This window comes from Mauremys reevesii, linkage group 3 (assembly GCF_016161935.1).
Source record: "Mauremys reevesii isolate NIE-2019 linkage group 3, ASM1616193v1, whole genome shotgun sequence".
NCBI classification, from domain to species: Eukaryota; Metazoa; Chordata; order Testudines; family Geoemydidae; genus Mauremys; species Mauremys reevesii.
In genome coordinates, this window is record NC_052625.1 from 169618000 (window position 1) to 169741077 (window position 123078).

Consider the following 123078-nt stretch of genomic DNA (forward strand, 5'->3'; position numbering starts at 1 on the left):
AGGAAAGGGGGTGTAGGGGCTTGGGGGAATATTTTGGGGGAATAGGACTCCAAGTGGTACTTTCCCTGATTCTTTGTCTAAATCACTTGGTGGTGGCAGCATACTGTTCAAGGAGAAGGTGGAATTTGTGCCTTGGGAAAGTTTTTAAACTAAGCTGGTAAAAATAAGCTTAGGAGGTCTTTCATGCGGGTCCCCACATCTGTACCCCAGAGTTCAGAGTGGGGAAGGAACCCTGACAGATTTTTTTAAAAAAAAGGTTGGGATGGTTTCTCTTCTAAATATTGTACTGTAATTTTATTTCACTAGACCTCTTCCTCTTTGGTTAGGATAAACCTTAAATTACTCATGTACATGTGTAAAGTTATTCACAAGCATGTCCTTGGGATCAAGGCCTGACTCAGACACAGGCCACACAGCTGAGACACACAATACACAGACCGAAGGAATAAGCTCAAAGTGGTGCATTTTTAATCACTTGTACACAAGACAAACACTGTGAAGCTGCATTGACATTAAGAATCTGTAATACATTCAAAGTGTGCAGTTTTTTACCTGTTCCTTTAAAACAGGGTTAATATGAGAAATTTATATTGGGGTTATTCCCAGTTGCTGAACATGAATTTATATAATAAAACATTGTCACTACACAGAATGATACTTTAGTACATACATTGTAAAACTTATTTCATCACTGCAAGGCTACAATGGAAAAATGTTGAACAGCGAAGCAGCAGCCATTTCATCAGTAAAACAGAGATTGGAAGAGTCACACAAATTATAATTATTCAACAAAATACTGATTTATGCAAAAAGCCAAAGATGGCATATCATCCAAACATGCTTTGTTGTACAACGAACCCAACTATATTCAGTGTTTTCGGGGACAGTTTAAACTGACTTCTAAATCGATGTAAAGTGGGAGTCTCCCTGAGATCAATGCTAGAGCGTTCTAGAAAGAGAGGGCACAGTATATAAATCCTCAATTACTGTACAAGAATTAAAATGTACAGGACTTGGACACAGCTGGCAATCTGGAAGAGCTTGAGTTTGGGCTAGAATCTATAATACAAGGAATTCTGCATTGTTGTGCTAGATAATGGTAGGCTTTGTAAGTAAGAATAAAAATTGATTTAACAAACAAATCACGTCAATGTGAAGAATACAACACATGAAAGCTGCAGTCAGAACCCGATGGCAGCAAGATACTAAAGGGCCTGATCCAACTCGTGCTGAAGTCAATGGGAGCTTTTACATATGGGAGTGTGATAAAGCCCTGCTGAGGGAGTACGCCAATTTTACATTAGCAAAACCTAAAAATGCACTACACCTATTATTCTGTGGATTTTTACAAATCAACTTACACCTCCTTTACCTTTCTATCACTAACTTGCCAGTTCCCTCTAAATGAGATTTTATTACATTATGCTCCCAGACTGAAGTTACTGACATGAATCCTGAGTCAAAAATTTTGTGTGTCTATTTTAAATATAGACAACAACAATTTTAAAAAACACTTTTGATAAATGAGTACAGTACACGAATAGCAATCTACAAAGGGATCAATATATTCATAGACTTCTTGTAAGCAATTCTGTTTTCATAGACTCAGTAGTAAACCTGCACCATATTCTTCTGGACATACTTTACTATTATCCCAATAGCTGTTGCAACACTATATCCTCTTCTTTTGTAATGTTTCACTATTTAGTTTTCCAGAGGATCCAAAAACAGCAGTGAAAAATGAAAAATTCCAGTCAACTGGACCAAAGAGCCGCTGAGTCGATCTGTAAATCCAGTATGGATTAAGTATTAATGTAAGTGTACTTAACCCCATGAAAAAGACGATAAAATGTGGAAGTCCCAGATTTTCCACTACATCATTCCAATTGGAAATACACACCCACCACATGTGATAAATAAGGACCATGCGGCAGTGTTGCATATGGATCAGTACCCATTGGTTTGCCTTCCATAAAAGGGTGTTAGCATAGCCAGTCTGAAGAGAAAACAACAAAGAAAGAGAAATGAGATTGCACCTTTGAGATAAAGCAGTCAGCATTTTCTAGAAATAAGATATATATTATATAGAAATAAGATATATATTAACTTGTCTGTTGGGTAAACTGCCATACAAACATTCTTTCAATCATATTTCTCTTGAGTGCTAAGAGATTGCACATTTATATAGAACTTTCTGTCCAGCAGAATTCTAAACCACTTTGCAAACTATGTGCATACAGCTTAGATGCAGCCACCCGTTGGATGGAGGAAGACAATCAAAACAAAGCACATGTCACAAAAGTGGAGGGGGAGTAGCAAGATCTGGGATGTTTTGGTCACCACCACCCAGGCAAACCATGACTCTCTGACTGCTCTAGGATCTACAGCCAGGACCTCCATGTTTAAGGTCTCATTAAAACTACTGCAGAAGGGCTGAGGTGATCCTGCCAGGGCTTGTGGCTGTAATTCTAAAGAGTCCAGATATTTTATAATTTAAGCTTAAACTACTAAACTTATTGCTGGGAACTGATTGCAGTTTGGGAAGCAGGGCTGATTTCTTTTCTCTCCACAAGCATGGAAGATCTCTTTAAAGCTGTTCTCCCTCTCTACATCCATAGAATATACATACACACTCATATGTGAACACACATGCACAACCTTTAGTCTTCTGGAGAAATGTAATGGTCTGTATTAGGACTGGCTCATCAGCTCCAATATTCTCATGTTATTATTTTCACTCTTAAAAAAAATCTTTAAAAAATAGAGTTTAGTCACTTAACCTTTAGTCCTGTGCACTAGATCCCAACTAGTGAGTCTGTAAAGTAATTTTTAAAATCTTCCCTATTTGTTTCTTTGCCACAATATGAGCAAAAATATTTTTTTTTAAAATTGAACAAGTATTTTAGGGTGTTATAATTAAGGATTCCCAGGACTTCAAGTTTGGAAGAAAAATTCTTCTGTAACCCCAGAACTAATCTCCCAATTTGAAGGCCAATATTTCTTTGCAGATTTTTTTTTGAGGGTGAGGCAATGAGAGTTTTATAATGGAAACTTCTATCACCAAGAATTAATACAGCAAGTTCTTACCCTTAGAAGCAGCGAGTACATGCAGATTGAAGGAGTGCTCATCTCAAGTAGCAGTCCCATCAGGGGTAGATAGTGTCCAGACTTTATGTTAATTATCAGACCAAGAAGCCCACCAAAGGCAAATAAATGATGAACTACCAAGAATACATCACATGTCCTGAAAACAATATTAGACACATGGACAACTACATTTTCAAACAAGATGAAGCCAGAGGCTATTAAGCAATGAAACCAACTCCACTTTTGTTGTGAATACACTTTGTCAGCTTGGAAAACTGGATCTATGAGCATGGCCCACAACCCAGCTACACAACTCTGAATCCCAAGCAGGCCACGAGCGATAGCTATATTCGAGAAGACCTTCTGCTTTGCTGACAAAGTGCGATAACTGGCACTGATCCATGAGGCCAGCCAGTGAAGTAGAAGAAATACACCCAGGTAGATGAAAAATCCAGCTGCTACTAACTTCAAACGAACTTCCCACAGAACATAGTCCCAGTCAAATATGACACTCAAGTTTTCACCAGCATATGCACGATTCATTTCTTCTTCTATAATTCAAAATATTTGGAGAGAGTATGAAGCTTCTCACCCACACGTTGGTCTATATTGAGGTTACTGGGCCTTTGCTGTTACACAGAGCAGAAACCCACCTGCAATTAAAAAAAAAAGAAGAGACTTGTAGAGAATGGCTGTATGCATGTATTTTATATATTTATACACACACACACTTCCCATTTATGAAAGCTCACTAGTTTCACTACAGTTTAGAGTTTGTTTCTCTTTCCACTGATATTTCCAAACAATTTAGAACTGACATAAAAAACCTACTCAAGGCTGATAATTAGCCTTCAAGAACTCTACTGGGTATATAAAAGAGAAGATGACAGAGGGAAACTCCTTATTTCCTTGCTGGCATAACGATTAGTGTCAATGGATGTTACAGTCACAAAACCTTTACTTTTTGTTCCCAAGTTATATAAAAATATAATACTTTTTCCTGGTCTTTTTCCTTAGTTTTTTCTGTCCTTCCTGTTACTTCTACATAAGTAGAATACATGCTATTCTTTATCTTCAAGTCTTCCTTTGCCTTTACAAATCATTCCTCAAGAAGTCCATCTGACTGAAGTGTTTTGCTAATGCTACTGACAACACATATTTTAAACAATCTTTCATCAACTTATATGCTAATAGCATTCCCCCCACCATTTCTCACAGAATACTTGAAAATTGTTTTATGACCAATGATTTTTAATTCTAGCAAAGTTAACACTCTAGGTGTGAATAGAAACAACTCCTATGGACATAAACAAAGGCGGCCAGTGCTAAAGGGAGAAAAAAACACAACAACTGAGGCTTACAATTCTTTAGCAGCATGTTTAAGCATCACTGAACCTTCATTTTTCACCTGTACAGCCCTTTACACGGCGAGTCTTGAGCCCCGATCTACACAGTCGGGCTTGTGCCATGATGCTACAGACTCAGTCTCATGCTACAGCACTAAAAACAGCTGTGTAGATGTTCAGGCTGGAGCTTGTATTCTGAAATCCAGGGAGGAGGTGAGTTTGAGAGCCTGAGCCGCGACATTTACAGCGCTGTTTAGTACCATAGCGTGAGCCCGAGTCTGTAGACTTGGACTCCGAGACTCGCTGCCATTGGTTTTAAAACACAATAGACATACCCTAAGAATTTTTAGGAATCAAATGTGCACACCCGGTTTACAGGGTATAGATCAAAACTGCAACAAACCAGCCACTCTGATTCTCATTTACACTAGGGCCACTTTACACTGCCTGGAAGTATAAAGGATCCCTGAATTGTTGGAACAGAATAACGTGGCTGTGACATTCCTGATGTAAACTGTGACCGTATAGATCATTGTTGCAACCAGGGTCCTATGGTTGCACCAGGTCCTGTACAGAGGAGGCCAAATGGGGTGACTATGGGAAGGTTGTAGTTTGCTGGTTATGATTATGATCTCTGTATGTTTGTATCATTTTTGTATTTGAAGTTATGAATATTGGCTATGTACTTGTTTGATTCTAAGTAGCCTCAGTGAAGCATTTGGTCAACTTCTTGAGAAAGAACTATTCTCAGTAAGTGCCCAGTCAAGAAACACTTAACTGCAATGGACTTTGGGAGAGGCCAATCCACATCTGAGCTTTCCTGGGAACATTCAAACTAACATGTAAACAATGGTGTCATCCTGCAAAAAGCTGAATCATTCATAGACATGTGACTTGCCTAGGTGACTGCAAACTCCATCTTGTTGAGGGGATTTTACACAGGAGAACAAAGGGGTTTCCACCCACAAGAGAAAGAATATATAAGGCCCCTGGAAACCCCTCCATTTTGTCTTCAGCTGGCTCAAGAGATAGCCTCTCCATCCCAAGAGATGCCTGAAAGAAACTGGAACAAAGTAACTACGGGGATGTGAGTGATTGCTGGACACAGACGAGGAAGGAGTCTTGTCTGTGAAAGAAGCTTATTGGAATATCTCTGAGGGTGAGATTTACCTGCATTTAGTTTCCTACTGTATTAGGCTTAGCCTTGCGTGTTTTTGTTTTATTTTGCTTGGTAATTTAATCTGTTCTGTCTGTTTTTACTTGGAATTACTTAAATCCTACTTTTTATATTTAATAAAATCACTTTTTGCTTATTAATTAACCAAGAGCAAGTAATTAATTCCTGGGGGGGGGGGCAAACAGCTGTGCATATCTCTCTATCAGTGTTATAGAGGGTGAACAATTTAGGCGTTTACCCTGTATAAGCTTTATACAGAGTAAAACGGATTTATTTGGCGTTTGGATCCCATTGGGAACTGGGTATCTGGGTGCTAGAGACAGGAGCACTTCTTAAGCTGTTTTCAGTTAAGCTTGCAGCTTTTGGGGGACGTGATTCAGACCCGGGTCTGTGTTTTCAGCAGGCTAGCATGTCTGGCTCAACAAGACAGGGTACTGAAGTCCCAAACTGCCAGGGAAAAGGGGCTCAGAGGTAGTCCCAGCACATCAGGTCGCAGTCCCAACCCATCACAGTGGTCTCAATGCAAATTGCACCCTATATCTATAGTATGTATGTACACACACTTTATTATTTTGTCTAGGAAAAAAAGAAAATCAGTAATGTTACAAATATTCTTCTTTATTATATGTTTACATAAATGGACCTTTGATACACGCAAGCATGTACTATTGGCCTGTTATAATTAGAACTTTAAAATATTTTTCTATATTAAGTCATAGTATAAAGAATAAATAAACTTTTCAACATTTAAAAAAAAAGACATCCCTCCTTAGAGTTCTCTTCTGTGAGGTGTTTTAATTAAGCATACAGCATCACAGATGAAAAGAAAAACAGAAGTAGGGAAACAGGTTAACAATGGACAAAGCATGAATTCCCAAGGGGTCTTGTAAATAATATGTAGCTAGTATATAAAGAAATAGAAAAAGAGTAAAGTGTGATAGGCTTGCAGCTGCAGCTTTGCTTACTAGTAGTTTGTAGCACATGGATAGCTCATGATTCATACCGGGCCTGTTTCACAGAATTAGTAGTCAATCATAAAGCATGTGATACAATGTAGACTATAATGCAAGTGTTAGCCTGTTTTAGAATATGTATATAATCTGATTTATAATGATGTACTTGGGAGTTGTGATGCACCCTAACCTGCCCCACTACACCTGAGCCTGATCACCTCAGGTGCAGATTTCTGAAATGCCAATAGAGAAACCTTAGTGATGAGTCCTGATTTGGACTGAGTTTTTAGATTCCAGAGAACTGGATAAAAAAGTGTTCTTGCAAAACTGAAGTGTTCTGGATAAGTTGAGTGGAAAAGGTCTTGGAGGGAATCCCAACAATGTTGTTTTGCTTGCAATTTGGAATATCAGACACCAAAAAACAGAACATAATTCTACAAAATGGTAGTCTAGTTCTAGTAAATGCATGAGTAAGGGCTTGTAGGATCATCTTGTGAACAAAATTGCATGGTCAACTTCTGAACAGAATTAGACGACATTCTAAAAAGGTCTTTTATTCATGAAGCTAATTAAGGACATAGAGAAACAACCTTCTTATTGTTTACCCCAGCAACACAATTATTATTAATTGTATAGTCCCAAATTTTTAAGCTTGGGGGCATAAAGTTAATTAAAACTTCCTCCTCATGGTATGGTTTAAACATTTTCTTATGAGCATAGGTCCATTTTGCTGACGCATTGGACTAGATTGCCATGACCCCTGGACACAGAACATCCTGACAATGTGGCCGGGGAAGAACTGCCCAGACAGTATCTAATTTAACACAGTTTGGCAGCTCTGGTGGGAGGCAGAAGAGGAAGCCATATGGATTGTTAGCAGCATAAGTAAAAAGCTTACAAAAGAGATGCCTTCCTTTCCTGCTCCCCAATATAATAAATAACAGAAAAGGAGGGTGGCAGCCTTATAGCTAGAGAGCAAAGGAATATTGCTTATTTATATTCTCAGAGGGCCTGATTCTGCTCTCCTTTATACCAGAGCAACTCCACTGGCCCTTCCGTCCCATTGCCTTGCATCCTGAAACAGTGAGAGAGTTAAGAATTCTAATTTGGTCGCATTTTACACTCACTCTCCACAGCTATACTATAGAATGCCAGAATTACATTCAGAACTCTTAAATGTTCATAACTCTGAACAAAATGTTATGTTTTTTCTTTCAAAAGCTTACAACTGAACATTGACTTAATATAGCTTTGAAACTTTAGGATGCAGAAGAGAAATGCTGCTTTTAACCACCTTAATTTAAATGAAAGAAGCAAAGAAACAGTTTCCTTATCTTGTCAATTTTTTTTTAAAATCTCCCCCTTTTTTTCAGTAGTTCACATTTAACACAGTACTGTGCTGCTGCCGGATTGCCTACTTCCAGTTCCTTCCAAATGAGATGTGTGGTTGCAGGGTCTGTTCCTGACTCTGTTGACATTCTACTGTCTATAACTAGGCAACATACAAGGAAGTGAAGAATCAGGCCATTAACGTCAGCATAGTTGCAACGGTGTGAAGAGAAAGTCCCAGAAACTTGCCACTCTCAACTCCCCACAAAAAAAAGGCAAAGAAAAACACCTCCCCGCCACCACCAGCACAGTTACATACAGCCCTCTAAATACGGTGGTTCACAGGCTGCGTGAAATTCCCCTGACTTCATACAATAGCCTCTCCTGGAAGCAGAAGTAGGATGTTTTCTCAGCATTTAAAGAAAACCAGCGGTTACTAACGCTGTCTCATCCCCATTTCCTCCTCCTCACAAGAAGGACCAGTATGTTACTTACTGGCTGCTCTGCTTCAGTTACTCTGCAGTTTCTCCCCACAGCCTCTGCGCTTTCCTGTCTTGTGTTCAGCAGCTGCACTCAGCGGAGAAGTCTGGGCTGCTTCTTCCACCTTTGATGCAGAAGTAGCTGCCCCTGGAATGGAAATGCAACAGCTTGGAGCCCAAGCTCGGCACCGCAGCAAGGAGACACCTGCACACGCAATAATGTTACTTATCGCTTTTCCTGCCCCACCCTTTGTTTCCGCCTGACGTAAACCATCCCTCCCTCCCCGGAGGGCGCAGTGGAGCGCCCCAAATACCCCGCATTGGCAAGCCGGACTCTGGGGTTGTTCACATCTCTCCTTGGAGCTTAATTCTGCAGGGCAGGAGGGGGACAGGTCACACTCTGCCCTGGTGCTGCAGCCAAGTTTCGCGGTGCACTGATGAAAAGGGTGATCGCCCCCGTACAGAGCCCTGACAAAACACTGCACGGGGGAGTGTGTTGTCATTGGCAGCGCAGCTGTTAGGATGCAAAACGTCCCGTGCAAAGCCAGCCTGAGCCCAGCTAGAACCACTGAGCTGTGTAGAAACGTGGGACCTGGAGCCGAGAGACAGACCCCACCAAGAATACCCCGCTGTGGGCAGGACGTGTGTGTGTCCGGCACAGAAATAGTGTGTCACACGTGTGTGTTGTCTCTATCGTGCCTCGGGTGTGCTATATGAAGTGGCCCTGCGTCTTATTTCATCACAGCGGCTAGGTTTTGCGCAGCTTGGTGTGGGGCAGTTCTCCGTGGTCACAGTCACGGATTTCCATCTCCGGGTGCTCCCCCGCTGGGGTTGGGGTGCAGCAGGATGGGCCCTGCAAGAAGCAGGGCTGGGGAGGTGAGGCAGGGGTGGGTGGGGGTTGGCAGGGGGACTGGGGAAATCGGTGGGGATTTGGGTACTGGAGAGAGTCGGGGAGCACGTGGAGTAAGATTCCTGGGGGTTGTTTGGAGGGGGAGGGTGGAATAGAATAGGTTAACTGGGGCGGTCGGATGGGAGGGGAGAAGTGGGTGAAAGAGCCTGGACCAGCTAGGCAGGGGTGGGTGAGAACCTCGGCATTATTGGGGTGGGGGAGGAGAGTTTTACAGCAGCTTGCATCGCTTCCAGTTAGCTTCCCCCACTCTAGTTCTGTCCCCATTCTGCTCCTTTCCCTGCCTGCCCCTTCCGCCCAGCCCCCAGCTTTGCTGCTCACCGAGTCTCCTCTCGCTGTTGCCTGGCGCTGCTTTCTGCTGACACTGGCTGCGAACCAGCGTGGGGACCGGGGCAAACCCCGGTTAGGCTCGTTTCAGTTTCACTTTGGATTTCTCATGCCCTAGAAAAACATGGCCATGTCTGTGGGTTTTTTTTTAAATCTTAATGTTTCTTATAAACATTAGGTTTTATTTATTTCTACTAAGGGAACCTACATTTAAGGATTAAATTACCTGACATTGTCCCTTTAATTATTAGGAAATTAACTTTAGAAGCCAACATGTGTGACACTGAGATGGCCTGAATCAGCAGGTTTCAAGAGCACAGTTTCTGGGGACAGCTAGAGATTGAAATTCGCCTTGTGCAGGGTTCAAATAAGGCTCTAGCTACCAGTGATTAGTACTCAGGCTTTAAACAAGTAAAGTGAATTTCAGCCCTGCTGAACAAGCTTAAACCAGCTTTTATTTAGAATAAGGTCCGTCTATTAACCAGAGGGAATGTATTATTCTGTACATAAGCAGTTTTTATTTTACAAAAGATTGCTAGAGTTTTTAGCAGGTTGCTAAATTCTGCTGCCTGTATTTTTTATTACTAGTGTTGTATTAAAACGATATTCATATATTCGGGTTGAGAGTAGGCTCACCTTGGCCTTTGGGATTAAAATAGCATGAATAAAACCTTTTCCTTTTAGGTGTAAGGGGACTTCCTCCATGGTTCCCACCCGCAGGAGGCCTTGTATCTCCTGGGCAAGCAGATGCTCGTGAGAAGGGTCCCTAAAGAGGGACAGAGAGGGAGTTTGAGAGGGATAGAAATAAACTGGAGGGTATATCCCCCTGATACCATGCTGAGGACCCACTGGTCTGATATTATAGAGGCCCAGGCAGGGAGGAAGAGGAACAAATGGTTGGAAAATAACAGGAGTGCTGGATACAGGCTGGAAGGTTGCCCTTGGGTGCACTCCAGTAGTGTAGCTAGCAGGATGCAGGGGAAGCAGCCGCTTCCACTCAGCGCATTTTCAAAAAGCGGCGCCTGCTAGGCCGGCCTAGGCAGCAGCAGAGGAGCTGGGGGGGGCGGCAGGTGCAGCCAGAGGAGCGAGGGGGCCGGCTCCTCAGCCATTGCGCCCCACGCTCAGCGCAGCCCCAACATCGCCGCAGCCACCTCCTGCGGCGGCTCAGGGCTCGGTGGCCAAGCGCTCCCCGCCCCTTGCTAATGCGGCGGTGGGGGGGAGGCAAAAGGGCCCCTGTGCCTTTAAGGCCGCCTGGCTGGCGAGCCCTGCATGGAGCGCACCGAGCGCCGGGAGCAGGCCGGGGACAGGCGGCGGTGCAGGACGGAAAGTGAGCAGCAGGGGTCCGGTGCCTTGCACTGGGGGGGTCTGGGCGAGGGGCTCCCTGGGCCTGGGCCCGCAGGGCAGGGGCGCAGGCTGCGCTGTCTGGACGGGGGGGCCCTGGCACGGTGCAGGAGCCTGGAGCCCAGGGCGGGGGGGACGGGACCCTGTGGGTGGGGCCGGGCGGCGCAGCCCGGCAGGCGACACCTGCAGAGTGCGCTGGGCGGAGAGATTCTCCCAGGACCGCGGGGGGACGGAGGTATCCGCACCCCCGGGAAGCCCACAGGAGTCCTGAGCTGGGCCCTGCGGCTAATCTGGGGGGGGGGGAAACAGGAGGAGCTGGGGTGTGTGGCCAGGGGGGGGCACCTTTTTATGTTTGCTCCCCCTACACTTAGAACCTGGCTACGCCACTGCATAAAGATACTTGTAAACTGATATCTGTGATGAAAATTTTGGTACTAATGTTAAGTTTTAGGGATAAGAATTTTGACATGAATGTTAAACCTTATGATAATGCTACTTTTCAATTAATACCTGTAAACAAACTTAAAGTTTACCACAGTGGATAAACCATAACAAACCTGGTTTGCTGGGTGAGGGGAAAACTGAGGCATGCTGCCTAATGGCCTTAATGGCTGGATGCCAAGAGAACTATAACACAAACTTCCTTTGAGATAGTTTACTGCACGAACGTTAGTGACTGATTAAGGGGAGAGAGGACACTCTGTACCTCGGAGGTACACCATGCACCCCCATGTTCATCCTTATAATAGGACTGTGTGGTATCCAATGAAAAGTTTGTCATGCCAGGTATCTTCAGAAGGCTCATGATGCACTGAGCATTGTTGTTATAGTAATCAGGGGCGGCTCTAGCCATTTCGCCGCCCCAAGCACGGTGGCATGCCGCGGGGGGGCGCTCTGCCGGTTGCCGGTCCCGCGGCTCCGGTGGACCTTCCACAGGCGTGCCTGCGGATGCTCCACTGAAGCCATGGGACCAGCGGACCTTCCACAGGCATGCCTGTGGGAGGTCCACCGGAGCCACCTGCCGCCCTCCCGGTGACCAACAGAGTGCCCCCCGCGGCATGCCCCCCCAAGCACGCGCTTGGCGTATTGGGGCCTGGAGCCGCCCCGATAGTAATGTTATAGGTTGTAATTTAATGTAGACAATTATGAGGCTGAAAATGTGTCCTCATGGCTTAAAACAAGCCCAGCAAAACTCTCCAGAAGCAGAGGGGCAGTTCACACCTCATCAGAGCACATATGGGACAAACCCAGCCCAGCCTCAGAGGAACAAAGCACGGGCTTAGGCAGCAACAAAGGATCTGTTGGACTCTCGAGTGAGTCACCCTGCTTCCCTTGGTCAGTTTGGGACTACGATGAGGTAATGCTCACCTGACTCTGAAGGGGGGGGGGGCAAAGCCAAGAGAGAAGAAAGAACATGATAAAGGGAGAGACATTTGCCATGCTCTCTCTCTTCCACCTCCATCTACAGATACCACCACCAAGTGACTGAAGCGCTGATCAAAGGGGGAGAGGCTGGCTGAAGGGCAACCAGCCAACCTGCGGTGAGAAGCATCTTAAGTTTGTAAGGGCACTGAAAGTGTTAAGATCAGTTTACAATGTGTTTTGCTTTTATTTCATTTGACCAAATCTGACTTCTTGTGCTTTGACTTATAATCACTTAAAATCTATCTTTTGTAGTTAATAAATTTGTTTATTCTACCTGAAGCAGTGAATTTTGTTTGAAGCATGTCAGAGACTCCCCTTGGGATAACAAGCCTGGTACATATCAATTTATTTGTTAAATTGAAGAACTCATAAGCTTGCAGTGTCCAGCTGGCATAACTGGACACTGCAAAACAGAGGTTCCTAGAGGTGGATTATAAATTCTAATTCTATAGTATGTGACAATATATTCATGTAATGTTTAAGAAAAGTTTTATAAAGGAGTTCCAATAATTCACCAATTAGGGACCCAATCTTATGGGGTTCGACAGGCTTCTGTATAGATTATTTATGTTAATTTTTCTATCTACACAATGGGACTCAATGCTCAGTCTAGAAGATACCATCAGAGATGCTTAGTTTTGCAGTTCTCAGACTGTGGATTTGTGTCTCCAGAGGTAACATGCTTGTTAACAGCAAAAATATTTTTAAATAAATAATATATAGAGGTGAGAAATAAGAGACCTCAACCCTATTGTCCCTCTGCAAATTTGTGTACACATAGTTAATCTCTTACCTCTCTCTAAAAGTGCAAAGTTTCAAAAAATTCGATGAATAGAAGTTTTGGGGGGGCAGAATAGATCTGGACAAGGAGAAGTCTGGAGATAAATGTGAGAAGCGAGGGACATATGCTTGTTTTGTTAAAATATTATATGTTTGCTGCTGAAGAAAAAATCCAGAACACTTAACATTGCTGTTTTATTTAAATAAAACAATTTAAATATCTGTCTGGTGGTGTTCTCCTCCTAATACAGCATGGCAAGAAAATCCTCCAAATATTAATGATTAACCTGTTGAATTGGAGATAGTTCACTTCCCAATTTACCTTTGGTAAATGAAATAACCAAACAATCATTCATTTTCTGATATAGCAGTCAAACTAATCTGAAACGTTTTCAACATAAATCACCGTTTAAAAATGTATAGTGTGTACCTTCTAAAAATGAAACCTACATCTCTCTGACTTGGGAAGAATATGTATTAAGGTTATAACAACCAATAATAATGCACTTTTGGATAGAAAACCATGATTAAATCGAGTCTTCCTGACTAGTGATTTAAATCATGCTTTAAATCAACTTGACTTAAATCAATTTGATTTAAATCAAATCCATCCTGCACAGTAATTATCTGCAACACACAGCAGTTTATTGAGAAGGAATTACAGAAATGGCAAAGGGTTATATTAAGCACACAACTACTATGTGAGACATTAAGAGCTAGACAGTCCTGTTAACGAGTTTCTCTTTCACAAACATACACAAACTGGCCCTGCGCTAGCATCATGCTGTTCCTGATTGGCGAACAGAGAAAGTGGTTACCAATTTTATAGATGGCTTTTTCTCTCCTGGTCTGTTCTTCTCAGCCCTCTGGTCTGTCTCGGATTCCCTCAAGGCAAGACCTGGCTGCCTTGAGACTCCTCTCGTTCACAGTCCTACTCCAGCCCATGGTGCAGAGTTTTGGCTACTCTGTCTAGTAGCGTTGCTTCTTCAAGCATCAATTAAGGAATCCCAACCACAGTAATTTACTTTGCTTGATTCTTATACTCTCTTTCCTCAAAGGAGTTACATGTCTTAAAAGCATACCCAGTGGGGGTGTGGTTACTAATTTTTACCTAATTAGTGGTTTAGAATGGGCTGGGGGTTGGTTCCGAACGAAGATCACCCCACATTTACTCACTCATCAATCATTCACTCTGGCTCTCTGTGTGATGTCCTTGTTGTAAGGTCACTATAACCAGGTCGACCTGTGCTCCATGCTGGAACTTCACACATGTGATATTTACCTTTGCATGGGCCCATATTTGCCAACTAATAGGTTCAATATCGTACGCCAGTCTGGCATTACGCTCCCAGACTAAAATTACTGGCATCAATCCTGACTGAGTCAAAGAGTGTGTGTATATTTTAAAGATAGACTACAACAATTTTAAAACACTTTTGATAAATGAGTATAGTACACTGATAGCAAACGGCAAACAGATCAATATATTCATAGACTTCCTGTAAGCAATTCTATTTTCATGGACTTGCTAGTAAACCTGCACCATTTTCTCCTGGCCATATTTTACTGCAACCCTAATAGCTGTTGCAGAACTATATCCTCTTCTTTTGGAATGTTTCACTCTTTAAATTTTCACAGGATGCATTTTTCACTGCTGTATTTGGAAATTTCCTGTCAACTGGACCAAAGAGCCGCTGAGTCGTTTTGAATATCCAGTATGGATTAAGTATTAATGTAAGTGTACTTAACCCCATGAAAAAAACAATAAAATATGGAAGTCCCAGATTTTCCACCACGTCATTCCAATGGGAAATACACACCCACCACATGTGATAAATAAGAACCATGCGGCAGTGAAGCATATGAATATTTACCCATTGGTTTGCCTTCCAAAAAAGGGTATGAGCACAGCCAATCTGGAAGAGACAACAAAGAAAGAGAAATGAGATTGCAGCTTCAACATAAGGCAGTCAGTGTTTTCTAGAAATGAGACATATTTAGTTTTCCTGCTGTGTTTTGTGTAAACTGCCATACAAACATTCTCTCAATCATTTTTTCTCTAGAATGCTAAAAGATTGCACATTTCTATAGCAGAATTTGTATAGCATCACTCAGATGCAGCCAGTTGATGATGGATGAAAACAATCAAAATAAAGCATATGTCACAAAAATGTACAAGGGTTAACAGGATCTGGGAATTTTTGGCCAACACCACTCAGGTAGACCATGACTCTCAAACTGCTCTAGTAGCTACATGCGAAGGGCTGAGGTGATAGTGCCAGGACTTGTGGCTGTAGTTCTAAAGAGTCGGCATATTTTAGGATTTAAGTTTAAACCTCTAAGACATACTCCTTGGAACAGATTATGGTTTGGGAAGCAGGGCTGATTTCTTCTCTCCCTACAAGCCTGGCAGCTCTCTTCTAGGCTATTCTCTCTCCCGCTGCATCCATAGAATATACATAAACACTCATTTGTGTGTAAGCACACATAGACATATTTTTAATCTCCAGCAGATATGTAATGGTCTATATTAAGCTTGTTGGAGCTGATCAGCCATTCTCATGTTACTATTTTCAGTCTTTAATAAAAAATATTTTTAAAATAGATTTTAATCACCTAATCTTTGCTCCTGTGCACTAGATCCCAACTAGCGAGTCTGTAAACTAATTTCTTAACATTTCTTTCTTTTTGTTTCTTTGCTACAAAATGGGTAAAAAAAGTCAAAAGATTTTCTAGACAACAGTTAATTATTGTTAGGGTGTTATAATTAAGGATTCCAATGGCCACATCGCTTTAAGTTTGGAAGAAAAATGTATTTCCTGACCCCAGAACTAATCTGCCATTTTAGAGGCCAATATTTCTTTGTTTGCTGATTTGTTTTGAGGAGGAGGCAATATGAGGATTATGAGGGAAACTTCTTTCTCTCATAATTAATACAGAAGTTCTTACCCTTGCAAGAATAGAGGATATGCAGTATGAAGGATTGTTCATCTCAAGTAGCAGTCCCATCAGGGGTAGATAGTGTCCAGACTTTATGTTAATTATCAGACCAAGAAGCCCACCAAAGGCAAATAAATGATGAACTACATTGAACACATCAAATATCCTGAAAACAATGTTAGACACATGAAAAACTACATTTTCAAATAAGAAGTACCCAGCGGCTATTAAGCAATGAAACCAGCTCCACTTTTGCTGTGCATACACTTGGTCAGCTTGAAAAACTGGATCTATAAGCAAGGCCCACAACCCAGCTCCACAACTCTGAACTGCAAACAGGCCACGCGTGATATCCATATTCCAGAAGATCTTCTGCTTTGCTGACAAAGTGCGATAACTGGCACTGATCCATGAGGACAGCCAGTGAGTTAGAAGAAATACTCCCAGGTAGCTGAAAAAACCAGCTGCTAGTAACTTCAAACGAACTTCCCACAGAACATAGTCCCAGTCATAAATGGCACTGAACGTTGCACCATCATTTGCAAGATTCATTTCTTCTTCTATACTTCAAAATATCTGGAAGGAGTCTGAAGCTTCTTACTCACAGGTTGGTCTACTATAAGACTACTGAGCCTGGGCTGTTATACAGAGCAGAAATCCATCTGCAAATAAATAAAATAAATAAATAAATCCTTGCAGTCAATGGTTGTGTGTGTGTGTGTATGTGATCTCCCCATTTACCAAAGCTCGCTAGTTTCACTACAGTTTAGCATTTGTTACTGTTTCCACTAGTATTTCCCAACAGTTTAGAACTGACATAAAAAAACCTGGTCAAGGCTAATAATTAGGGTGACCAGATGTCATGATTTTATAGGGATAGTCCCGATTTTTGGGTCTTTTTCTTATATAGGCTCCTATTGCCCCCCACCCCCTGTCCCAATTTTTCACACTTGCTGTTTGGTCACCCTACTGATAATTGACCTTCAGGGTCTCCACCAGGTACATAAAAGAGAAGATGAGCTATAGAGAGAGACTCTCTGTTTCCTTACTTCCAGAACTATTAAAGGCAATGGATGTTACAGTCACAAAACATTCACCTTTTGTTCCCTAGTTATGTAAAAATATAATACCTTTTCCTTGTCATTTTCCTTACTGGTTTTTATGTAGACTATACACTATTCTTTATCTTTGTCAAGACTTCATTTGCCTTTATAAATCATTCCTCAAGAAGCCCGTCTGGCTGAAATATTTTGCTAACATTACTGACAACACATTTTTAAAACAATCCTTCACCATCTTATATGCCAAGATCATCCCCCCTCACACACCTTCCTCACAGAACACTTGAAATTTGTTTTATGACCAATGTTTTTTACTTATAACAAAGTTAACGTTTCAGGTGTGAACAAAAACAATTCCTATGGACATAAACGAAGGAGGCTAGTGTTAAAGGGAGAAAAACACAACCTCAACTGAGGCTTACAATTCTTTAACAGCATGTCTAAGCATCACTGAAGCTTCATTTTTCACCTGTAGAGCCCTCTGGATATGTCTACACAGTATTTTAAAACCCACAGCAGTGAGTTTCTGAGCCGTGATGTACAGACTCAGGTTTGCATTACTGTGCTACAGACTCAGGCTCCTGCTACAGCGCTAAAAACAGCTGTGTAGATGTTTGGGCTCCAGGTGGATCTTGGGTTCTGAAATCCACGGAAGGGGTGAGTTTGAGAGCTCCACGCACCAGCCATTGGCCGGGAATGGCGAACCGTGGTCAATGTAAATATTGTCTCATGGCCTGCCAGCGGATTACCCTGACGGGCCGCATGTGGCCCGTAGGCCACAGATTGCCCATCACTGGTTTAGTGCCATAGCATAAGCTTTGGGCTCTGAGTCTCTCTGCCACTAGTTTTAAAAGGCAACATAGACACGAGTTTTTAGGAATCTATGAGTCTTTAGGAAACAAATGTACACGCCCAGTTTAGACGGTACAGATTAAAGCTGCAACAAACCAGCCACTATGGGCCTCCTTCTCAATTACACTAAGGCCACTTTACACTGCCTGGAAGTATGAAAGAGCCTTGAACTGTTAGAGCAGAATAATGTGGGCTAAATGTAAATGAGAATTGAGCCCTATCTCTATAGTACATGTACACACACACTATTATTTTGTCCAATAAAAAGAAAATCAGTAATAGTGTAAACATTCTTCTTTGTTATATGTTTCTACTAACAGAACTTTCGCTACGTACAAGTGCATACTTTTTGTCTGTTATCATTAGAACTTTTTAATCTTTTTCTGTATTAAGTCATATTATGAAAACTTTTCAAAGTGTACAAAAAGAGAGCCCTGCTTCTTACAGTTCTCTCTTCTGTGAGGTGTTTTAACTATATATGCAGCATCATAGGTGAGCACATTTGTATGCCTTGCATGCACAAAGAAAAACAGAAATAAGGAAACAGGACAAATGGAAAATGGACAAAGCATGAATTCACAAGTGCCCTGTAAATAATAAATAGCAAGTAGATGAAGAAATAGTCAGAAAATGAGTGAAGTGTGATAAGCTTGCAGCTGCAGCTTTCCTTTCGAGCACTGTTTGTAGTGCATGGACAGCTCATGATGAAGGCTACAGTTTGGTCACGGATTCCATGATTTTAACAGATCTCTGTGACTTTGGCAGGGCTCTGTCTGTGCGTTCCCCTCCTCAATGTGGCGGGGTTCAGGCTCCAGCTCTCAGCCCTGTGTGGTATGGCTCAGGCTTCAGCCCCGCTGTGACCATAACCTGATTTTGTACATTTTTACCATGACTGTTCTGCGAATTTGGCTTAATTTTACCATGACAAAATCGTATCTATACTCATGATCTATACAGGGCCTGGTTCACACAATTAGCAAGCCAATCATAAAGCCTATGATACAGTGTAGAACAGATACAACTTAGATAATGTTTTCACCCCTCTAGCCATGTTAATCTCTTTTAGAACATGTATATAATCTGATTTATAACTACCGGTATGTACTTTGGAGTTGTGATGCTCCTAACCTACCCCACTACACCTGACCTGATCACCTCAGATACAGCTTTCTGAAATATCAGTAAAGAAACCTCAGTGACAAGCCTAGATTTGAACTGAGTTTTTGGATTCCAGAGAACTGGATAAAGTGTTTTCCCAGAACTGGACAAAGTGTTCTGGATAAGCCAAATGGAAAAGATTTCAGATGGAATCTCAACAATGTTGTTTTGCTAGCAAATTGGAATATCAGACACACAAAAAAAAATAGGGACTAATATTACAAAATCTTATCCTAGAAAATGGGACTACTTGCATGAGAAAGGGCTTAAAGGATCATCTTGTGAATAGAATTGCACAGTCAACTTCTGAACCTTTCTAAAAGGTTTATTATTCCTGAAGCTAACTAAGAGGGTAGAACATGCAGAAACAACTTCCCTATTGCCTCTTCAGCATCACAGCTATTATTAATTGTATAGCCTAGAATTTTCAAGCTTGGGGGCACAAGGTTAATTAAAACTTTTTCCACAAGAGGTAGTTTAAAGAAGATGAACGTTTTCTTTCTTTTTTGTTTTAAAACATCCATGTCACAGGTCCATTTTGCTGATGCATTAGACTAGATCGCCATGACTGCTGAACATAGCACATCCTGTCATTATGACCAGGGGAAGAACTAATTTAACACAGTCTGACTGGGAACTCTGTTAGGAGATAGAAGAGGAAGCCATTGTCACCAAAATAAGTAAAAATCTTCTACAGAGATGCCTGCCTTCCTTCCCTACTACTCAATAGGATAAAAAACAGAAAAAAAGGATGGCATCCTAATAGCTAGAGAGCAAAGGAATATTGCTTATTTATATTCCCAGAGGGCCTGATTGTGCTCTCCTTTACATCACAGTAATTCCACTGGCCCTTCCTTCCCACTGCCTTGCATCTTGGACCAGTGGGAGAGTTAAGAATTCTAATTTTGGTAGGATTTTACATTCACAGATCTATACAACTACACAATGTACAAGGAGGTGGGAATCAGGCCATTAACATCATCATAGTTTACAGTGATGTTAACAGAAAGTCCCAGAAACCTTCCTCTCTCAACTCCCCACAGAGAAAGACAGAGGAAGCAAAATACCCTCCAACCCAGCCCCTCCCCTCAGCACCAGCACAGTTACATCCATGCTGTGTGAAATTCCCCTGACTTCAAGAAATAGCCTCTCTCCTGGAAGCAGGGTTGCCAGGCGTCTGGTTTTCAACCAGAATGCCCGGTCGAAAAGGGAGCCTGGCACCTCCGGACTGCACAGCTGACCAAGCTGCTAAAATTCTGGTTGGCCACAGCTGGGCAGGCAGGCTCCATGCCTGGCTCTATGCAGCTCCCAGGAAGCAGTGGCATATCCCTCCGGCTCCTAGGTGGACGGGCAGCCAGGGGGGCCCTGTGCACTGCCCCTGCCCGCAAACACCACCCCAAGTGCCAGCTCTGCATCTCCTTCTGCATAGGAGCCGGAGGGACATGCCGTCCGCTTCCCCGGAGTCGCATGGACTTCCTCCGTCGCCGGGAATTGCCTGGGCCGCCTGAGGTCAGCACTGCCCAGACTCTGCACCCGCACCCCCTCCTGCACTCCATACTCCTTGGTTCCAGCCCCAGAGGCCCCTCCCGCACTCCTAACCCCTCATTCCCAGCCCCATCCCAAAGCCTGCACCCCCAGCCAGAGCCCTCACTCCCCTCCCAAACCCCTCAGCCCCACTCCCCAGCGCAGAGCCCCTTCCTGCAACCCAAACTCCTCACCTCCAGCTCCACCCCAGAGCCCACCCCCCAGCCGGAGCCCTCACCCTCTCCTGCACCCCAACCCGCTGCCCAGCCCTGAGTGCACAAGGGTGGGGGAGAGCCAGGGCTCAATGGAGGGAGGGGGGATGGAGGGAGTGGGGTCCGTCCGGGCCTTGGAGAAGGGGCAGGGCAGGGGTATTTGGTTTTCTGTTATTAGAAAGTTGGCAACCCTACCCTGGAAGTAGGATGTTTTCTCAGCATTGAACCAAAACCAGCACTCAGTTAACGCTGTCTAATCCCCACTTCCTCCTCCTCACAAGAAGGACCAGTACAACATACAGAAAATATTTGCAAAAGAATCAGTACAGGAGGGGAAACAACAACGAAATAACCATATGCAGGTTCTCCTACACCCACCCTGAACCCTGAAGTGGATGCTGTAGTTAATAAAGCCCTTCTCCACACAGCACCTTTTGCTTCCGACTTCTTACTGGCTGGGCAGCTTCAGTGGCTCTGCACTTTCTCCCCGCAGCCTCTGTGCTTTGCTCTGTGCTTCCAACCGCAGCGATCAGCAGACTGCGTTTAAAATAGTGAAGTCCTGGCTGCTGCTTCCTTCTTTGCAAAAGCAGCTGCAACAGCCTTGAGCCCCAGCTTCTCACCACAGCAAGAAGAGACACCCGCACACGGGAGAAGGGCAGCTACTAGGATGCAAAAAATGTAATGTGCAAAGCTAGAGCCACTGAGCTGTGTAGCAACGTGGGAGCTGGAACCGAGGGACAAACCCCTCCAACATCCTGCTATGCAGGACGTGTGTGTGTGTCCTATACAGAAATAGTGTTTGTGTGACACACGTGTGTTGGCTGTATCGTGCCTGGACTGTGGTATATGAAGGGCACCTCGTCTTGTTAATTTAATTCAGAGCTGCTGGGTTTGGCGCAGCTTGGTGTGGGACATTTCTCAGCGGTGACATTCACGGATTCCCCTCTCTGGGTGTTCCCCGGCTGGGGCAGGGTGGGGATGCGGCAGGCAGGGGCGGCTCCAGGCACCTGCTTGAGGGCGGCAGTCCGGCGGCGTGTCTGCGGGAGGTCCGCTGGTCCGCGGTTTCAGCGGCAATAGGGCAGCGGGTAGCCACAGGCCAGGGACCAGCCGGCCTCCCGCAGACACCCGCTGAAAGGCGCCTGACTGCCCTGCTTGGGCTGGCAAAATACATAGAGCCGCCCCAGGGGCAGGAGCCTATCCCGGGTGCCCTGCGAGAGGGGGAGGGCTTGCAGAAGGCAGGGTGAGTGGGGATCCGGGTTCTGCAGCGAGTCAGTGGGAAGGTGTTAGAAGGCAGAGGGCGGAAGTGCACAGGTTAACTCTGGGGTAGGGCAGGAGCGCCTGGGGAGGGATGGTTGTTGGGAAGCATTGGGAGCTCAAGCGTCATGGGGGGGAGGGGTCGGCTCCAGAGCAGCCTCCCCCAGTTTGCTTCGCTTCCAATTAGCTTCCCCCACTCTAGCTTTGTGCCCCATTATCCTGCTCCTTTCCCTGCCTGCCCCTTCCGCCCAGCCCCCAGCTTTGCTGCTCACCGAGTCTCCTCTCACTGTTGCCTGCGGCGCTGCCATCTGCTGCTTCCTGCTGACACTGGCTGCGAACCAGCGCGGGGAGCGGGGCGAGTCCCGGTTAGGCTCGTTTCAGTTTCACTTTGCGTAGCTTATGCCCTGACAAAATGGTGCCGTGTTCGGGTTCTTGCTTTTTTAAAAATTCTTAAGATTTCTATTCATATTAGATTGTCTTTATTTATTTCTACTAACGGACCCTAAATTTGGGGCTTAAACAACCTGAGATTGTCCCTTTAATGATTACAGAATTAATTTTAGATGCCAACAAGTGTGACACTGAGATGGCCCTGATCAGTAGTTCCCAAGAGCACACTTTCTGGGGACAGCTAGAGCGAAATTCACCTGGTGCAGGGCTTCAAAGAAAGCTCTCCATAGCTACCAGTGATTAGGACTCAAGCTCTAAGCAGGTAAAGTGAATTTCAGCCCCGTTGAACAAGTTTAAACTAGCTTTTATACATATCATTTAGCATGTGGTCCATCTATTAACCAGACAGCGTAAATGTAGCTTATTCTGTAATTTTTCAGCACATGAACAGTTTTTATTTTACAAAAGACTGCTAAGTTTTTAGTAGGTTGTTAAATTCTGCTGCATGTATTTTGTTATTCCTATTGTTGTATTGAAACAATATTCAGATTATTCTCTATATAAAATGATTGCAGATCTTATGATATACTTGCAAGGTCATCAAGTGTCATAGTAGCTGGAGGTTGCAAGAGATCTTGAATGGAACCCTATACTGATTTGTATGTTCCCCAGGAGATGTGTAATAGATTTGCAAACTACACATAGTAAGTAAACAAACATTCAGGAGTAGTGGGGCAGTCTAGAATCCTGCACATTTACTTACGACCAAACCAGACCTATGTCAATGCCCATGTGTCCATGTTACCACTTCCGGATGCAAATAGGACAGGGAGCATTTCTGGTCAGAGACTAGAAGTGTTATTATTTATGAAACCCTTCTTGGGTTCAATATCTAGGGGTTCTTTTTGACAATACAACACAGAGCTAGCTCGAGGCCCACGCAGTAAAGTGGGAAAATTATACACCACTCCTGGGCACTTCTAGGGGGCAATACTTCCCCTCTCACAAGCACTGAGTCTGTGTATAGAAAGGAAAACTTTTAATAAAAAGAGGAAAGAAACCTGGCATTAATTTGGGAAAACACCACAAGCATGATTCGAAAACACGACCATGAGAAAAACCACCCACCGCAGAATACATTGGGCAGCGACCTTTTCCTCAGCTTCTCACCTTGAAGTGTGAAAGTCTGAGAAACAAATGTTCCCTTAACACGCTGTGCCCCTCTCCCTGCAATCAGGGTGGCGAGTTGTATGGGCCCATGGTGCCCGGGCTCCAGCAATATTCAGGGCCCGGTGCCCCTGCTCCACCAAATCATGGGATCAGAAACCACATCCTGTAATCGCTGAACTCTTCTGACCCATAGTGTTCTGTGCAAAAGCCAAAAACAAGTTACTAACAGAAATAATCTCTGATCTTATCGCTAAAATTAGTTGATTGTAATTAATTGCTTTGTCTCAGTTTCATGTTTTGAGTGTTGACTCCTAATGAGCAGCAAGACTGAACAACCACTCCAGTTTTAATCATACAGTAGGGAAGGATGTCAGTGCAGAAGATGGTCTGAGGTTTGCAACATGGAGATCAAGGGCCTGATTCACCACTGCTATGCACCTGAGGTACTTATTTACCCTTCATTATTTATTATTATTTCTATTATGGTAGTGCCTAAGGACCAATGGAGAATAGTGCCCTAGAGCACTAGGTGCTGTACAAACAGAGTTACAGACAGTTCTTTGTAGGCCTAACTTTACATGAGTAAGTTGACATAAGTAAGACCTTATTTCTGAATGGGCCTGGAACGTGAACAGAAGACTGAGTAAATAAGGGCTTAACAAATATTTGGCTGGAGTCAGTCTAGCTAAGATAAGCAGAAACACTCTGGACAAAATGGACCGAATAAACTTGGAACATAGAGATCATACATGAATAGCACATGTACAGCACGCTCTGTCTAAGGATTAGTTCCTAAAAAGTAGCCAAACCAATCATGAAATGAGTAATGCAATGTATAGCCAGGGATGCTAGTGTCAGTAAAGATGTATATAAGGAAAACCTTTGCTGGGTAACTGTGGATTTGCAATAAACCCTGCATCCACCCCCTATGTTTAAGACTGGCTAGGGTGGGCATAGAGTTGCTATATGTACAATAAAGGTACCTGAGTCACAAATTCTGGACTCAAAAAGAGTTTTTGGGAACTGAATGAAAAAGGGTCTCAGGGGATCCCAACATCCTTGCCCCGAAGAACTTAGAATTTAAAAAGACAAAAGAGAGACAGAGGGTGGGATAACGAGATATAGGAACGTAACTCCCCTTTGCTTCCTGGGTTATTCGGGAGCAGGGACTACTCACATGTGATGTATGCCACAAAGCCTGTTGTCAACCATAAAGGAGATCCTGAGTATCCCAGTGGTACTGTTGCATAGATAGGAATCTCTATCCACCCCTCTGCAGAAGCCCTTCTATTTATAAGGAAATTAGTCTTGGTAGCATCTCCACACACACACATACTTTGGGAAACTCCAGCAATAGACCTGAGCTAATCTACAAAATGTATTTAGCCCAGATGTACCAGTTAGTAACACTACACAAGCCATATACTTTTACATTAGAGTTAACAAACCTTTACTTAACAATACTGAAAAACATCATTTAACAGGCTGAGATTAATTAACTATCACAACCCCTTTGAGTCAGTAGGCACACTGCACTATATCAATTAATAAATGCAGTTTACAGTAGTGAATAAACCTTCATGAACTTACATTTACACCGGCACCTGTTATCCCATCCCTTAGTGTGCACTCCTCTTACTCTCAGAGTTCTAGACGCTTGCGTGGATGCGCGTGAAGACCCTGAACCTGGAGACAGTGCTCTGTTGGTCAGGTAAAGTAGTCCAGACAAGTCAACAAGGAGCAGAGTGATTCTAACTTGGCATCAATCCAAGCTGCGTGACCCTGGTGGTGAGTTGTTATAACCAGGGGCCAATAACTCTGGATCCTGGTTAGCCAATAAGACCACTTCTCTCCTCAGACTCAGGGAAAGCACTTAAAGTCTCTTCACTATCCCCCTTCCCCTGAAAGCAGTCCTCCCCCCCACTCCAAAAGCCCAACGTTGTGGTTACTCACACAGCCTTCACTTCCTGCCAGCCTCTGTTAGTTCCGGTCACAGCAATGGGCTTTTTTCCTGGCTCCAGTGAAGGCCAGCAATAGCCTCCTTGGCTCCCCACTTGCCAAAGTCCCAGCAGTTCCTCAGCAGCAGCTGCTGGCTTCCTAGCAGCACCTTAACAGTAGCTCGTGGCTTGGACAGAGTTCCACAAAGCAATCTCAGTTTTATCCTATGACCAGGCCACTGGGACCACAGTCTCAGATCCCAAGTCAGAATAGGAGACTTCAGCAGTAGGCCGGTGTCCTGTTTAGCCAGAACTCAGACAACACTCTTTTTAAAAAGTCCCTACAAAATGGAGCCCACTGTATGCTGCCTTTGCCTCCAAAACAAGATTCCCCTTGCACCCGGGAGCAGAAGTCTCTCTTTCCCAAAGCATCGTAAGAGTTGCAATCTGCAAGGCTGGACTGCAGCACTCAGGATCTTCTTACATGGGGAGATCGGGGTGCTTGACTTTCCTATACTATCTCTTTGAGGGCAGGGAAAGCTGTGGGTTCCGCTTCCCTCATGGTCTGCGTCTGCTAGCCTTCGGAACAGCTCTGCAGTAGGCAGTCTATGAATCTAATTTTTATTCTCATGTTGTAATAGCAGATCCCGTTGCAAGCAAGCCATTTCCTGCCAGCAATGTGCATGGTCAGTCACAGTCTGCTGATTCTGTGAATCCATAATCGCAGCTACTACAGGAGGTGCCAGACTCCTTGTCAGAATTTGCTACTTACAATGTACTGAGAATGCTCACACAAACTGAATATGCTCAGTAACATCTGCTGAAGTCTCTGCCCTCACTTTGCCCTTACTTGGAATCAGATTCTGCTGCATGATCTTTCGAGGGATAAGAAGGGGGCAAATCGGAGTGTCGGGGGGGGCGGGGGAGGCAGGGTCTGAGCAGGGGGCAGAAATGTACTGGACTGTGGAGTCAAGCAGCTGGAGGCAGGGGCAGGAGAGGGGCTGAAGAGGAAAATCAGGGATGGGGGGCTAGGAGCCAGGGTTCAGCTCAGGGGGGAGGCGCTGCATGACCATGGCAGAGGGCAAAGCCCTAGCACAGGGAAGGGTAGAGGGGGGTAACAGTTACCCCAGTAGGATGAGCTACTTGCTGTGTTTGCAAAAATAAGGAGTGGGGGGGGCAAATGGGCTTTTTTATTTCCCTTCTCACAGGGCAGTATGCCTCAGCACGGGCTTCCCAAGGCTAAGTTCTTAAAGGCACAGTGTATCCCAATGCCGAGACACTACAGCTCCTCTCTATCTGATATAACGTGCCAAGGTGCTACAGGAGACTTGAATCAGTGAAATATTTTACATATAGCCCCTCAAAAACTGTGTCACACATTTTGAAAATAAAAAGAAACCATTATCAGTTTATGTCTACATGAAGTCTCATAACAGTTCAAAAATTTGTCTTTGCTGCTGTGATTCCCTGAATGGTGCTCCCTTCCTTGTCATCCATTTTGAATATAGCTTTGCTCCTTTTACAATGTTATTTTTATTACTCTTATTACTCTTACCACTTCATCATTTACCTTTTTTATCATTGTGCAGATGCATGTCATTGTGCTATTTAATTTTTATTTTAATAGCAAATAGTCATCAAAATATAAGTAAATAGTTGCTAGTAGTTTTAGCAATGACATCTGTATTTCTAGTATAGCACTAGCTATGTTTTTTCCTGTGATTTTTAATTTGGAATTTTTAATTCTAACTTTTTCTTCTTATTTTTATAGTACAAGTTTATTCTGTTGGATCATGTGACTTCCAGTCTGACTGATGTCCTGGCCTGTTGTCAAAACTTCATTTGCATTTGATCCACCAAAGGGCCTTTTGCAACTGTTATTTTGCCTCTCAATCCAGCCACTAGTGCTTTTTCATGTCATTGCTTCTGTGTAGAACTTGGTCTCAAATATTCAATAAGGGCAGTACACTATCTCATATTACATCCATCTCAAGGGCAAAAATCTGCTGTAATTTTTGCTGAACATAAGAATGGCCACAGAGGGTCAGACCAATGGTCCATCTAGCCCAGTATCCTGTCTTCCAACAATGGACAGTGCCAAAGCTTCAGAGGGAATGAACAGAACAGGCAGTCATTCAGTGATCCATCCCCTGAAGTCCATTCTCAGCATCTGGCAGTCAGAGGTTTAGGAACATCCAGCCTCAGAGCATGGGATTGCATCCCTCATCATCTTGGCTAATAGCCACTGATGGACCTATTGTGAGGAACTTCTCTAATTCTTTTCTGAGCCCCGTTAATAGTTTTGGCTTTCACAACACAATGAAAACACATCTACAACCCCAAGATAGCATTGTGACCACAAGAATTCCAAAATCATGAGTTTAATGTCCTTAAGTCAGGACATTAAAAAACAAGAAATTAATGATATTGGTTCTTTATATGTGCCTCTTTGTGCCCTCCTCACCATCTGCCATCTCTGACGCATGGAGCATGGAGCCTGCACGTGATACAGCAAACTGAGTGATACATAGCATAAGACCGATACACTAATATGAAACCAAGTGTATATATATGAGCACTAAGGTGTTGCAACCATTCATTAAATAGAGAAAGGATCATAAAACATGTACAGAAACTGTAAGAAAAAGCAAAACCCCCTTACACAGTCAGCAAGTGTAAAATTTCACATCCTTCATCTACCAAGTAACTGGAAATCCACAATTGGAACAAAAGAGACAAACTGATGGGCAGAACTGTGGACCACTCATGCTAAAGGTATTCGATACCAAATTTTCATTATTATTTGTTAATGATGTGTAATTATGATGTGTTTTCTAAATAGAAGTGTTATTACTCTGCAGAAACGTATTTACAGCATAAAGACATCAGTTCTGTAGAAACCACACAAGAGGCTCTGATTATGTTTAAAAGAAAAATATTAATTCTTTTATTGAAGGAGTCAGGTAACAACTTTGTTACATATACCTTTTGAGCCCATAGTATATCAGAAGATAACAGGAAGAGTGGAATTATGTCACATACAGGTTATCTTAACACACCTACAGTGGGGTATATGATAGGGTATGTCAGAGTCTAATAGTGACTCTGTATGAATAATTTCTTTAAATACTGAAAAATATGAAGCAGGTGAATGGTTGCCATTGATACAGCAGTGAAATGTAATTGGATTTCATTATATCCACCAGCGGTAAAGTAAAAATTTGAGAAACATAGACTGGTGTACCAACTAAAATTTAAAATATAACCCCCTGAAATACTTGCAAACCCAGTTAATTAATTGAAATAATTGGCATAAATGAATAAATCAAGATTTCTATTTAGAGTTTTGGTCACAACATAATCATCATTTGAGTATGGTACATTGTATTGATTTTTTAGAGTGCATAGAATACTGCATATAGTGCAACTTTGTCACTTGCAGAAAAGAAAATGAAGATTGCACAATGTTAAGAAACACAACACTGTATGAGAAACACATACTGTATGTTGGAACTGGTAAGTAAGCAGAATACGGTGGTTTGTAGTACAAGAACAAAAGCCATGGCCCAACATCTAGCCAACTGCATACAGACCTAATGTAATAACCAGCCTAGGATCAGGATTCTTGTAATAATTCCAGAAACAAACATTTTCACCACTGCTGATAGTCATATCTTGAGTAATGATTATATGTTGAAGGAATATCTTTTTATAATGTTATGAGTAAACAGAAATTATGTTTAGTATTATTAGTTCTGTAATTTCATTTTCTCATATAGTACTTACCAAAGGTCCAGTGTGACTCTTGTAAGAGGAGGGGACATATGCCTTGCCTTCCAGAGGCAGGGGCGGCTCTAGGAATTGTGCCGCCCCAAGCAGGGTGGCACGCCGCGGGGGGCGCACTGGCGGTCGCCGGTCCCGCGGCTCCGGTGGACCTCCCGCAGACGTGCCTGCGGAGGGTCCGCTGGTCCCGCGGCTCCGGTGGAGCATCCGCAGGCACGCCTGCAGGAGGTCCACCAGAACCGTGGGACCAGAGGACCCTCCGCAGGCACGTCTGCTGGAGGTCCACTGGAGCCGCGGGACCAGCGGACCCTCCGCAGGCATGCCTGCGGGAGGTCCACCGGAGCCACCTGCCGCCCTCCCGGCAAAATGCCGCCCCAAGCACGCGCTTGGCGCGCTGGAGTCTGGAGCCGGCCCTGTCCAGAGGGAACTAATAAAGAAAACCTAACTGATGAGAAGAAAAAGTACAGGTGCAACAAGTATGCATAATTCAGATGTTAACAAAACAATTATATAAAGAGAAATATTTTGGTGTTTGGAATAACACAGCTGGAATATAAACAAGTAATAGAGAAGTTTAATTTTACTGTTCATTTGAGTATAGAAAAAAGGTGTCAATAACTATCTATACATATATTTTGATGCTTGTTTTTGAAAAAAATTCGGAACTGAAAGTAAACAGTTCTTGTTTATATACCTGGTTACAATAATAACATTTTTAAATTTTGAAAAATACCTCTTTCCAATGGCAATTTCAAAATGGTAGCAAATTGTAACAGGACATCAAAACGCACCATGGCTTGCTACCTCTCGCCTTTGTCCAGGGGTAGCTAATTGTGATGGATGGTGATGCCCCTGTACAATTTGCTACCTACAAACCAGAGGATGTGAAAGGTACCCCAAATCAGATGATGTGAAAGGTGAGAGACAGCAAATTGTAACAAATGACCCCACCCCATCACAGTTAGCTACCCTGACCAGACATGAAAGATCAGAGGTAGCAAATTACGCCAAAGGGACCCCCCAATTCTTCATAATTCACTATCACTGGCCAAAATCGAGGGGTGAAGTAGCAGATTCTGATACAGTAGTATATGTGCCAGAAATTGATGTTGGTAGCGAAATGTGTCAGTAGCGGCTTTTGATGCGTCACTGGCCAGCCGTACATGCTAGACCCAGGGATTGCTCAATTCAGTTAACATTCCTTATGCAGCTGGAATACATCTACAGAACTGAATAAAAATAGCATGGATGTTTACAGGCCAGTTCAACAGCTTCACTGCCAGGTTGTCACACCTTTTCTGAATGTGACAGTACTGGAAGGATGGCTGGAAAGACCAAATTATCTTACAGGAAGACATTTCATTCAGCCTCCGGAGACTCTCTCGTTGCTCTCAAGGTGCTCAGAATGGCTGAGACAGTCACTGATGAGGTCATAAATGCACACCAAAGGCATTCATATGCCTAGTTTACCATTTGAAGACCAACATTATGACACTCGCAGAGCTATATTGGTGGATGTTTTCCAAGCAGCAGACAGAGAATAATTGTCATTGACAAGGGATGCATTTATATCTATTATCAAGAGGGCAAACTAGCAGGCAATAGAATGGCTCTGGAATGATTGACCACATTCAAAACTGTCTTCGCCTATCGGGCACTGATGGGTCTTGGAGGATGGAACGATCACACCAATTATGCATAAAATACCATGCACTCCTTCAGCTAATCAAAAGCTCATGTAAAGGCACCACTCTGCAAATGTCTGGCTAGCCATCTGCCTTAATAGAGATGTATGAGTGTGATGTGGATGATGATCAGTGTAGGAATGTTACACTTCTCAAGCACTAAGGGGGTTGGAAAACCGCCCCCAGATTTAGAGCGACTGAAGTGGTTCCCACCCCCCCACACTTCCGGTCAGGAGACACACAGATTAAGCGCTGACCAGGTGTTTACTACTGGAGTACACAGTGCATAAGGCACCAATCAGGGGAGGGGGCGAGAAGTTGGCTTGAGTTAGTACATGCGCATAATAGAATGATTTATGTAACCATTATAATAAAATGACGTGGAAAACCCCCGCTTGGGGCGCGCTCCACTGGAACAGACTGACAGACTTGGCTTTATTCATTGCAACATCTGGTGACCCTGACGTGTTTCCCCCTGCTCACCGGCTGGAATAGCCTTCGATGCATCAACCCTCGCTGAATAGCCCCGTTTCGTGAGTATGGGGGGGAAACTGTCAGCTCGGCAGAAAGTTCATGCGAAAGAGCTGCAGGTTATCATGCAACAGGCTGGCAGGCCAGCCTCCCTGGGTCAGTTAGAACAGCTAATCGCTGAAATCAATCGCCAATGTCCTTGGTACCCGGATCACGGGTCATTGTCGGTAGATGATTGGATAATGATAGGGGCGACACTGCATGCGGAGCCTAGAGCCGCGGTGCAGTGGCTCCTGCTTTGGCAGCGATGTAAGGAGGCTCTGGAGACAACCGGGATTGGAGCGTCTTCCAGGGCTATCCTTCTCGCCCCCGCGCCTTCGGCCCCCCCTCCTTACCCTCGGATCTTGCCCTCTAAGCCGCCTGAGGCGGTACCCGAATGCCATGATGCATGTCCGGGTACGGATGGCTCTTCACAGCTGAATTTTCGGCTGTCCCCTTTTCAGGCAATGTTACAGAGGGAAAACGTGGAGGGAGGACTGAGCTCTGAGGAGATAAGGGAGTTATTGGCTGCGTTCCCAGTGACACATCGCCCTGGCAACGCAGAGGGGGTGGCTGAAGTGGAGATCACAGCCCTCCCCTATCCCGTTCTCCGAGAGGCGAGACGAGCCGTTACTGAGTCTGGATTGAAATCCACCTTTACCCGAGGCATGTCAGAAGGGATTGCTAATGGGTATAGCATGCTCCCCCAAGATTGGAAGGATTGTTGTGAGATGCTTTTAAGCCCCGCGCAGTATGTTATTTGGGATAGTGAATTTCAACAGGAAGCATTACAACAGGGGCGGGCATCGGGGGGGGCCTATACTCCCGAGCAGCTGTATGAAGCGGGACAGTTTGCCAGCATACGGGAGCAGGCTGCGAATATCCCTCTCGCAACGCTTCAAGTTGTGGGGCGTTGTGTTTTAAGAGCCCTGTTTAAAGTACCGGTGACGGGGAAACCCTCCCGGTCCTTTACCGTCACCCGCCAGAGCCCTCAAGAGTCGTATGTGGAATTTATTAACAGAATATAGGAGGCTATCCAGAGGCAGGTAGATAATCCTGATGCCCAGTGGGAATTAATGAGGAAGCTCGCTTATCGGTATCCCCCTTGAGGGACTGGCAGATACTGGAGCTGACTTTACAGTCATCTCCGCTCGGCAGTAGCCATCCACCTGGGACAAATCCGAAGTGCCAGCCATTTGGGGAGTGGGCGGATTGCAGGCTGCTCAACAAAGCTCCCGATGGATTGCTATAACTCCGCGAGAAGAGGGAAAGGAGACTCTCCTTAAGCCCTATATTATGGATATTGCTGTATCCCTATGGGGAAGAGACTTGTTAAGCAAATTTGGATCACATCTTACCATTTATGACTGAGGCCAGTGCTGTTAGTGCCTGGCCAAGTTTTGCCGCTTTTGCTTGGGTGTAGTTAGGCCCCCCTTTCTCTTGGTTGTTCGCCAAGTTTTAGCAGCTAGTGGTGTTTTTGACTGAGGCCAGTGTTTTATTTTCAGCCTTTTTCAGTTAATTCATTTTGTTCACATTTTACCATTCATGACTGAGTTTACTGCCCTTCCCCTTGTATGGCTAACAAGTACCCCTGTGTGGGTGGAATAGTGGCCACTGCCCCAGGAGAAGCTTTTTGCATTGTGTCATTTATGTGAGGAACAATACCAGGCGGGCCATGTGGAAAAATCCACTAGCCCCTGGAATTCACCTGTTTTGGTTATCAAGTAAAAATCTGGTAAATGGCGAATGCTCCATGATTTTAGAGCGATTAACGCCTGTATTCAATCCATGGGACCCCTGCAGTGTGGAACCCCAAATCCCAGTTTTATCCCATATGATTATTAGCTTATGATAATAGGTTTTAAAGATTGTTTTTTTAATAATTTTTCCTTGTTTCAAAGATAGGGAGCTTATTTTCCCCGGGGAGGTGGTGGTGGTTTTTATCCAATTTTTTGGACCCCTGCCCCCGGGAACGATGGGGTTAATCCTCCCTTGTTTCCATGCCGGGAAATATGGCATTCAGATAGTCCCCGGGGTAATGGATAGTGATTATATGGGAAGCATTTATGTTTAAATCTGGGCTCATATGCCAAAACAGTTGCACCAAGGGGACTCCTGGGCCCAGATGGTGATCCTTCCCTTTTTGGCTAACACATTCCGTTAGTGCCTGGCCGAGTTTTGCAGCTTTCATAGCTTTTGGGCCCAGCCAAGACCCCCTTTCTCTTGGCTGTCCGCCAAGTTTCAGTTGCAAGCGGTGTCCTTGACTGGCCAGTGTTTTTTTTTTCTTTAATTTTTTCAGTTAACTCATTCTGTTCTTTTCAGATCCCATTGATAGTCATGCATTTTTTCATCAAAATGCTAAATTTTTAGTGAAGCATTTTATGATCCCCCTAATTCAAGCCCAACGTATTGTTTAAACCTGTAATCATTGTGCAAGTCTTCATCATTGCCCCGAATTGGGTGTTAATCCCCGCGGCCTCCAATCCAACCAAATTTGGCAAATGGATATCACGCTTTATCCCCCCCCTTTTTTTTTTCTCCTTGGAAATATTTACATGTTACCATTGATACCTACTCTCATTATATTTGGGCCACCCCCCAACGGGGCGAACAGGCCAAACATGTGATTAATCATGTTCTTGCTGTGGTGGCCATTATGGGCCGCCCCCGACAGATAAAAACCGATAACGGCCCCGCCTACATTTCTCACAGGTTTGCGGATTTTTGCACGCAGTGGCAAATTAACCACGACTTTGGTATTCCGTACAATTCCACCAGTCAAGCCATTGTGGAACAAACCAATCGTACACTTAAAGAGTACCTGGAAAAGCAAAACAAAACAGTGGGGGATGATGGGCCAACCATGGGAGCCAAGCAAAATCAATTAGCGATAGTATTGTTTACCCTAAATACTTTAAATGTCTTTCAGAATTTTACAGCCACTGAACGCCATTTTAAGACGGAAACCCCGCTTCCACGCCCATCTGTCAAATATAGGCAGAGCCCAGACCCTAATTGGTATGGCCCCGTTCCATTGATAACCTGGGGACGAGGGCATGCCGCTGTGCTTACTCCCACAGGTCCGTTGTGGGTCCCTGCCAAAAACGTGCGACCGTGGCACAATGACGTGGCATCAAAGCCTCGAGAACTCGATACCCAACTTCAATCTGAGCCTAATTGAGACCTTTCCAGCGTGCCGAGCCACAAAGACGGCACCAAAGGCTACCTGGGGGCAGGTGAAACGACTGGCGCAGCAGGCTCAGCAAACGCTGGAGAATAACAAGGCCTACCCCCGAGAATTTTACTGTTGCTATCTCTGCTTGTTTGATTGCTAATTTTTGTACCATATTGTTGTGTTGTTTTTGTGTGTTATCGGCTAGGGCCGAATTTGAATAGCATAGCCGCATGCGTTATAATATATGGGCTCGACTTGTGATCCTTGCCAATCAATCCTCCTTTTGTTTACAGCAGGCCCCTGAGATGCATGGCCTGTTGGGCACCTGCCTGGTCCCAGTATGTAAGGCGCCTGGCGATGCTGCAAATGCTATGGGGATGTCAAATTTTATAAATGCCACCGAGATCCAATATTCTTCTATGAGCCTATGGGGTCAGGCCACTTATGTGAAATCCGCGAGTCCCTTGTCCCTTTTTACCCCATGGGTAGCCAATCACGCCAATTTGACCTGTGTACGGATGGTTAATTGCACACGTCACAAGTCCCCAAAAGGATGTTTGCGGGTGGGTACCCCGGGATGGAATTGTACACGCTTTCAAAATGTGTCCAGCAATTACGGGCACATCATGTTACCAGAGGGTTGGTTTTTTACGTGTGGTCAGAGGACCTTTAATTATATTTTGGCCAATATTTTAGAAGCTCAATGTTGCCTAAGTAGGCTCACATTGATATTCCCCACGAGGTCAATGTTGACCGGCTCCCAAATTAATGAGACCCGCAGCCGATGCCGGCGAAACTTAATCCCCATGAGATCAGATTGTAATGCCAATGTCAGCCTTTTTAGTCGGGCTGAGTACATTTTTCTGGCTGCCATCCATGGGATGGGACCGAACTGTTTTGCAATATGCTTTGATTGTTATCGCCTGCTTGATTGGTTTTTTTTTTTTGCTTTGCTCAGTGTATTCCTAATATAATTAGGATGTGTTTTACACCCTGTCGGCGCAAACCCCTGCCTACATTCCAAGCCGTCATGTATGCACATAGAATCATGAAACATGCGGACCAGGCACGGGTCGACAAAACAGAAAAGGAGGGGATGTAGGAATGTTACACTTCTCAAGCACTAAGGGGGTTGGAAAACCGCCCCCGGATTTAGAGCGGCTGAAGTGGTTCCCACCCCCCCACACTTCCGGTCAGGAGACACACAGATTAAGCGCTGACCAGGTGTTTACTACTGGAGTACGCAGTGCATAAGGCACCAATCAGGGGAGGGGGCGAGAAGTTGGCTTGAGTTAGTACATGCGCATAATAGAATGATTTATGTAACCATTATAATAAAATGACGTGGAAAACCCCCGCTTGGGGCGTGCTCCACTGGAACAGACTGACGGACTTGGCTTTATTCATTGCAACAATCAGTATGACAACATGTCTAGCAGTGGCGCCCTAAACGGAGATCACACAGATAATGACTTTGATGAATAAATGTTTTCAGTCCTAAATGTCAAGGCTAAACTCCCTAGGATTGCCAAAGATCAATATAATTTTCAGCTAAGCAATGCATCCCTCTGTTAAAGTATAATTTTAAGAAGTTGATATTTCAATATTTTCTCAAATAGATATGTACATAATTGTTTTAGGTTTGTCACCAATATGTGCATGGGAGAAGGATATTATTCAAAAGCCCTAACTTGACCCATTTTTGACAAAGTTATATTATCAAAATTTCCACCAGCTGGAGGACTTGGAGATGGCAGCTGAAGGATGTGAGGGGGAGGGTAGGCAGTTAGTCCCTCTTGCCACTGAAATTATGATTCTGTAGATTTTACATACCTTGTGTTTCTATCACTAACTTGCCACTTCCCCCAGAATGAGATTTTACTATATTATGCTCAAACTAAATTAAACCTGCGCCACATTCTTCCAGACATATTTTCCAGTTACCCAACAGCTGTTGCAGCACTATATCATCATCATCTTCTGAAATGTTTCACTATTTAATTTACCAGAAGATTTATTTTCACTGCTGTATTTGAAGAGTTCCCATTGTCAAAGTTAGACTCAGGACTCAGTTTGTCAGACCACTCTGTTTTATTAGCACAGCGCTCTGCTAATAACACCCAGATAATGTGAGCACCATGCAAGACACAAAGTATCTTATTTATACAGATAAAAGGGCGAGCACTTAACAAGATAACAAAGGAAGCAGAATCTGATAAGTGTACCTGGGCTAGACATGCATATTTTATTTCCTTACTAACTATTACCGATCTTCTGTTAATATTTCGCCATTAGCACCCTTGTTTATGCCTAATGTTTCTTTTCCTGGCACCTGTATTTCAACATTTCTTATTTCTGCTTAAAGGTACATACAACATTTCTTTAATCCATGCTTATTTTTACAATATAATTCATTCTACTTTCACACCATCAACTGGACGGAAGAACTTCTCAGTTGTTTTGTATGTCCAGTATGGATTCATTATTAATGTAAGTATACTTAACCCCATGAAAAAGACAATAAAATATGGAAGTCCAATATTGTCTACCACATCATTCCAATTGGAAATACACACCCACAACATGTGATAAGAAAGGACCATGCGGCAGTGACACATGTGGATCAGTATCCATTGGTTTGCCTTCCACAAAAAGGTGTTAGCATAGCCAGTCTGGAAGAAACAACAACAAGGAAGAGACATGAGATTGTACTTCCAAGATAAGGCAGTCAGCGTTTTCTATAAATAAGAGACATATTTGGCTTTCCTGTAGTGTTTAGTGTAAACTGCCATACAAACATTAAATCTTTTTTCTCTTGAGTGCTAAAAGATTGCACATTTATAAAGCACCTTTTGTCCAGCAGAATTCTAAACCACTTCGCCACCTATGTGCATACAACATCACTTAGATGCAGCCATCTGTTGACGGGAGGAAGACAATCAAAACAAAGCACCTCTCACAAAAGTGCAGGGGGGCTAGCAGGGTCTGGAAAGTTATGGCAAACACCTCCCAAGCAAACCTTGACTCTAGCTGCTCTAGCATCTACATGCACAGACAGGCCCTGTTTAAGTTCTCATTAAAAGCATCACAAGAGGGCTGAGGTGAACCTGTCAGGGCTTGTGGCTATATAGTTTTAAAGAGTCCAGATATTTTAGAATTTATGCTTAAACCACTAAGACATACCGCTTGGAACAGATTGTGGTTTCAGAAGCAGGGCTGATTTCTTCTCTCCCTACAAGCATCGCAGATCTCTTCAAAGCTGTTCTCCCTCTTTAAATCCATAGAGTAGATACACTCACACACACACACACACACCTTTAGTCTCCAGCAGAAATTCAGTGGTCTGTATTAAGCTTGTTGGAGCTGATGAGTTATTTTTATGTTACTATTTTCAGTCAAACAAGTACTTTAAAAACAGAGTTTAGTCACCTAATCTTTAGTCTTGTGCACTAGATCCCAACTAGAGTCTGTAAAGTAATTTTTTTAAATCTTTCAATTTTCTTTCTTTGCTACAAAATGGGCAAAAATGTTTAATATCTAAGTATATAGCATGTTACAGTTAAGGATTCCCCTGGCCATTTCATTTCAAGTTTGGAAGGAAAAATTCTTCCTTGATCCCAGAACTAATCTCTTAATTTGGAGGCTAATATTTCTTTGCAGATATTTTTTGAGCAGGAGGCAATGTGAGCTTTATAATGGAAACTTCTATCACCAATAATAAATACATCAAGTTATTACCTTTAAAAGCACATGGGAGACGCAAGTTGAAGGAGAACTCATCTCAAGTAGCAGTCCCACCAGGATTAGATAGTGTCCAGACGTTATGTTTGTTATCACAACAAGAATCCCACCAAATGCAAATAAATGATGAAGCACTAAGAGCACATCAAAAATCCTGAAAACAATATAAGACACATGAAGAACTAAATTGTCAAGTAAAAAGTAGCCAGCGGCTATTAAGCAATGAAAATAGCTCCACTTTTGCTGTGAATACACTTGGTCAGCTTGAAAAACTGGATCTATGAGCAAGGCCCACAAGCCAGCTCCACAACTCTGAACTGCAAACAGGCTACGTGTCATATCCATATTCCAGAAGGCCTTCTCCATTCCTGACAAAGTGCGATAACTGGTACTGATCCATGATGACAACCAGTGAGCTAGAAGAAATACTCCCAGGTAGATAAAAAAACCAGCTGCTAGTAACTTCAAACGAACTTCCCACAGAACATAGTCCCAGTCATATATGTCTCTGGATGTTCCACTCTCCTTTGCAGGATTCATTTCTTCTTCTCTAATTCAAAATATTTGGAGGGAGTCTGAAAGTTCTCATCCACGTGTTGGTCTATGTTAAAACTACTGAGCCTGTGCTGTTACACGGAGCAGAAACCCATCTGCAATTAAAAAAAAAGAAGAGACATGTAGAGAGTGGCCCAGTGTATGTGACCCCTGCCAGAGGGTGAGGAAGGCCCGGGACAAGGGGAAAATGGCTGTAGGACCCTTGTCCATCATAGAGGAGCCTTTCCAGAGTGGGGCCCAGGTCAAAAGGGGGGCTCTGAATCAAGAGAGCCTGAATCACAGCCCCCCCAGACTGGAACACTGGGAGAAGACCCCAGCCGAGCTTGAACCCCCGGAGTATTTGGATGGGGAAAGGGCATGGGCTGCATAAGCCTTCCCACAGGCAAACTACGAGTGCCATCGAGCAACCTCGACCTAAAGGGGGGTAGGAAACTGGAAGGGCCTTGTGTAATTCTCACCAAGGAATGGGAGGGATGTTGGGGGCATCCCTGGGAACGTGGGTTGGTTCGAACTTCCCCAGGTCACTGGCTGAAGTGACCCTGCTCAGTTCGGTCTCAAAGGGGGAGAGATGTGATGAACTGGGACTGTTCTTACTGTGGTCTGTGAATGCTGAATGGGGGGTGTTTGCCTGGGAGGACAGTCTGCATTGGGGGATAGGAGACTGGATGGAGGGAGGATGCCTGAGCATGTAACATGAGAACCCAGGAAGAGGTTAGGGGCCAGGTGACACCTCTGCCCCGGAAGCTGAACAAAGGCTGGGGGGGAGGAGATGCAGGGGAGGGAGAGGAGTTGCAGGAGCTGGCTGGGGAATGGAGGGAAGCACAGACAGGGCTCTGACCCCCCAAGAGGGGTGTGGTGCTCCTGGGACCCCAAGATGGACAGCCTGTTGTCTGTGCCTGCAAAACCTGTTTTGGACTGTGTTCCTGTCATCTAAATAAACCTTCTGCTTTACTGGCTGGCTGAGAGTCATGGTGAATTGCAGGAAGCGAGGGGTTCAGGGCCCTGACTCCCCCACACTCTGTGACAATAACTGTGTACTTTGGAACTGTAATGCCCCACTACTCCTGACCTGATCACCTGAGATGCAGCTTTCTGAAATGTCAATGATGAAACCTCAGCGATGAGTCCAGATTTGAACTGACTGTGGATTCCAGAGAGTTGGATAAAGTGTTCTAGATAAGCCAAGTGGAAACGGTCTCAGACGGAATCTCAACAATGTTGCTTTGCTTGCAACATGGAATATCAGACACCAAAAAATAAGGCATAATTCTACAAAACCTTATTCTAGTAAATGGGACTACTTACACGAGAAAGGGCTTCCAGGATCAACGTGTGAACAGAATTGCACTGTCAACTGAACAGAATTAGACCAAAAGGTCTTTTATTCCTGAAGCTAACTAAGGGTCTGTCTACACTTATAGAGTTTTTGCGCTGTAGGTTTCACCGGTGATAGGGAACTAGTGAAAGTAAAGTATGGTCTGTGTACTCACTCAATTCCTCAGGTGTCAGAGAGTGTTTACACTACCAGCACTTCCATCGCCAATGAGAGCAGCGTTGTAGGGCAGTTATCCCACAGTGCAGCTCTCTCCATAGGTCTTGTGGGAAGGGGGGCGTGAGCGAAGGCATTCTGGGTCCCTGCTCAGTGCTGCCCTACTTCATGTCTCAGGAGCCCCTTTACTTCCTGGTTTCTTCCGTGGCATTCTTTTTAAAACCTCCTGCTGTCTGGCTGCTTTCCTGGCCACATCTACAAACAAAGAGAAAGGGAGCTTCAAACTTCCCAGGGCTTACAGGGGGAGGGGCGGACATCCATGCATCAGAGCAGATGCTGGCCAGAGTGGTCTTTTTTGGAACTGTGGCCAGGGCCGGCTTCAGAGTTTTTGCCACCCCAAGCAGCAAAAAAAAAAAAGTCACGATCAGCTCTACCGCCGCCGCTTCAGTCTTCAGCGGCAATTCGGCAGCTGGTCTTTCATTCTGAGAGGGACCGCGGGACCTGCTGCCGAATTGCCGCCAAGGAGTCGGACGTGCCGCCCCTCTCCATTGGCCACCCCAAGCACCTACTTGCTGAGCTGGTGCATGGAGCCAGCCCTGACTGTGGCATATCCTCTGGAGGCCAAAAGGTGTTTACACGGCTAGAACATGTCATCACTTTCACAGCAGTGCAAAAAGAACAGCGGTAACAGCTGTATGCCTCTTGCAAAGGTGGTTTTCTTTTTGAGGTGAAACTTCTGAGTTTCACCACAAAAAGTCATTAACAAGTGTAGAGGTTCCCGTGGTGTTAGCGCAAAAAAGGGACTTTTTGTGCTTTAAATGGTAAGTGTAGACATACCTAAGAGGGTAGTACATAGAGAAACAACCTCCTTATTGTCACCCCCAGCATCACAGTTATTACTAATTGTATATGCCAAAATTTTCGAGTTAATTAAAACTTCTCCCATATGATGTGGTTTAAGGAAGCTGAACATTTTCGTTTTTCTTTTAAAATATCAGTGAGCACAGGTCCATTTTGCTGATGCATTAGACTAGAGTGGCATGACCACTGGACACAGCACATCCTGTCAATATAGCTAGGGGAAGAACTGCCCAGAGAGTCTCTCATTTCACAGTTTAACTGGGAGAGCTGATGGGAGATAGAAGAGGAAGCCATATAGATCCTTAGTAACATAGGTGAAAAGCTTCTACAGCGATGCCTTCCTTTCCTGCTCCCCAATATAATAAACAACAGAAGCATCCTTATAGCTACAGAGCAATGGAATATTGTTTATATATATTCTCAGAGGGCCTGATTGTGCTCTCCTTTACACCAGAGCAACTCCACTGGCCTTTCCTTCCCACTGCCTTGCATCTTGGACCAGTGGGAGAGTTAAGAATTCCAATTTGGTAGCACTTTACACTCACCCTCTACACAACGTACAAGGAAGTGGGGAATCAGGCCATTAACCGTAAGCATAGTTTACAGTGGTGTGAAGAGAAAGTCCCAGAAACTTTCCTTTCTCAACTCCCCAAAGAGAAAGCAAAGCACCCTCCAACCTCTGCCTCCCCTCAGCACAAGCACAGTTACCTCCAGGCTGTGTGAAATTCCCCTGACTTCATGCACTAGCCTCTTTCCAGGAAATAGGAAGTTTTCTCAGCATTTAACCAAAAACAAGTTACTTAAAGCTGTCTAATCTCCACTCCCTGCTCCTCACATGAAGCAACAGTACTACACACCGAAAATATTTGCAAGGAGGGGAAACAACAACAACGAAATACCAATAGGCAGGTTCTGCTAGGCTCACCCTTTCCATTCAGTAAAATAAGGGCTGTAGTTAATAAAGCCCTTCTCCACCCAGCACCATTTGCTTGCTGCTTACCGGCTGCTCTGCCTCACTTGCTCTACCCTTTCTCCCCGCAGCCTCCGTGCTTTCCTGTGATGTGCTCAACAGCAGCGATCAGCCGACTGCAAAACAGAGAAGTCCGGGCTGCTTCTTCCAGCTTTGTAGAAGCAGAAGCAGTTGCAAGAGCCTTGAATCCCAGCTCCTCAGCACAGCCGGGACAGACGTCTGTACACACGGGATAACGTCGCTTCCTCCTGCGCCACCCTTTGTTTCCACCTGACATAAACCGTCCCGCCCTCCCCGGAGGGCGCAGTGGAGCGTCCCAAATACCCCGCACTGGCAAGCCGGACTCTGGGGTTGTTCACAGCTCTCCTTGGAGCTTAATTCTGCAGGGCAGGAGGGGGGCAGGTCACACTCTGCCCTGGTGCTGCAGCCAAGTTTTGCGTTGCACTGATGGAAAGGGCGATCGCCCCCCGTACAGAGTCCTGACAAAACACTGCACGGGGAGTGTGTTGTCATTGGCAGCGCAGCTGGTAGGATGCAAAACATGTCCCGTGCAAAGCCAGCCTGAGCCCAGCTAGAACCACTGAGCTGGGTAGAAACGTGGGAGCTGGAACCAACCCCTCCAATACCCCGCTGTGGGGCAGGATGTGTGTGTCCCCTGCGTAGAAATAGTGTGTCACACGCGTGTGTTGGCTGTATCGCGCCTCGAGTGTGGTATACGAAGGGACCCACGTCTTGGTTTTGCGCAGCTTGACGTGGGACATTTCTCACCGGCCGTAGTCACGGATTTCCCTCTCCGGGTGCTGCCCCGCTGGGGCAGGAGCCTCTCCAATGTGCCCTGTAGAAGCGGGACTGGGGCGAGGATGAGCGGGGTTGGCGAAGGCAGGGGACTGGGGAAATCGGTGGGGATTTAGGACACTGGAGAGTCAGGGGGAGCACCTGGAGTAAGATGCCTGGGGGTTGTTTGGAGGGGGATTGCTGAAGAGAACAGGTTAACTGGGGGGTGGGCGAGGACAGGCGGGTAATGGAGCCTGGCTGGACCAGATGGGGAAGGGTGATTAGAAGCATTTAAAGCCTCGAGCATGGGGAGGAGGGTTTGGAGCAGGCTCCCCCGCCTACATTACTTCTGATTAGCTTCCCCCACTCCAGCTTTGTGCTCCTTTCCCTGCCTGCCCCTTCCCCCAGCCCCCAGCTTTGCTACTCACCGAGTCTCCTCTCGCTGTTGCCTGGAGCTGCTTCCTGCTGACACTGGCTGCGAACCAGCGCGGGGAGCGGGGCGAGTCCCGGTTAGTCTCGTTTCAGTTTCACTTTGCTTATCTTACGCCCTAGCAAAATGCTTCCATGTTCGGATTCTTGCTTTAAAAAAAATCGTAATATTTATGCATTCATTTCCACCCGACGGAACCTAAATTTGGGGCTTAAACAACCTGACATTGTCCCTTTAATTATTAGGAAATTAACTTTAGAAACCAACGTGTGTGACACTGAGATGGCCCTAATCTATAGTTCCCAAGAGCACACTTTCTGGTGACAGCTAGAGAGTGAAATTCACCTTGTACAGGGGTTCAAATAAGGCTCTAGCTAGCAGTGATTAGTTCTTAGGCATTAATCAACCTTAAACCAGCTTTTATATCTAGCATTTAGAAAAGGGTCCATCTATTAACCAGAGTAAATGTAGATTATTCTGTAATTTTTCAGCATATGAACAGTTTTTATTTTACAAAACTGTTAGAGATTTTAGTAGATCGCTAAATTCTGCTGCATATTTTTTTTATTCCTAGTATTGTATTAAAGACAGTATTCAGATGATTTTGTTCACTATATAAAATGTTTGCAAGTCTTATGACATTCTTGCAAGGACATTCAGTGTCATAGTAGTTGGAGGTTGCAAGAGACCTTTAATGGAGTCCTATACTGATTTCATGTTCCACAGGAGATGTGTAATACATTTGCAATCTGCACATGGTAAGAAAGCCATTCAAGAGTAGTGGAGCAGTCTAGAATCTACACATTTTCTTATGCCCAAACGAGACCTATATTGATGCCCATGTGTCCACGTTGCCACTACCAGATGCAAATCTAGGACAGGGATCGTTTGTGGTCAGAGACTGGAAGTGTTGTTATTTATGAAACTCTTCTACCATGTGGTTCCAGGGTTTTTTTTTTGATACAACAACAAAGAAAATAGCTCGAGGCCCACCCAGTAAAGTGAGAAAATTACAGACCACTCCTAGGCATCTCTAAGAGACAATACTTCCCCTCTCACAAACACTGAGTCTGTGTATAGAAAAGAAAACTTTTTGTTAAAAGAGGAAAGGAACCCGACATTAATTTGTGAAAACACCACAGGCATGATTCAAAAACATATGACCACAATCAAAACACCCAACCTCAGGGTACGTTGGGCACCATCCTTATCCTCAGCTTCTCACCTTGCAGTGTGGAAATCTGAGAAACAAATGTTCTTTTAACACACCTCGCCCCTCTCTCTGCAATGAACCCCATTCACAATTGTCCTTGGTCGGCAAAAACCCAGAGTTTAGAGGTGCGTTCGCAAGAGTTCACCTCCCACCCTGGGGAGGGGTTGTGTGGAGACAAGGCATTGAGCAATGCTTCAGCTGCTGCTGCCATGCTGTTCGCTTCATGTCGCTTCCTGCTGCTCTGCCGTTGTTCACTCTGCCACTGCATCACTGTTCACTGTGTTGCTGCACTGTCAGCCAATCCATCGTCATTCACTCACCCCACCACTGTGCCATCAGCCGCTGTGTTGTCATTCACACTGCTGCTGTCCTCTCCACTGCAACCTCTGTGATGTCTTGAGGTCCCACCCACCACTAGAGCCCTGCGCGGATACAAACTTTGTACTCGCATCTGATCCGTGATGCGCAAAAATGGTCTGCATATATAAAGAGGATATCCGTGGATTTGCAGGGCTCTACCCACCACTTAACACAGCTCTCAGTGAGTTCAGCTTGTTAATGGGGGAGCCTCACTGCTAGTGCAGCTGGGCAGTGTCTTTCACTGGAGACAATGTCCCACATCAGGCCTAAAACAGCCCTGATTGTCAGTGATTTCAACTCTAATGATCCATAAGAAAATAAAAGACTCTCAGTTGAGTTTAATCAGCTCTGTCTTTAAATAATGGAGGCAGGGGGGATTGAAAGGTGTCTAAGACTCTTGGGCAGAGCCACACACACCCCATTCTCTCTCCCCTTTCACTGGGATTCGGCATCTCTTCCTCCTCCTTAATGAGTGCAGTTTAGTTGAGGATGACCCCCTCAACAAGGGCAGGCCAAGCACACATCTGCCACCACCCACTCACACAAGCACAACATTTTTTCATCACCCCTGCACCCAACATCAAAGTGGCTTGCAGTCCAGCACCAGTCAAAGGTGATCATTTGGGCAAAGCAGCTCCATCATGCTGTGCACATGAACAGAGTAGGCATGTCTATGCCAGCAGGTCTTAAACTGTGTCTAGAGACCCAAAAGTGGGTCATGGCCCCATTTTAATGGAGTTGCCAGGGCTGACTTAGACTTGCTGGGGCCCAGGGTCAAAGCTGAAGCCCGAGCCCCATTACTTGGGGCCAAACCAGAAACCCAAGTGCTTCAGCCCCTGGCTTCGGGGCTCAGGCTACAGGCCTCCTGCCTGGAGCTGAAGCCCTTGGGTTTTGGCTTTGACCCTTCCACCTCCCCCAACTCCTGCCACTACCCAGGGTGGTGGGGTTCAGGCTTTGCCCCCAGCCAGGTCAGCAGGGCTCAGTCGTCAGTCCCCCATTCTGGGGTTGTGTAGTCATTTTTGTTGTCAGAAGGGGGTCGCGCTGCAATGACGTTTAAGAATCCATGGTCTATGCAAACAAGGTCAGTTCCTGAAGTCTTTTCCCCTAGCTCATCACTAGATGTTAGGGGAGAGCTTATTCAGACCCTGCTCACCTCTAGACGGTGCCACAGGTGAACATAGTACCTTCTCAACAAATAACATGGTTATGTCTCTCCCTGAGAGAATATTACAGTCCAAATAAAACATAAGACATTGAGAGATAACAGTAAATAAAGGGTGAGGATATGTGACAGGGTTGACTGGCCCCACACTGGGGCTGAGCAGGGCTGCCCAGAGGATTTGGGAGCCTGGAGTCTTCAGCGGCAGGGAGCCCCCACCGCCGAATTACCGCCAAAGACCCAGCACTTCAGCAGCGGGTCCCGGGGTGGAAGGACCCCCCCATCACCAAATTGCCGCCAAAGACCCAGAGTGGAAGAAGCTCCAGGGGCCTGGGCCCCGCGAGAGTTTTCTGGGGCCCCTGGAGTGAGTGAAAGACCCCACTCCAGGGGCCCCAAAAACTCTCATGGGGGCCTGGGGCAAATTGCCCCACTTGCCCCCCCCCCGGGCGACCCTGGGACTGAGAGAGTTAACCCTTCCCTGCTGGCAGAGCAAGCCACCCTGCTGAGGCTCTGCTGGGCATGCTCCATCCGGGAGCCAAGCATAAAAGCCTGCAGAACTGCTCAGTCAGGACTAGAGGCTGGGGAAGGAGGACGCCCAGCGGAAGCTCCAGCCCAGGAGCAGTTGCGACCTTTACAGGGGGGAGCTGAGGAGCCAGGAAGCGGATTCAGAGACTGGCAGCTGTTGGAACCCCAGGGAGCGCTGGGTGCTGAGGAACCTAGAGACCCTGATGCCACAGGAACTGCTAAGTTTGGAGAACAGGTAGGAAATGAGCCAGAGAAGGGAAGGGAGTGGTATCTACCACCACTCTGAGAGCAGCATGTTGCGGTAGGATTCCCCGTAGCAGATCACGCAGTTACTGACAGGGCCCTGGGCTGGAGCCTGGTGAAGGTGGGTGGGCCCCGGGCTTCCCTAATGGGGGTCTCTAACCCCCCCCCTTTGTCACGACATAGTTCACTGACCCCCCTCTCGCCCCAAAGGAGACAGATGGACTCGGGCCATGCTATCCCCTGAGGGAAAAAGAATTTAGAGACACTCTGGCCATTAGGTCACACTGTTTTAGGAGCACACTATAGAGAGTCCAGCCGCTAGGCCACGCTACCCTGCCAGCAGAAGGAAGGGTAGCTGGTCCTTGGGCCCCATTGCTTTAGGAGTGCACTATATGGACTGAGGCTGCGGTATCCTACCAGGGGAAGCGGCAGCCCTGACTACCGAGGAGGTAGTAAAACCAACATAGATGCAGGGAGGTGGGATTAACCTCGCCCTGCCCCTTGAATCAAAGGGGTTGATGAGGTACAAAACCCACCACAGGATACAACAGCAAAAGAACAGGACATACTTATTGTTATGCACATCCAGATTGGGTTAATCCAATGCCTTGCAGAGCATCCCAGAAAAACAAATAAACAGCCCTTCTATTTATAAGAAATTAATTTTGGTGACATCTCTAACTGGCTGTGCTCTGTGTGTACACACACACACACACACGTTTACAGTAGTGAATTAAACTTAACGAACTTACATTTACACAGACGTGTTATCCAACCCTTAGTGTACATGTCTCTTAATTTCAGAGTTCTAGATGCTTGTGTGGGTGTGCTTAAAGATCCTGAACCTGGAGACAGCGCTCTGTTGGTCAAGCAAAGTAGTCCAGAGAGGTCAACAAAGTTCAGAGTGATTCTAACTTGGCACCAATCCAGGCTGCACAACCCCTGTGACGATGTGAGTTGTTATAACAGGGATCAATAACTCTGGATCCTGATTAGACAATAAGACCACTTCTTCTCTTCTCAGGCTCAGGGAAAGCACTTAAAGCCTCTTTACTACTCCCCTTGCCCTGAAAGCAGTTTCCCAAACAAAAAAACACATTGTGGATACTCACACCATCTTCACTGCATGCCAGGCTCTGTTAGTTCCGGTCACAGCAATAGCCTTTTGCCCTGGCTCCAATGAAGCCCAACAGTAGCCTCTTTGGCTCCATGGTGGTGATGGTAATATAGTATTTTATTTGCCTGAGATAGAATTTTGGGTTTTGTTCGCCCATTTGATTTGATATTCTTCTATCCTTATTAACATATGTGAACAAGAAACAAAGACACTGTGTGTTGCTTCTGCCTAGCAAGATGTGGTTTTTAGTACCATGCAAAAAGATAAGAAATAGGGCTGTCTATTCATCACAGTTAACTCATGCAATTAACTTAAAAAAAATCACGATTAATCGCAGTTTTAATCACTCTGTTAAACAATAATAGAATACCAACTGAAGTTTATTATTAATATTTTTGGATGTTTTTCTACATTTTCAAATATATTGATTTCATTTACAACACAGAATACAAAGTGTACAGTGACCACTGTATATTATTGGTTTTGAATACAAATATTTGCACTGTAAAAAAAGATAAAAGAAATAATATTTTTCAATTCACCTCATACAAGAACTGTAGTGCAATCTCTTTATTGTGAAAGGGCTAATTTACAGATTTAGATTTTTTTTTGTTACATAAATGCACTCAGAAACAAAACAATGTAAAACTTTTGAGCCTACAAGTCTACTTAGTCCTACTTCTCGTTCAACCTATCGCTAAGATAAACACGTTTGTTTACATATACGGTAAATAATGCTGCCAGCTTCTTAGGGTATGTCTACACTATGGGACTATTCCGAATTTGCATAAACCGGTTTTGTAAAACAGATTTTATAAAATCGAGTGCGCGCGGCCACACTAAGCACATTAATTCGGTGGTGTGCGTCCGCGGTCCGAGGCTAGCGTCGATTTCTGGAGCGTTGCACTGTGGGTAGCTATTCCCTAGCTATCCCACAGTTCCCGCAGCCTTATTTCCGGGTTGAGATCCCAGTGCCTGATGGGGCAAAAATCATTGTCGTGGGTGGTTCTGGGTAAATGTCGTCAGTCACTCCTTCCTCTGGGAAAGCAACGGCAGACAAGCATTTCGCGGCTTTTTTCCATGGATTGCCCTGGCAGATGCCATAGCATGGCAATCATGGAGCCTGTTTTGCCTTTTGTGACTGTCACCGTATGTGTGCTAGATGCCGCTCACAGAGGCGATTCAGCAGCGCTACACAGCAGCATGCTTTTGCTTTTGCATGACAGCAGAGATGGTTACCAACCATACTGTACCATCTACCAATCCATAAATTGGTAAAAAGATGATCATGGTTACCAGTCCTTTTGCACTGCGCCATCTGTTGCTGTCATAAGTGCCCCTGGCTGCTCTTAGCCAGGGGCTAGTTAAAATTGGGAATGACTCCCTGAGTCAATCCCTCCTTTATGGTATCAAAAAACAGAATCAGTCCTGCCTAGAATATGGGCAAGTGTACTAGAGAACCACTGTATCATAGAACCAGAGAGCACAGCTGCTCTGTGTCAGATCCTGCAGGAATGATGAGCTGTATGCTATTCACAGGGAGTGCTCCTGCAACAACCCCACCTGTTGATTCTGTTCTTCCCACAGCCTTCCTGGGCTACCATAGCAGTGTCCCCCCACTTGTGTGATGAAGTAATAAAGAATGCAGGAATAAGACACAGTGACTTGTTAGTGATAAATGAGTGGAAGGCAGCCTCCAGCTGCTATGATAGTCCAGACAGGACATTAAGGAGTGTGGAGGAGAGGAGCCCAGCATCCTGCTGCTAGTCCAGGGGCAACTGAATCTTTTCTTTACACATGAAGGGTGGGGGCTGATGAAGCTCAGCCCCCTGTTGCTATGATGAAGACGGTTATCAACCATACTGCACTATCTACTATGAAAAATTAGGTGCACATGACATTGGGGGACCTGACAGATGCTAGTCGGCATGGTTACCAGTCCTTTTGCACTGCACCATGTGCCAAAAAGCTCATGATGATGAGGACGGATACCAGTCATATTGCACCATCAGCCACCCATAGCGGGGGAGGTGGGAGCAAGGATGTTGGTGTTGACTGCTGCAGCATTGCGTCTATCTGCAGCATTCAGTAAAGATAGGGTGACATGTTAAATAGTCACGAGAGGATTTTTTCCCTTTTACTTCTGGGGTGGGTGGGGGGGTGTACATTGCCGAGCTATGCCCTGAACCACCATGGACACTGTTTGTTTGACCCTAGAGGCACTTGGAGCTCAGCCAAGAATGCAAATGCTTTTCGGAGACTGCAGGTACTGTAGGATAGCTTGAGTCCTCCAGTCCATGAGCGTCCATTTGATTCTTTGGCTTTCCGTTACGCTTGTCACGCTGCAGTGCGCTGAGTCCCTGCTATGGCATCTGTCTGGAGAATTTTTAAAAATGATTCTGAATTTCGTCTTCTATAACGGAGCGCTGATAGAACGGATTTGCCTGCCCTTACTGCGATCACATCCGCATGGTCCATGCTGGAGCTCTTTTTTTATTTTGATTTCGGACTGCATCGCCACCCGTGCTGATCGGAGCTCCACGCTGGGCAAACAGGAAATATTCAAAAGTTCGCGGGGCTTTTCCTGTCTACCTGACCACTGCATCCGAGTTCAGATTGCGGTCCAGAGCGGTCAGTGGTGCACTGTGGGATAGCTCCCGGAAGCCAATACCGTCGATTTGCGGCCACACTAACCCTAATCCGATATGGCAATTCCGATACTAGCGCTACTCCCCTCGTTAGGGAGGAGTACAGAAACCGGTTTAAAGAGCCCTTTATATCGATATAAAGGGCCTCTTGGTGTGGACGGGTGCAGCGTTAAATCGGTTTTATGCTCCTAAAACCGGTTTAAACGCGTAGTGTAGACCAGGCCTTATTTACAGCATCACCTGAAAGTGAGAACAAGCATTCACATGGCACTTTTTCAGCCAGTGTTGCAAGGTATTTACATGCCAGATGTGCTAAACATTTGTACGTCCCTTCATGCTTTGGCCATCATTCCACAGGACATGCTTCCATGCTGATGACGCTCATTAAAAAATAATGCAGTAATTATATTTGTGACTCAACTCCTTGGGGGAGGTTCTATAGATCTATAACTACTAGCAAATACTTATATACACACACACACACACCCCAAATGTTCTGCAGCTGCTGAATAGTTACCAGTCCTGATTGTAGCTTGAGTTCATGGCTTGAGTTCGCAGCTTGAGATCGTAACTCATGACAGCTAACTGGCCAGAAAAGCTGGGCACGAGGAGGAGCCGGGTCTCTGTTGGGCGTGCACTGATGCCCCTCGATGTTGATAGCAGAACGTTACTCAAAGTCTCTCATCTCACCCATCTTTTTTATAGGTTTTTAGTTTGGATTCAAGTCTATAGGTTTTGCTGTGTCATGCTGCCTCTGGGTTTGGTGATTGATCACCCGTCAATTGCTGGTGTGACTTTCAGCCTTGAACCTGGCTTTGATCTTCCTTCTGTTGTTCTTTTGTCCTTTTCTTTTTAGGGTGGATGTTTCTTACTCTGTTTAGGGCTGTTGTCTGCGTCTTCAGCCGTTGATATTTGAACTTTATCTCATCAGGACAGGCTGGCGCTGGAGGTTGATTCTATCACCCATACATACCTCATTCACACATCTAAACTAAACTAATAAAATTACAGCAGGGCTTGCAAAAATGAAGGCTGCAGCAACAAGCCTTCCACAAAATGGAGTAAGCATTTTAAAATGGGGTTTGAATTACAATAGTGCACAGAAGTTACAATGTAGGCAAAATGGCAAGTGTAATGAAATGGTGAACAGAAGTTACATTGTAGGCAAAACGGAGTAATGAAATGGTGAACAGGAGTTACAATGATACAGTGAATAACTAAAAACAATTTCATTCACATCAGTTCTACACCCCCCCACTCCCCTACAACTGACGGGAGGGACATAGGGGAATACTATAACCTAGGGGAGTCCCAGGAGGTGTCCCAGGGATGGATTAAGGGAAACAGGGGAGAAAGGAACTTGCTGAGGCAGGCTCGGAAGCTTTATGTAAGATGGGACTGTGTTACAGCTTTCCCCCTATTCCATTTTGTTTCTTACAGATGTCCCCCTACTCCATTTTGTTTTTGTTCTCCTCCTGTGGCTGCCCCTCCCTGGCTGTTAAGTTGTTTACCAGGGCCACTGCCCCTCTCAAAGAGAGGGCCCCTTAAGTCGTTTACCAAGAGCCATTGCCCTTCTCAAAGGGATGGCCACTTGTGCTGCGTGCTAAGTGGGACCACTGCCCTGTTCAAAGGGTTGGTCCTGTTATCACCTTGTTAAACCTGGGCTTGGTGTAAGGTAGGCAATGTCCAGAGCTGCAAGACCTAATGTGTTTTTTGAGATCCTTGGCATGAGTCATAGGCCTCATGTGCTTTTGAGTCCTGAGGTGTGAACTCACACCTATTGTCCAGGACTCTGCCCAGGCATGTCTCTGTGCTCACCTGCAGTTTTTCCCTGTGTCTCCTCCCCTGTGACAGAGGGAGCCTATCAGGATTACTGGCGGGAAAATGCCTGAGTTTGTCTTTAAAAAACAGGCATTTTGAAAAAAAATATCAGAACGTTTCCTGCATTGCTGCCTGGTCTGATCAGCCAGGGGTTCTGGGGAGTCCTTTCTCCCTCATTTTATTTTTGAGCGTACCCCCGTTTTTAAACCCCCCCCCACGAAGAATGAATTGCTGCCTGAGAGACCTCCTGATTATCGAGACCGTACCAAGCCCTCCTTGCTTCTTCTGATGTTGTTGCTGCTGCTTCTGCCTTTGCTGCTGCCTTGGGGACTGGTAAGAATCCCTCTGTGAAACTTTGTATACTTTTATTTTATTATTTTAGCTGCTGGCTCTGTTTCCCCAGAACACAGACTCAAACTAAACCTTGGTCTGTGTCTTAAAACCTCTCTTAAACTCCGCGGTGCTTTGCCGCTAAAAAATTAAGTTTGTGCCGCCGCTAAGCTCTGCTCCAGTGGGCTTTGCTTCAGGGCTCACTGTTTTCAGCCGTATCCACTGCTGCAGCCACCATCCCTTGGCTTCCTTGGGGGCTGCCTTGGGAGCTGTATCCTGGGCACATACCACTCTGCCCTCTGTAACTTCCCCATAGCATAAGGTGCACCATAGGTTTTGCTTTTTAGTCTAATAAGTCATAGTTTGCTAAGATTGTAATGCTTGTAAGTTTCACCTGCCTTGCTATAGTTTGCTGTTTTGTTGCTCCGTATAGTTGCTTGTTATAGTTTTGCTTAGAATTGTGATATTTGTTGTTTTGCCTAGTCGTTGGTTAAGATAGATTTAAAAAAGCCATTGCCTGGTTGTATTCTGTACCTGTTTTGTTACTTTGTATAAGCTGCTTGTCATTTTATATAAGTTTAATTAAGTTAGACGATAGATAAGGTTTTTTGCTGTTTGAATTCGTCTTCCCGCTGTCCCGATCTCTCCCTGAACTTTCCTGTGTCTGTTTTTCCCCCGCTCCAATCTTCCCCTCTGTGTACTTCTCCGTGTCTCCCTGTTGTAACCCTTTGCTGCTTTTCCCCCCGCGTCTGCATCACCCTCCGAACTTCCCAAACCCCTTGCTGCTTCTCCCCCTGTGTAACTTCCCAAACCCTTTGCTGCTTCTTTCCTTTTTTGGGGGGGGGTGTCCGCTTGTTGCTTAAACCTCCCTCTAGCCCTTCTTTACACTTCTCTGCTGCCTCTCCCTGTATCCCGTGTTCGTGCTCCCGCTTCTCCGCTGCCCCTCCCCTACCGAAGATCACCATCACACTGCTCCATTTGTCTTCACCCCGCTGCTCCGCAGCTTCCCTGAAGTGCTCTCCGCTGCTGCAACCTGTTTCTTCCCTCAGCCGTCTCCCCCATTCTCCACGTGCCTTCCCATCGCTTGCACGTTCAGCGCCCTCCCCTCTTGCTGCTCCCAGACTCCCCTTAAGTGCGCTCCAGCTGCTCTTGTCTCCCATACATCCAGCCCGCAGGCTCCTGAGGACTGCTCTGGGCTTCACCCCGCAGGGCTTCAGAGTCTCTCGCTGCTTGCAGCTGCACTCTCCTCTCATCAGTTACCACTGATCATTCACTCCCCTCCCCACTCCTGTTGCTCGACCCAGCCTTTAGGTACACTCTTGCAGATTATCTGCTATCACAGCCTCACAAATTAAGTCATTAATTTTCTTTTATACTGTTACACTGCATAATTTCACTTATCACCCATATTGTATCATTGCACTGTGAGTCACATTTTACTTGTGGTTATAACACCCCATTGGTTGCCTCCACTTTTCTAATATACTTTGTATTGCATTGAAGCTACCATTTTACTTTGCATTTCTTTTGGGTACATTTTGCATTCCACACTGTATCTAAAGTTGTTCCTATATAAAGTTGAGTTGCTTATTGACTGTACTGTATCCCATTGTGCTGAACCCCACTTACTGTACCCCGCTGTTAGAACTCCCTACACTGTTCAATAAGAACCCCCCCATCATTGTCTATTGTAAACACCCTATATACCCCATCCCATCGTATTTCATTGTTAAATTCCCACCACTTCCTTTTTCCTTTAATAAAGAAATTAATTGGCACCCCACCTATGTGGTAATTGCTCCCCAAGATCCCATATACCTGTGGGCAGGGACAGGGACTTGTACTGGACTCAGCCAACCGTGTCTGTGGGAACAGGCACAGGATGGACAGGGCTACACCATCCCTGAAGGTGCTCAGAATGGCTGACACACTCCCTGGGAAGTCATAAATGCACCAGAGCAGTGTTTCCCAAACTTGGGACGCCGCTTGTATAGGGAAAGCCGCTGGTGGGCCGGGTCAGTTTGTTTACCTGCCGCATCCTCAGGTCCGGCCGATCACAGCTCCCGCTGGCTGTAGTTTGCTGCTGCAGACCAATGGGGGCTGCTGGAAGCGGTGTGGGGTGAGTGATGTGCTGGCCGCTGCTTCCAGCAGCCCCCATTGGCCTGCAGCAGTGAACCGCAGCCAGTGGGAGCTGCGATCAGCCGGACCTGCGGACGCGGTAGGTAAAGAAACTGGCCCGGCCCACCAGGGGCTTTCCCTACATAAGTGGCGTCCCAAGTTTGGGAAACACTGCAGTAGAGGTGTTCATATGCCGAGTTTTACTTGTCAAGACCAACATTCTGACACTTGCAGAACTATGTTGGTAAATGTTTCATAAGCAGCAGACAAAAGGAGAAAAATTCCATTTGGAAGGGATGTATTTATATCTGCTCTCAAGAGGGCAAATGATCAAGCAATGGAATGGCTCTGTGATGATCAAGTGCATCCAAAACTACCTTCTCCTATCGGGCACAAATGGGTCTTGGAGGATGGACTGATCGCACCAATTATGCAGAAATCCTATAGCTAGAGGATTGATTTAGGATCGCAATCAAAAAATCATGTGCAAAGACTTGATGCTCACTACCCTGTAAATGTCTGGCCAGCTGTTTGCCTTATACAGAGATGTGTGAGTGGGACACCAATGTGCAACGTGTCTAGCAGTGGAGCCCTAGATGAAGATGACACTGATGATTACTTTGATGAATAAATGTTTTCAGTCCTACATGTCCAGGCTAAACTCTCTAGGACTACCAAAGGTCAATGTCATTGTCATGCAAGCAATACATTCATGTGTTAAAGTATCATTTTAAAAAGTTAACATTTAAATACATATATAGCTACATAATTGTTTTGAGTTTGTTGCCATTGTGTTCATGGAAGAGGGGTATTATTCAAAGCCCTAACTTGACCCATTTCTGAGGAAGCTGTATTATCAAAATTTCCACCAGCAGTAGGACCTGAGGGAGACAGAAGGGAGGGGAGGCAGTGAATCCCTCCTGCCATTTAAACTATGGTTCTGTAGCTTTTTATAAATCAAATGACACCTCCCTTACCTTTCTGTGCCTTACTTGCCACTTCCCCCAGAAAGAGATTTTACTACATTATGTTCTTAGACTAAAATTACTGGCATAAATCCTGACTCAAAGACTGTGTGTGTTTTAACTATAGAGGGAAACAATTTTAAAACACTTTTGATAAATGAGTATAGTACACTGATAGCAATCTGCAAAGAGACTGATATATTCATAGACTTCTTGTAAGCAATTCTATTTTCATGCACTCACTAATAAACCTGCACCATGTTCTTCAGGCCATGTTTTACTGTTATCCTCATAGCTGTTGCAGAATTATATCTTCTTCTTTTGGAATGTTTCACAATTTAATTTTTCAGAGGATCCATTTTTCACTGCTGTATTTGGAAATTTCCTGTCAACTGGACCAAAGAGATGCTGAGTCGTTCTGAATAACCAGTATGGATTAAGTATTAATGTAAGTGTACTTAACCCCATGAAAAAAACAATAAAATATGGAAGTCCCAGATTTTCCACCACGTCATTCCAATGGGAAATACACACCCACCACATGTGATAAAGAAAGACCATGCGGCAGTGAAGCATATGAATATTTACCCATTGGCTTGCCTTCCAAAAAAGGGTATTACCATAGCCAATCTGGAAGAGACAACAACAAAGAAAGAGAAATGAGATTGCAGCGTCAAGATAAGGCAGTCAGTGTTTTCTATAAATAAGATACATATTTAGCTTTCCTATTGTTTAGTGCAAAGTTCCATGCAAACATTCTCTCAATCATTTTTCTCTTGAGTGCTAAGAGATTGCACATTTATATAGCACAGTGGGTCTCAAACTTTTGTACTCATGACCCCTTTCACACAACGAACCTGAGTGTGACCCCTTTTATAAATTAAAAACACTTTTTTATATTTAACATTACAAATGCTGTAGGCCAAATAGGGTTTGGGGGTGGAGTCTGACAGCTCAGGACCCTCCACACAATAACCTTGTGACCCCCTTAGGGGTCACGACCAGGGCCGCCCAGAGGATTCCGGGGGCCCGGGGTCTTCGGCGGCGGGGGGCCCTTCCGTTCCGGGACCCGCCGCCGAAGTGCCCCAAAGACCCGCGGCGGGAATCCCCGCCGCCGAATTACCGCCGAAGCGGGACCCGCCGCCGAAGTGCAGCCCGGTCTTCAGCGGTAATTCGGCGGTAGGGGGCCCCGCCGCGGGTCTTCGGGGCACTTCGGCAGCGGGTCCCGGAAGGGAAGGGCCCCCCCGCCGCCGAATTACCGCCAAAGACCGAGCTGAACTTCGGCGGCGGGTCCCGCTCCGTCTTCGGCGGTAATTCGCCAGCAGGGTGTCCTTCCGCCACGGAGCGGAAGGACCCCCCCGCCGGCGAAGACCAGGAGTGGCAGAAGCTCCTACGCCCGGCCCCGCAAGAGTTTTCTGGGGCCCCCGGAGGGAGTGAAGGACCCCGCTTCAGGGGCCCCGAAAAACTCTCGTGGGGGCCCCTGTGGGGCTCGAGGCCTGGGGCAAATTGCCCCTCTTGACCCCCCCGGGCGGCCCTGGTCACGACCCCCAGTTTGAGAACCCCTGATACAGCACCTTTTCTCCAGCAGAATTCTAAACCACTATGCCACCTATGTGCATACAGCTTTACTTACATGCAGCCACCTGTTGGATGGAGGAAGACAATCATAACAAGTTACAAAAGTGCAGTGGAGCTAGCAGGGGCTAGGAAGTTTTGGGAAGTTTCTCTCTGACTGCTCTAGCATCTACATGCACAGACAGGACCTCCCTGTTTAAGTTCTCATTAAAAACACCGCAGAAGGGCTAAGGTGATCCCGTACTGGCTTGTCAGTGTAGTTCTAAAAAGAGTCCAGATATTTTAGAATTTAAGCTTAATCTACTAAAACACACCACTAGGAACTGATTACCATTTGGGAAGCAGGACTGGTTTTTTTCTCTCGCTACAAGCATGGTAGATCTCTTCAAAGCTGTTCTCCCTGTCACCATCCACAGAATATACATAAACATTCATATGAGGGAGCACACATGCACATGCCTTTAGTCTACAGCAGAAATTGAATAGTCTATATTAAGTTTGTTGGAGCTGAAAAGGTATTCCCATAATTCTATTTTCAGTCTTTAAAAAAATCTTTTAAAAATAGAGTTTACTAACCTAATCTTTAGTCCTGTGCACTAGATCCCAACTAGTGAGTCTGTAAAGTAATTTTTAAAAATCTTTCCATTTTGTTTCTTTTCTACAAAATGGGTAAAAAAAAAAATTGTGGACAGTATTTAAGTATTTTTAGGATGTTATAATTAAGGATTCCATGGCCACTTCACTTCAAGTTTGGAAGGAAAAACTCTTCCTTGATCCCAAAATTAATCTCCCAATTTGAAGGCCAATATTTCTTTGCAGAATTTTTTTTGAGGTGGAGGCAACGTGAGGTTTATAATGGAAACTTCTATCACCAATAATTAATACAGCAAGTTCTTACCTTTGAAAGCACATAGGAGAGGCAGCCAAAAGGAGTGCACATCTCAAGTAGCAGTCCCATCAGGGGGAGATAGTGCCCAGATTTTATGTTAATTATCATACCAAGAAGCCCAACAAAGGCAAATAAATGATGAACTACCACGAGCACATCAAATGTTCTGAAAACAATATTAGACACATGAATAACTACACTGTCATACAAGAAGAAGCCAGAGGCTAATAAGCAGTGAAACCAGCTCCACTTTTGCTGTGAATATACTTTGTCAGCTTGAAAAACTGGATCAATGAGCAAGGCCCACAACCCAGCTATACAACTCTGAATTCCAAACAGGCCAGATGTGATAGACGTGTTCCATGAGACCTTCTGTTTTCCTGACAAGGTGCGATAACTCGCACTGATGCATGAGGACAGCCAGTGAGCTAGAAGAAATACTCCCACGTAGATAAAAAAACCAGCTGCTAGTAGCTTCAAACGAACTTCCCACAGAACATAGTCCCAGTCAAATATGTCTCCGGATGTTGCGCCATGATTTGCAAGATTCATTTCTTCTTCTCTACTTCAAAATATTTGGAGGGATTCTGAAGCTTCTCACCCCCACAATGGTCTCTTATAAAGCTACAGAGCCTCGGCTGTTACACAGAGCAGAAACCCATCTGCAATAAAAAAGACAGAAGAGACTTGTATCGAATGGCTGTGTTTGTGTGTATATATGGTCTCCCCATTCATGAAAGCTCTCTAGTTTCACGACTGTTTAGAGTTTATTACTGTTTCTACTGATATTTCCCAACAGTTCACAACTGACATAAAAAAACCTGTTCAAGGCTGATGATTAGCCTTCAAGGTCACAAACAGGTATATAAAAAAGAAGATGAGACATAGGCAGAGAGAGAGAGACTCCCTGTTTCCTTGCTTGCAGAACTATTAATGCCAATGGATGTTACAGTCACAAAAAAACATTCCCCTTTTGTTCCCTAGTTATATAAAAATACAATACATTTTCTTGGTCATTTTCTTTATTGTTTTTTCCTCCCTTTAATTGAATTGTCTAGTTAGAATTGGTAAGGCAACCCCCATCTTTTCATGGACTATGTCTATATATCTTCCTACTGTATTTTCCACTCCATGCATCTGGTGAAGTGGGTTTTAGCCCACGAAAGCTTATGCCCAAATACATTTGTTAGTCTCTAAGGTGCCACAAGGACTCCGTTGTTTTTGCTGATACAGACTAACACAGCTACCACTCTGAAACCTCCCTTTCTGTTACTTGTACATCAATTCTTTTTTTATCTTCGTCTTCCCTTCCCTTTATAAATCATTCCTCAAGAAGTTCTTCCAGCTATTGTCAACACATTTTAAAAATAATCCTTCACCAACTTATACTGTCAGTTCCATTTCCCCCCACAACACCTTCCTCACAAAACACTTAACATTGTTTTATGACCACTGCTTTTTTACTTCTAACAAAGTTAATATTCCAGGTGTGAACAGAAACAACTACTATGACATAAATGAAGGGCCACTGCTAAAAAGAGAAAAAAAAATTGAGGCTTACATTAGGATTACCATAATTCAGGTTCCCAAAAAGAGGACACTGTGGGGGTGAGGGACAGGGAGGGAAGCTGGGGGATGTAGGGAGAGCTGGGGCAGTGCAGTGTCACTCCCTTTCACGGTGCAGTGTCACTCCCTTTCACGGTGACACAGCAACTGGCACAAACCCAGGACGCAGCAACAACCATCAATCAGCGCCTCCCTGTGGGACCCTCTCCCCATGGGCTAAGAGCTGGAGCATGGATGGATGGGATCCAGCTGCTATGGCTTTCAGGGGAATGGACCAATCAGTTACAGATGTAGGGGAGTGGACCAATCGGGAAGCAGACCATCAGGGCTCTTTGCTGTTATTTGTAAACCCTGTTGGGACAGAGAAAATATACTCTGTCAGGGGGAAACCCAGACATATGGTAACCCTAGCTTATGCTTCTTTAGCAGCATTTTTAAAGCATCACTGAACCTTCATTTTTTCCATCTGTAAGCCCTCTCGATACGTCTACACTATATTTTAAAACCCACAGCAGCGAGTCTCTGAGCCCTGTTCTATAGACTCAGGATTGTGTAATGGTGCTTCAGGCTCATACTACGGCACTAAAATCAGCTGTGCAGATGTTTGGGCTTGAGCTGGAGCTTGGGTTCCGAAATCCAGGTAGGTGGTGATTTTGGGAGCCTGAGACACAATGTCTACAGCGCTTTTTAGCACCATAGCATGAGCTTTGGGTTCTCAGACTCACTGGCACTAGTTTTAAAATGCAGCATAATCATACCCTAAGAGTCTTTAGGAGTCAAACATACACACCCAGTTTACAGGGTACAGATTAAAGCTGCAACAAACCAGCCACTATGGGCCTCCTTCTCAGTTACACTAAGGCCATTTTACACTGCCTGGAAGTATGAAAGAGCCTTGAACGGTTAGAGCAGAATAATGTGGTCTAAACATAAATGAAAATTGAGCCCTATCTCTAAGGTTCATGTGTACACACACTTAATTTTGTCTAGAAAAAAAGAAAATCAGTAAACATTATTCTCTATATGTTTACATTAACAGACCTTTGATACACACAAATATGTACTTTGTTATAATCAGAACTTTTTTAAATCTTTTTCTGTATTAAGTCATATTATGAAAAAATAAATACAACTTTTCAAAGCTTAAAGAAAAGACAGCCCTGCTTCTTACAATTCTCTGTTCTGTGAGGTGTTTTAATTACATATGCAGCATCACAGGTGTGCGTGTTTGCAAGCCTTGTAGGACAATGAAAATTAGAAGTGAGAACACAGGACAAATGGACAAAGCATAAATTCACAAGGGGCCTTGTAAATAATATGTAGCTAGTAGATAAAGAAATGGAAGATGTGTGATAAGATTTTCTGCAGCTTTTCTTACTAGCACAATTCGTAACACATGGATAGCTCATGATGATCTATACAGGGCCTGGTTCACCAAATTAGCAAGCCAATCATAATGCCTGTGATATGTAGAATGTAATGTGTATGTGTTAGTCTCTTTTAGAATTTGTGTATAATCTCATTTAAAACTATGTACTTTGGAGTTGTGCACTCTAATCTACTCCATGGCACCTGACCTGATCACCTCAGGTGCAGCTTTCTGAAATGCCAATAAAGAAACCTCAGTGACAAGCCTGGATTTGAACTGAGTTTTTGGATTCCAGAGAACAGAATAAAAGTGTTCTCGCAGAACTGAAGTGTTCTGGATAAGTCAAGTGGAAAAGGTCTTGGAGGGAATTCCAACAATGTTGTTTTGCTTGCAGTTTGGAATATCAGACACCAAAGGGCATAATTCTACAAAACCTTATTCTAGTAAACGGGACTACTTGCATGAGAAAGAGCTTGCAGGATCATCTTTTGAATAGAATTGCACGGTCAACTTATGAACAGAACTGCACCACACTCTAAAAGGGCTTTGATTCCTGAAGCTAACTAAGCAGATAGGACACAGAGAAACAACCTCCATATTTTTCACCCACATAACAGTTAATATTATTAACTATACAGTCCAGAATTTCCAAGCTTGGGGGCATAAAGTTAATTAAAACTTCCTTCACATGAGGTGGTTAAAAGCAGCTGAATGTTTTCTTTCATTTTTGTTTGAAAATATCCATGAGACCAGATTGCTGAGATTGCTGGACACAGCACATCCTGTCAATATGGGCAGGGGAAGAACTGCCCAGAGAGTATCTCATTTCACACAGTTTGACTGGGAGCCAGGGCTGGTGCAACCACTAGCCAGTCGCCTAGGGCGCCAAGTGGTTGGAGAGCCAGTTGCATGTGGTCGGCAGCCCCTGTGCGACCCCGGCTCCCTGCCGTGCTCAGGCTCTGTGGCTCCCGGGCATGTGAGCTACCGGAGCGCAGGGCCCTGAGCCTACTCTGGGAGGGCAGTGGCAGTGGCAGCTCATACTCCTGGGAGCCGCAGAGCCTGAGCGTGGCAGGGGGGAGCCGGGCGGCACACGGGGGCTGCCACCCACATCCATCCACTGCAGGAGCCCCCAGGGGGGCACCAGGTGGGCTGCAGCCTGGGCAGGCGCACCCCCCGGCTTACCCCTCACCGCGCTCGGGTTCTGCGGCTCCCGGGCGTCTGAGCCGCACTGCGCCTCCTGGAGAAGGCTCAGGGCCCTGCACCTTGGTGGCAGCTCACATGCCTGGAAGCCGCAGAGCCCAAGCACAGCAAGGGGGCAGCCAGGGGATGCATGGGGGCCGGTGCCTGCATGCATCCGTGGCAGCCTGTAGGAGTCCCCGGGGGGTAGGGGGGTGCCTGGCCATAGCCTGGCCAGGAGGGGCGGGGGGTGCAGCTGCTCCCCGCTAGCCGCGCCACCACTTTTGCAGGGCTGCTGCCCCCCTGCACTGCGCTGGCTCCTCCATGGCTGGGGCTCACCGCCCCCGCAAACCAATGCTCTGGCTCTCCGGTGCCTCCAGAAGGCGGCTTCTCCCTGCCAAACTGGTGCAGCAGCCCAAGCCCAGCAAAGTCAGTGAGTGGACTCGGAGCAGGGACCGCCGGGGTGGGGTGGAGAGGGGAGGGGAGGCTGTGCACCCTTCAGGGGAGTTCAGGGGGGGGGGAGGGGGGAATCTGGTCTGGGGAGCAGCCCCTGGGTACGGCTGGCCCCTGGGGTCTATAGAGGCTCGTTGGGATTTGCCCCTCAATGAACTGATGTGCCAGGGGGGCGGGGGAGGGTTTGTGGAAGTTTCGCCTAGGGTGCAAAATATCCTTGCACTGGCCCTGCTGGGAGCTCTGGTGGGAGGCAGAAGAGGAAGCCATATACACTGTTAGCAGCATAAGTAAAAAGATTCTACACAGATGTTTTGCCTCCCCGCTCCTTACAGGTACACAGCAAAGGAGTATTGCTTATTTATATTCTGAGAGGGCCTAATTCTGCTCTCCTTTACACCAGAACAACGCCACTGGCCTTTCCTTACCTCTGCCCTGCATGCTGAATCAGTGGGAGATTATAATTTGGTAGCATTTCACACTCACTGTGCACAGATGTATACAACGATACAACGTACAAGAAAGTGGAGAATCGGACGATTAATGTCAGCAGAGTTACACTGGTGTGACCAGAAATCTTCCTCTCTCAACTCCCCTAAAAAAATGAGAACGAAAGCAAAACACACTCCTCCGCAGCACCACCAGTTACATACAGCCTTCTAAATACAATAGTTAACGGGCTGCATGAAATTCCCTTCTTCCTTCTCTCCCCGTCTGGCGTACCTGAAGGAAGCACCCCAGGAGAACCAGTCAGTTGTCTGGTGGAGAGTGAACCTGAAACCAGGTCAGCGTGTTGTGGGCGGATCCCCACTCGCCCAGTGGTTGACTTCTCTGCCTCTGATAGGGTCCTGGGTTGGGATGTGGTGGAGTTGGATGGGCCTGTGTCTCCCCCACCACCCACCCCTGAGGTGGCAGTACTTCCCCCCCTCAGTAGGCCAGGAGCCTGGGATCCTCAGTGTGCCCCAAACCTGAGCCCCATAGACTGTGTGTGTGTGTGTGTGTGTGGCGCTTGCCCCAAACCCGAGCCCCATAGACTGGACTGGGGCTACAGCTCAGCCTGATTGCAGGCCAGAGCCCTAACTGTTGGCTGACCCGCCCTGCTTAGAGGCCGGGGAGATTGACTACCGCAGCTTGTCCAGATTGTAGGCCCAAGATTTATCTAGCAGCTGCCCCGCTCTGATTTAGGACTAGGTGAAGAGACAACTGTAGCTCCCCCTGGCCACCAGACAGAGCCCAGAATGTGTACGGCCCACCCCACTTGAAGGACGGGCCCTGTTGTGAATTGCTAATTCTCCCCCACCCACCCACACTCTTCTTCTGATTAGAGAAGCCCCTGCAGTCCCAACTTGCAAGGCGGCATGGCCCCCTGCAGATGCGGAGGGACGGCTCCACCAGCATATGGACACAGTATTCCCTCAGTGGTCACACCAGTGCCAAACACAGAGGTAAAATAACCTCCTTTCTCCTAGTGAAGATTCACCCTGTTCATACATCCAAGGGTCACATTAGCCACAGCATCACACTGGGGGCTCATGTTCAGCTGATTACCCACCAGGAGCCCAAATTCTTTTTCAGGATCTTTGCTTTCCAGGATAAACTCTCTCATGTGTATGTCTACACTACAGCAGCACAGCTATGGTGCTGTAAATACTTCCTACACTGACAGAGGGGGGTTTTCTGTCAATGGAGTTAATCCACCTCTGTGAGAGGTGGTAACTAGGTCAAAGGAAGAATTTGATATTTTAGGTATATATCAGGCCCAGATATGGCCTATATTCTTTGTTCTATGGATGACCTTACATTTGACCATACTGAAATGTACATTGATTCTCATCATATCAAATCTGGTATGTGTTTATTTTTATGCCAGCTCAGAACATCTTCATCCCATCTCCACTCACTTGCTCCAGTGTTGGAGGTTCCCTGTAACAGATACTTACTGCAATATTATGCAAATGCTTCTGTATGCATCTTGTTCAGTACAGGGCCGGCTCTAGACCCCAGCGCGGCGCACGCAGGGCGGAATTTTGCCGGCAGGGCGGCAGGCGGCTCCGGCGGACCTTCCACAGTCATGCCTGCGGGAGGTCCACCAGAGCCGCGGGACCAGCGGACCCTCTGCAGGCACGTCTGCAGGAGGTCCCCCGGAGCTGCGGGACCAGCGACCGCCAGAGCGCGCCCCGCGGCGCGCCGCCCTGCTTGGGGCAGCAGTATTCCTAGAGCCGCCCCTGGTTCAGTATCACACACCCATTCCAGACACACTGTGACAGTGAGACGGTTCAGTTTGCTTTCCCTCCAATCTTGGGTTCATTCTGGGTTCATAGAAGAGGAAGCCATATAGATCCTTAGTAGCATAAGTAAAAAGCTTCTACAGCGATGCCTTCCTATCCTGCTCCCCAATATAATAAATAACAGAAGCATCCTAATAGCTACAGAGCAATGGAATATTGTTTATTTATGTTCTCAGAGGGCCTGATTCTGCTCTCCTTTACACCAGAGCAACTCCACTGGCCTTTCCTTCCCACTGCCGTGCATCTTGGACCAGTGGGAGAGTTAAGTATTCTAATTTGGTAGCATTTTACACTCACCCTACACAACGTACAAAGAAGTGGGGAATTAGGCCATTAACCGTAAGCATAGTTTACAGTGCTGTGAAGGGAAAGTCCCAGAAACTTTCCTTTCTCAACTCCCCAAAGAGAAAGCAAAACACCCTCCAACCTCTGCCTCCCCTCAGCACAAGCACAGTTACCTCCAGGCTGTGTGAAATTCCCCTGACTTCATGCACTAGCCTCTTTCCAGAAAATAGGATGTTTTCTCAGCATTTAACCAAAAACAAGTTACTTAAAGCTCTCTAATCTCCACTCCCTCCTCCTCACATGAAGCAACAGTACAACACACCGAAAATATTTGCAAGGAGGGGAAACAACAACAACGAAATACCAATAGGCAGGTTCTCCTAGGCTCACCCTTTCCATTCAGTAAAATATGGGCTGTAGTTAATAAAGCCCTTCTCCACCCCGTACAGAGTCCTGACAAAACACTGCACGGGGGAGTGTGTTGTCATTGGCAGCGCAGCTGGTAGGATGCAAAACATGTCCCGTGCAAAGCCAGCCTGAGCCCAGCTAGAACCACTGAGCTGGGTAGAAACGTGGGAGCTGGAACCAACCCCTCCAATACCCCGCTGTGGGGCAGGATGTGTGTGTCCCCGGCGTAGAAATAGTGTGTCACACGCGTGTGTTGGCTGTATCGCGCCTCGAGTGTGGTATACGAAGGGACCCACGTCTTGGTTTTGCGCAGCTTGACGTGGGACATTTCTCACCGGCCGTAGTCACGGATTTCCCTCTCCGGGTGCTGCCCCGCTGGGGCAGGAGCCTCTCCAATGTGCCCTGTAGAAGCGGGACTGGGGCGAGGATGAGCGGGGTTGGCGAAGGCAGGGGACTGGGGAAATCGGTGGGGATTTAGGACTCTGGAGAGTCAGGGGGAGCACCTGGAGTAAGATGCCTGGGGGTTGTTTGGAGGGGGATTGCTGAAGAGAACAGGTTAACTGGGGGGTGGGCGAGGACAGGCGGGTAATGGAGCCTGGCTGGACCAGATGGGGAAGGGTGATTAGAAGCATTTAAAGCCTCGAGCATGGGGAGGAGGGTTTGGAGCAGGCTCCCCCGCCTACATTACTTCTGATTAGCTTTCCCCACTCCAGCTTTGTGCCCCATTATCCTGCTCCTTTCCCTGCCTGCCCCTTCCCCCAGCCCCCCAGCTTTGCTACTCACCGAGTCTCCTCTCGCTGTTGCCTGCAGCTGCTGCCTGCTGACACTGGCTGCGAACCTGCGCGGGGACCGGGGCAAACCCCGGTTAGTCTCGTTTCAGTTTCACTTTCCTTATCTTACGCCCTAGCAAAATGCTTCCATGTTCGGATTCTTGCTTTAAAAAAAATCGTAATATTTATGCATTCATTTCTACCCGACTGAACCTAAATTTGGGGCCTAAACAACCTGACATTGTCCCTTTAATTATTAGGAAATTAACTTTAGAAAGCAACGTGTGTGACACCGAGATGGCCCTAATCTATAGTTCCCAAGAGCACACTTTCTGGTGACAGCTAGAGAGTGAAATTCATCTTGTACAGGGGTTCAAATAAGGCTCTAGATACCAGTGATTAGTTCTTAGGCGTTAGTCAGGTAAAGTGAATTACACACACACACACACACACACACACACACACACACACACACACACACACACACACACACACACACACACACACACACCCCTTTGCCCCATTGAATAACCTTAAGCCAGCGTTTATATCTAGCATTTAGAATAGAGTCCATCTATTCACCAGACAGAGTAAATGTAGATTATTCTGTAATTTTTCATCATATGAACAGTTTTTATTTTACAAAACTGTTAGAGATTTTAGTAGGTCGCTAAATTCTGCTGCATTTTTTTTATTCCTAGTGTTGTATTAAAAACCGTATTCAGATGATTTTGTTCACTATATAAAATGTTTGCAAGTTTTATGACATTCTTGGGAGCCTGGAGTCTTCGGTGGCGGGGAGCCCCCACTGCCGAATTGCTGCCAAAGACCCAGCACTTCAGCAGCGGGTCCCGGGGCGGAAGGACCCCCGTCACCAAATTGCCACCAAAGACCCAGAGCGGAACAAGCTCCAGGGGCCCCGGGCCCCACAAGAGTTTTCCGGGGCCCCCGGAGCGAGTGAAAGACCCCATTCCAGGGGCCCCAAAAAACTCTCGTGGGGGTCTGGGGCAAATTGCCCCACTTGACCCCCCCTCTGGGTGGCCCTGGGCCTGAGAGAGTTAACCCTTCCCTGCTGGCAGAGCAAGCCACCCCGCTGAGGCTCTGCTGGGCATGCTCCAACCGAGAGCCAAGCATAAAAGCCTGCAGAACTGCTCAGTCAGGACTAGCGGCTGGGGAAGGAGGACGCCCAGCGGAAGCTCCAGTCCAGGAGCAGTTGCGACCTTTACGGGGGGAGCTGAGGAGCCAGGAAGCGGACTCAGAGACTGGCAGCTGTTGGAACCCCAGGGAGCGCTGGGTGCTGAGGAACCTAGAGATCCTGATGCCACAGGAACTGCTAAGTTTGGAGAACAGGTAGGAAATGAGCCAGAGAAGGGAAGGGAGTGGTATCTACCACCACTCTGAGAGCAGCATGTTGCGGTAGGATTCCCTGTAGCGGATCACGCAGTCACTGACAGGGCCCTGGGCTGGAGCCTGGTGAAGGTGGGTGGGCCCCGGGCTTCCCTACCGGGGGGTCTCTAAACCCCCCCTTTGTCACGACATAGTTCACTGACCCCCCTCTCGCCCCAAAGGAGACAGATTGCCTCGGGCCATGCTATCCCCTGAGGGGAAAAGAATTTAGAGACACTCAGGCCATTAGGCCACACTGTTTTAGGAGCACACTATGGAGACTCCAGCCGCTAGCCCGCGCTACCCTGCCAGCAGAAGGAAGGGTAGCTGGTCCTTGGGCCCCATTGCTTTAGGAGTGCACTATATGGACTGAGGCTGCGGTATCCTACCAGGGGAAGCGGCAGCCCTGACTACCGGGGAGGTAGTAAAACCAACATAGATGCAGGGAGGTGGGATTAACCTCGCCCTGCCCCTTGAATCAAAGGGGTTGATGAGGTACAAAACTCACCACAGGATACAACAGCAAAAGAACAGGACGTATTTATTGTTATGCACATCCAGATTGGGTTAATCCAATGCCTTGCAGAGCATCCCAGAAAAACAAACAAACAGCCCTTCTATTTATAAGAAATTAATTTTGGTGACATCTCTACCTGGCTGTGCTCTGTGTGTACACACACACACACGTTTACAGTAGTGAATTAAACTTTACGAACTTACATTTACACAGACGTGTTATCCAACCCTTAGTGTACATGTCTCTTAATTTCAGAGTTCTAGATGCTTGTGTGGGTGTGCTTAAAGATCCTGAACCTGGAGACAGCGCTCTGTTGGTCAAGCAAAGTAGTCCAGAGAGGTCAACAAAGATCAGAGTGATTCTAACTTGGCACCAATCCAGGCTGCACAACCCCTGTGAAGATGTGAGTTGTTATAACAGGGATCAACAACTCTGGATCCTGATTAGACAATAAGACCACTTCTTCTCTTCTCAGACTCAGGGAAAGCACTTAAAGCCTCTTTACTACTCCCCTTGCCCTGAAAGCAGTTCTCACCCCCCCCCCAAAAAAACCATTGTGGTTACTCACACCATCTTCACTGCATGCCAGGCTCTGTTAGTTCCGGTCACAGCAATAGCCTTTTGCCCTGGCTCCAATGAAGCCCCACAGTAGCCTCTTTGGCTCCATGGTGGTGATGGTAATATAGTATTTTATTTGCCTGAGATAGAATTTTGGGTTTTGTTCGCCCATTTGATTTGATATTCTTGTATCCTTATTAACATATGTGAACAAGAAACAAAGACACTGTGTGTTGCTTCTGCCTAGCAAGATGTGGTTTTTAGTACCATGCAAAAAGATAAGAAATAGGGCTGTCTATTCATCACAGTTAACTCATGCGATTAACTAAAAAAAAAATCACGATTAATCGCAGTTTTAATCACACTGTTAAACGATAATAGAATACCAACTGAAATTTATTGTTAATATTTTTGGATGTTTTTCTACATTTTCAAATATATTGATTTCATTTACAACACAGAATACAAAGTGTACAGTGACCACTGTATATTATTGTTTTTGAATACAAATATCTGCACTGTAAAAAAAGATAAAAGAAATAATATTTTTCAATTCACCTCATACAAGAACTGTAGTGCAATCTCTTTATTGTGAAAGGGCTAATTTACAGATTTAGATTTTTTTTGTTACATAAATGCACTCAGAAACAAAACAATGTAAAACTTTTGCGCCTACAAGTCTACTCAGTCCTACTTCTCGTTCAACCTATCACTAAGATAAACACGTTTGTTTACATATATGGTAAATAATGCTGCCAGCTTCTTATTTACAGCATCACCTGAAAAAGTGAGAACAAGCATTCACATGGCACTTTTTCAGCCAGTGTTGCAAGGTATTTACATGCCAGATGTGCAACATTTGTATGCCCCTTCATGCTTTGGCCATCATTCCACAGGACATGCTTCCATGCTGATGACGCTCGTTAAAAAATAATGCAGTAATTATATTTGTGACTCAACTCCTTGGGGGAGAATTGTATGTCTCTTGCTCTGTGTTTTTCCCACTTCTTGCCACGTATTTCATGTTATAGCAGTCTCGGATGATGACCTAGTACATGTTCATTTTAAGAACACTTTCACTACAGATTTGACAAAATGCAAAGAAGGTAGCAACGTGAGATTTCTAAAGATTTAAGAATCTAGTGCCGTCCAATATCTGCGTGGGATCAGATGTGGAACATTCTGTCAGAAATATTAAAAGAGCAACACTTCGATGTAGAAACTACAGAACCCGAACCACCAAAAAAGAAAATCAACCTTCTGCTGGTGGCATCAGACTCAGATGATGAAAATGAACGTGTGTCAGTCTGCACTGCTTTGGATCCTTATCGAGCAGAATCCGTCATCAGCATGGAAGCATGTCCTCTGGAATCAGGGCCCATACCAGGTTCAGAGACTAATCTGGGATGAGATTGAAAAGGATATGAGGGAGGTACTAGGGGACGTCAAGGGAAAGGAATATCGGAAAAAAGGAATGGTATTACAAAGGATGTGCCCTGGGATGGCATACTGGGAAAATAATCTCCTCCAACATATTAAGGCTTTGGAGGGGATAGTGGCCCAACAAAGGATTTTAACAGAGAAATCCATATTAGCAGTAGAGATAGCAGATCTAAAGACATGGGATGCTGCATGGAGAATCCTGTGAAGCAATTTGATGGGAGAGGGATGAACTGGTGGGAAGGATGGCAGACTTAGAGGACAAGTTGTATCAATGTAAGCGTGGTATTAATAGACCGGGGGGTCCTGAACCGTCTGCCCATTGATGGCAGTAAAGGAGGTACTCCCTCCCCGCTACCCTGAGAATACACTGTACCCACAACTGAGAGTGGACATTTGTGACAGAGGAACGGGGGCGGGGGGAGGGTAGGGCACATTGAGGTTACTCAATTAGGGCAAACTGCAAAGAATAGGGCAGACAATCCTCAAAGCTGGTGGTTATTTCAATACTTATATTCACCCAGCTAGCCACAAAATAAATACCTTACTGGTTGTACAGAAGCCAAAACACCGTTCCCTTATAGCAACACGGTCTTGGGCTTCTGCACAGATACACAAGTCAAATATGATGAGGATTACTGAAAATCTTATTCATCATATATGAAAGTTCTACCAATCCCAAAGGATCAGACATATTACCTCCCAAGTTAACAAATATTTTATATCTTACCCTGTCAAGGCTGAATCCCAACTGTCACTCTGAGTGCAGAAGTGGGGCCTGCAAGGATTTTAAAAATTAATACTTGCCATTTCAGGCTTGTATTAAACTCTCAAGGTTACAGCTTCTCTCTGACCTTGGCTTGGTAAACGCTGCCACCACTCAAATGAGAAGGGGAAAAAAACACCCTTTGAACCCAGAAAGGAGCACTTGGGAATTCCTCCCTGTGGGTACCTTCAACAAGCCCTTTCACGTCTTCCCCCCGCCCCCCTCCCCACGCCGGGAAGAGCTGAGAAAGAAAACAAAGGCAATTAGCTGTGGCTACCAGCTAATCAAACAACATACACAAACCACTTAGGATACCAACAATCCAATCTTGTTCTTAAAAAAAGTAAATTTTATTAAAAACAAAAAGAAAGAAAATACATCCGGAACTTAGACTTTTGCTAGATTTTAAAAGAGCAATTCCAAAAAATCAAGCACCCAAAATAGCTTTCTTGGGGGTTCAGCTTAAAGGTGACAAGCAAACAAAAGCATCTGGGGTTAGCACAGAGGAGTCCACAAGCCAATAGGGGGAAAAAAAAGAAATAACCCTAATCGTGTCTTTTTAGACATTCCCTAATTTTACTTACATATCTGAGGCTCCAGATAAGTAGGTTCAAGGTATGAACTGATAATCTATAATCATACCTGGCTTAAAGCTGGTTTCAGCATTACTGCCTATATCTCTGCAGCCCAGAGAACATCAGACAAAGGGAAAGTTTCTTTCCCAATTTTAAAAAGTTCTACCTTCCCATTGGTTCTTTTGGTCAGGTACTCACTTTTGTTCTTTACCTGGAAGACTTTTTAACCCTTTACAGGTAAAACAAGTAAAGAACAGCTACCAAGAGGGATTTTATAGCTAAGTGGCTGGCTGGGTGTCCATCAAAGGGAGCTATCCCCCCTTTTATTTATACCCAAATACATGCTTACAGCCAATCCTTATTAACTAAACTAAAATTTATTTAAAAAGACAAGAGAGAGAGTATTGATTAAAAGATCAGTATACATCCAGACATGAGTACAATTCTGAGATTAGTTTCATGCTAGAGATGGTGTGCTTTGTAGTTGCAAAGAGCTCTTTCAGAATTATAGTCCAATGTTCATATCCCCAGTGATCCAGATGGGTCTGGAGATCTCAGTCTTACAACTCAAGCTTCCCCTGCATAAAGCATCAAGCAGATCTGAGATAAAAAGGATCAGGACCCAAAGGTTTTTTATTCAGTTCCAGGCCTTCTCTTGACAGTTCCGAATCCTTAGGTGAACAGTAGGCAATCTTCAAGACTTTGAAGTAGGTGGGTGGCCCTTCATTCTCTTGTGTGCAGCTGCTCAGGTGCACACCTTAGAGGGAACAATCCATGGACCACCTGAACAGAGCTCAGGGATCACTGATGGTCTGCAGACCACAGTTCAAGAACCTCTGGAATAGCAGATACAGAGACTTCAAGCTAAACTGGCTACCCAGGATGTCACCAGATCAGAAGAGGCGTTAGCCCGGAGGCCAGGGTATTGGGATTGCCTACAGTGCCAGGCACACAATTTTGCTAGGAGGCAGTAGTGTTATTGATGTCAGGACCCCTACCCACCCCTGTTGTATAGACAAAACTATACAGGATCATTTTGGGGGTCAAGACAAAGATGCCACATTTATTATGATCTATAACTACTAGCAAATACTTATATACACACTCACACACACCCCAAATGTTCTGCAGCTGCTGAATAGTTACCAGTCCTGATTGTAGCTTGAGTTCATGGCTTGAGTTCGCAGCTTGAGATCGTAACTCGTGACAGCTAACTGGCCAGGAAAGCTGGGCACGAGGAGGAGCCGGGTCTCTGTTGGGCGCGCACTGATGCCCCTCGATGTTGATAGCAGAACGTTACTCAAAGTCTCTCATCTCACCCATCTTTTTAATAGGTTTTTAGTTTGGATTCAAAGTCTATAGGTTTTGCTGTGTCACGCTGCCTCTGGGTTTGGTGATTGATCACCCGTCAATTGCTGGCGTGACTTTCAGCCTTGAACCTGGCTTTGATCTTCCTTCTGTTGTTCTTTTGTCCTTTTCTTTTTAGGGTGGATGTTTCTTACTCTGTTTAGGGCTGTTGTCTGCGTCTTCAGCCGTTGATATTTGAACTTTATCTCATCAGGACAGGCTGGCGCTGGAGGTTGATTCTATCACCCATACATACCTCATTCACACATCTAAACTAAACTAATAAAATTACAGCAGGGCTTGCAAAAATGAAGGCTGCAGCAACAAGCCTTCCACAAAATGGAATAAGCATTTTAAAATGGGGTTTGAATTACAATAGTGCACAGAAGTTACAATGTAGGCAAAATGGCAAGTGTAATGAAATGGTGAACAGAAGTTACATTGTAGGCAAAACGGAGTAATGAAATGGTGAACAGGAGTTACAATGATACAGTGAATAACTAAAAACAATTTCATTCACATCAGTTCTACACCCCCCCCACTCCTCCACAACTGACGGGAGGGACTTAGGGGAATACTATAACCTAGGGGAGTCCCAGGAGGTGTCCCAGGGATGGATTAAGGGAAACAGGGGAGAAAGGAACTTGCTGAGGCAGGCTCGGAAGCTTTACGTAAGATGGGACTGTGTTACAGCTTTCCCCCTATTCCATTTTGTTTCTTACAGCTGTCCCCCTACTCCATTTTGGTTTTGTTCTCCTCCTGTGGCCGCCCCTCCCTGGCTGTTAAGTTGTTTACCAGGGCCACTGCCCCTCTCAAAGAGAGGGCCCCTTAAGTCGTTTACCAAGAGCCATTGCCCTTCTCAAAGGGATGGCCACTTGTGCTGCGAGCTAAGTGGGACCACTGCCCTGTTCAAAGGGTTGGTCCTGTTATCACCTTGTTAAACCTGGGCTTGGTGTAGGGTAGGCAATGTCCAGAGCTGCAAGACCTAATGTGTTTTTTGAGATCCTTGGCATGAGTCATAGGCCTCATGTGCTTTTGAGTCCTGATGTGTGAACTCACACCTATTGTCCAGGACTCTGCCCAGGCACGTCTCTGTGCTCACCTGCAGTTTTTCCCTGTGTCTCCTCCCCTGTGACAGAGGGAGCCTATCAGGATTACTGGCGGGAAAATGCCTGAGTTTGTCTTTAAAAAACAGGCATGTTGAAAAAAATATCAGAAAGTTTCCTGCATTGCTGCCTGGTCTGATCAGCCAAGGGTTCTGGGGGGTCCTTTCTCCACTCATTTTATTTTTGAGCGTACCCCCATTTTTAACCCCCCCATGAAGAATGAATTGCTGCCTGAGAGACCTCCTGATTATCGAGACCGTACCGAGCCCTCCTTGCTTCCTCTGATGTTGTTGCTGCTTCTGCCTTTGCTGCTGCCTTGGGGACTGGTAAGAATCCCTCTGTGAAACTTTCTATACTTTTATTTTATTATTTTAGCTGCTGGCTCTGTTTCCCCAGCACACAGACTCAAGCTAAACCTTGGTCTGGGTCTTAAAACCTCTCTTAAACTTCGCGGCGCTTTGCCGCTAAAAAATTAAGTTTGTGCCGCCGCTAAGCTCTGCTCCAGTGGGCTTTGCTTCAGGGCTCACTATTTTCAGCCGTATCCACTGCTGCAGCCACCATCCCTTGGCTTCCTTGGGGGCTGCCTTGGGAGCTGTATTCTGGGCACATACCACTCTGCCCTCTGTAACTTCCCCATAGCATAAGGTGCACCATAGGTTTTGCTTTTTAGTTTAATAAGTCATAGTTTGCTAAGATTGTAATGCTTGTAAGTTTCACCTGCCTTGCTATAGTTTGCTGTTTTGTTGCTCCGTATAGTTGCTTGTTATAGTTTTGCTTAGAATTGTGATATTTGTTGTTTTGCCTAGTTGTTGGTTAAGATAGATTTTAAAAAGCCATTGCCTGGTTGTATTCTGTACCTGTTTTGTACAAGTGGCGTCCCAAGTTTGGGAAACACTGCAGTAGAGGTGTTCATATGCCGAGTTTTTGTTGCTTCTCCCCCTGTGTAACTTCCCAAACCCTTTGCTGCTTTCCTTTTTTGGGGGGAGTGTCCGCTTGTTGCTTAAACCTCCCTCTAGCCCTTCTTTACACTTCTCTGCTGCCTCTCCCTGTATCCCCTGTGTTCGTGCTCCCGCTTCTCCGCTGCCCCTCCCCTACCGAAGATCACCATCACACTGCTCCGTTTGTCTTCACCCCGCTGCTCCGCAGCTTCCCTGAAGTGCTCTCCGCTGCTGCAACCTGTTTCTTCCCTCAGCCGTCTCCCCCATTCTCCATGTGCCTTCCCATCGCTTGCACGTTCAGCGCCCTCCCCTCTTGCTGCTCCCAGACTCCCCTTAAGTGCGCTCCAGCTGCTCTTGTCTCCCATACATCCAGCCCACAGGCTCCTGAGGACTGCTCTGGGCTTCACCCCGCAGGGCTTCAGAGTCTCTCGCTGCTTCCAGCTGCACTCTCCTCTCATCAGTTGCCATTGATCATTCACTCCCCTCCCCACTCCTGTTTCTCGACCCAGCCTTTAGGTACACTCTTGCAGATTATCTGCTATCACAGCCTCACAAATTAACTCATTAATTTTCTTTTATACTGTTACAATATGGGTGATAAGTGAAATTATGCAATGTATCATTGCACTGTGATTCACATTTTACTTGTGGTTATAACACCCCATTGGTTGCCTCCACTTTTCTAATATACTTTGTATTGCATTGAAGCTACCATTTTACTTTGCATTTCTTTTGGGTACATTTTGCATTCCACACTGTATCTAAAGTTGTTCCTATATAAAGTTGAGTTGCTTATTGACTGTACTGTATCCCATTGTGCTGAACCCCACTTACTGTACCCCGCTGTTAGAACTCCCTACACTGTTCAATAAGAACCCCCCTATCATTGTCTATTGTAAACACCCTATACACCCCATCCCATCGTATTTCATTGTTAAATTCCCACTTCCTTTTTCCTTTAATAAAGAAATTAATTGGCACCCCACCTGTGTGGTAATTGCTCCCCAAGATCCCATATACCTGCGGGCAGGGACAGGGACTTGTACTGGACTCAGCCAACCGTGTCTGTGGGAACAGGCACAGGATGGACAGGGCTACACCATCCCTGAAGGTGCTCAGAATGGCTGACACACTCCCTGGGAAGTCATAAATGCACCAGAGCAGTGTTTCCCAAACTTGGGACGCCGCTTGTTTAGGGAAAGCCGCTGGTGGGCCGGGTCAGTTTGTTTACCTGCCGCATCCTCAGGTCCGGCCGATCATGGCTCCCGCTGGCTGTGGTTTGCTGCTGCAGACCAATGGGGGCTGCTGGAAGCGGTGTGGGGTGAGTGATGTGCTGGCCGCCGCTTCCAGCAACCCCCATTGGCCTGCAGCAGTGAACTGCGGTCAGTGGGAGCCGCGATCAGCCGGACCTGCGGACGTGGTAGGTAAAGAAACGGGCCCGGCCCACCAGGGGCTTTCCCTACACAAGTGGCATCTCAAGTTTGGGAAACACTGCAGTAGAGGTGTTCATATGCCGAGTTTTACTTGTCAAGACCAACATTCTGACACTTGCAGAACTATGTTGGTAGATGTTTCATAAGCAGCAGACAAAAGGAGAAAAATTCCATTTGGAAGGGATGCATTTATATCTGCTCTCAAGAGGGCAAATGATCAAGCAATGGAATGGCTCTGTGATGATCAAGTGCATCCAAAACTACCTTCTCCTATCGGGCACAAATGGGTCTTGGAGGATGGACTGATCGCACCAATTATGCATGAAATCCTATAGCTAGAGGATTGATTTAGGATCGCAATCAAAAAATCATGTGCAAAGACTTGATGCTCACTACCCTGTAAATGTCTGGCCAGCTGTTTGCCTTATACAGAGATGTGTGAGTGGGACACCAATGTGCAACGTGTCTAGCAGTGGAGCCCTAGATGAAGATGACACTGATGATTACTTTGATGAATAAATGTTTTCAGTCCTACATGTCCAGGCTAAACTCTCTAGGACTACCAAAGGTCAATGTCATTGTCATGCAAGCAATACATTCATGTGTTAAAGTATCATTTTAAAAAGTTAACATTTAAATACATATATATCTACATAATTGTTTTGAGTTTGTTGCCATTGTGTTCATGGAAGAGGGGTATTATTCAAAGCCCTAACTTGACCCATTTCTGAGGAAGCTGTATTATCAACATTTCCACCAGCAGTAGGACCTGAGAGAGACAGAAGGGAGGGGAGGCAGTGAATCCCTCCTGCCATTTAAACTATGGTTCTGTAGCTTTTTATAAATCAAATGACACCTCCCTTACCTTTCTGTGCCTTACTTGCCACTTCCCCCAGAAAGAGATTTTACTACACTATGTTCTTAGACTAAAATTACTGGCATAAATCCTGACTCAAAGACTGTGTGTGTTTTAACTATAAAGGGAAACAATTTTAAAACACTTTTGATAAATGAGTATAGTACACTGATAGCAATCTGCAAAGAGACTGATATATTCATAGACTTCTTGTAAGCAATTCTATTTTCATGCACTCAGTAATAAACCTGCACCATGTTCTTCAGGCCATGTTTTACTGTTACCCTCATAGCTGTTGCAGAATTATATCTTCTTCTTTTGGAATGTTTCACAATTTAATTTTTCAGAGGATCCATTTTTCACTGCTGTATTTGGAGAATTCCAATCAATTGGACTGAAGAGCACCCGAGTTGATGTGTATGTCCAGTATGGATTAATTATTAATGTAAATGTACTTAACCCCAAGAACAAGAAAACAGAATATGGAAGTCCCATATTTTTCACCACATCATTCCAATTAGAAATACACACCCACCACATGTGATAAAGAAGGACCATGCGGCAGTGAAGCATATGGATATGTACCATTCGGTTTGCCTTCCAAAAAAGGGTATTACCATAGCCAGTCTGGAAGAGACAACAACAAAGAAAGAGAAATGAGATTGCAGCTTCAAGATAAGGCAGTCATTGTTTTCTATAAATAAGATACATATTTAGCTTTCCTATTGTTTAGTGCAAAGTTCCATGCAAACATTCTCTCAATCATTTTTCTCTTGAGTGCTAAGAGATTGCACATTTATATAGCACAGTGGGTCTCAAACTTTTGTACTCATGACCCCTTTCACACAGCGAACCTGAGTGCGACCCCTTTTATAAATTAAAAACACTTTTTTATATTTAACATTATAAATGCTGTAGGAGAAGTGGGGTTTGGGGGTGGAGTCTGACAGCTCAGGACCCTCCACAGAATAACCTTGTGACCCCCTTAGTGGTCACGACCCCCAGTTTGAGAACCCCTGATACAGCACCTTTTCTTCAGCAGAATTCTAAACCACTATGCCATCTATGTGCATACAGCTTTACTTTACATGCAGCCACCTGTTGGAAGGAGGAAGACAATCAAAACAAGTTACAAAAGTGCAGTAGAGCTAGCAGGGGCTGGGAAGTTTTGGGAAGTTACTCTCTGACTGCTCTAGCATCTACATGCACAGACAGGACCTCCCTGTTTAAGTTCTCATTAAAAACACCACAGAAGGGCTAAGGTGATCCCGTACTGGCTTGTCAGTGTAGTTCTAAAAAGAGTCCAGATATTTTAGAATTTAAGCTTAATCTACTAAAACACACCACTAGGAACTGATTATCATTTGGGAAGCAGGACTGGTTTTTTCCTCTCGCTACAAGCATGGCAGATCTCTTCAAAGCTGTTCTCCAAGTCACCATCCACAGAATATACATAAACATTCATATGAGGGAGCACACATGCACATGCCTTTAGTCTACAGCAGAAATTGAATAGTCTATATTAAGTTTGTTGGAGCGGATAAGGTATTCCCATACTTCTATTTTCAGTCTTTAAAAAAATCTTTTAAAAATAGAGTTTACTAACCTAATCTTTAGTCCTGTGCACTAGATCCCAACTAGTGAGTCTGTAAAGTAATTTTTAAAAATCTTTCCATTTTGTTTCTTTTCTACAAAATGGGTAAAAAAAATAATAAAAATTGTGGACAGTATTTAAGTATTCTTAGGATGTTATAATTAAGGATTCCATGGCCATTTCACTTCAAGTTTGGAAGGAAAAATTCTTCCTTGATCCCAAAATTAATCTCCCAATTTGAAGGCCAATATTTCTTTGCAGAATTTTTTTTTGCGGGGGAGGCAATGTGAGGTTTATAATGGAAACTTCTATCACTAATAATTAATACAGCAAGTTCTTACCTTTGAAAGCACATGGGAGAGGCAGCCTGAAGGAGTGCTCATCTCAAGTAGCAGTCCCATCAGGGGGAGATAGTGCCCAGATTTTATGTTAATTACCAGACCAAGAAGCCCAACAAAGGCAAATAAATGATGAACTACCACGAGCACATCAAATGTTCTGAAAACAATATTAGACACAAGAATAACTACACTGTCATACAAGAAGAAGCCAGAGGCTAATAAGCAGTGAAACCAGCTCCACTTTTGCTGTGAATATACTTTGTCAGCTTGAAAAACTGGATCAATGAACAAGGCCCACAACCCAGCTATACAACTCTGAATTCCAAACAGGCCAGATGTGATAGACGTGTTCCACGAGACCTTCTGTTTTCCTGACAAGGAGCGATAACTAGCACTGATGCATGAGGACAGCCAGTGAGCTAGAAGAAATACTCCCACGTAGATAAAAAAACCAGCTGCTAGTAGCTTCAAACGAACTTCCCACAGAACATAGTCCCAGTCAAATATGTCTCCGGATGTTGCGCCATGATTTGCAAGATTCATTTCTTCTTCTCTACTTCAAAATATTTGGAGGGATTCTGAAGCTTCTCACCCCCACAATGGTCTCTTATAAAGCTACAGAGCCTCGGCTGTTACACAGAGCAGAAACCCATCTGCAATAAAAAAGACAGAAGAGACTTGTATCGAATGGCTGTGTTTGTGTGTATATATGGTCTCCCCATTCATGAAAGCTCTCTAGTTTCACGACTGTTTAGAGTTTATTACTGTTTCTACTGATATTTCCCAACAGTTCACAACTGACATAAAAAAACCTGTTCAAGGCTGATGATTAGCCTTCAAGGTCACAAACAGGTATATAAAAAAAGATGAGACATAGGCAGAGAGAGAGACTCCCTGTTTCCTTGCTTGCAGAACTATTAATGCCAATGGATGTTACAGTCACAAAAAACCATTCCCCTTTTGTTCCCTAGTTATATAAAAATACAATACATTTTCTTGGTCATTTTCTTTATTGTTTTTTTCCTCCCTTTAATTGAATTGTCTAGTTAGAATTGGTAAGGCAACCCCCATCTTTTCATGCACTATGTCTATATATCTTCCTACTGTATTTTCCACTCCATGCATCTGGTGAAGTGGGTTTTAGCCCACGAAAGCTTATGCCCAAATACATTTGTTAGTCTCTAAGGTACCACAAGGACTCCTCGTTGTTTTTGCTGATACAGACTAACACAGCTACCACTCTGAAACCTCCCTTTCTGTTACTTGTACATCAATTCTTTTTTTATCTTCGTCTTCCCTTCCCTTTATAAATCATTCCTCAAGACGTTCTTCCAGCTATTGTCAGTACATTTTAAAAATAATCCTTCACCAACTTATACTGTCAGTTCCATTTCCCCCCACAACACCTTCCTCACAAAACACTTAACATTGTTTTATGACCACTGCTTTTTTACTTCTAACAAAGTTAATATTCCAGGTGTGAACAGAAACAACTACTATGACATAAATGAAGGGCCACTGCTAAAAAGATTTAAAAAAATTGAGGCTTACAATAGGATTACCATAATTCAGGTTCCCAAAAAGAGGACACTGTGGGGGTGAGGGACAGGGAGGGAAGCTGGGGGATGTAGGGAGAGCTGGGGCAGTGCAGTGTCACTCCCTTTCACGGTGCAGTGTCACTCCCTTTCACGGTGATACAGCAACTGGCACAAACCCGGGACGCAGCAACAACCATCAATCAGCGCCTCCCTGTGGGACCCTCTCCCCATGGACTAAGAGCTGGAGCATGGATGGATGGGATCCAGCTTCTATGGCTTTCAGGGGAATGGACCAATCAGTTACAGATGCAGGGGAGTGGACCAATCGGGAAGCAGACCATCGGGGCTCTTTCTGAGCTACATCTTGTCTGCTCTGCAAAAACCAGGACATTTGCTGTTATTTGTAAACCCTGTTGGGACAGAGAAAATATACTCTGTCAGGGGGAAACCCAGACATATGGTAACCCTAGCTTATGCTTCTTTAGCAGCATTTTTAAAGCATCATTGAACCTTCATTTTTTCCATCTGTAAGCCCTCTCGATACGTCTACACTATATTTTAAAACCCACAGCAGCGAGTCTCTGAGCCCTGTTCTATAGACTCAGGATTGTGTAATGGTGCTTCAGGCTCATACTACGGCACTAAAATCAGCTGTGCAGATGTTTGGGCTTGAGCTGGAGCTTGGGTTCTGAAATCCAGGTAGGTGGTGATTTTGGGAGCCCGAGACACAATGTCTACAGCGCTTTTTAGCACCGTAGCATGAGCTTTGGGTTCTCAGACTCACTGGCACTAGTTTTAAAATGCAGCATAATCATACCCTAAGAGTCTTTAGGAGTCAAACATACACACCCAGTTTACAGGGTACAGATTAAAGCTGCAACAAAGCAGCCACTATGGGCCTCCTTCTCAGTTACACTAAGGCCACTTTACACTGCCTGGAAGTATGAAAGAGCCTTGAACGGTTAGAGCAGAATAATGTGGTCTAAACGTAAATGAAAATTGAGACCTATCTCTAAGGTTCATGTGTACACACACTTAATTTTGTCTAGAAAAAAAAGAAAATCAGTAAACATTATTCTCTATTATATGTTTACATTAACAGACCTTTGATACACACAAATATGTACTTTGTTATAATCAGAACTTTTTAAAATCTTTTTCTGTATTAAGTCATATTATGAAAAAATAAATACAACTTTTCAAAGCTTAAAGAAAAGACAGCCCTGCTTCTTACAATTCTCTGTTCTGTGAGGTGTTTTAATTACGTATGCAGCATCACAGGTGTGCGTGTTTGCAAGCCTTGTAGGACAATGAAAATTAGAAGTGAGAACACAGGACAAATGGACAAAGCATAAATTCACAAGGGGCCTTGTAAATAATATGTAGCTAGTAGATAAAGAAATGGAAGATGTGTGATAAGATTTTCTGCAGCTTTTCTTACTTTAGCACAATTCGTAACACATGGATAGCTCATACAGTGCCTGGTTCACCAAATTAGCAAGCCAATCATAATGCCTGTGATATGTAGAATGTAATGTGTATGTGTTAGTCTCTTTTAGAATTTGTGTATAATCTCATTTAAAACTATGTACTTTGGCGTTGTGCACCCTAATCTACTCCACTGCACCTGACCTGATCACCTCAGGTGCAGCTTTCTGAAATGCCAATAAAGAAACCTCAGTGACAAGCCTGGATTTGAACTGAGTTTTTGGATTCCAGAGAACAGAATAAAAGTGTTCTGGCAGAACTGAAGTGTTCTGGATAAGTGAAGTGGAAAAGGTCTTGGAGGGAATCCGAACAATGTTGTTTTGCTTGCAGTTTGGAATATCAGACACCAAAGGGCATAATTCTACAAAACCTTATTCTAGTAAACGGGACTACTTGCATGAGAAAGAGCTTGCAGGATCATCTTTTGAATAGAATTGCACGGTCAACTTATGAACAGAACTGCACCACACTCTAAAAGGGCTTTTATTCCTGAAGCTAACTAAGCAGATAAGACACAGAGAAACAACCTCCATATTTTTCACCCACATGACAGTTAATATTATTAACTATACAGTCCAGAATTTCCAAGCTTGGGGACATAAAGTTAATTAAAACTTCCTTCACATGAGGTGGTTAAAAACAGCTGAATGTTTTCTTTCATTTTTGTTTGAAAATATCCATGAGACCAGATTGCTGAGACTGCTGGACACAGCACATCCTGTCAATATGGGCAGGGGAAGAACTGCCCAGAGAGTATCTCATTTCACACAGTTTGACTGGGAGCCAGGGCTGGTGCAACCACTAGCCAGTCGCCTAGGGCGCCAAGTGGTTGGGGGCGTCCAAGATTTTTCCTCCCTCCCTTCCCTTCCCCTCACACAGAGTGTGGCGTGGCTGATTGGGCACCTGGCCTGATTTAGCCACTCCCATTGGCCTCCAGCAGGCAGAGTCCCACCCCCCCTCCCCTTGCCTCAGCGTTGTGTCGCCAGCACTCTGCGGGGGTGGGGCTGTGCGCTCCGCAACCTGTTTGTTTTGGCTCCACGTGGAGCCAGTGGCTGGAGCGGCATGGTGGTAAGGGGAGTCCCGGGGGGCAGTCAGGAGGCGGGGGCAGGGTTGGGAGTTCTGGAAGGGGTCTATCAGGGGGCGGGGAGTGGTTGGATGGGGTGTGGGAGTCCCAGGGGTATGTCTGGGGATGGGGGTGTGGATAAGGGTTGGGGCAGTCAGGGGACAGGTAGGGTCGGGTCCTAGGGTGGCAGTTAGGGTGGGGGGGTCTCAGGAGGGGGCAGTCAGGGGACAAGGAGCAGGGGGGGGCTTGGGGATTCTGAGGGGGGTGGGAAGTGGGAGGGAGTGGCAGGGCCGCCCAGAGGATTCCGGGGGCCCGGGGTCTTCGGCTGCGGGGGGCCCTTCCATTCGGGACCCGCCGCCGAAGTGCCCCAAAGACCCGCGGCGGGCCCCACCGCCGAATTACCGCCGGCGGGACCCGCGCGAAGCACAGCCCGGTCTTCGGCGGTAATTCAGCGGAGGGGTGCCCCGCCGCGGGTCTTTGGGGCACTTCGGGGGCGGGTCCCGGAACGGAAGGGCCCCCCGCCGCCGAATTACCACCAAAGACCGAGCTGAACTTCGGCGGCGGGTCCCGCTCCGTCTTCGGTGGTAATTCGCCAGCGGGGGGTCGTTCCGCCCCGGAGCGGAAGGACCCCCCGCCGGCGAAGACCGGGAGCGGCAGAAGCTCCTGCGCCCGGCCCCGCAAGAGTTTGCCGGCCCCCCCGGAGGGAGTGAAGGACCCCGCTCCGGGGGCCCCGAAAAACTCTGGTGGGGGCCCCTGTGGGGCTCGGGGCCTGGGGCAAATTGCCCCTCTTGCCCCCCCTCTGGGCGGCCCTGGGGAGTGGATGGGGTGGGGCTCAGGTGGGGCTCTCCCCCATCCTCTTTTTTGATTGTTGAAATATGGTAACCCTAAAAAAGCAGTGCCCTGGCACGGCAGGGAGGAGACACCTTACAGAGGCACCAGAGAGCCAGTGCGTCGGCTTGCAGGGGTGGCGAGCCCCAGCCATGAAGGAGCTGGCACGGCACAGGGGGGCAGCAGCCCTGCAAAGGCAGCGGCACCGCTAGTGGGGAGCAGCCGCGCTCCCTGCCCCTCCTACCCAGGCTGTGCCCTGGCGCCCCCCCCCCCCGGGGGCTCCTGCAGGCTGCAGCAGTTGCATGTGGTCGGCAGCCCCTGTGCGACCCCGGCTCCGCGCCGTGCTCAGGCTCTGTGGCTCCCGGGCATGTGAGCTACCGGAGCGCAGGGCCCTGAGCCTACTCTGGGAGGGCAGTGGCAGTGGCGGCTCATACTCCTGGGAGCCGCAGAGCCTGAGCGTGGCAGGGGGGAGCCGGGAGGCACACGGGGGCTGCCACCCACATCCATCCACTGCAGGAGCCCCCAGGGGGGCACCAGGTGGGCTGCAGCCTGGGCAGGCACACCCCCCGGCTTACCCCTCACCGCGCTCTGGTTCTGCGGCTCCCGGGCATCTGAGCCGCACTGCCCCTCCTGGAGAAGGCTCAGGGCCCTGCACCGTGGTGGCAGCTCACATGACTGGAAGCCGCAGAGCCCAACACAGCGAGGGGGCAGCCAGAAGACGCATGGGGGCCGGTGCCCGCATGCATCCGTGGCAGCCTGTAAGAGTCCCCGGGGAGTAGGGGGGGTGCCTGGCCATAGCCTGGCCAGGAGGGGCGGGGGGTGCAGCTGCTCCCCGCTAGCCGCGCCACCACTTTTGCAGGGCTGCTGCCCCCCTGCACTGCGCTGGCTCCTCCATGGCTGGGGCTCACCGCCCCCGCAAACCAATGCTCTGGCTCTCCGGTGCCTCCAGAAGGCGGCTTCTCCCTGCCAAACTGCTGCAGCAGCCCAAGCCCAGCAACGTCAGTGAGTGGACTCGGAGCAGGGACCGCCGGGGTGGGGTGGAGAGGGGAGGGGAGGCTGTGCACCCTTCAGGGGAGTTCAGGGGTGGGGAGGGGGGAATCTGGTCTGGGGAGCAGCCCCTGGGTACGGCTGGCCCCTGGGGTCTATAGAGGCTCGTTGGGATTTGCCCCTCAATGAACTGATGTGCCAGGGGGGCGGGGGAGGGTTTGTGGAAGTTTCGCCTAGGGTGCAAAATATCCTTGCACTGGCCTGCTGGGAGCTCTGGTGGGAGGCAGAAGAGGAAGCCATATACACTGTTAGCAGCATAAGTAAAAGATTCTACACAGATGTTTTGCCTCCCGCTCCTTACAGGTACACAGCAAAGGAGTATTGCTTATTTATATTCTGAGAGGGCCTAATTCTGCTCTCCTTTACACCAGAACAACGCCACTGGCCTTTCCTTACCTCTGCCTTGCATGCTGAATCAGTGGGAGATTATAATTTGGTAGCATTTCACACTCACTGTGCACAGATGTATACAACGATACAACGTACAAGAAAGTGGAGAATCAGACGATTAATGTCAGCAGAGTTACACTGGTGTGACCAGAAATCTTCCTCTCTCAACTCCCCTAAAAAAATGAGAACGAAAGCAAAACACACTCCTCCGCAGCACCACCAGTTACATACAGCCTTCTAAATACAATAGTTAACGGGCTGCATGAAATTCCCTTCTTCCTTCTCTCCCCGTCTGGCGTACCTGAAGGAAGCACCCCAGGAGAACCAGTCAGTTGTCTGGTGGAGAGTGAACCTGAAACCAGGTCAGCGTGTTGTGGGCGGATCCCCACTCGCCCAGTGGTTGACTTCTCTGCTTCTGATAGGGTCCTGGGTTGGGATGTGGTGGAGTTGGATGGGCCTGCGGCTCCCCCACCACCCACCCCTGAGGTGGCAGTACTTCCCCCCCTCAGTAGGCCAGGAGCCTGGGATCCTCAGTGTGCCCCAAACCTGAGCCCCATAGACTGTGTGTGTGTGTGTGTGTGGCGCTTGCCCCAAACCCGAGCCCCATAGACTGGACTGGGGCTACAGCTCAGCCTGATTGCAGGCCAGAGCCCTAACTGTTGGCTGACCCGCCCTGCTTAGAGGCCGGGGAGATTGACTACCGCAGCTTGTCCAGATTGCAGGCCCAAGATTTATCTAGTAGCTGCCCCGCTCTGATTTAGGACTAGGTGAAGAGACAACTGTAGCTCCCCCTGGCCACCAGACAGAGCCCAGAATGTGTACGGCCCACCCCACTTGAAGGACGGGCCCTGTTGTGAATTGCTAATTCTCCCCCACCCACCCACACTCTTCTTCTGATTAGAGAAGCCCCTGCAGTCCCAACTTGCAAGGCGGCATGGCCCCCTGCAGATGCGGAGGGACGGCTCCACCAGCATATGGACACAGTATTCCATCAGTGGTCACACCAGTGCCAAACACAGAGGTAAAATAACCTCCTTTCTCCTAGTGAAGATTCACCCTGTTCATACATCCAAGGGTCACATTAGCCACAGCATCACACTGGGGGCTCATGTTCAGCTGATTACCCACCATGAGCCAAAATTCTTTTTCAGGATCTTTGCTTTCCAGGATAAACTCTCTCATGTGTATGTCTACACTACAGCAGCACAGCTATGGTGCTGTAAATACTTCCTACACTGACAGAGGGGGGTTTTCTGTCAATGGAGTTAATCCACCTCTGTGAGAGGTGGTAACTAGGTCAAAGGAAGAATTTGATATTTTAGGTATATATCAGGCCCAGATATGGCCTATATTCTTTGTTCTATGGATGACCTTACATTTGACCATACTGAAATGTACATTGATTCTCATCATATCAAATCTGGTATGTGTTTATTTTTATGCCAGCTCAGAACATCTTCATCCCATCTCCACTCACTTGCTCCAGTGTTGGAGGTTCCCTGTAACAGATACTTACTGCAATATTATGCAAATGCTTCTGTATGCATCTTGTTCAGTACAGGGCCGGCTCTAGACCCCAGCGCGCGAAGCGCACGCTTGGGGCGGAATTTTGCCGGCAGGGCGGCAGGCGGCTCCGGCGGACCTTCCACAGTCATGCCTGCGGGAGGTCCACCAGAGCCGCGGGACCAGCGGACCCTCTGCAGGCACGTCTGCAGGAGGTCCCCCGGAGCTGCGGGACCAGCGACCACCAGAGCGCGCCCCGCGGCGCGCCGCCCTGCTTGGGGCAGCAGTATTCCTAGAGCCGCCCCTGGTTCAGTATCACACACCCATTCCAGACACACTGTGACAGTGAGACGGTTCAGTTTGCTTTCCCTCCAATCTGGGGTTCATTCTGGGTTCATAGAAGAGGAAGCCATATAGATCCTTAGTAGCATAAGTAAAAAGCTTCTACAGCGATGCCTTCCTATCCTGCTCCCCAATATAATAAATAACAGAAGCATCCTAATAGCTACAGAGCAATGGAATATTGTTTATTTATATTCTCAGAGGGCCTGATTCTGCTCTCCTTTACACCAGAGCAACTCCATTAGCCCTTCCTTCCCACTGCCTTGCATCTTGGACCAGTGGGAGAGTTAAGTATTCTAATTTGGTAGCATTTTACACTCACTCTACACAACGTACAAAGAAGTGGGGAATTAGGCCATTAACCATAAGCATAGTTTACAGTGGTGTGAAGAGAAAGTCCCAGAAACTTTCCTTTCTCAACTCCCCAAAGAGAAAGCAAAACACCCTCCAACCTCTGCCTCCCCTCAGCACAAGCACAGTTACCTCCAGGCTGTGTGAAATTCCCCTGACTTCATGCACTAGCCTCTTTCCAGAAAATAGGATGTTTTCTCAGCATTTAACCAAAAACAAGTTACTTAAAGCTCTCTAATCTCCACTCCCTCCTCCTCACATGAAGGAACAGTACAACACACCGAAAATATTTGCAAGGAGGGGAAACAACAACAACGAAATACCAATAGGCAGGTTCTCCTAGGCTCACCCTTTCCATTCAGTAAAATAGGGCTGTAGTTAATAAAGCCCTTCTCCACCCAGCACCATTTGCTTGCTGCTTACCGGCTGCTCTGCTTCACTTGCTCTACCCTTTCTCCCCGCAGCCTCCGTGCTTTCCTGTGATGTGCTCAACAGCAGCGATCAGCCGAGTGCAAAACAGAGAAGTCCGGGCTGCTTCTTCCACCCTTGTAGAAGCAGAAGCAGCTGCAAGAGCCTTGAATCCCAGCTCCTCAGCATAGCCGGGACAGACGCCTGTACACACGGGATAATGTCGCTTCCTCCTGCCCCACCCTTTGTTTCCGCCTGACATAAACCGTCCCGCCCTCCCCGGAGGGCGCAGTGGAGCGTCCCAAATACCCCGCACTGGTAAGCCGGACTCTGGGGTTGTTCACAGCTCTCCTTGGAGCTTAATTCTGCAGGGCAGGAGGGGGGCAGGTCACACTCTGCCCTGGTGCTGCAGCCAAGTTTCGCGTTGCACTGATGGAAAGGGCGATTGCCCCCCGTACAGAGTCCTGACAAAACACTGCACGGGGAGTGTGTTGTCATTGGCAGCGCAGCTGGTAGGATGCAAAACATGTCCCGTGCAAAGCCAGCCTGAGCCCAGCTAGAACCACTGAGCTGGGTAGAAACGTGGGAGCTGGAACCAACCCCTCCAATACCCCGCTGTGGGGCAGAATGTGTGTGTCCCCTGCGTAGAAATAGTGTGTCACACGCGTGTGTTGGCTGTATCGCGCCTCGAGTGTGGTATATACGAAGGGACCCACGTCTTGGTTTTGCGCAGCTTGACGTGGGACATTTCTCACCGGCCGTAGTCACGGATTTCCCTCTCTGGGCGCTCCCCCGCTGGGGCAGGAGCCTCTCCAATGTGCCCTGTAGAAGCGGGACTGGGGCGAGGATGAGCGGGGTTGGCGAAGGCAGGGGACTGGGGAAATCGGTGGGGATTTAGGACACTGGAGAGTCAGGGGGAGCACCTGGAGTAAGATGCCTGGGGGTTGTTTGGAGGGGGATTGCTGAAGAGAACAGGTTAACTGGGGGGTGGGCGAGGACAGGCGGGTAATGGAGCCTGGCTGGACCAGATGGGGAAGGGTGATTAGAAGCATTTAAAGCCTCGAGCATGGGGAGGAGGGTTTGGAGCAGGCTCCCCCGCCTACATTACTTCTGATTAGCTTCCCCCACTCTAGCTTTGTGCCCCATGATCCTGCTCCTTTCCCTGCCTGCCCCTTCCCCAGGGGCGGCTCTAGAAATTAGGCTGCCCCAGGCAGCGCGGTGTGCTGGGCCGCCCTTCCTCGGTCCCCTCTTCCCGCATGACTGCGGGAGCTCCACCGGAGCCGCGGGAACAGCGGACCTCCCGCGGGCACGGCTGGACGGTTCGCGGGTCCGGCGGCTCCGCTTGAGCTGCCGCAGTCATGCCTGCGGGATGTCCAACCGAGCCGCGGGACGAGCGCCCCCTCCGCAGTCATGCCTGCCGCGGGTCCGGTCGTCCGCCCCCTAGATTTGGCCGCCCTAGGCACCAGCTTGGTTTGCTGGTGCCTAGAGCCGCTCCTGCCCTTCCCCCAGCCCGCCAGCTTTGCTGCTCACCGAGTCTCCTCTCGCTGTTCCCTGCAGCTGCTTCCTGCTGACACTGGCTGCGAACCTGCGCGGGGACCGGGGCAAACCCCGGTTAGTCTCGTTTCAGTTTCACTTTCCTTATCTTACGCCCTAGCAAAATGCTTCCGTGTTCGGATTCTTGCTTTAAAAAAAATCGTAATATTTATGCATTCATTTCTACCCGGCGGAACCTAAATTTGGGGCCTAAACAACCTGACATTGTCCCTTTAATTATTAGGAAATTAACTTTAGAAAGCAACGTGTGTGACACCGAGATGGCCCTAATCTATAGTTCCCAAGAGCACACTTTCTGGTGACAGCTAGAGAGTGAAATTCACCTTGTACAGGGGTTCAAATAAGGCTCTAGCTAGCAGTGATTAGTTCTTAGGCGTTAGTCAGGTAAAGTGAATTTCACACACACATCTTTGTCCCATTGAACAACCTTAAACCAGCGTTTATATCTAGCATTTAGAATAGAGTCCATCTATTCACCAGACAGAGGAAATGTAGATTATTCTGTAATTTTTCAGCATATGAACAGTTTTTATTTTACAAAACTGTTAGAGATTTTAGTAGGTCGCTAAATTCTGCTGCATTTTTTTTATTCCTAGTGTTGTATTAAAAACAGTATTCAGATGATTTTGTTCACTATATAAAATGTTTGCAAGTTTTATGACATTCTTGCAAAGACATCCAGTGTCATAGTAGTTGGAGGTTGCAAGAGACCTTTAATGGAGTCCTATACTGATTTCATGTTCCACAGGAGATGTGTAATACATTTGTAATCTGCACATGGTAAGAAAAACATTCAGGAGTAGTGGGACAGTCTAGAATCTACACATTTTCTTATGCCCAAACCAGACCTAGATCGATGCCCATGTGTCCACGTTGCCACTACCAGATGCAAATCTAGGACAGGGATCGTTTGTGGTCACAGACTGGAAGTGTTATTATTTATGAAACTCATCTACCATGTGGTTCTAGGGGGTTCTTTTGATAAAACAACAAAGAAAATAGCTCGAGGCCCACCCAGTAAAGTGAGAAAATTACAGACCACTCCTAGGCATCTCTAAGAGACAATACTTCCCCTCTCACAAACACTGAGTCTGTGTATAGAAAAGAAAACTTTTAACAAAAAGAGGAAAGGAACCCGACATTAATTTGTGAAAACACCACAGGCATGATTCAAAAACATATGACCACGATCGAAACACCCAACCTCAGGGTACATTGGGCACCATCCTTATCCTCAGCTTCTCACCTTGCAGTGTGAAAGTCTGAGAAACAAATGTTCTTTTAACACACCTCACCCCTCTCTCTGCAATGAACCCTATTCACAATTGTCCTTGGTCGGCAAAAACCCAGAGTTTAGAGGTGCATTCGCAAGAGTTCACCTCCCACCCTGGGGAGGGGTTGTGTGGAGACAAGGCATTGAGCAATGCTTCAGCTGCTGCTGCCATGCTGTTCGCTTCATGTCGCTTCCTGCTGCTCTGCCGTTGTTCACTCTGCCACTGGGCGCTGTGCCATCGTCCACTCTGCCACTGCATCACTGTTCACTGTGTTGCTGCACTGTCAGCCAATCCATCGTCACTCACTCACCCCACCACTGTGCCATCAGCCGCTGTGTTGTCATTCACACTGCTGCTGTCCTCTCCACTGCAACCTCTGTGATGTCTTGAGGTCCCACCCACCACTAGAGCCCTGCGCAGATACAAACTTTGTACTGGCATCTGATCCGTGATGCGCAAAAATGGTCTGCATATATAAAGAGGATATCCGTGGATTTGCAGGGCTCTACCCACCACTTAACACAGCTCTCAGTGAGTTCAGCTTGTTAATGGGGGAGCCTCACTGCTAGTGCAGCTGGGCAGTGTCTTTCACTGGAGACAATGTCCCACATCAGGCCTAAAACAGCCCTGATTGTCAGTGATTTCAACTCTAGTGATCCATAAGAAAATAAAAGACTCTCAGTTGAGTTTAATCAGCTCTGTCTTTAAATAATGGAGGGAGGGGGGATTGAAAGGTGTCTAAGACTCTTGGGCAGAGCCACACACACCCCACTCTCTCTCCCCTTTCACTGGGATTCGGCATCTCTTCCTCCTCCTTAATGAGTGCAGTTTAGTTGAGGATGATCCCCTCAACAAGGGGAGGCCAAGCACACCTCTGCCACCACCCACTCACACAAGCACAACATTTTTTCAATCACCCCTGCACCCAACATCAAAGTGGCTTGCAGTCCAGCACCAGTCAAAGGTGATCATTTGGGCAAAGCAGCTCCATCATGCTGTGCACATGAACAGAGTAGGCATGTCTATGCCAGCAGGTCTTAAACTGTGTCTAGGGACCCAAAAGTGGGTCATGGCCCCATTTTAATGGAGTTGCCAGGGCTGACTTAGACTTGCTGGGGCCCAGGGTCAAAGCTGAAGCCCGAGCCCCATTACTCGGGGCCAAACCTGAAGCCCAAGTGCTTCAGCCCCTGGCTTCGGGGCTCAGGCTACAGGCCTCCTGCCTGGAGCTGAAGCCCTTGGGTTTTGGCTTTGACCCTTCCACCTCCTCCCACCCCTGCCGCCACCCAGGGTGGTGGGGTTCAGGCTTTGCCCCCAGCCAGGTCAGCAGGGCTCAGTCGTCAGTCCCCCATTCTGGGGTTGTGTAGTCATTTTTGTTGTCAGAAGGGGGTCGCGCTGCAATGACGTTTAAGAATCCATGGTCTATGCAAACAAGGTCAGTTCCTGAAGTCTTTTCCCCTAGCTCATCACTAGATGTCAGGGGAGAGCTTATTCAGACCCTGCTCACCTCTAGACGGTGCCACAGGTGAACATAGTACCTTCTCAACAAATAACATGGTTATGTCTCTCCCTGAGAGAATATTACAGTCCAAATAAAACATAAGACATTGAGAGATAACAGTAAATAAAGGGTGAGGATATGTGACAGGGTTGACTGGCCCCACACTGGGGCTGAGCAGGGCTGCCCAGAGGATTTGGGGGCCTGGAGTCTTCAGCGGCAGGGAGCCCCCACCGCCAAATTACCGCCAAAGACCCAGCACTTCAGCAGCGGGTCCCGGGGAGGAAGGACCCCCCCCGTCACCAAATTGCCGCCAAAGACCCAGAGTGGAAGAAGCTCCAGGGGTCTGGGCCCCACGAGAGTTTTCTGGAGCCCCTGGAGTGAGTGAAAGACCCCACTCCAGGGGCCCCAAAAAACTCTCATGGGGGCCTGGGGCAAATTGCCCCACTTGTCCCCCCCCAGGCGACCCTGGGACTGAGAGAGTTAACCCTTCCCTGCTGGCAGAGCAAGCCACCCTGCTGAGGCTCTGCTGGGCATGCTCCATCCGGGAGCCAAGCATAAAAGCCTGCAGAACTGCTCAGTCAGGACTAGAGGCTGGGGAAGGAGGACGCCCAGCGGAAGCTCCAGCCCAGGAGCAGTTGCGACCTTTACAGGGGGGAGCTGAGGAGCCAGGAAGCGGATTCAGAGACTGGCAGCTGTTGGAACCCCAGGGAGCGCTGGGTGCTGAGGAACCTAGAGATCCTGATGCCACAGGAACTGCTAAGTTTGGAGAACAGGTAGGAAATGACCCAGAGAAGGGAAGGGAGTGGTATCTACCACCACTCTGAGGGCAGCACATTGCGGTAGGATTCCCTGTAGCGGATCACGCAGTCACTGACAGGGCCCTGGGCTGGAGCCTGGTGAAGGTGGGTGGGCCCCAGGCTTCCCTACCGGGGGGGTCTCTAACCCCTCCCCCCCCTTTGTCACGACATAGTTCACTGACCCCCCTTCTCACCTCAAAGGAGACAGATGGACTCGGGCCATGAGGGGAAAAGAATTTAGAGACACTCTGGCCATTAGGTCACACTGTTTTAGGAGCACACTATAGAGAGTCCAGCCGCTAGGCCGCGCTACCCTGCCAGCAGAAGGAAGGGTAGCTGGTCCTTGGGCCCCATTGCTTTAGGAGTGCACGATATGGACTGAGGCTGCGGTATCCTACCAGGGGAAGCAGCAGCCCTGACTACCGGGGAGGTAGTAAAACCAACGTAGATGCAGAGAGGTGGGGTTAACCTCGCCCCGCCCCTTGAATCAAAGGGGTTGATGAGGTACAAAACCCACCACAGGATACAACAGCAAAAGAACAGGACGTACTTATTGTTATGCACATCCATTGGGTTAATCCAATGCCTTGCAGAGCATCCCAGAAAAACAAATAAACAGCCCTTCTATTTATAAGAAATTAATTTTGGTGACATCTCTACCTGGCTGTGCTCTGTGTGTACACACACACACGTTTACAGTAGTGAATTAAACTTTACGAACTTACATTTACACAGACGTGTTATCCAACCCTTAGTGTACATGTCTCTTAATTTCAGAGTTCTAGATGCTTGTGTGGGTGTGCTTAAAGATCCTGAACCTGGAGACAGCGCTCTGTTGGTCAAGCAAAGTAGTCCAGAGAGGTCAACAAAGATCAGAGTGATTCTAACTTGGCACCAATCCAGGCTGCACAACCCCTGTGAAGATGTGAGTTGTTATAACAGGGATCAACAACTCTGGATCCTGATTAGACAATAAGATCACTTCTTCTCTTCTCAGACTCAGGGAAAGCACTTAAAGCCTCTTTACTACTCCCCTTGCCCTGAAAGCAGTTTCCCAAACAAAACAAAACCATTGTGGTTACTCACACCGTCTTCACTGCATGCCAGGCTCTGTTAGTTCCGGTCACAGCAATAACCTTTTGCCCTGGCTCCAATGAAGCCCAACAGTAGCCTCTTTGGCTCCATGGTGGTGATGGTAATATAGTATTTTATTTGCCTGAGATAGAATTTTGGGTTTTGTTCGCCCATTTGATTTGATATTCTTGTATCCTTATTAACATATGTGAACAAGAAACAAAAGACACTGTATGTTGCTTCTGCCTAGCAAGATGTGGTTTTTAGTACCATGCAAAAAGATAAGAAATAGGGCTGTCTATTCATCACAGTTAACTCATGCGATTAACTAAAAAAAATAATAATCACGATTAATCGCAGTTTTAATCACACTGTTAAACGATAATAGAATACCAACTGAAATTTATTGTTAATATTTTCTACATTTTCAAATATATTGATTTCATTTACAACACAGAATACAAAGTGTACAGTGACCACTGTATATTATTGTTTTTGAATACAAATATTTGCACTGTAAAAAAGATAAAAAATAATATTTTTCAATTCACCTCATACAAGTACGGTAGTGCAATCTCTTTATTGTGAAAGGGCTAATTTACAGATTTAGATTTTTTTTTGTTACATAAATGCACTCAGAAACAAAACAATATAAAACTTTTGAGCCTACAAGTCTACTCAGTCCTACTTCTCGTTCAACCTATCGCTAAGATAAACACGTTTGTTTACATATACGGTAGACAATGCTGCCAGCTTCTTATTTACAGCATCACCTGAAAGTGAGAACAAGCATTCACATGGCACTTTTTCAGCCAGTGTTGCAAGGTATTTACATGCCAGATGTGCTAAACATTTGTACGCCCCTTCATGCTTCGGCCATCATTCCATAGGACATGCTTCCATGCTGATGACGCTCGTTGAAAAATAATGCAGTAATTAAATTTGTGACAACTTCTCGGGGGAGAATTGTATGTCGCTTGCTCTGTGTTTTACCCACATCTTGCCACATATTTCATGTTATAGCAGTCTCGGATGATGACCTAGTACATGTTCGTTTTAAGAACACTTTCATTGCAGATTTGACAAAATGCAAAGAAGGTAGCAACGTGAGATTTCTAAAGATAGCTACAGCCAGGGGCGGCTCTAGGAATCCCGCCGCCCCAAGCAGGGGGCATGCCGCGGGGCGCGATCTGGCGGTCACCGGTCCCGCGGCTCCGGGGGACCTCTTGCAGACGTGCCTGGGGAGGTTCCGCTGGTCCCGCGGCTCCGGTGGAGCATCCGCTGGCATGACTGCGGAAGGTCCGCCGGACCCGCCTGCCGCCCTGCCGGCAAAATGCCGCCCCAAGCGCGCGCTTGGCGCGCTGGGGTCTGGAGCCGGCCCTGGCTACAGCACTTGACCCAAGGTTTAAGAATCTAGTGCCGTCCAATATCTGAGTGGGATCAGATATGGAACATTCTGTCAGAAATATTAAAAGAGCAACACTTCGATGTAGAAACTACAGAACCCGAACCACCAAAAAAGAAAATCAACCTTCTGCTGGTGGCATCAGACTCAGATGATGAAAATGAACGTGTGTCAGTCTCCACTGCTTTGGATCGTTATCGAGCAGAATCCGTCATCAGCATGGAAGCATGTCCTCTGGAATCAGGGCCCATACCAGATACAGAGACTAATCTGGGATGAGACTGAAAAGGAGATGGGGGAGGTACTAGGGGACGTCAAGGGAAAGGAATATCGGAAAAAAGGAATGGTATTACAAAGGATGTGCCCTGGGATGGCATACTGGGAAAATGATCTCCTCCAACATATTCAGGCTTTGGAGGGGATAGTGGACCAACAAAGGATTTTAACAGAGAAATCCATATTAGCAGTAGAGATAGCGGATCTAAAGACATGGGATGCTGCATGGAGAATCCTGTGAAGCAATTTGATGGGAGAGGGATGAACTGGTGGGAAGGATGGCAGACTTAGAGGACAAGTTGTATCAATGTAAGTGTGGTATTAATAGGTTCAGGGGTCCTGAACCGTCTGCCCATTGATGGCAGTAAAGGAGGTACTCCCTCCCCGCTACCCTGAGAATACACTGTACCCACAGCTGAGAGTGGACATTTGTGACAGGGGAACGGATGGGGGGGGGTAGGGCACATTGAGGTTACTCAATTAGGGCAAACTGCAAAGAATAGGGCAGACAATGCTCAAAGCTGGTGGTTATTTCAATACTTATATTCACCCAGCTAGCCACAAAATAGCTTCTACAATACCTTACTGGTTGTACAGTAGCCAAAACACCGTTCCCTTATAGCAACACGGTCTTGGGCTTCCGCACAGATACACAAGTCAAATATGATGAGGATTACTGAAAATCCTATTAAATCATATATGAAAGTTCTACCAATCCCAAAGGATCGGACACATTACCTCCCAAGTTAACAAATATTTTAGATCTTACCCTGTCAAGGCTGAATCCCAACTGTCACTCTGAGTGCAGAGGTGGGGCCCGCAAGGATTTTAAAATTCAATACTTGCCATTTCAGGCTTGTATTAAACTCTTAAGGTTACAGCTTTTCTCTGACCTTGGCTTGGTAAACGCTGCCACCACCCAAATGGGAAGGAGAAAAAAAAACCCTTTGAACCCAGAAAGGAGCACTTGGGAATTCCTCCCTGTGGGGTACCTTCAACAAGCCCTTTCACGCCCTCCCGTCCCTCCCCCGCGGGAAGAGCTGAGAAAAAAAAGCAAAGGAAATTAGCTGTGGCAACCAGCTAATCAAACAACATGCATAAACCTCTTAGGACACCAACAATCCAATCCTGTTCTTAAAAAAAAAGGTAAATTTTATTAAAAACAAAAAGAAAGAAAATACATCTGGAACTTAGACTTTTGCTAGATTTTAAAAGAGCAACTCCAAAAAATCAAGCACCCAAAATAGCTTTCTTGGGGGTTCAGCTTAAAGGTGACAAGCAAACAAAAGCATCTGGGGTTAGCATAGAGGAGTCCACAAGCCAATAGGAAAAAAAAAAGAAATAACCCTAATCGTGTTTTTTTAGACATTCCCTAATTTTACTTACATATCTGAGGCTCCAGATAAGTAGGTTCAAGGTATGAATGATAATCTATAATCATACCTGGCTTAAAGCTGGTTACAGCATTACTGCCTATGTCCCTGCAGCCCAGAGAACATCAGACAAAGGGAAAGTTTCTTTCCCAATTTTAAAAAGTTCTACCTTCCCATTGGCTCTTTTGGTCAGGTGCTCACTTTTTTCCCTTTACCTGGAGGACTTTTTAACCCTTTACAGGTAAAGCAAATAAAGAACAGCTACCAAGAGGGATTTTACAGCTAAGTGGCTGGCTGAGCTATCCCCCCTTTTATTTATCACATACCCAAATACATGCTTACAGCCAATCCTTATTAACTAAACTAAAATTTATTTAAAAAGACAAGAGAGAGAGTATTGATTATCAGTATACATCCAGACATGAGTACAATTCTGAGATTAGTTTCATACTAGAGATGGTGTGCTTTGTAGTTGCAAAGAGCTCTTTCAGAATTAGTCCATAAGTTATAGTCCAATGTTCATATCCCCGGTGATCCAGATGGGTCTGGAGATCTCAGTCTTACAACTCAAGCTTCCCCTGCATAAAGCATCAAGCAGATCTGAGATAAAAAGGATCAGGACCCAAAGGTTTTTTATTCAGTTCCAGGCCTTCTCTTGACAGTTCAGAATCCTTAGGTGAACAGTAGGCAATCTTCAAGACTTTGAAGTAGGTGGGTGGCCCTTCATTCTCTTGTGTGCAGCTGCCCAGGCACACACCTTAGAGGGAACAATTCATGGACCACCTGAACAGAGCTCAGGGATCACTGATGGTCTGCAGACCACAGTTCAAGAACCTCTGGAATAGCAGATACAGAGACTTCAAGCTAAACTGGCTACCCAGGATATCACCAGATCAGAAGAGGCATTAGCCCAGAGGCCAGGGTATTGGGATTGCCTGCAGTGCCAGGCACACAATTTTGCTAGGAGACAGTAGTGTTATCGATGTCAGGACCCCTCCCCCGCTCCCCCCAACTGACAGGAGGGACATAGGGGAATACTATAACCTAGGGGAGTCCCAGGAGGTGTCCCAGGGACGGATTAAAGGAAACAGGGGAGAAAGGAACTTGCTGAGGCAGGGTCGGAAGCTTTGCGTAAGATGGGACTTGTACTGGACTCAGCCAACTGTGTCTGTGGGAACAGGCACAGGATGGAAAAGGCTACACCATCCCTGAAGGTGCTCAGAATGGCTGAGACACTCACTGGGAAGTCATAAATGCACCAGAGCAGTGTTTCCCAAACTTGGGACGCCGCTTGTGTAGGGAAAGCCGCTGGTGGGCCGGGTCAGTTTGTTTACCTGCCGCATCCTCAGGTCCGGCCGATCATGGCTCCCGCTGGCTGTGGTTTGCTGCTCCAGGCCAATAGGGGCTGCCGGAAGTGGTGCGGGGTGAGTGATGTGCTGGCCGCCACTTCCAGCAGCCCCCATTGGCCTGGAGCAGCGAACCGCGGCCAGTGGGAGCCGCGATCAGCCGGACCTGCAGACGCGGTAGGTAAAGAAACTGGCCCGGCCCACCAGCGGCTTTCCCTACACAAGTGGCATCTCAAGTTTGGGAAACACTGCAGTAGAGGTGTTCATATGCCGAGTTTTACTTTTCAAGACCAACATTCTGACACTTGCAGAACTATGTTGGTAGATGTTTCATAAGCAGCAGACAAAAGGAGAAAAATTCCATTTGGAAGGGATGCATTTATATCTGCTCTCAAGAGGGCAAATTATCAAGCAATGGAATGGCTCTGTGATGATCAAGTGCATCCAAAACTACCTTCCTATCGGGCACAAATGGGTTTTGGAGGATGGACTGATCGCACCAATTATGCATGAAATCCTATAGCTAGAGGATTGATTTAGGATCGCAATCAAAAAATCATGTGCAAAGACTTCTTGATGCTCACTACCCTGTAAATGTCTGCCCAGCTGTTTGCCTTATACAGAGATGTGTGAGTGGGACACCAATGTGCAATGTGTCTAGCAGTGGAGCCCTAGATGAAGATGACAGTGATGATTACTTTGATGAATAAATGTTTTCAGTCCTACATGTCCAGGCTAAACTCTCTAGGACTACCAAAGGTCAATGTCATTGTCATGCAAGCAATACATTCATGTGTTAAAGTATCATTTTAAAAAGTTAACATTTAAATACATATATAGCTACATAATTGTTTTGAGTTTGTTGCCATTGTGTTCATGGAAGAGGGGTATTATTCAAAGCCCTAACTTGACCCATTTCTGAGGAAGCTGTATTATCAAACTTTCCACCAGCAGTAGGACCTGAGGGAGACAGAAGGGAGGGGAGGCAGTGAATCCCTCCTGCCATTTAAACTATGGTTCTGTAGATTTTTATAAATCAAATGACACCTCCCTTACCTTTCTGTGCCTTACTTGCCACTTCCCCCGGAAAGAGATTTTACTACATTATGTTCTTAGACTAAAATTACTGGCATAAATCCTGACTCAAAGACTGTGTGTGTTTTAACTATAGAGGGAAACAATTTTAAAACACTTTTGATAAATGAGTATAGTACACTGATAGCAATCTGCAAAGAGACTGATATATTCATAGACTTCTTCTAAGCAATTCTATTTTCATGCACTCAGTAATAAACCTGCACCATGTTCTTCAAGCCATGTTTTACTGGTGGGAGACAGAAGAGGAAGCCATATACATTGTTAGCAGCATAAGTGAAAAGATTCTACAGAGATGTTTTGACTCCCCCGCTCCTTACAGGTACACAGCAAAGGAGTATTGCTTATTTATACTCTGAGAGGGCCTAATTCTGCTCTCCTTTACACCAGAACAACGCCACTGGCCTTTCCTTACCATTGCCTTGCATGCTGAATCAGTGGGAGATTATAATTTGGAAGCATTTCACACTGACTTTGCACAGATGTATACAACTACACAACGTACAAGAAAGTGGAGAATCAGGCCATTAATGTCAGCAGAGTTACACTGGTGTGACCAGAAATCTTCCTCTCTCAACTCCCCTCAAAAAATGAGAACGAAAGCAACACACACTCCTCCGCAGCACCACCAGTTACATACAGCCCTCTAAATATAGCGGTTAATGGGCTGCATGAAATTCCCTGCTACCTTCTCTCCCCGTCTGGCATACCTGAAGGAAGCACCCCAGGAGAACCAGTCAGTTGTCTGGTGGAGAGTGAGCCCGAAACCAGGTCAGCGTGTTGTGGGCGGATCCCCACTCGCCCAGTGGTTGACTGCCCTGCCTCTGATAGGGCCCTGGGTTGGGATGTGGTGGAGTTGGATGGGCCTGCGTCTCCCCCACCACCCGACCCCTGAGGTGGCAGTACTTCCCCCCCTCAGTAGGCCAGGAGGCCTGTGCTCCTCAGTGTGCCCCAAACCTGAGCCCCATAGACTGGACTGGGGCTACAGCTCGGCCTGATTGCAGGCCAGAGCCCTAACTGTTGGCTGACCCGCCCTGCTTAGAGGCCGGGGAGATTGACTACTGCAGCTTGTCCGGATTGCAGGCCCAAGCTTTATCTAGCAGCTGCCACACCTTGCTTTAGGACTAGGTGAAGAGACAACTGTAGCTCCCTTTGGCCACCAGACAGAGCCCAGGTTGTGTACGGCCCGGCTAGGGTGCCCAGATCACCCAGGTCAAATATCGGGACGCGGGGGGGCGGGGCGGGGGCAGAGGGGGAAAAAATGGCGGCAGAGCAAAAAAAAAAAAAATCCCCCACCCCCGATTCCTCCTCTCTCCGCAAGCGCTGGAGGGAGGCCCGGGAGACTCAGGGGAGCACGGGGCCGGGGTGAGTGTGAGTCCAGCCTGGCCCCGAGCAGGCAGGACTCAGGCGCGGTACCTGGAGGGAGAGTAAGGGGTGGCCTGCGGGGCCAGGCAGCGGCTGTTCTCCCCACCTGGGCAGCAGGACTCGGGAGCAGCCGCTGCTGCAGCTCCCACTGCCGCGAGGAGAGCGGCCGCTGGCCAAGCTCGGCAGCTGCGGCTCTGGTGCCCACGAACCCCCCGAGCCCGGGCCTGCTGCGGGGACCCAGCGCGCACGCTGCGCATACCCAGCCCCTGGCCACTTGCGTCTGGGCTGGCTGCCCAGCTGGTGCAATCCTGCGGGCGGCCTCGGAGTGGGGGCAGCAGGCCCCAGCCCCCCGCATCCCGCTCGGGTCCTGCAGGGGAAAGAACGGGACTGGGCTGCCGATGCCTCCGCCACGGGATTGCACCAGCTGGGCAGCCAGCCCAGACGCGACTGGCCAGGGGCTGAGCGCAGTGTGCGCGCTGCCCCACAGCAGGCCCGGGCTCGGGGGGTTCGGGCCCGGGCACCAAAGCCACAGCCGCCGAGCGCCATGTGCTTGGCCACTTCCTCCCCCCGCAGCAGTGGGAGCTGCAGCAGCGGCTGCTCCCGAGTCCCCTGCCCAGGTGGGGAGAACAGCCGCCCCCTAGCCCCACGGGCCGCCCCCCTACTCTCCCTCCAAGTACCGCGCCCGAGTCCCGCCTGTTTGGGGCCAGGCCAGACTCACACTCACCCCGGCCCTGCACTCCCCTGAGTCTCCTGGGCATGGCATGCTTGGAAAGAGGCGGGGATTTGGGGAGGGAGACAATGGGGCAGTGAGGGGGCGGGGATGGGGGAGAGGATTTGGGGAAGGATCCAATGGGGGAAGGAGGGGGCGGAGTCGGGGCAGGGGAGGGCGCGAGCCCTTTGGGCTCCGGAGCCTTTGCTTGTTTGTCCAGTGTCCTGACCTAACATTGGTCGGCAGGGCCGCCCAGAGGGGGGGGCAAAGGGGGCAATTTGCCCCGGGCCCCGGGCTCCGCAGGGGCCCCCAAGAGAACAGCGGGGGCTCCCGCCTCCGCCCCTCTCCTGGAGCCTTAGCACATCAAGCGCTGTCCTCAGACAGCGCCGCAGCGTGTCTCCGCCAGGGCCCCTGAGCCCCGCACCGCTCAGAGCCGCATCGTCCGGGGGCGGGGCTGGGAGCTCTGGGCTGAGCTCGGCTCCCTCCGCTCGGCGTGGAGCTCCCAGCCCCGCCCCCTCCCCACGCGGCTCTGAGCGGGACGGAGCTCAGGCCCCGCCGGCCACACGCTGCGGCTGTTCCGGCGAGGCGCTGAGGCTCCGGGTGAGGAGGGAGCCGGGGGTAAGAGGTTGGGGGCGGGGCGGAAGCGGGACCCGCCGCCGAAGCGCAGCCCGGTCTTCGGCGGCAATTCGGCGGCGGGGGGCCCCTTCCGTTCCGGGACCCGCCGCCGAAGTGCCCCGAAGACCCGCGGTGGGGGCCCCCTGCCGCCGAAGACCCGGGGCCCCCGGAATCCTCTGGGCGGCCCTGTTGGTCAGGACGCGGGACAAACAAGCAAATATCGGGACAGTCCCGATAAAATCGGGACGTCTGGTCACCCTAGGCCCGGCCCACTTGAAGGACGGGCCCTGTTGTGAATTGCTAATTCTCCCCCACCCACACACTCTTCTTCTGATTAGAGAAGCCCCTGCAGTCCCAACTTGCAAGGCGGCATGGCCCCCTGCAGATGCGGAGGGATGGCCCCACCAGCCTACAGACACAGTATTCCTTCAGTGGTCACACCAGTGCCAAACACAGAGGTAAAATAACCTCCTTTCTCCTAGTGAAGATTCACCCTGTTCATACATCCAAGGGTCACACTAGCCACAGCATCGCACTGGAGGCTCATGTTCAGCTGATTACCCACCATGAGCCCAAATTCTTTTTCAGGATCTTTGCTTTCTAGGATAGACTCTCTCATTCAGTAAGTGTATGTCTACACTACAGCAGCACAGCTATGGTGCTGTAAATACTTCCTACACTGACAGAGGGGGGTTTTCTGTCAATGGAGTTAATCCACCTCTGTGAGAGGTGGTAACTAGGTCAAAGGAAGAATTTGATATTTTAGGTATACATCAGGCCCAGATATGGCCTATATTCTTTGTTCTATGGATGACCTTACATTTGACCATACTGAATTGTACAGTGATTCTCATCATATCAAATCAGGTATGTGTTTATTTTTATGCCAGCTCAGAACATCTGCATCCCATCTCCACTCACTTGTTCCAGTGTTGGAGGTTCCCTGTAACAGATACTTACAGAAGCATTTGCATAATATTGCAGAATGTATCTTGTTCAGTATCACACACCCATTCCAGACACACTGTGATAGTGAGACGGTTCAGTTTGCTTTCCCTCCAATCTTGGGTTCATTCTGGGTTCATAGAAGAGGAAGCCATATAGATCCTTAGTAGTATAAGTAAAAAGCTTCTACAGCGATGCCTTCCTATCCTGCTCCCCAATATAATAAATAACAGAAGCATCCTAATAGCTACAGAGCAATGGAATATTGTTTATTTATATTCTCAGAGGGCCTGATTCTGCTCTCCTTTACACCAGAGCAACTCCACTGGCCCTTATTTCCCACTGCCTTGCATCTTGGACCAGTGGGAGAGTTAAGAATTCTAATTTGGTAGCATTTCACACTCACCCTACACGAATCAGGCCATTAACAGTAAGCATAGTTTACAGTGGTGTGAAGAGAAAGTCCCAGAAACTTTCCTTTCTCAACTCCCCAAAGAGAAAGCAAAACACCCTCCAACCTCTGCCTCCCCTCAGCACAAGCACAGTTACCTCCAGGCTGTGTGAAATTCCCCTGACTTCATGCACTAGCCTCTTTCCAGGAAATAGGATGTTTTCTCAGCATTTAACCAAAAACAAGTTACTTAAAGCTCTCTAATCTCCACTCCCTCCTCCTCACATGAAGGAACAGTACAACACACCGAAAATATTTGCAAGGAGGGGAAACAACAACAACGAAATACCAATAGGCAGGTTCTGCTAGGCTCACCCTTTCCATTCAGTAAAATAAGGGCTGTAGTTAATAAAGCCCTTCTCCACCCAGCACCATTTGCTTGCTGTTTACCGGCTGCTCTGCTTCACTTGCTCTACCCTTTCTCCCCGCAGCCTCCGCGCTTTCCTGTGATGTGCTCAATAGCAGCGATCAGCCGACTGCAAAACAGAGAAGTCCGGGCTGCTTCTTCCACCTTTGCAGAAGCAGCTGCAAGAGCCTTGAATCCCAGCTCCTCAGCACAGCCGGGACAGACGCCTGTACACACGGGATAATGTCGCTTCCTCCTGCCCCTACCCTTTGTTTCCGCCTGACATAAACCGTCCCGCCCTCCCCGGAGGGCGCAGTGGAGCGTCCCAAATACCCCGCACTGGCAAGCCGGACTCTGGGGTTGTTCACAGCTCTCCTTGGAGCTTAATTCTGGGGTGCAGGTCACACTCTGCCCTGGTGCTGCAGCCAAGTTTCGCGTTGCACTGATGGAAAGTGCGATCGTCCCCCGTACAGAGTCCTGACAAAACACTGGGGGGGGGGGGGGGGAAAGAGCGTGTTGTCATTGGCAGCTGCAGCTGGTAGGTGCAAAGCCAGCCTGAGCCCAGCTAGCAGGCCAGCTTTAGGCACCAGCGCTCCAAGCATGTGCTTGGGCAGCCCTTTCCAAGGGGCAGCACTCCTGACCCCCCTCCTTTTTTTTCCTTGGGGGGGGCAAAAAACTGGGTCACACCCTCCCTGTCAGCTGAGGGTTTCAGGCTGAGCTGGAACTGACTCTGCAGTTCTGGTTTCAGTCACTACTGTTAGTCTAAGGTGCCACACAGGATTCTTTTTTTTTTTTAGATCAGACTAACACGGCTACTCCTCTGATACTTCAGTCACTAGATGGCGCTCACAGCAGCCTGAGTTGCACAGGCAGGACTGCAGTTCGGGCTGCCCTGCCCCTGGGGAGCCAGAGCATCATCCCTGGAGCTGAGCCCAGGCTGCCGCGGCGGCAAAAGGGGCTCACCTCCGGGGGATGATGCTCTGGCTCTGTGATAGCAGGGCAGCCTAAGCTGCAGTCCAGCCCGTGTGTGAGGAGCTGGGGAAGGAGGGAAGTGGGGCCTGGGATGGGGGGGGGTCCTGTTGCTGCTGCTGCAAGTCTCCCCAGGGCGGAGCGGCGTTTCCACGCCCGAGTGGGGTGTGCAGGGCACCACCGGGCTGGGCAGGGGGCACGGATCCCGGCTCGTGCGCTGATGGGGCAAGTGGCTGGGCAGACAGAGCTGCCAGGGAACTTCAGCCGCCTGCCCCTGGACCCAGCCCGCTGCGCACCTCCCCCACCTCAGCCCCACGCTGGGTGGGGAGAGGCAGAGCCCAGCTCCAAGTGGGGGATACTGACCAGCCGGGGGCCCCCTGTGGCTTAGGCACCTGGGGGGTCATGTGTCTGTGTCATAGGTTTATTCCCCACTTTGAACTTTAGCGTCCACAAGATGGGGACCTGCATGGACTCCTCTAAACTTAAATCCTAGTTTAGAGCTGGTAAAGCTGCCACCAGCCAGGTTTTAGTGTCTGGCACACTCTCTGTTCCCCCAAAACTTTCCCTGGGAACACAGATCCAAACTCCTTGAATCTTAACACAAAGGGAAATAAACCATTCCCCCACCTTCTTCCCCCTCCCCTAGTCGTTGGGAGAGATTACCTTGATTTAAACTCCTTGAATCAAACAAAGACGGATTCTTTTTCCCCCCTCCCTTCCCCTGAGATTCCAAACAAGGGAAGAAATCAATCAGGTTCTAAAAAGAAAAGGATTTTATTAAAAGAAAGAAAGAAAGTACACTGTCTCTGTAACACCAGGATGGAAAAAATTACAGGGTCTAACTTATAAAAACTGGAGAGTCCTTGTGGCAGCTTATAACCAGATAAATTTGTTAGTCTCTAAGGTGCCACAAGGAAGCCCCCCCCCTTTCTCAGAATAATCAAAGTAACAGCAAACAGACAATTGCAAATGTAGAAATTAATTATAAGACTAATCCGCCTTTCTAATACTCACTATACTGAATAGAAGAAAATACTTCAGGGAACTTGGAGAGCCTGAAATTATGTCTGGCCCCTCTTAGATCCAAAGAGAGAACACCCCCCCCCCCCAAACAAAGAACACAGACAAAGACTTCTCTTCACAGAGATTTGAAATTATCTTGTCCCTTGATTGGTCCTCTGGCAGTGATGAGCTGCCAAAATATTAACAACCGGGTCCCTCCTCCCCCCCCCGGGGGGTCGTGCCCGCCCCTCCCGGGCGGGTCGTGCCCCATCCAACCCCTCATGTTCCTTGACACACACCCCCGGGGACCCCTGACCCATCCCCCCCTTCTCTGCCCCCTGACTGCCCCTTGCCACCCCACCCAACCCCTCCTCTCATTCTCGATGGCCCCCCAGGACCCCTACCCCATCCAACCACCCATTCTCTCTGTCCCTGAGTGCCCCCACCACCTCATCCAAACCTGCTCTTTCCTGACTGCTCCCCGGGACCCTTGCCCCCATTCATTCACCCTGTTCCCAGCCCTCTGACCGCCCTGACCCCTATCCAACTCCCCAGAACCCACCCCCTCCCTGCCCCCTTACCACACTGCCTGGGGCCGGGACCGGGTCCACTCCGCCAGGACCACAACCGGCGCTGTGGGGCCCAACTCCCCGAGCCTGGCCAGACCAGAGCAGGCACCGCTCGGCCGGAACCGCGGGGCCCGACTCCCCGGGCCGGCACCGGGGCCGAGCCACTTGGCCAGCACCGGGGCCCGACTCCCCGGGCCGGGCCGGGCTGGGCCGGGCTGGAGCCGGAGCCGCTCGGCCAGCACCGGGGCCCGACTCCCCGGGCCGGGCCGGGCTGCGGCGCTGGAGCCACTCGGCCGGCACCAGGGCCCGACTCCCCGGGCTGGGCCGGGCCGGGCCGGGCCGGGCCGGGCCGAGCCGAGCCGGGCTACGCTGGAGCCGCTCGGCCGGCACCGGGGCCTGACTCCCCAGGCCGGGCCGGGCCAGGCCGGGCCGGAGCCGCTTGGCCACCACCGGGACTGGAACCACGGGGCCCGACTCCCCAGGCCAGGCCGGGCTGGAGCCGTGGGGCCCGACTCCCCGAGCTGGGCCGGAGCTGCAACCACGGGGGCTGGGACCAGCACCGGCTCCGCGGGGGCCGGGCTGGAGCTCTGGAGCCGAAGCTGGGGGCGCTCGGCAGGGGCTGGGACCAGGCTGGAGGGAGCCGCGCTCTGGGACCGGGAGCTGCTGAGCCAGCCGCACCTCCCGTCCCCCCCAGCCCCCAGCTTACCTGCCTGCCTGCCTGCTGCTTGTTCAGGCTTCCCGCGAACATCTGATTCGCGGGAAGCAGGGGAGGGGGAGGAGAAGGGGGCGGAGCAGGAGAGGAGGGGGAAGTGAGCTTGGGCCGGAGCTTTTGTTAAATAAAGCCCTAATAGAACTGGTTGTCCTGGAACAACCGGTTCTAAAAGGGGCTGCTAAATTTAACAACCGGATCGTGCGAACCAGTGTGAACCGGCTCAAGCTCACCACTGTCCTCTGGTCAGGTGTTCATCAGGTTACTGAGCTTGTTAACCCTTTACAGGTAACTTAACTATCTGTTTATGACAGTCCGTCCTCTCGGCTCTGCCTGCACAGGGCTGGGAAAGCAGCTGTCAGTGCCTGCCCCTCTCAGCCCTTGCACTCCCCATCCTGCTCGCAGCCCCTCCACTTGTACCTCCCCCATCTCTCCTTCGTCGCACCTCTTCCCCTTGTACTCTCCCTTCACCCGCACCTCTCCCCTTGAACCCTCCCCCAGCGTTCTCCTCCTGCACCTCCCCTTCTCCTGCACCTCTTCTCCCGCAACCCTCCTGATACCCCCTCTTCTCCTCCACCCTCCTCCGCGAGTACATCACACCCCACTTTTCTGCCAGTGTAGAGCCCCCAAGCACTCTCAAACCCACTCCGCTGCCTGAACCCTCTTTACTAGATCCCCATCCCTTTCCGGGTACAAGGTTTGAGGGTTAGTCCCTATGCCTTCCATGTGCATTTGGAGCACTAAAGATGGGGTTGCGGGGGATGGAGGGTGAAATTTATACTAAAGTGAAATAAAAATAGGAGAAACAGTTTGATCCCCACTGCAAGTGTAAACGGCGATTGCTGTGGTGAATGAGGAGGTCACGTGGGGGGAACCCAGGGCTGGGGTGGCAGGGGGTGCTGGGGAGGAGGGAAGAGAGAGCCCAGGGCTGGAGTGGCAGGGGTTGCAGGGGGGGGGAAGAGAGAACCCAGGGCTGGGGCGGCAGGGGGTGCAGGGGAGGAGGGCACTTGTGCAGGGGAGGAGGAAAGCCCAGGGCTGGGGTGGGGGACAGCCGAAAGTTTTTTTGCTTGGGGCGGCAAAAAACATAGAGCCGCCCCTGCAGAGGGTCATTGCCGGCACATGATGTCATATCACGTTGGTAGATGTACACTTTTAAAAGTGGCAATTCTTCAACAAGAAAACTTCAAAAACAGACTCGAACAAGAAACTGCAGAACTGGAATTAATTTGCAAACTGGACACCATCAAATTAGGCCTCAGTAAAGACTGGGAGTGGATGGGTCACTACAAAAAGTAATTTTCCTTCTGCTGATACTCACGTCTTCTTGTCAACTGTTGGAAATGGGCCACCTTGATTGCATTGGCCTCATTAGCACTACAAAAGTAATTTCCCCTTCCTGACCAACCTGAAGCAAATACTCACTAGCAACTACACACAACACCACAGAAACACTAACCAAGGAGCCAATCATTGTAGCAAACCTCGTTACCTACTCTGTCCCCATATCTACTCTAGTGACACCATCAGAGGACCCAACCACATAAGCCACACCATCAGGGACTCATTCACCTGCACATCTACTAATGTGATGCCACCATGTGCCAGCAATGCCCCTTTGCCATGTACATTGGCCAAACTGGACAGTCTCTATGTAAAAGAATAAATGGACACAAATTGGACATCAGGAATGGTAACATACAAACGCCAGTAGGAGAACACTTCAACCATCCTGGACATTCTGTAACAGATTTAAAAGTAGCCATACTTGAACCAAAAAACCCTTCAGAAACAAACTTTAAAGAGAAACTGCAGAACTAAAATTCATTTTCAAATTTAACACCATTAATTTGGGCTTGAATAGGGACTGGGCGTGGCTGCCTTACTACAAAAGCAGCTTTGCCTCTCCTGGAATTGACACTCCTCATCAATTATTGGGAGTGGACTACATTGACCCTTATCGAATTGGTCCTGTCAACACTGGTTCTCCACTTGTGAGGTAACCCCCTTCTCTTCATGTGTCAGTATAATAATGCCTGCATCTGTAATTTTCACTCCATGCATCTGAAGAAGTGTTTTTTTTTTTTACTCACGAAAGCTTATGCTCAAATAAATCTGTTAGTCTTTAAGATGCCACCGGACTCCTTGTTGTTTCCCTCCCTTGGTATTCACCCCTTCTTCTCAACTGTTGAGAATAGGCCACTTCCACCTTAACTGAATTGGCTCATTAGCACTGACCCCCCACTTGATAAGGCAACACCTATCTTTTCATGTGCTAGAATATATAGTCGGATTACTGTATTTTTCACTCCATGCATGTGATGAAGTGGTTTTTAGCCCATGAAAGCTTATGCCCAAATAAATGTGTTAGTCTCTAAGGTGCCGCAAGGACTCCTCGTTGTTTTTGTATCCTGTGTTATAATTGGAACCAATGTATTTGAAAATGTAGAAAAAACATCCAAAATATTTAATCAATGTCAATAGGTATTCTACTGTTTAATAGTGCCATGAATCACAGTTAATTTTTTAATCGAGATTAATTTTTTGAGTTAATCTCATGAGTTAACTGCGATTAATCAACTGCCCTAAAAACAACAAAAAAGAGGGGAAAACACCTTATACCAGGCCTGCACAACATATGGCCCTCACTGTGCGGCCCGCCGGGGGGATTCTAAATCCCCCGCACACGGCGCTCTGTGGGCAGCCCAGAGCCCTTTGAATCCCGGCCGCGGCAAGGAATCAAAGGGCTCCAGGCTGCCTGCAGGGGCAGGGAGCCCAGAGCCCTTTAAATCTCAGCCGCAGCTGGGAATCAGAGGGCTCTGGGCTGCCTGCAGCCGCGTGGAGCCCTGAGCCCTTTGAATCTCAGCTGGGGCCGGAATTCAAAGGGCTCTGCGCTGCCCGTAGGGGCAGGGAGCCCAGACCCCTTTAAATCTCAGCCGCGACCGGGAATCAGAGGGCTCTGGGCTGCCTGAAGCCACTGGGAGCCCAGAGCCCTTTAAATCCCAGCCGCGGCCGGGAATCAGAGGGCTCTGGGCTGCCCGCAGGAGCAGGGAGCCCAGAGCCCTTTAAATCCCAGCCGCGGCCGGGAGTCAGAGAGCTCTGGGCTACCGGCAGCCGCGGGGAGTCCAGAGCACTTTAAATCCCAGCCGCGGCCGGGAGTCAGAGAGCTCTGGGCTACCGGCAGCCGCGGGGAGTCCAGAGCACTTTAAATCCCAGCCGCGGCCGGGAATCAGCGGGCTCTGGGCTGCCCGCAGGGATTCCTAGCCACGGTTGGGATTTAAAGGGATCAGGGCTCCCCACAACTGCCGGCAACCCAGAGCCCTTTGAATCCCAGCCCGCGGCCGCTGATTGCCCCCTCCCCGGACCCCTGCCACAACTGTACCCCAGGATCCCCATCCCCTATCTAAGCACCGCTGGTCCTTGTCCCCTGATACCCCTCTCCCAGGACTCCTGCCCCTAACTGCCCCCCAGGACCCCACCCCCATCTAAATGCTGCTACTCCTTGTCCCCCGATTGCCCCCTCCCGAGACCCCTGCCCCTAACTGCCCCTCGGGACCCCAGCCCCTATCTAAGCCTCCCTTCTCCTTGTCCCCAACTGCCCCCTCCTGAGACCCTCCCAACTTCCCCCCAGGACCCCACCCCTACCTGTCCCCTGATAAACCTCTGGGACTCCCATGCCTATCCAATTGCTGCCTGTCCCCTGACTGCCCCTCTGAACCTCTGCCCCATCCAAACCCCGCTCCCTGTCCCTTGACTGCCCCCGGAACCCCTACCCCTTCTCCAACCCCCAGCCCCCTTACTGTGCCACTCAGACCAGTGTGTCTGGCTCCGTGCAGCTCCAGACAGTTGCTGCCATGCTCCCCTGTGGAGCCCACAGCCCCCTCCCCCCCTCACCAGCACCTGCCTTCCAGATTTGAACACCTCAAAATTCAGGAGTGCTCAAGCTCGGTTTGGGCAGCTGTTACTTCATTTCTCCCAAATCAAATATACTGATCCACTGTAACTTGCTGTAGAAAAAGTAGGATAAAATTGAGCAAGAAATGCTTATTAGGACTGGAATTGCTATTTTCAACAGCCATCGCCTTTTTCTTTGTTTGAAAGGAAGACAGTGATATTGCACTGGCAAATTCCCCATAGAAAGAAAGAGTGGAACAAAAGAATAATGAAGGCACCTCAACTTTTCCTCATTTATGGAGGACAGTCTTATAATATGCATCCAGATATCCTCCAATCACACAAGCTGGAAATTGTTCCACTTTACTGCAGCTCTGTAACCATATGGGAACCAATCCTGTCTGTGTTTTGTGCACATCCAAAATTCCTGCTGAATGACCCGCCCTGGGAGCGAGTTACCAGTGACCCAGGTCTGGGGCGGCAGGAGGTTGGGGGGGGCAGGGCTGGGGCAGCAGCAGGGTGGAGGGAGAGCACTGGTGGGGAGGAAAGAGGGAAGCCCAGCGCTGGGGCGGCAGGGGGTGTGGGTGGGTGGGGGGAGAGCCCAGGACTGGGGCAGCAGGAGGGTACAGGGGGGGTCCAGGGCTGGGAAGGGGGGCAGCCAAATTTTTTTTGCTTGGGGCAGCAAAAAACCTAGAGCCGGCTCTGCCGGGTTCCCCTAGCCGCCGGAGCCCCGGGCCCTTTAATTTGACCCTGAGGGCTCCCAGCCACCTCTTTAGCTGGGAGCCCCTGGTTGATTTAAAATAAAGTATCACCTCCCCACTCCCAACCTTCCTTTTTGGCCCACAGCTGTTTTGGTGGGACAGCACTGGGGAAGGAGGCTTTGTATCTGCAAGGCTGGGCGGCTCTGGGGCAGGGTGTTTCCGTAGGGCCAGGAGTTTCGGCCCTCAGCTGTTTTCTTTGGAGGAATGTGGCCCTCTCCGCTTTACGAGTTGTGCAGGCCTGCCTTATACTTACAAGTCTAGAGAAATGCTGCTTCACCATGTCACTTTACTGCCATCTTGTGTGAAAGCAGAAACACTACAGTAATTTCTTTTCTATGTATCACTAAGAAAAGGTACTCTTAAAATATACGAACAAGAGTCAGAAGCAAAAATGGAGTGGGGGGTTATAATAAAATCTGAAATGTAAATATTTGGCCATATTTACTAGGTCTCAGAGAGGAGCAGGAAAAGGGATTCATTCATCCTCAGCAGGCACCCCCATTTTCTTTGTGCTAAGATGGCTGGCTTCCTGTGCCCATCTGTGGACTATCAGGCTCTGAACAAGGTTACTATTCTGAACTGATGCCTTTGGCCACTCATAAATGTACTTCTTGAGAGACTTCATTCCACAAACATTTTCACCAAATTGGACCTCCACAGGGTTTACAACCTGGTCTGTATCCAGGCAGGGAATGAATGGAAGATGATGTTCTGCACCCACTACAGGATCTTCAAATACTTAGCCATTCTATTCCAGCTATGCAGTGCTCCCACAACGTTTCAGCACTTTATCAACAACATATGTAAGGATAGGTTGGACCAGTTTGTAGTTATTTATATTGATGACATTCTTATCTTTTTTTGAGAATCAGACCCTTCCTGACCAATATGTACGCCATGTTCTGGAAAGGCTCCACCAAAACTACCTCTGTTGTAAATTAGAGAAATGCTATTTTGATTGTAGCACAATGAAGTTCCTTGGATATGTAGTGTCCTCAGAGAGGTTAACTGTGGATCAATGCAAAGTGTCTGGCATCTCCATGTGGGCTGCTCCCATCAACATATGTGGGGTATAATGGTTCCTCGGCTTTAACAATTTCTATCGGCATTTCATCAAAGTGTTTTCCCACCTGGTCATTCTAATTACAGCACTCCTTCAGAAGAGAAACCTATTCATCTGGTCCCCTGAGGTCCAGTCCACCTTTGACCAGCTGAGGAAGGCTTTTACTATTTCTCCCACCCATGTCCATCCTGACCCACCCAAAGTTTTCATAGTAGAGGCTGATGCATCAAACTTCGCTATAGGAACTGTGTTATTGGAATAAGCAGGGCTGTTGACTGGTTTTAATCAGCTGGGGACCAGTCCTAGAGATTTGTCTCACTTATCCTCCATCTATGAATGGGGTTTATATGCCCCAACATAAAACTAACAAAATATGTGGGTGTAAAACATGAGGTATGTTTGTTAACCAAAGCAACAGTTAATCAAGTAAGGCTAAACAGGTGTAAACTATAAGGACTTCCAACACAGATAACAAGGAAAACAGGTAAGGATGACACTGATATACTAGCTGTGAACAAAAAGGGTTTACTCCCTCCCCAGAACATGTCCCAGGCAGGGGTATGGAGGACTAAAAGGTCTCTACCATCTTCTTGCAGCTTTATCTGAGAACCTCACGATGGGGACCATCTCCAGATTCCATTTAGGTGGATCAGCAGGTGAAGAGTGGACCTCAGGATATAGGCAGACATTGGCTCTGTTCAACGTTGATGCCTCTTCTGTTCTTCCCCTGTGTTGTCGTGGGTGTAAGTAAGAGCCTGAACTAGGATGGCAGTTGGCAGTTCACCCTCGCGTGCAAGTATGATAAATCCTCCCACAACTCTAAAGCTCAATGCTCAGGTCTACACACCTGCTGTAAACACAGCACCATGATACTCCACCCGAGGTAAGTAGCAGCACCATCAGCACTCTGGCACTCAGATGGGCAGCCCTGTCTCACTGATCTGCTAGCCCCTATATATCCTGCTGTTGCTGGGCAGACTTTGGGTCAGGTGACTACCCTGTTTTCTCACCTTACAGTGAAAAGGGCTCCAAAGTGTACCTGGGGATGGGGAAGAAAGGCAACCAAGATGGATTCCTACTTGTTACCTGGAATCCAATATGACGCATAGGTGTTAACATAAAACAAAAAGGTTTTCCCTTTACAGGGCCTTGTAACCAACTCCACCCTTGTGCTTTGTACTGCAGAAAACTAAACCAAGATGAGTGGAGCTATGATATTTGGGACAAGGAGTTGTTTGCAATTAAGGTGGAATCTCCTTGAAGATTCCAGTTCAGTTCCAAATTCCAGTTCAGGTCCTTATGGATCACAGAAAATCTGGAGTATCTTCATAGGGCCCAAAACCTAAACAAGTACCATATCCATTGTCCCCTCTTCTTCACCTGATTTCATTTAGTTGTGACATACCATACATGTGCAAGAAACAGAAACACAGATGCTCTGTCCCACAAAGATGAACTTGCTGAATTATGCATGACAGTATGTTCCACCATCATCAAGCAGAGTGCCCAAGGGTCAGTCCTGAGGCCAGTTTTGTTCAATATCTTCATTAATGATCTGGAGGATGGCGGGGACTGCACTCTCAGCAAGTTTGCAGATGACGCTAAACTGGGAGGAGTGGTAGATACACTGGAGGGTAGGGATAGGATACAGAGGGACCTAGACAAATTAGAGGCTTGGGCCAAAAGAAACCTGATGAGGTTCAACAAGGACAAGTGCAGAGTCCTGCACTTAGGATGGAATAATTCCATTCACTGTTACAGACTAGGGACCAAATGGCTAGGAAGCAGTTCTGCAGAAAAGGACCTAGGGGTTACAGTGGATGAGAAGCTGCATATGAGTTAATAGTGTGCCCTTGTTGCCAAGAAGGCTAATGGCATTTTGGGCTGTATAAGTAGGGGCATTGCCAGCAGATCGAGGGACGTGATCATTCCTCTCTATTCGACATTGGTGAGGCCTCATCTGGAATACTGTGTCCAGTTTTGGGCCCCACACTACAAGAAGGATGTGGAAAAATTGGAAAGAGTCCAGCGGAGGGCAACAAAAATGATTAGGGGGCTGGAGCACATGACTTATGAGAAGAGGCTGAGGGAACTGGGATTGTTTAGTCTGCAGAAGAGAAGAATGAGGGGGAATTTGATAGCTGCTTTCAACTACCTGAAAGGGAGTTCCAAAGAGGATGGATCTAGACTGTTCTCAGTGACAGAACAAGGAGTAATGGTCTCAAGTTGCAGTGGGGGAGGTTTAGGTTGGATATTAGGAAAAACTTTTTCACTAGGAGGGTGGTGAAGCACTGGAATGGGTTACCTAGGGAGGTGGTGGAATCTCTTTCCTTAGAGGTTTTTAAGGTCAGGCTTGACAAAGCCTGGCTGGGATGATTTAGTTGGGAATTGGTCCTGCTTTGAGCATGGGGTTGGGCTAGATGACCTCCTGAGTTCCCTTCCAACCCTGATATTCTATGTTTAAGCCATCTATCTTTGCCTTTGGAACAGTGGACAAGGCCTTAATGTAACTCATTCAATCTTTGCCGCTTCATGACTATTTCACAACCTAGAACTTGTGTGTTGTGGACCCACATCATGATTCAGTATTTCAGTTACAGGATGGAATTCTCTATCATAGAGACCACATTTATGTTCCAGGTGGCTAGCCTAGAGTCAAGGTTCTTGAATTATGTCATGAGTCACGGGTCTCCAGTCATTTCTGGTCAAACTAAAGTCAGGAACTTAGCATTTCAAAAATTTTGGAGATTAGGTATACACTTGTATGACAGAAAATACATTGACTCCTGTGACCTGTGTTCCTGAACCAAAAACCCTCACAGAAGGGCATTCAGTCTCTTTGAACCCTAACCCTCCCTGTCATAGCCCTGATTAACTGTGTCCCTGGATTTCACAGTAGAACTATTCTGCTCCCATGGATATATAGTTGTGTTGGACTCCCGACCAAGATGGCATGCTTTTGCATGGGTCCTACTGCCCTGGGAACTGCCAACCTTTCTTGAATATGTCTTCCATCTTGGTGGATACTGACTGTCATTTTATTGGTTCAAAGCCCACAGTTTGTCTACTGTTTCTGGCAAGAGCTCTTCAAACTCTGGGTTATAGAACGCCTCACCTTGTCTGCATATCATCCACCGCTCAACTGCCAGATGGAGCAGGTAAAATGGACTGTCTAGAAGCTGCTTTAAAGCTCTATAAGCAGTATAAAGATGAGAGCTGTCAAACCACACATAACATAGCTACAAGACCAGCTCTAGGCACCAGCAAACCAAGCACGTGCTTGGGGCGGAACATTTTCAGGGGTGGCATTCCAACCAGCTTTTTCTTTTTTTTTTTGCTTCGGGCAGCAATAGCCTAGAGCCGGCCCTGGCAGCAACAACATGTCGCGCGCAGGGGGTGCAGAGGCCACCCCGCAGGGTACACGGAGCTGCCTGCAGGGGCTGCAGGGTGGCTGCCCCCCAGCGCCACAGCCGGGGCTGAGTGAAGTGGCCCGAGCCGCCCAGGGACTGAGGCAGGGCGGCCAGAAGCAACAGCAGCAGCGGGGCCATAGAGGGCAGGGTGCTGTCGGGTGGGGCCTGCATCCCGCTCTCCGGTGCTCCGCTCCCTCTGGGGCTAACCCTGCCCCAGCTCCTCAGCCCCCTTCTGGAGTGGTCTCCCAGCTCTGCCCTCCCGGGTGCCAGCCAGTCCTGGAGGTGGGAACCCTACCTGGAGGGACCCTGGGCAGAGGCGCAACCCGGGAGCCCTGCTGCTTACTCTGACTCTGCTAGCGCTAGACCTGGAGGTGAGGGGGGAGCAGGTGGAGTCAGCACTGGCAGGAGGGAGCCCAGGGCTGGGACGGCAGGGGGTATGGGTGGGGTGGGGTGGAGAGCCCAGTGCTGAGGAGGCAGGGGATGGGGGTGGCGAGGTGGGGAGAGAGAGCCCAAGGCAGGGGGGTGCGTTTGGGTTGTAGTGTGGGGGTGAGCCCAGCGCTGGGGCGGCAGGGGGTGCGGGTGGAGGAGGGCACTGGTTGGGGGGGTGAGAGCCCAGGGCTGGGGTTGGGGACAACCAAAATATTTTTGCTTGGGCAGACAAAAAAACCTAGAGCTGGCCCTGCATAGCTATCAGGGACAAGGTCTGGGTGACAACTCAACACATCTGTTCTCCCCAATCTGTGGCAAAGTTAGATCACCAGTATGTGGGGTTGTTCAAGATCATCGCACAGGTCATTCCTGTAACAGTCAGGCTTTGTCTGTCAGAGTCAATAAAAATCCACCCAATCCAATCCAATATGAGCCAACAATGTGATGCATTTTCAAAAAAGGATAACATCATTCTGGGGCGTATTAACAGGAACATCATATATAAGACCTGGGAGGTAACTTTCCTGCTCTGCTTGGCACTGGTGAGGCCTCAGCTGGAATACTGCATCTAATTCTGGGTGCCTCATTTTAAAAAAGATGTGGCCAAACTGGAGCGAGTACAAAGGAAAGCAACAACATTGATAAAAGGTTTAGAAATACTGGTATGTTTAGCGTTGAGAAAACGAGATGGAGGGAGGACTTGATAACAGTCTTCAAATATGTTAACGGCTGTTATAAAGAGGATGGTAATCAATTGTTCATGTCCACTGAAGAGAAGAGAAGAAGTAATGTGCTTAGCCTGCAGTGAGCGAGATTTAGGTTACATATTAGGGAAAATGTTCTAACTATAAGGATAGGTAAGTTCTGGAATGGGCTTCCAAGGGAAATTGTGGAATCCTTGTCATTGGAGGTGTGAAAGAACAGGTTGGACAAACACATCAGGGATGGTGTAAGGTTAAGGGTCCTGCCTCATCACAGGGGGCTGGACTAGGTAACCGCAAGGTCCCTTCTAGCCCTATATTTCTATGATTCTCTATGAATTTCCAACATACATGTGTATTCCTATGGCTAGAACCTATGACAGAGGCCAGGTCTCCACTAAAAAGTTATGTCAACCCAGCTACATCCTTCAGGGTGTGAAAAAAATCCATATTCTTGAGCAATGTAGTTAAACCGTAGTGAAAACAGTGCTAGTGCAGCTGCTACTGCCTCTCTGGGAGGTGGCTTAACCACAGCGACAGGGAGAACCCCTCCCATTGCTGTAGTGAGTGTCTACACTGAACTGCTATTGTAGCGTAGCTACAGCTGTGCTGCTGCACATTTCTAATGAAGTAGACTTAGTTCGCTTTCATAGGCACTGCCAATGAATTTTATTTTATTTTTAGTATGTGGCACTAAATCCATACTGTGAACTTCAACTGTTGTTCCTCTTTACTTATCTCTATAGCATTACTCAGCACAGAGATTACTAAGTCAAAGTAAGAAAGAGATGGACATCACAGGAATGATATTGATACAGCCTAGTGGGTGGAGTGTCTATTTCTAACAGAAAACTGATATCAAAAACTTGAGACAGAAGGTACAGATGACAGGGATCAGCCACTGTGCTCCGTACTGTGCTGGAATTCCAGCTAGAAACTCTAACTGTTCCTTCTGCTTCTCTATCTTGATTCTGCCCTGAAGCAGTGACAATTAGTAGCATCTGGGAAGTGATCCCTTACTGGTGCTTTGAAAGTCCACAAAAGTAAGCCCTGACTCATCCCTGAGCTCTTTGTTCTAGAGAGGTAAATAGAACACATATTTAATCTTCAGAGGATGAGAACTGAGATACCTGCAAGGTCTTTTCCACATCTTACCTGGAAGATACCAAGTTATGTTACAATCCTCATCAGAGAAGGGTTACTGGGCATGGCACAATGCCACCTGGAAGTTAGATTTCCTCTACTGACTCTTCTCCTCAGCCACAGCAGATGTAAGACTGGTACATTCCTCAGGGAATTTTGCACCACTGCACATGTGCAGAATTCATGTCCCCTGCAGATTTCTTTGCTTCCCTGCAGAAAAACAACTTTCTGACAGGGAAGCAGTAAGAGCAGTCACGCACCACTTCCTATCTGTGCGGGTACATTGTTTCAGGCACCTGGAGCATCCAGCAGAGAGGTAAATCACTGCAGGGCTGGGGATACTCCAGCCAGTGGCTCCTACCCTGAGCTGGGATCAGCTGCTAGTCCCCAGCTGGGTTGGAGGCAGGAGATGATGGGACTTCCTCTTCCCCTGCAAGGAGTGTCTGGGGCTGTGTCAGACCCACTCCCAGAAACCTTCCCCACCTGCAGGAAACTCAGCATCTTCCCCTACTTCCTGACCCCATTGCTCCTCAGTTGTGGGGGGATGGGTCACTGTATGGGAAGTTGCTCCCCCATCCACCCAAACCCCATGCATCCGGACCTCCCATATCCAGATACCCCCACCAAGCCTCATCCAGTACACCCAGAACTCCCCTATCCCGCCATACCCAAACCCACTCCATTGAACCTCAACCCCTTTGCCCCAGACCCCCTGCCTCAGGACCCCTGCACCCAGACCATCCCCTCTGATCTCCCTGCACTCTAAGCCCCACCCCCTTCAGAACCCTGAACCCCCACATCCACACCCCATGTCACTGACCCCCCAACTATTTGCACCCAGACCCTCATCCCACCAAGTCCCATGCTCCCAGCACCCAGACCTCCCTGCTGAGACCCCCACACTCAGATCCCTCCGCTGAGCCCCAACCACACCCACCTGGAAGTCCCTGCTTAGTCCCATTGCCCCTGCACCTGGAACCCCCCCCCCACAACAAGCCTCTGTGCATCCAGATTCCCCCATGCCTAGACCCCCCACTGAGCTGCCTGCACCCAGATTGTCCCACACAGAATCCTCTCACCCCACACCTGGATCACCCCCATACTGAGCCTCTCAACACTTGGATCCTGCCTGGTTGAGCCTGCCCACCTGGAGCAGAAGGGCAGGGTCCCAGAGTGTTTCTGGGGCAGGCCCAGGCCTTGTGCTGTGTCAGGGTTGGGTGCAGCCTCACCACTGACTCTGTGTCCTGGGGGTGGGGAGGCAGTAGGGTGATCTCCCACCTTCATGCAGCCAGTGGCCTGTGCTCCCCACTGCCATGCAGGAGCTTCTGCATTTATTTATTGACAAATAAAGCTTGCAGAATTTTAAAATATTGTGCACAAAGTTTTAAATGGTGCAGAATTTTTTATTTTTTGGTGCAGAATGCCCTCAGGAATAATTGAAGAGGGATCAGTGGCATAGCCAGGTGGAGCGAACAGGCAGAGTAATCACAAAAAAAGGCGCCACCCGCTGCGGCGCTTTTACTCACCTGGCGGCACTTTTACTGACTGGGTCTTCAGCAGCACTTTGGCGGCGGGTCCTTCACTCGCTCCGCAGGTCTTTGGCGGCATTTTGGCGGCGGGTCCTTCAGTGCCGCCGAACACACCAGGAGCGAGTGAAGAACCTGCCGCCGAAGTGCCACCGAAGATCTGGAGCACCGCTGGGTGAGTAAAAATTAAAAAGGTGCCCAGAAATTGAAAAGGCGCCACTTGTGCTCAGTGGGAGAGCAGCTGCTGCCCCTCTCCCCCCATAGCTACGCTACTGAGAGGGATAGCTGAAATCCTCTCAGGACTCTATACTGAGCACCTATAGTTACAAAGAAAAAAACGAAGGATACTAATGGACAATTGTTTTTCTCAAGTCAGCCTTCTATCCACTGTGAAAAATCAGTCTGCTTTTAACTTGCTGTTCTGAGTTATCTTTTCATCTCCAGATTCCATTTTTATTTTCCAAATCACAAAAATATTTTTTAAAGAACTTTGTCAAATGTCACTAATTCTCAGGCCACCAATCTACATATACCACAATTTTCCACACATGGAATGGCAGAGATGATACTTGCAAAATTGTTTGGAAACTAAACCTTTTACAGTATTTGAGAACTCGTGCCTTTTTCAAATCATATTTACATGTTTTTATAAACTAAATAGTATCCTAATCCTGAGAAATCGGTGATGTAGGCAGCCTGTTTGCTAAAGCAAAGATTTAATGGCCATCTATTGTAGTATGGTTTCATGTAACTGACACACCATTATATTTACAAAATATACTGCAACTGGGAGACTGACTTATTATACATTATTGAAATTAAATGCCCTTTTTTATTGTTCTGTGGTATTTTTGATCTATTGAGTTTTTCATGCACTAACAAGGATTATACATCACCTAGAGCTCTGCTTATATGTTTTTGTAATTTGAATAAAAAACCAATAAATAAATTAAATGAACACCATATATTTTGTAATGCAGCATCCTTGCTTCTTTTTTTATTCCCTATGCCTTTTTCCTTGTCCAGTAATTTACAATGGGTCTCCAAGTCATTAATTAAAATTAATTCCTGTGTTCAGGTAGGAACTTATCTTAATGCCATAGTGTATAACTCTGCTTGCTTGACTATAAATTCCTGAATTTGCTTGTAGCAGCCTCTTGCTTACATGCTACACAAGGACATTGACATTGGAATAAGAAGGACATGCAAACAGAATGTAAAAGAAACCTAGCTCACATTCTACTGCCCAGGACTTTCTTTGTGACTAGTGGCCTCTGAAGGAAGCTGAGGGTTGTCTAGTGGTGACATTTGCCTGATTCGGCTTCTAATGAACTCACTGGCAAGACTCCTATTTGCTTAATTCGGAGGAGGATTGAGGCTATTGTCTGCAAGTCAGAGATTGATTTTTTTAATGGTACCATGTGACTGACCACTTACAACAAAACCAGTTATGATAGCCATGAACTAGTTAGGCAGCGGAGGATACTTTTGACAATTTTTTCGTTCAGTATGTGGCGCAACCACTAACTGGAGCGGAGACAAACACTTTGTCAGTAGGTTTGACAGCTATTTGCTGACAACAAAAGAATATTGAAACTCAGAACCCTGAGTGCAATTCCAGGTCCGGGAAGAGAATGTGCTCTAGTGGTTACAGATCCTTCTCCATAGCATGTCTCTATGCCCCTGGTTCCTTCCCTTTCCCCTCTGCGCCTATTTCCCTCTGCTTCCTGGATCTTGCTTCTATTTCACCATCCCACACTCTCCTCCTAGCCCAGGGCCGGCTCCAGACCCCAGCGCGCCAAGCGCGCGCTTGGGGCGGCATTTTGCCGGGAGGGCGGCAGGCGGCTCCGGCGGACCTTCCGCGGTCATGCCTGCGGGAGGTCCACCGGAGCCGCGGGACCAGCGGACCCTCCGCAAGCACGTCTGCAAGAGGTCCCCCGGAGCCGCGGGACCGGCGACTGGCAGCGCGCCCCCTGCGGCATGCCGCCCTGCTTGGGGCGGCCAAATTCCTAGAGCCACCCCTGTCCTAGCCCATCCTATTCCTCCTGCTCCCATCCTCCTCATCCCTCT

At 47.4% G+C, this 123078-nt stretch overlaps 5 protein-coding genes across 16 annotated transcripts; all 5 read right to left on the bottom strand.

Moving 5' to 3' along the window:
- Positions 1–456: 456 nt before the first annotated feature.
- LOC120401301 (protein CLN8-like) lies at positions 457–43652 on the bottom strand. Of its 4 annotated transcripts, none has more exons than XM_039531082.1 (4): positions 43621–43652; positions 8388–8519; positions 3088–3740; positions 457–1996 (listed from the first exon to the last, which is right to left on the bottom strand). In XM_039531082.1, exons 3-4 carry the CDS (start codon positions 3628–3630, stop codon positions 1673–1675), a joined length of 867 nt encoding a protein of 288 aa, XP_039387016.1. In that variant the 5' UTR covers positions 3631–3740; positions 8388–8519; positions 43621–43652; the 3' UTR covers positions 457–1672. The 4 variants fall into 4 exon arrangements, with proteins under 4 accessions (XP_039387016.1, XP_039387015.1, XP_039387014.1 ...); XM_039531081.1 differs by lacking the exon at positions 43621–43652 and adding an exon at positions 9600–9647; XM_039531080.1 differs by lacking the exon at positions 43621–43652 and adding an exon at positions 9600–9647 and having other exon boundaries at positions 8388–8576.
- On the bottom strand, positions 13427–38664 carry LOC120401302 (protein CLN8-like). 5 transcript variants are annotated; one of them, XM_039531087.1, is made up of 4 exons: positions 22425–22484; positions 21330–21557; positions 16101–16753; positions 13427–15067 (listed from the first exon to the last, which is right to left on the bottom strand). In XM_039531087.1, exons 3-4 carry the CDS (start codon positions 16641–16643, stop codon positions 14744–14746), a joined length of 867 nt encoding a protein of 288 aa, XP_039387021.1. In that variant the 5' UTR covers positions 16644–16753; positions 21330–21557; positions 22425–22484; the 3' UTR covers positions 13427–14743. The 5 variants fall into 5 exon arrangements, with proteins under 5 accessions (XP_039387021.1, XP_039387020.1, XP_039387023.1 ...); XM_039531086.1 differs by having other exon boundaries at positions 21330–21560; positions 22425–22471; XM_039531089.1 differs by lacking the exons at positions 21330–21557; positions 22425–22484 and adding an exon at positions 38541–38664.
- Positions 36420–105250, bottom strand: LOC120401305 (protein CLN8-like). Of its 5 annotated transcripts, none has more exons than XM_039531097.1 (4): positions 104906–105250; positions 38541–39193; positions 37231–37474; positions 36420–36846 (listed from the first exon to the last, which is right to left on the bottom strand). In XM_039531097.1, exons 2-4 carry the CDS (start codon positions 39081–39083, stop codon positions 36800–36802), a joined length of 834 nt encoding a protein of 277 aa, XP_039387031.1. In that variant the 5' UTR covers positions 39084–39193; positions 104906–105250; the 3' UTR covers positions 36420–36799. The 5 variants fall into 5 exon arrangements, with proteins under 5 accessions (XP_039387031.1, XP_039387026.1, XP_039387027.1 ...); XM_039531092.1 differs by having other exon boundaries at positions 104880–105250; XM_039531093.1 differs by lacking the exon at positions 104906–105250 and adding an exon at positions 43621–43704.
- On the bottom strand, positions 56428–66972 carry LOC120401304 (protein CLN8-like). The gene is made up of 3 exons (XM_039531091.1): positions 66911–66972; positions 58595–59247; positions 56428–56751 (listed from the first exon to the last, which is right to left on the bottom strand). Exons 2-3 carry the CDS (start codon positions 59135–59137, stop codon positions 56428–56430), a joined length of 867 nt encoding a protein of 288 aa, XP_039387025.1. The 5' UTR covers positions 59138–59247; positions 66911–66972.
- On the bottom strand, positions 78123–80400 carry LOC120401303 (protein CLN8-like). Its single transcript, XM_039531090.1, has 2 exons — positions 79755–80400; positions 78123–78446 (listed from the first exon to the last, which is right to left on the bottom strand). The coding sequence occupies exons 1-2, from the start codon at positions 80295–80297 to the stop codon at positions 78123–78125; spliced, it is 867 nt and encodes a 288-aa protein (XP_039387024.1). The 5' UTR covers positions 80298–80400.
- Positions 105251–123078: the final 17828 nt, after the last annotated feature.

Excerpts from the sequence above, each read along its gene's own strand:
- LOC120401301 (XM_039531082.1), bottom strand. The coding sequence starts at position 3,630 with ATGAATCGTGCATATGCTGGTGAAAACTTGAGTGTCATATTTGACTGG. Across the intron at positions 1,997-3,087 it reads TGTACTCGCTGCTTCTAAGG|ACTGGCTATGCTAACACCCT; the intron begins GTAAGAACTTGC and ends TTTTCTCTTCAG.
- LOC120401302 (XM_039531089.1), bottom strand. The coding sequence starts at position 16,643 with ATGAATCTTGCAAATGATGGTGCAACGTTCAGTGCCATTTATGACTGG. Across the intron at positions 15,068-16,100 it reads TATCCTCTATTCTTGCAAGG|ATTGGCTGTGCTCATACCCT; the intron begins GTAAGAACTTCT and ends TGTCTCTTCCAG.
- LOC120401305 (XM_039531097.1), bottom strand. The coding sequence starts at position 39,083 with ATGAATCCTGCAAAGGAGAGTGGAACATCCAGAGACATATATGACTGG. Across the intron at positions 37,475-38,540 it reads TCTCCCATGTGCTTTTAAAG|ACTGGCTATGCTAACACCTT; the intron begins GTAATAACTTGA and ends TGTTTCTTCCAG. Across the intron at positions 36,847-37,230 it reads GTTCTTCCGTCCAGTTGATG|GGAACTCTTCAAATACAGCA; the intron begins GTGTGAAAGTAG and ends ACTTTGACAATG.
- LOC120401304 (XM_039531091.1), bottom strand. The coding sequence starts at position 59,137 with ATGAATCTTGCAAATCATGGCGCAACATCCGGAGACATATTTGACTGG. Across the intron at positions 56,752-58,594 it reads TCTCCTATGTGCTTTCAAAG|ATTGGCTATGGTAATACCCT; the intron begins GTAAGAACTTGC and ends TGTCTCTTCCAG.
- LOC120401303 (XM_039531090.1), bottom strand. The coding sequence starts at position 80,297 with ATGAATCTTGCAAATCATGGCGCAACATCCGGAGACATATTTGACTGG. Across the intron at positions 78,447-79,754 it reads TCTCCCATGTGCTTTCAAAG|ACTGGCTATGGTAATACCCT; the intron begins GTAAGAACTTGC and ends TGTCTCTTCCAG.